At 41.3% G+C, this 144179-nt stretch overlaps 1 protein-coding gene across 1 annotated transcript; it reads left to right on the top strand.

Moving 5' to 3' along the window:
• The first annotated feature begins 28628 nt into the window (after positions 1-28628).
• On the top strand, positions 28629-127961 carry LOC126195155 (mediator of RNA polymerase II transcription subunit 17). Its single transcript, XM_049933662.1, has 10 exons — positions 28629-28753; positions 28885-29073; positions 46878-47013; positions 47106-47286; positions 52322-52507; positions 53479-53684; positions 59913-60175; positions 65412-65721; positions 82246-82394; positions 123419-127961. The coding sequence occupies exons 1-10, from the start codon at positions 28665-28667 to the stop codon at positions 123627-123629; spliced, it is 1920 nt and encodes a 639-aa protein (XP_049789619.1). The 5' UTR covers positions 28629-28664; the 3' UTR covers positions 123630-127961.
• The last annotated feature ends 16218 nt before the right edge of the window (positions 127962-144179 follow it).

Genomic DNA, 144179 nt, shown 5'->3' with positions numbered 1-144179 from the left:
GGGATTAGGAAGGAACATTAAGATGAAACAAAATTATGCTTTAATTTCCAAAAGTGATAAATGCAATATCGTTGTCTTTGCTCATAAAAAGAATATATAGAGAAAATGGTAAATTTTTATGAGGACAATGACACTGTTGAGGCTACTGCAGAACCGACCTTGAACTGACAAAAATAATTTAGGCAAATTTTCTCTAATGCAAAGAGTATGTTCACTAAGTTTAAAAAAGTGGCTTATAAACGTGAATCCAAATCCACCTGTGCTCAGTTCAAGCTTCATAAATAGGGTCAACCAATCCATCTTGTGGTGAATGGAATAGGTGGCCCCCATCATATGATGGCAAGGTGTCTTCATTAAAAGCTAAAGATTCCTTTGCATTTAACAAAATTTTTCTGTTAAAAATATTAAAGATGTACACAATTCAAATGATACAGTGCACAGCTCATACTAAGTTGGTCTTTTTCGATGTTTTCAGTCTGTGTACTAATGTTCCTGTAGATACAGCTATAGCTGTCGTTGAGAGAGAGCTACTACAACATAAAAATGAGTACAATACACACTGCTGACCTCATCGTTTTACTAAAAGTAGCTCTCAAATATAATTACTTCACATTCGACCGAAAAATGTATATTCTACCTTATGGTTTGGCTCTTGGAAGTCCACCTGCTGGTATTTTGGCTGATGTCTTCATCAACTCACTTGAATGTTCAGTTCCAATTCGGAACAACGTCAAAAAATTCGGTTTTTTGGGAGATATGTTGACCAATATTATCATTGTTTTTGATGGTAATGATGACGAACAATGCATTTAACGACTGCCATGAGAAAATTTGTTTCACAAAAGACCTGCAAAATGAAAAGGGAAACTCAACTTTTCTGATTTAAAAATTTCTGTAGAAATGATTCTTTCAGTTTCATCGACTTCCATAAACAAACTTACTCAGACAGCATCATCTCCACTGATCTGACATATCTGAGAGCTCATAAACCACCGTTTTTCATTCCACTATACACCGTCTTGTAACTACTCCTTTATCACATACCAATCAGCTAATTGAGTTTAAAGTCATTAAATCGATTGCAGTCAATAATTGGTATGAGCAGGACATAGTAAATTACATCTTCAGAAAGAAAACCTCTCAGAAACGTTCAATACTGAGCAGTGACCTTTCCTCCGACAATAATAAATTCACGTGCATTCCCTTCTTACTAGGGTAAGTCAAATGAAAACCTTAAATTTGTAATAACAAATCGAAATTTCTCGCCGTTACCCTGTAATCTGGTAAGTGTGCTACAGACAGTGTGCAGAATGGCCTGTAGGTGGCAGCATAGAGCAGATGTACACATACTGTCGCCGTATCAGTACAAAGATGGCCGACTGACTTGCTACTTACACCAGGGAGGAACAGCGTTCTGTTATACGGTTTTTGAATAGTGAAGGTGTGAAACCTATTGAAATTCATCGACGAATGAAGGTTCAGTACGGTGATGCATGTTTGTCGCAGCAGCAAGCCTACAAATGGAGTAGGAAGTTCGCAAATGGTGTGACTTCAGTGGAAGATGTTCCTCGTCTAGGTCAGGCACAACGAGTTGTGACTCCACAGAACATTGCAGCAGTTGAAGCCATAGTGAAGGAAAACCGCCAAGTGACACTGAATGGCATTGCAGCATGTTTACAGATTAGTGATGGGTCAGCACACCACATTGTGCATGATGTGCTCCAGTTTCACAAAGTGTCTGCAAGATGGGTGCAATGGCAGCTGACTCCTGAAATAAAAGAACGTGTTGATGCTTGTGAAGAACTTCTTCTGTGCTTTGAACGAGAAGGCGATGGCTTCCTTGCGAGAATCGTTACTGGGGACGAAATCTTTGTTCACTTCTACCAACCAGAAACTAAGAGAGCGAGCAAGGAATGGCGCCATTCCTCATCACCAAACAGAACCATCAGCAGGGAAGGTTATGCTGACTCTCTTTTGGGATGAAAAAGGTGTCACTTTGGAGCATTACATGCCTAGAGGGACCACTGTCACCAGTGCATCCTACACAGATATCGTAAAAAATCATCTGTGGCCTGCACTCAAATCAAAGCAACGTGGATTGCTGCCAGCAGGTGTCCTTTTGCAACATGACAATGCAAGGCCCCACACTGCCCGTACAACAGCTGCAACAATCACAGACCTGCATTTTGAGTTTCTTCCTCATCCACCATACTCACCAGACCTTGCCCCAAGTGATTTCCATATGTTTGGACCACTCAAAGACGAGATGGGAGGAAAGAAGTTCCGTCCTGATGAAGAGGTACGCCACGCGGTGCATGAGTGGTCACGTATACTACCAAAAGAATTTTTTTCTAACGGAAATTATGCACTTTGTAAGCGCTGGAGGACTTGCATTGAGCGCGGGAGAGATTATGTTGAAACGTGGTACAGCTTTGTACCACTTCTGCACAATAAATAATATTTAAAAAATTATTTACGGTTTTCATTTGACTCACCCTCGTAGAAAATGTTTCTTTTGGGATTGTGCAGTGACCTTTACTCCCACAATAACAAATTCACCTGGATTCCCTTCTTAGAAAATGTTTTTCTTGTGGGATTAAACGTCTTCTAGTGAATAAATATAGCTACAATGTCTCTTTTTCTACAGGCAATAGTTCTCAGAGAAGACTTTTGCAAGTAAGGTGTCTATAAATTAATATGCAGCTATTGTCCACGCTATTACAGTTGTCAAACAAGAAGAGCTGCGAGGACAAGATATACACAGCATCTGTCAGGAAAGAAAGAAGCAAACACACATAATTCTACATTTGCTGAACATCTACTGATTGCCACCCAGGCTCTGAAAAATTTGGAAGACACAACTATTTTTCACAGAGAATTCAAAGGGTGTAGGATGGACATTTGAGAAGAATTACAGATCTACAAACATCTAGAATGCAGAGACAGGAATTTACTAAACGATCAGCTGCAATTCGCCTATAGACAGTTTTTCGCTAGCTTCAAAACCATACTGTTAACAAAAAAACCTTCATCGACAGCCGATAGCCTTTGCGAATGGTTCATATTCTCAAAATTCTATTATAGAATTTTTGTGCATATAGTTTATGTTGTACTAAGATACTGATGCCACTCACTCTTACATTTGTCACTATACAGGGACCTATGAATTTTTGCTCTTTACTGTCATTATGTTTAATAACGTACTTATGCACTGGCATTAATACTTATTGTACAATGATGTACTGGACTTCATATTAATCTGTTTACTGTCTTATGGTTGTAATAACAACAGATATCATTATTTTTGTACGATAATGTATTGATGATCCTATAAGGGTCTTAATGTGTGCTATTATATTTTATTTTGTTTTTGTATTTCTCGCTATTTTATTATATACTTGTTTATTCACGCCATGTATTTCTGTAATTCTGCTAATAATTTCAATGTACTTACACTTACTGGCTGTTTACGCCGCCAAGCATACATGTTTATCAATACTTGCACCTCAGGATCTGTATTCCTAGTATCCATGATCTCCAATCTGCCTTAGTCGGCATGTAGCTCTTAACATGGTCTGGCGTTTTATGTGATCGACTTTACTGATTGACAAGCTCCTGATTTTAGCAGCCTTAACTTTTACAAATGGTTGAACAGATCAAAGATGACACATTTCATGAGGAGATGTTAGACGGTTGTACTAACTGACTGTTTTTTAATATGAAGTTTGTAAGTGCTACTTTTCCTACATTGGTATATATCATGTTTGTGAGACGCCTACGCAGGTTTCTTGTCATTCTGAAGAAGATGGGTTTAAACCCATTGAAAGCATGATTAAGGTTAATTATTGCAACTTATTGGCAATCTTATTCACCTGTATATTGTAAAATACAAATAAAGACAAGCAAGAACCGTGTTTATACCTCTTTTTCCATTGTCACTCTAGTTTCCTTCAGGTCTTGAACACCATCAAGGAGCTGTACAGGGAGATAGCCAAACCAGTTTGGTTTGTAGGAAGTATCTGCACCACTGCCTGATGCTTAGCTTAACATCACCTTCCTCTTTTCCCATTGATGTGCGACGCCAAGCAACTGTATTTTCCTCTCCATGCAGTCTTTGTAAGAAACGTGGCAGCAAATTTGTGCAGTGCATCATTTTCGATTGCTTTGTGTATTCCACAAGCAGTCCTCAGGCTGGCACAGTGATAATAACTTGACAATCTGCTGCTTCTCCACTCCATTTTTTCCTGAAAAGCTTAATAGAGCAACCAATAATAATACAATACAACTCTATTCAATCAGAAACAGTCTGAACAGCTTGTAGAGGCGATTCAGGGGAGTTTGTCCTGACAAATAGGTAATTGTGAAGACAAAAATTCGATACTTTGCACCGTTTCCAAGATATTTAGCACTGAAGTTAGCCAATCAGGTCGTTGTGTGCGCAAATTCAAGCACCTGCACGCTCTAAATTGCGATAATGCACAGATATCAATGGATCATGAATTACCACGTGTTCAGATGTTCATTACCTGTTCATATGCAACTTCTTAGGAAGCAGTTCAAATGGCTCTGAGCACTATGGGACTTAACAGCGATGGTCATCAGTCCCCTAGAACTTAGAACTACTTAAACCTAACTAACCTAAGGACATCACACAACACCCAGCCATCACGAGGCAGAGAAAATCCCTGACCCCGCCGGGAATCGAACCCGGGAACCCAGGCGTGGGAAGCGAGAACGCTACCGCACGACCACGAGATGCGGGCTTAGGAAGCAGTAAACTTAAGCTAGGTGAGTAGAAGCTATGTCTCTTCGGTATGAGGAAACCAAACGAATAACAAGTTTGGGCCACTCTGTCTTCGTTAGACTGCTTGAATTCGCGCGTGACGACCCGATTGGCTAACTTCAATATATATTAATGACTTGCCATTCTATATTCACGAAGATCCAAAGCTGGGACTTTTTGCCGATGATACTAGTATAGCTATCACACCCAACAGACAAGAACTGACTGGTGAAATTGTAAATGATTTCAGAAAATCATTAAGTGGTTCTCTGCAAATGGGCTCTCATCAAACTTTGACAAAACACAGTAGATACTAAAACTTCCTGGCAGATTAAAACTGTGTGCCCGACCGAGACTCGAACTCGGGACCTTTGCCTTTCGCGGGCAAGTGCTCTACCAACTGAGCTACCGAAGCAAGACTCACGCCCGGCCCTCACAGCTTTACTTCTGCCAGTATCTCGTCTCCTACCTTCCAAACTTTACAGAAGCTCTCCTGCGAACCTGGCAGAACTAGCACTCCTGAATGAAAGGATATTACGTAGTGAAAATCTCATTCTGGAAACATCCCCCAGGCTGTGGCTAAGCCATGTCTCCGCAATATCCTTTCTTTCAGGAGTGCTAGTTCTGCAAGGTTCGCAGGAGAGCTTCTGTAAAGTTTGGAAGGTAGGAGACGAGATACTGGCAGAAGTAAAGCTGTGAGGGCCGGGCGTGATTCGTGCTTCGGTAGCTCGGTTGGTAGAGCACTTGCCCGCGAAAGGCAAAGGTCCCGAGTTCGAGTCTCGGTCGGGCACACAGTTTTAATCTGCCAGGAAGTTTCATATCAGCGCACACTCCGCTGCAGAGTGAAAATCTCATTCCACAGTAGATACTGTTCCACACAGTAAATGGAATGACACCATTAATAAATATATACTTCGATCAGAAATCGGTAGCTAAAGTAGAATATTCAAAATTTCTAGGTGTTTGCATTGATGAGGGGTTGAACTGGAAAAACACACTGAGGATCTGCTGAAACGTTTGAGTTCAGCTACTTATGCTATTAGGGTCATTGCAAATTTTGGCGATATACATGTGAGTAAATAAGCTTACCACACCTATTTTCATTCTCTTCTTTCGTATGGCTTCATGTTCTGTGGTAACTCAACATCGAGTAAAAGAGTGTTCATTGCACAAAAGCGTGTAATTAGAATAATTGCTGGAGCTCATCCAAGATCATCCTGCAGACAATCAATTATTTAAAGAGCTAGAGATCTTTACTGTAGCCTCACAATATATATACACACACACACACACACACACACACACACACACACACACACACACACACACACACACACACACATATATATATATATATATATATATATATATATATATAGGGTGTTACAAAAAGGTATGGCCAAATGTTCAGGAAACATTCCTCACACACAAAGAAAGAAAATATGTTATGTGGACATGTGTCCGGAAACGCTTACTTTCCATGTTAGAGCTCATTTTATTACTTCTCTTCAAATCACATTAATCTTGGAATGGAAACATCCAGCAACAGAATGTACCAGTGTGACTTCAAACACTTTGTTACAGGAAATGTTCAATATGTCCTCCGTTAGCGAGGATACATGCATCCACCCTCCGTCGCATGGAATCCCTGATGCACTGATGCAGCCCTGGAGAATGACGTATTATATCACAGCTGTCCACAATACGAGCATGAAGAGTCTCTACATTTGGTACTGGGTTTGCGTAGACAAGAGATTTCAAATGCCCCCATAAATGAAAGTCAAGAGGTTTGAGGTCAGGAGAGCGTGGAGGCCATGGAATTGGTCCGCCTCTACCAATCCATTGGTCACCGAATCTGTTGTTGAGAAGTGTACGAACACTTCGACTGAAATGTACAGGAGCTCCATCGCGCATGAACCACATGTTGTGTCGTACTTGTAAAGGCACATGTTCTAGCAGCACTGGTAGAGTATCCCGTATGAAATCATGATAACGTGCTCCATTGAGCGTAGGTGGAAGAACATGGGCCCCAATCAAGACATCACCAACAATGCCTGCCCAAACGTTCACAGAAAATCTGTGTTGATGACGTGATTGCACAATTGCGTGCGGATTCTCGTCAGCCCACACATGTTGATTGTGAAAATTTTCAATTTGATCACGTTGGAATGAAGCACTGAAATGAGGATTGACACATTGCTGATAGTGCCTGCACACGCTGTACATGGTACAGAAACAACTGGTTCTCCAGTAGCACTCTCCATACAGTGACGTGGTCAACGTTACCTTGTACAGCCCGCAACTTCTCTGACGCTGACATTAGGATTATCGTCAACTGCACGAAGAATTGCCTCGTCCATTGCAGGTGTCCTCGTCGTTCTAGGTCTTCCCCAGTCGCGAGTCATAGGCTGGAATGTTCCGTGCTCCCTAAGACGCCGATCAATTGCTTCGAACGTCTTCCTGTCGGGACACCTTCGTTCTGGAAATCTGTCTCGATACAAACGTACTGCGCCATGGCTATTGCCCCGTGCTAATCCATACATCAAATGGGCATCTGCCAACTCCGCATTTGTAAACATTGCACTGACTGCAAAACCACATTCGCGATGAACACTAACCTGTTGATGCTACGTACTGATGTGCTTGATGCTAGTACTGTAGAGCAATGAGTCGCATGTCAACACAAGCACCGAAGTCAACATTACCTTCCTTCAATTGGGCCAACTGGCGGTGAATCGAGGAAGTACAGTACATACTGACGAAACTAAAATGAGCTCCAACATGGAAATTAAGCGTTTCCAGACACATGTCCACGTAACATCTTTTCTTTATTTGTGTGTGAGGAATGTTTCCTGATAGTTTGGCCATACGTTTTTGTAACTCACTTATGAAATTTGTTATTAACAAGCCGAACGAATTCAAAAGTAATAGCAGTGTACATGGCAACAACACTAGGAGAAAGGATGATCTTCACTACTCAAGGTTAAATCTAACTTTGGCTCAGAAAGGGGTAAATTATGCTGCCGCAAAAGTCTTTGTTCATGTACCTAATAGCATCAAAAGTCTGACAGATAGTCATATAGCATTTAAAAGGAAATTAAAAGAATTTCTTAATGGCAACTCCTTCTACTCTATAGGCGAATTTTTGGATATAGTTAGTGGGTAATTTTCGAACCCCCCCCCCCCAAAAAAAAATAAAAAATATTAAGTGTCATATAACATTTTGTCTAATGTTATATATTGTATAGACACCTTTTATTAATCTGACACGTTCCAAATCATTACGAAGTGTTGTATTCATGATCTATGGAACAAGTACTAATCTAATCTCTAATCTAAATCAATGCTAAATAACTCAGAAACAATGCAGCATATCGAATTCCATTTTTAACAGTTATTTCTCAGCACAACCTCCACTCCAACACCCTTACTAGCTTTTCAGACTGTTTCTTATCATCCTGTATGTACATAACATCGAATATTACGGAACATACTTTTATTAAATTAATGAGAAGGTCATAGAAACTTTTAAAAAAGGGAATGTAGAAAAAAATAAGAAGTAGCAGCAAGCAAACCAACACAGTAGGTGCATCCCACATCATAACTTGTGACCTCTATCCTGGACACCATCATGAATATATACAGTTTGTGACTTTTATTACACTGGACTCGCATTCGGGAGGACGACGGTTCAATCCCGCGTCCGGCCATCCTGATTTAGGTTTTCCGTGATTTCCCTAAATCAGTCCAGGCAAATGCCGGGATGGTTCCTCTGAAAGGGCACGGCCGACTTCCTTCCCCATCCTTCCCTAATCCGATGAGACCAATGACCACACAGTCTGGTCTCCTTCCCCAAACCAACCAACCAACCAACCCACCAACTTTTATTAACTTACACTTACTGAAAACATCAAATGTTGATCACTCATTACCTTATATTTAACTGTCACAAATCATACGAATATTGACACGTTTTTATCAGCCCCTAAAAATTTGGCACAGCATATATTCAAAGACATATGCTATAATATAAGACCCATCAAATGCGAGCTTCAACAAAAACGACGAAATCCAATACGGCATCTCCCACTTTTCAGAACTCGATATGACCACGAAAGTCGATGGACATCCCAAACACTTGAAACTTGGCATGTGCACATCATAGTGATATCACAGAGAAGTATCACTGCAATGATCCCAATGTCTCCTTATTGTCAAAGTATCATTGTTACTGCAATAGCTGTTGTAGAAGAACAATTAAAGCAGCATCTCGTTATATCCTCAGCTGGTGAAATCACATCAATTTTTAAACTATTTCTGGCTTTTGTTTCTTTGAAAGTGGGAACCTTCCAACTTCACACCTGTTATTTACATATATGTTACAAAAAGTACTGTACTTAATGAGGAGCTTCGCAATGGTAGATAAATGCACTGGTTATGGGAAGTATTTGTAATTTGCACAAAAAAATTACAATTCACTGTTGGAGAAGTAAACTTCTTAAATTAAGTATTTTTATTTAAAGTCACTAAAACAACAAGAAAAAACACCAGCAGGAACATTTCCGTATCAGTACCAGAATATATTTCACCTGAATGTGTATTTTAATTTAAAAATTACTCTTGTGAAAAGAAACCTCCTAAAATTACTAGCTTGTAAATTTTGTCTTCTAATTTATAGACAACTGAGAATAGTCACCTTTTCATTCTATTTTACGTGTGTCAGTCTTTTCTATGTTTGTTATTTTGAGTCTAGTCTGTTTTACCAGATAATGTATGTGTTTTGACTATTTACTCACATTTCCATGTTACATGTTTAATTCCTGAGAGAATGTTCTTATGTCCACATTAGAGGACCCAGCAATGCTTCGCAATTGTTAAATATGTATGGGAATTGGATATACATCTTAAACTCTGTCTTTCTTTTTTCTTTGCCCAATTCCTCCCCCCTCTCTTTGTCCACTTCCTCCTCCCCCTCCCTCTATGCATCACCTCCATCCCATTCTTTCTGTCTATCTCCTCTTCCACATCTCTCTGTCCATTTCCTCCCTCCTCATCTCTGTCCTCTTACCGGTCTCTCTTTCACCTTGAGCCTTGTTATTGCAGACGAAACCTTGATCAGGAATTGAAGTCACTTAAACTGAATGGCTAAATAGTTTGGGATAGTTGGTGTAAGGGGTGTTAGAGACACATCACCAGTTGCTGGGTATGTGAGGATAGTAGCTTGAATGACAGTATTTTGCATAGTTCCAGTCTGGGAAAGGGTAGGATTACAAAGCCTTGGACAACTGAGATACCATAGTAGTATTCACATCATAAGCTGATAAGTCGTAAGTACAACTTCCCTCTTTCCTGTAAAAGCAATAGTGAGGAAGGAAGTCAAACGATATATATATATACAATTTTTGTCTACTATTGTAGATAAGGAGAAACAGTATGCATGGGATCAACAATAGGTCTAATGGTTTACATGCCCCCCTATCATAAGTGAAACTGAATCCAAGGAAGAAATTGAAACTTCACATTTTCACAATACAGCATTTTCTTTCTCATATACAGCTTGTTATTTATATAAATCAGGCACATTAAAATGACGATTAGTACAAAAGTAGTCTTGTTTATCTAGCATGTGCTACAATTCTAGCAGTAGCGAAAAGGACTGTTCCGTTTTATTTAGCAGACAGTGCCATGACAGACTTAATCAAATCGAACAACGATACCAGTTATATGCACTATTTGTATCAACACCTTTTTCCGGTTTGACGAAATATCGATTTTTTGTTGTTGCAAAAGCAGTAGTGTTCCAATTTCATCAATAGCAGAACATATTTTTCCACTCTGTTTTCTATTGGGAATGCTCCTTTTTGTAAACACCACAGTAGTGTGAGAACAGTTTTCTGACTTGTAGTGAATATATTAGACTCACAGGCCCATTAATATTTCAGAGGAAGAACATTGTCTCCCACACACAATTATTCACTGAAGTCAGTCAATTATTCGTTCTTACACAGGCTAAGTTTAACATAGTAAGATTAAGAGGAAAGTTAGATCCACATAAGCCCAATGAAATGTCTCTTTCTGCTATAAGTTAGATGAGGATTCTATTAAGTTCGTGAAGTTGAATTTCGTAAAGCTATCTTTCATAAAACCTCATAAGAAACAATTACAAATAAGCAATATTATATTTGCAGGTTGCCAAATTCAACTTTAAATTCTGATTGAAAACCAGTGCCATGCTCCCTACAAATAGTATCAGATGTGTTAGCGTAATAAAATTTATGAAAAGAGGTGCCTGACCTATTATAAATTGTATCACTGAAAATAGTCACCTATATGATAACATAAGTCTTATGATTTGATGCTAATTAATTCTGATAGTATTTTTTAATAAGTTCTTCTGCTCTGGCTTCGCCGTATTTCCTGTGGAAATAAAAAGTTTAAATGCGTCGCGTAATGGCGGTCAACTGTCTTAGTCAAAGATGATCGCAGCTAACTCTGCAGTAGCTGCAAAAAATGCTACACAAACTCTTGCGTTATAACAAATGTGGTGTGGGTTCCTTAAATGATTACTCTGCACTCCAGATTAGCTTATTATACTTTCTTAACTCTCTTACACATCAATTATGTTCTAGTATTTAAAGGAGAGCAAGACAAAAGCTATCGCAATACGATCATACCTTCTGCACTCAAACAATAGCTAAGACACAAGAAAACATCAGAGGACAACTACGTGCATTGTCTTCCAGTCCTTTTATAATATAACAAAGATTATCGTGTTCAGTTCTTTAGTTTACACATATGATCTTATATCACGGAGAATATGTCTTTTTTCTATTATCAGAATCGATAAATTATCTTTAAAGTTATTTGGTCACTTTGTTCGTATCGCAATTAGGCATTAAAGTTCACACAACATTACACATGTATAGTTCTTTTGTCGTTATTTATATTGTTCATGTCAAATACATGGAAAGGGGCACTATACCAACCATATTTATCACAAAGCATTTGCTATCTTTATATATAATAAGAGCAGAACAAGAATTAGGTTACTGTATCTGCATAGTTGTAGCATGTGGAAGGAGTGCATGGAATGCTATGTTTTTAACTTCCCTTGTATATCTAGTTATTTTCAGAGTCCTCATTTATGTCTAATTATCGTTAGTTGAAGGTAACTGAAATTGAAATATCTTATATTGTACCTGTGTGAAGTACCATTATTCTAAAATTGATTGCTTATTATGATTGTTTAATGTAACACAAAACCTGATAGTACACCAATGTCCCTAGTTCATCCAAATCTCTAGCACAAAAAACTGTTTATTCTTGTCTCCCATTCAGACAATAACTTTCCATCATTTTGTGAATGTCCACCACCTAGCATTATTCCCATAAACATGTAAATTAATTTTGATTACTCAAGCTAAGTTAACACAATAATATTAACAGGGAAGTCAACTTCTTTTAAAGACATCTGTAGCACATAGCTGGTGTATTTCTCAGTTATCAGCATTATCCACATAACCACATTCATATTTGTCATAAATTAATTATCTCTGTGTTACAATAGAATTGGTACTTGTCATTCAGCGAACAGGAGTCTTTAGTTATGGAATATACATAATCATAACAGTGAAAGGAAAGGTTGACAAATTATGTTCTCAAATTCCTCTTGAATTATCTCATGACATTCTCATCTTTCTTTCAGAAATGGTACTGTTCCACCATGAACGAACGACCACAGTCAGTCAGTCAGATATAAAGCCTCTGATGATTTCCTTCTGCCCATTGGACACTTCATTGGTATTGGCAAGGAGGCAGCCAGGGCGATTATTAAAAGGGTGTACATGATATTGGAAAATTCGACTCGTTCCACATCATTACGAAATATCGTATTCATGATCCATGGAACTAGTATTAATCTAATCTAATCTAATCTGACACTGCACAACATGCACAAGAGACCATCTTTGAATTACTTCAGTTCTCTAATGTGATTAAAAGAAAAGAAAATCAACAAATGTATATGGGTTAATACATTTTTATTATGAAATAATTCGTTTTAATTTTTATTTTCTGATCCTAATTTTGAGCTTTATGATCTTTTTTAAAATCAAAACAGTTTTCCCCCCTTCTCCAGTTCTTGTGACGCTATTTCTGAAGCAACACCATCTGCAAACCTAATTTTTTCACATTTGAGAGCAGCTATTTTTATTCTGAAAACAAAACTGACAGTTCTAAACTGAGATGACTAGAAAAGAAGGAGGAACACAGTGAAGGTGTCACACCCCCAGTTATTTCCCCTTCCTCTCCCAGATTATATGTAGCTGCTAGATATGAATGCACAAACCAAAATTATGTATGAAATAGATACTGTTCCTCAAACATTTAGGGTGAGATACAACAGTAGCCTCCAGGTTGATATGTACCTTAGGTACATTTCTACTCCAGAAGAATAAGAAAATAATGGTTGCTTATTGTAAATGTTGGCATCTTATTCTTCATATATGCTCAATGTAATTATCAATCACCACATCATAGAAACAGAATTTATATATGCCCAAGAACTTCAAATGTGGATGCACAAATAGTGTTCAATAATTCAGCAAGAGTGTTTTGTATATAATACCCATTGTTGCTGTAATGAATTAATCGTTCGAAGAGGTAAATACAACATCTAACTAGCCAATAACATCTCTCAGAAATCGATCTGCATGGCGTCTATGTGGTCACAGTTCGTTGGAGAGACTGAAAAGACCAACTATTTCACAAAGAAGACTGCATTTCACAGTTGCTGCTATATTATGTGCCTACTTACAATTCACCATCTACCATACAGCTACATCTGATGGAATACTATTATGCTTATGAATCGAACTGACTGTGGCGTCCTTCTGTTGACATTTTTATCAAATCGTGTATTTCATTGAATACAATCTGGAAATTACATTCCACATATGAGGTGCCACCAATCTGTAGCTTCTGCTACCTTTTCTGTGCATAATATTTACGTTTTTCTGTCTTTAAAATAAATATAGTTGTATGTCTGTTGTAGCTGCTCTGTCAATCTATATGAAGTTGTTTGTGAATGGAAACTATTGCACAGTTTTATCCATACTGGTACTATACTCGGAAATCCAGAAAGCTCTCAAACTGGTCAATAACAAATATCTGATTGTTTAACTAATTTAAAGACAGATTGTTATAACATAAGGACACTACCAATTTACTTATATATTCATTGAATAAGACTGCAGCAGTTGTCATATTTTCTACTATACTCTTGAACTCATATACAGTGTCTATCAGCCTCCAAATACCCTCAGGTGTAAAGTTCTTATAGTCTGTCTTAGATCCCTCTAACGAAAGACAGTGCCCAGTAATTGTAAGGAAGCATAGGTCACATCCATTTACAAGAAGGGTAGCAGAAGTGATTCACAAAACTACCACCTAACATCCTTCAGGTAAATTTGTTTTATCTTGGAACATGTACTGAGCTCAAACATAAAGAAGTATCTCGAAGAGAATGACCTCCATGCCAACCAAAGGGAATTTCGAAAACATCCATCATGTGAAACCTAACTCACACTTTCCTCACATGACATACTGAAAGTCAAAAATAAAGGGAGTCATGTAGATGTAGTATTTCTCGATTTCCGAAAAGCATTTGACTCAGTACCACATCTATAATAATTATCAAAAGTATGATCTTATGGAGTATCAAGTGAAATTTTTGACTGGACTGAGGAGTTTTTGTTAGCAAAGATGCAGCAAGTTGTCTTGGATGGAGAGTCATCAAGAGATGTTGACGTAAGTTCAGATGCATCCCAGGAAGTATTTCGAGACCCTTGTTGTTCATGTTATTATTTATTACCTTACGAACAATATTAATAGTAGTCTATGATCTTTGTAGATAATGCAGTTATCAATAATGAAGTATTATCTGATTGACTTTGCCTAAATACGAGGGTTGGAACTTAAATAATGGCAGCTATTTATTCACAACTGATACAAAAGAGTTACATGTTTGCACCTGTTACTATCCTTCAAAGAAGTCACCAGCGTTGTGTAGATCCCGTTGCCAGCGATGTGGAAGGCGTAGTATACCGTTAGCAGAGCCTGTTCTGTTGATGGTGCGAATGGAGCGGTCTAAAGTTATGGTGATTCTCGTGCACGACTGTGATGGTGTTATCCCAACGCATTACGTTCCTCCACGGCAGACTGTCAGTGCACAGTATTACTGCTCGTTTTTGGAGCATCACCTGCGACCAGCTTTGTGAAAGAAGCGGCGACACTTCCTGCCCAACCCACCCCTCATTTTGAACGACAATGCACGGGAGCAGACAGTCCAAGCTATGGCTGCTCTGTTCGGTCGATGGGACTGGGAAATACTACCGTCCACCATACTCCCCGGACCTATGTCATAGTGACTTTCATTTGATTCTGAAGATGAAGGAACCACTTCTTGACATTCGCTTCAGAACTGTTCCAGAGATTTGACAGGCAGTAGACGGCTCCATTCACACTATCAACAGAACAGGCTCTGCAAACAGTATACTACGCCTTCCACATCGCTGGCAACAGGATCTACACAACGCTGGTGACTAGTTTGAAGGACAGTAACAGGTGCAAACAAGTAACTCTTTTGTGCCAATTGTGAATAAATAGTTACCACTATTTAATTTCCAACCCTCGTATTCATTGGGGTATTGCTAAAATTTCAACATGGTGCACACATTGATGATTTGCTTTAAATATTTAGAAATGTAAAATTGTGCACCTCACAAAACGAAACAACGAGGTATCCTATGACTGCAATATCAACGAGTCAGAGTTGTAATAAGCCAAGTCTTACAAATACCTGGTTGTAGCTTTGCGGGGATATGAAATGGAACGATCACATACCCAGTCAGAAATAGGTCAGGGCAGGTTTCATTCTTTGGTTTATTAATAGAATACTGGGGAATGCAATGAGTCTACAACGGCCATTGCTTACAAACCACTCATCAAATATTTAACCTGAAAACCTCACAGAACTTCGTCTTCGTTTAATAAATGACCTCTGATAAGTGCTGTACATGAAATTTTTGTCAAGCCTTGTCTTAAAAACTGGACGTGTTTCAACTTTTCCATTATGCAATTGTCAGAGTAAAATGTTTTCATCATAATTTTATTCCAGTAGTAAGTACAACAATAATTCGGGATCACAGTTTGAAAAAGGCGCATGTATTTCCACAAAATGTTCACGACTGATCTGCAGGCTATGGTACAGGGCCGTGGCGCGCTGAAGCAGCGCGCTCGGTGCCAGTGCCTGCAAAAAAAGTATTTTAACTTTTCTTTTCTCAATACTGTACTAAAATATGGCTTTCATTAAAATTTTAAAAACAATTTCGATATATTAAATACATTTAGTTGGCAGCAACATATCACCTAAAACAAACGAAATTTAAAGGAGCCAGCGACCACATTTTCCAAATTTGTACTGCATAGTACTTGGACAATGACTATGACCAACATCGACAGAATAGACACTTCATCATCAAGCTAAAAAGTGAAAGTCTAACAAATGTAAATATCAACTTTTGGTGCCTATTAGTTTCTTTAGAATCGAATGAGAAGTATTTTACACTGACGAGAATGCACAAAACCGAAAGAGGTAGTTTTTAATTTTTTGAAAAGAAGAAGAGAATCGGTACCGGAAATGTAACTACAGGAATTGATGTAGGTTTTCTTCATGTGCATAGAGTATTTTTTTACCGCAAGAAATTCGGAAAACTCATTTTTATCGTGTGCACTATCAGCTGCTCTAAGGGAACTGCTTCCTGTGTGGCATGCGTCGCCGCTGAAACACGCTGCCAACCGCCGTGACGCTAAACCACGCCGCAAGACAGCTTTCTGTCTGGCCAGGCCTTTATCTAGCTCTGGATTTATCCCAAAATTGTACAACTGCCCCTAGAGTAGGTAAAATATTACGATACCAGAGATCTTGCTGCTAACTGATTTTCGTCCTACCTAGATAAAAGAATGCAGAGTGTTGTACTAAGACATTCATGAAGCATAGACAATGAAACAACATCTTTCGAATGGGGAGTAATCACTTCAGGTGTATGGCACAGATCAATGTTGGTTCTGCTCTTGTTCCTATTGCATATAAATGATCTCCCTTTTTATATCCAAGAAGTATAAATATTTCTCTTTGCTGATGATGCAAGTATTGTAATCAGTACTAATATAGTAACCTAAAAAATGAAAATGTAAATAATATATTTTTTTAAATTTGATACCCTGTTCTCTGTAAATGAATTGTCACTGATTTAGATAATACATAATACGTGCAATCCATTGCTGCATGAGACATGACTACACCCTTAGAAATAATGCATGTTGGTAAATCAAATAGTGAAAATGAAGTATTCTAGCTTCTGGAAGTTACCATGTTACAGATCTTCTTAAATTTGTAAACTATGCAACTTCTGCAGGTTTTGAAACGGTAAAGATCTCAAGAAGATGGTATTCTTTTGCTATTTTCAATCACTAATGTCTTATGGCATCATATTCAGAGATGACTTCTCATTGCAGAAAATAGTATTCATTGCACAGAAGTGTGTAGTAAGGACACAGTGTGGTGTTTACTCTAGGACTTTTGTAGGCATTTCTTTAAATAGTTGAGCACTCTGACAACAGCCTTTCCTTACATTTACTTCCTTATAAAGTTTGTTGTCAACAAACATTCACAGTTTGGAAACTACTGTAACATTCATAAATATAATACTGGAAGGAGAAGTCATTGACACTACCCATCATTCAACCTTAGTGTGGCGCTGATAGTATTGGAGCATTCAGCTATAACAAACTTTAAAAACACAGTGACAGAGATAATGTAGCTTATAATGAGATTAAATTCAAACTCAAACTGAACTCATATCTCTTTGACAACTCTTTTTACTCCACCAAAGAATTTCTGGATGTGTAGCAGTATGATTTTCTGTGTGTGTTTGTCTGTGTGTGCAAACGCAAAACAATCCTCCAAAATGGTGGATTCAGTTAGTGATTGCAAATTTTAGGAAAAGCTTCAGCAGTTAGACTGGGATGAGGTGTACCAGGAACCTGGTGCTAATTTAAAGTATAACTTATTTCATGACTCGTTTATGAGTATTTTTGAAAACAATTTCCCTAAGAAAACAGTGAAATATTATTGTAAGAAACCTTTTAAAATCCATGGCTTACTAAAGGGATAAAATACCTTGTAATTGGAAAAGGGAAATGTATCTAATAGCAGGAAAGAGTAATGACCCAGAAACAGTCAAATATTATAATAACTACTGTCCTATATTAAGAAAAGTTATTAAGAAGTAGGAGTATGTGTTTTATGTTTGAGATTAGCAACTCTGACAATGAAATTAAAACAGTTTGGAACATTGTTGAAAGGGAAGCAGGGCAATCAAGAGCACAGGTAGACGGCAGTACCATTAAACTGAATGAAAAGTTTATTAACAAAAAGTCAGATGTAGAAAATATTATTAATAGTCATTGTGGAGAAGATGGGATTCACATGTTCATTAGACAAGGCAAAGCTATAAATGAAACAGGCAAGACCTATGCAGTTTGACAAAACTGAAACTCTACCCATCTCTCCTTCTGAAGTTAGGAAACTTCAAAGTTACTCAAAAGTAAAAGCTCACATGGAATTGGTGGCATCTCCACAAAGGTCTAAAAGACTGTTCCCAACAGATAAGTAGGATTCTCAGCCACATGTGTAATAGCTCACTGACAATGGCTGTTCTCCTGATAGACTGAAGTATGCTATTGTTAAACCATTGTATAAAAAGGGGTTATAGGTCTGATGCCAACAACTACAGCCCAATCTCACTTCTGACAGCTTTATCCAAAATTCTTGAAAAAGCAATGTATGCAAGAGTAGCTTTACATATTTGTAAATATGCCAATTTCATTTTCAGAAAGTCTTTTCAACAGGAAATGCTATATACACTATCACCATTGAAATATTAAATGCTTTGAATAACTGAACACCATCAATTGGGGTTCTGTGTGATCTCACAAAGGCTTTTGTGAACTCACAAAGGCTTTTCTAGATAAGCCTAATATTGTGGTATCAGTGGAACAGTGCACAGATGATTTAATTTGTATGTAAACAAAGAGTAGAGAAGGTTGAAATAAATAGTCCACAAATAATGCGTAAAAATCAGCAGATTTCTCAAACTTGGGAGGTATCAAGAATTGAGTCCCACGAAGTTTAATCTTGATCATTTATAGTTCTTAATATATATTAATGACTTGCCACTCCACATTCACGAATATGTGAAGCTAGTTCCTTTTGCTAATGATACAATTATAGTAACTGCACCAAAAGAAACAAGAATTGCCTGAGAAAATTCTAAATAATGTCTTGAAAATTATTAACTGGTTCTCTGCAAATAGACTGTCATTAAATTTTGATAAAAAATCGTTCTCTACAGTAAATGGCGCAACACCATTAATAAATATAGACTTTGAACACAAGTCTATAAGCTACGCTTTGTCACTGTCCATGTGGCTCCCTGCGTCGGCGGTTCGAGTCCTTCCTAGGGCATGGGTGTGTGTATTGTCCATAGTGTTAAGTTATTTTAAGGTAGATTAAGTAGTGTGTAGGCTTAGGGAGTGATGACCTCTGCAGTTTGGTCCTGTAAGACCTTACCACAAGCTTCCAAGTGTTCCTGATGTCTATAGCTAAGGCAAAATATTTCAATTTTTGGGTGTGTGCGTTGAAGTGGAAGAAACATTTTGATGATCTGTTGAAACATTTGAGTTCATCTACCTATGCTGTTCAGGTTATTGCAAATTTTGGTGTCAAATGTATAAGTGAATTAGCTTACTATGCCTATTTCCATTCACTGCTTTTCTATGGCTCCATATTTTAGGGTAAAAAGTATTCATTGCACGAATGTATGCAATTAGAATAACAGCTAGAGCCTAGCCAAGATCATCTTGCATCTATTTATTTAAGGAACTAGGGATACTCACAGTACCTCCACATTATATATATTCACTTATGAAATTTGTTGTGAATAACCCATCCAATTCAATAGCAACAACAATGTGCCTAGCTTCAACACTAGGAGAAAGACTGATCTTCACTACTTTGGGTTAAATATAACTTTTACACAGAAAGGGGTGAATTATGTTCCCACAAAAATTTTGGTCACTTATCAAATAGCATCGAAAGTCTAAAAGACAGCCATCCAACATTTAAAAACAAATTTAAAATAATTCTAAATGACAACTACTTCTGAGCAAAAAATGAATTTTTAGATGTAAATTAGTAATCTTACAACTAAAAAAATTTTGAGTACTAACATGTAAAGCAACCTTTTGCTAAACTGTGACGTTTCACATCATGACGAAGTGTCAGATTCATGATCTGGGGAACAAGTATTAATCTAATTTCTAAATCTACTCCACTTTATGTATGTGTTTTGTGTGTTTTTTTGTTTTGTTTTGTTTTGTTTTTTTTTTAAGAGAAGGAGAGACAGAGACATTTTGTTACATAAAAGGAAAGAAGACCTTTAGAAATATGTAATTGATTATCATGTTTCCATATTTTCTGCTGAGAAGATGTACTGTGATTGTAAAACTGATACATTCCATATCGTAGTTGGAGGTCACAGTCATGATCCACTAACTACCTCACCAACTAGGCTGAATGGAAGTAGTTTTGCAGTGATTATTTGTCATTTGTGCCCATAGGTGTATGTAAGAGTGGGCGCTTATCCCCTCCTGAAATCTGGGTATAGGCTTTTTATCCACTGCAGAATTCACTTGAACTCCTAGCAGTCACTGCCTGTGACCCATTACACTGCATATTTAAGATTGTTGACTGTGATGAGAATTACTGCGACTTTAGGAATCACTATGTATTTTAATTTTCTTTGTAGTCACTCTGCTCTAGGAAATTACGCTAATTTCATGGCGTGGCTATGCATTCAGTTCTGTTTTGCAGTCAAGATAGATATGATTTTTTACATTACTGTGTCAAAATAATGTCTTCGATCTTTAATTTAACTTTCGCATTTAGGCCTTACTGAACCACAGAAAGGAGCCAGTCCAGCACTCTGGAGCACCGATTCCGTCATCAGTTCTCAAAACAGTAAATACAGCAGCAGTTTCTGTGCCAGTCATCTGTCCCCAGCTTCCATAAGGACGCACTTTCCCATCAAAATGCAACAGGATCACAATAGCACTTTATCATTTCTCTATGGAAAAAGAAAATCTATAATGGCTTGCTGATACTCCATTCAGTTTTGCACATGCACATATGCATCTATACTCTGCAAACCACCGTGGGGTGCATGACCCACTGTACCAGTCATAAGGGTTTCTTCTTATTCCATTCGCATATGGAGTGCCAGAAGAACAATTGTTTCAATGCCTCTGTGCATGCTGTAATTATTCTAATTTGATCCTCACTATCCCTATGTTGAGGATATGTAGGAGGTTGTAGTATATTTCCACAGTCATCATTTCAAGCCAGTTCTTGAAACTTTGTTAACAAACTTTCACTGGGTAGTTTACACCCATCTTCAAGAGTCTTCCAGTTCAGTTCCTTCAGTATGTCTGTGACACTGTCCCATGGATCAAACAAATCTGTGGCCATTTTCGTGCTGCTCTTCTCTGTATATGTTTAATATGCCCTGTTAGTGTTATTTGGAATGGTGCTATGGCACGGTGCGTTGCTGCTGTGTATAAAGTGCCATTCATCTTGTGGTGAATTTCTTCTCGCATATACACCTCCTGGAAGTTACTGAAATGCAGTTCTCAGCTGGAAAAAATCTATACGAAATACAGCTGTACACCTCATAACCACAAGTCACACTAAAATTTGTTTTGTTATTGGAAGGTTAATGATAGTTAAATGAAAGTATTTATGTGTGTAAAGTTTAATTCTGTTATGGTAAGCCTGCATACACAAGTTACTACCAGGCCTTACTCTATGTTGTACCAAAACTGGAAAGCTGACAAGCACACATCATCCAGTTTATAGTAATTATTAGAAATCATTCACAGAAAGTTTAGAAACAGATTGTTTTCTTTAGAATAGCTCGCTCAGATGTTGCTATAATCAGTCTCATGTAACAAAATGTTCAAGTTATGAAGTAAGCAACACACCACGTGGAACTTAGTTACTGAAAATATCACCAAAAGTTCTGAATTTCTCACAGTGCATTAAATCGAATTTTCTTCCACACTTAATGGCACTTCTCAAATACACTCCTGGAAATTGAAATAAGAACACCGTGAATTCATTGTCCCAGGAAGGGGAAACTTTATTGACACATTCCTGGGGTCAGATACATCACATGATCACACTGACAGAACCACAGGCACATAGACACAGGCAACAAAGCATGCACAATGTCGGCACTAGTACAGTGTATATCCACCTTTCGCAGCAATGCAGGCTGCTATTCTCCCATGGAGACGATCGTAGAGATGCTGGATGTAGTCCTGTGGAACGGCTTGCCATGCCATTTCCACCTGGCGCCTCAGTTGGACCAGCGTTCGTGCTGGACGTGCAGACCGCGTGAGACGACGCTTCATCCAGTCCCAAACATGCTCAATGGGGGACAGATCCGGAGATCTTGCTGGCCAGGGTAGTTACCTTCTAGAGCACGTTGGGTGGCACGGGATACATGCGGACGTGCATTGTCCTGTTGGAACAGCAAGTTCCCTTGCCGGTCTAGGAATGGTAGAACGATGGGTTCGATGACGGTTTGGATGTACCGTGCACTATTCAGTGTCCCCTCGACGATCACCAGTGGTGTACGGCCAGTGTAGGAGATCGCTCCCCACACCATGATGCCGGGTGTTGGCCCTGTGTGCCTCGGTCGTATGCAGTCCTGATTGTGGCGCTCACCTGCACGGCGCCAAACACGCATACGACCATCATTGGCACCAAGGCAGAAGCGACTCTCATCGCTGAAGACGACACGTCTCCATTCGTCCCTCCATTCACGCCTGTCGCGACACCACTGGAGGCGGGCTGCACGATGTTGGGGCGTGAGCGGAAGACGGCCTAACGGTGTGCGGGACCGTAGCCCAGCTTCATGGAGACGGTTGCGAATGGTCCTCGCCGATACCCCAGGAGCAACAGTGTCCCTAATTTGCTGGGAAGTGGCGGTGCGGTCCCCTACAGCACTGCGTAGGATCCTACGGTCTTGGCGTGCATCCGTGCGTCGCTGCGGTCCGGTCCCAGGTCAACGGGCACGTGCACCTTCCGCCGACCACTGGCGACAACATCGATGTACTGTGGAGACCTCACGCCCCACGTGTTGAGCAATTCGGCGGTACGTCCACCCGGCCTCCCGCATGCCCACTATACACCCTCGCTCAAAGTCCGTCAACTGCACATACGGTTCACGTCCACGCTGTCGCGGCATGCTACCAGTGTTAAAGACTGCGATGGAGCTCCGTATGCCACGGCAAACTGGCTGACACTGACGGCGGCGGTGCACAAATGCTGCGCAGCTAGCGCCATTCGACGGCCAACACTGCGGTTCCTGGTGTGTCCGCTGTGCCGTGCGTGTGATCATTGCTTGTACAGCCCTCTCGCAGTGTCCGGAGCAAGTATGGTGGGTCTGACACACCGGTGTCAATGTGTTCTTTTTTCCATTTCCAGGAGTGTATTTTGGTTCCGAAATACCACAATATCAATAATTTTCATCAGTGCACCTATCAATAGCTCTGATCACTATGAGATCCAAGCCCTGACTCTATTCATCTCTCTACACAAAAGTTCCCAAAATATGCGCATATATGCTAATTTCTAATTGGCAGAGAAACATCACTGCCAATCGGAAAGCAGCATCAAACCTGCTCAGTCCCTCGTATATATATAACCAAACAACGTTTGTCACTGAATCAGTATAATAAAGTAACATAAATAAATTTTGAATATCCACAAGTACAAAATTAACTCACCACACACCGTAAGGTGGCTCGCGGAGTATAGATGTAGAAAAAAAAATAAAACCATTTTGCTGAAATCAGAATCTCGTTTCCCCAGTACTATGAATTGACGAAATAGTTTATGACAAAGTCCCTGATACAAATGACTAACACACATGTCATTCTCGAAAATTCCTTATGATAACAATTACTTCAACATATAGTATAAAAACTTTGCTCAAAACATTACTTCACATTCACACCTTCATTCAGTCTCATAACTAAGAACAATTATAGTAGCAATTAATAAAGAATTAGAAAATTAAACAAACAGAACTGCAAATAAAAATGACAGTGCTTTTCATTGCAGCTCAAATTGTGCCTGTCAGCTAGTGACCTCTATCAGATTGCATAGAAACTACATACATCTGTGCATCTTACACCTCCTGTTCTGTTCTGCACATGCCTTATACTGCACGTCTTTTCAATACTGTTACGATTCTAGTAGGCATGTTGTAAGGCGCTACACTCCACTGGGTCAAGTACACTTGTGCAATAATTTAGAACTAGTTGCATGAGTGATTTGTAAGTAATCTCCTTCATGGACAGATCGCATTTTCCCAGTATTCTACCTACAAATTGAAGTCTACCACCAGTTTTACCCACAACTGTGCCTATGTGGTCATTCTGTTTGATATCCATACAAAGTGATACATTCAGATATTTGTATGAGTTGGCCGATTTCTGTCGTGACTCATTGATTTTATAGTCAATGGATGCTACGTTTTTTCGTGTTGTGATATGCACAATTTTACAGTTCTGGACATTTAAAGCAAGTTCCCAATCTTTGCACTATCTGACTGAATATTTATTTAGCTTCTTTCAGCATTTCATCATAGATAATTGCGCCATCTGTAAAAAATCTGAGATTATTATTATATGGTCTGCAAGGTCATTAATATTCAAAATGAATGGCAAAGGTCCCAACACACTTCTCTGCAGCACACCTTAAGTTACTTCTACATGTGACGATGACTGTCCATCCAGGATAATGCGCTGCGTCCTTATTAGAGCTACTGTTGTATTTGTACACTGGAAGAACACAGGTATTCTGCATTGTAGGTGTTTACTTCTGTACTTAATCCCAAATAAATCAGTCGAAAACAGAAAATATCTAACACATTCTGTGCCAGAAGAGAGGGAAAACAGTCTGAAATTTCAGCAACATTAAATGTGCTCTCCAGGATTCGGGCCTTCTCGAACTTGATGGGTACAATACAGTGCCATAAGCAGTCACAGAGTAAGAATTCTACATTCCAGTTGTTATGCTGCACACTAATGTGACGAAATGGAGAGACGAATATTATCTTGGTGCAGCCCCAGTCTGATTCTACCAGCCAATATTTGACTGCTTTTGGGATGTTTTCGACATTCATTTAGTCGTATACTGACTCTAGACTACGCTTTACCTAACCAACACAAAAAATATAGCTGTTGGAACACATTTGTTAGACACTCAAAAATACGAAGCTTGAAAGTAATTAAATTAAACCCCTTACTGTGAACGGATATGAAGCTTTATGAGAAAACAAAGTATTATAAATGGCATCAGAGTCTTTTTAAAGTTTGTTTCCAGTTCTCAACTTCGAGGAATAGTCATGTTTCGTTCTTTTTAATATTCAGCAGGATGTTCTCAGTCATTCTGACTTTTTCTCCTTTTTTTCAAGTTTCTAATTTTCAGTTTCAACCTAACATTATGGGAATAAGAAAAACTTATTTTTGTGAATATTTTCTAGGTTCATTCCATAGCTCTTTCTATTTCCTGAATATAATCACATGAGGATGTAATTGCAGATCTTTGAATCAAGCAAGTGGCATGATTTTCATGTTACTAACGAAAAAGATGTATTTTGCATGTCTAATTGAAATATGCTGATGTTTAATTACCACACCAAAGCAATCTATTTTAAAAATACTGAGAATATAACTATCAAATTTTTGATGTGGATTATGTTTTGTGTATCCCTTGACAAATTTATTTATTGTGTCATGACATGTATCAAGCTCATCGAATCAGTTATATAAAAACTGGGAAGTTTTGAATCTTGCTCCTCTAGAAAAATTTCTGCAGTCAACCATGCTTGTGCCCAAAGATTGTAGAATTTTTTCAAATTAGCAGCTGCAACTTACGACTTATGCACATCGTAATTATGAGTAGATTTCCGGTCGGTTCGTTACGAATTGTCTGCCCATATGTAACGCGCAGACATTGGCGCAAAAATATGTAGCATGTTAACCGGCTTTTACGAAAAGGTTATATATTGACGAAAATTGTGATGTTTCACCATGTTATATGGTCCTCTTGTTTTTGCACAATTTAATCATGCACCTATGTCTAAATCACATTACAATGAATCACGCGTCACTGACGGACAGTTCAGTTGCGTAATTATTTATAGTGCAGTGAATGTGGTGGGCAGGAAATCGCGTATCTGTTAGAAATTACAGTGACTGAGAAGTCACAGATATCACAGTAGCAACTTTACATAATCTAACTGCGATTTCAGTCACAGTTAGCAGTCGCAAGTAGTATTTCACATTCAAAGACGTGAGCCATCTATTGGTCGAATTTAGCACTGCTTTCTGCGATTTCAGTGACAAGTCGCAACCAAGAGTCGCAAGTAGCAACTAAAAAGCGCGGTTAACAGTGGCATCTGTTGGCCAAAGTTCGTACTACGTCCATCTCTGCGGTACGCTATGGAGTCCAACTGCGATTTCCGTGACAAGTCGCAACTAAGAGTCGCAAGTAGCAACTAAAAAGCGCAGTTAGCACTGCCATCTGTTGAGCAAAGTTCATACTACGCTATTCGCTACCGAGAGACTGCGATTTATGTGACAAATCGCAACTAAGTGTCGCAAGTAGCAATTAAAAAGCGCAGTTAACATTCTTTTCCTAGTGCCATCTGTTGACCGACGTACGTACTTCGTTATGAGAGCCTTGTGCCTCACGAGATCGGTGTGCTGTGTGTGCATATGAAGGACTTATTTCATTAGTGGTACAAGTCTATTTTTGTTCATTTTGAGATACAGAGCCGTAAAGTAAAATGAGCGCTGAAAAATCTGCAATTGAGATACCAGAAATATTCAAGCATATGGCTTCTTGCTAGAGATGAACCTTTATTTATGTTTGTTTGGATCATTAATTTCAGAAGCATTATTGACAGAAAAGTGGAGGTAATGGACTAGTACCGCCATTGAAATAAGCCCTTCACATTATATGACGACATGCACATTCAGCATCAGTTATGGTTGGTCAAACACAGCTGTGACTCTGAAAGTATTATATTAATAAGAAGCAACATTGCCTTTTTCTCCTGAAAATATCAAGTAACGTAACAAATGTGTTTGATTCTGCTTCCAAAATGACAGTTTTGCTTAATACTCCACATGCCTACTGGACTTTGCGATGTTAACACAGAGGAACTCAAGACATCTGTATAAGTGTAGTGAAATGAAAACAGTATTATTGGGTCATAGGAATGCCTCACTTTTGTTCCGACACAGTTCAAGACTCGGGATAAAAGCTTTACACCTGGTGTTCTACATGGCAACTTCACACACAAGAACTTTTTGCCGACACTATTACCACTTACATAAGTAAGCTTTTCCTGTGTTACTTTCAAGTAATGCACTTAAGCTATTCCGGATTTAAATGGAAGATCTGTACTTCCCACTCTCATATCAACAGCCTCAAAATGCATATTGTAGACTTTGGGATATGTTACAGGTCAGTGTCACACCAAGATTGTGGTGAAAGGGGGGGGGGGGGCATGTCACTCTCCAACTAGTGTTTACCAGTAAATAAGTGGCGGAAAATTACGGGTATAGGACGGCTTAAACATGTGGAAAATATGATTTTCATTATTCACTCACTGTATTTAACATTTATTATTCCTTTAAAATCGCACAGCTTCAATAAAACACAGTTTAATCACTCATCTGCACACTTATTTCACAATTATGTCACTTTTAAACTGCAAAATCTTCTAAGAGCTGTCTTGAATCTTCACGAGTCTCTCTCAACAGCCTAGATGTGGATAGATACGTACAGCAACCAGTAATCAGTCAGAACCGTGTCTGCAAAACCACAAGGATTATTAAACAATTTTTGCTGTCACTAATTACAAGCAATATAATTGACAGAGTAGATTGCTAAAATTTGCTCTAACGAAAGCCACTCAATGGGGTATATTTCACATTTGCAAGAACGATCTCACTGAAGTAATTAAGTCCATCGAAACACTTAGAAACTAACCTCTCGTCTGACGAAAACGGTCTAAAGACGCAGTGGCAATTTCTCCAGATCTGTTGACAATGATATTTTGAGTTATCACTTTACTGAGTGACTGAAATGCAGTTCGCGTACCTGTGAACATAACCATATGTTAGAATTCATTTTATAAACACGAACTATTACGCTACTGTATGGCTACTTACATATTAATTACACTATTAATATTTTCACAGTTGTTTCTTTAACACAAAATTAAAGTCAACGGAAGAACAAACGTAAAACATACTTACCAATGACAGGTTTGTTGAGATGCAATTTTCTGTGTGGACAGATGTAACTTATTCATACGGTGGCGAGTCGCAGAAATCGCAGAAGTCGCAGAAATCGCAGAAGTAGCAGATATCGCAGTGGTAGAGTGCGGAGGGATACAAGAGCTGGATTCCTTAACTGCTATTCTTAACTGCGACAAATCACAGTTAAGAATAACAGATACTGAATAGTAGCATTCACAGAAATCACTGATATCGGAAAATCGCAGTTTAGCCCATCACTAGCAGTGAATTATCTGCGGTTCCCAAGGAAACGTTTGTTGTTGGTGTTTTAATCTTTGCGCCTATGTCAAAGTATTTCCGTCTGCCGTAAACAAACATGGCTTATTCTGTTAACATATCTGTTGAGGCTCCTATTGAAAATCAGATACAGGAAATATCATATGATGGGCAGGAAATCTATCAGAGGTAAGAATGTTCTGAGAAATGCCTTGTTTTGTTGCAGATTACTTTCATAATTGTTCTGAAGGGAAGCTGTATTCAGAAATCCCTAACAGACCAGAACCCACCAGTATTAAGCTTAATGTTTTATGTTACAGCCCCCTCTCTATGTCAGAGAACCTTGCGAAATTGGCTCAGAAAATTGATTTTAGTAAAACTGCTGTGGATGACTTGAAGAAAGATAATGGAGAAAACTTGGACAAAAGCGACGAAGAGTCGTCAGCGAAAGACCCAGTCAACTACCAGTCTTCGTTGTGGCCATGGGACTCTGTTAGGAACAAATTAAGGTTGTATACTTTTCCCACGAACTTCATAGTTGTTTACGGAGTTTGGATGTATGTGTATAAACAACCGCTTTATATCCTCACAGAATATGAGAATAATTCGTTTTTGTGGAATCTTTGTCTGTGCTCCTTTTTTTGACATGCATGAAATGATCTGTTCCTATCCCTCTGTCCATGCCAACTAGTATCAGACAAACGACGCATACATCCACACAACAGAAATTGTATGCAAATGAGTTAATAAAGATGCTAATGTATAGATAAAACTTATTGCTGAAGTTTTCGATACAAAGTTTGCAGTTGGTATAAAATTATGAGACTGAATGTTTTGTACAGTCGATAGGCACATGTAACATCTAGTCTAATCTAATCTAACAGTGCATAGCACCATCGTAGCTTTCAGAATTAGTAGTTACTTCCTCATGGAGGATGGATGGGTAGGTTTGGGAAGATTAAAAAGGAAAAATGAAATGAAATGATCTTGTGGTGTTGATGGCCGGGAGGCCCCGTCAGGGGGAGTTCAGCTGCCGAGTTGTAAGCTTTATTTCAGCTGATGCCACATTGGTGACTTTCATGTCTGTGATGATGAAGGGATGATGACAACACAACACCCATTCCATGAGCAGGATGAAGGGACAGCTAGCTGAGGTCTTGCTTCATCCATATAGTGCTCAGAGCCATTTGAATTTTATCCATATTCTTGTAGCTGCCGGGTCATGCTAAATGATGAACACATCAAGGAGCGCAGTCAACATTACCAGATACGAGTTGTGTTAGCTAAGGTTCCTGAGCTAGGGACAGGTAACCACTGCCAGTCTTCTGTAACCATAACCTCTGTGCTTATGGCAGTGACCACTGTGTGTTTTGATGGTGGAACATTTTATGCCCAAGGAAACTTGGAATCTAGTTTCACTGTCAGGACTGGAAAAAAAGGGCTAAACCTCTATGACAAAGAACCTCAACATCAAGTCCTAAGTGTAGGCATCATGAATGATTGTTGAGGTGATACAATTGTTAATGGGCATCCTCTGGTCAATGCAACACCAAATTGTGTAAGACTTGCACAGTTACCCAGAGTTCTGTCGAGTTGATATATACGTCTCTAGCTGCTTGTAGTAAATCCTACAGTGTCTAATAAAAGTAGTCGCAGAAATAGTATGGGCCATTGGGAAGTAATTGATTGACTTGTGCTGGTAGACAAAACAACAGTGGTTTCAACCCCTCTATTGCTTGCACTAAAACTGGGTTTACTATACGCTCTCTCTCCCTGTTATTCTCGTAAAGCCAGCCAGTACCCTCAAAGAGTAGAAGGAGCTCCTTTACCAGTTATTTATTAGACACAATTTCTTCAAGAATTAATGACCTGAATATTCTTTGTTTTTTGATCTCCAATGCTTCATACAGGCAGATTAACTGTGACACATTTCATTTCATTCACAACATAGTTTTCACTCGGGGGCTTCTTTATCTATACCAGTTGTGTGTAGGTGTTCCTAAGGCCAATCATTAGTCCTACCATGAGTTTAATCTGCCTCCTGTTTGAGCCCAGGATTGCAGAATTTCTCTTGAAATATGACTTGAGTATCGTTAGCTTGTTATGTTTTTGTTTTTTGATCTTAGTCCAATATTCTGCATGCTATCTCCTAATCCAGCTACATAGTTTTGATTTTATTGTTGGTCTGTTGATAGGACAGGCCCCGGTTGAACATGTGGAGTTGTCGCACTTGTCCTTGCCAGCCTATCAGCTTATTTGTTGCCACTAATTCCTGAGTGATCAAGAACCCACACCATGTTAACACTGTTGCATTCCCCTTTCCTCACAAAAGCTTCATGGCGTTTTGCAACAATCTTTGATTTTGTTGCAAGAGCTGATAGTGATTTCAGAGCTGCTCCTATGTCTGAATGAATGTAGATCCCATGGTCCTTGTTGCATTTAATGACAGTTCTCCACTGCGAACTTTCTGATAGCAGATATTTCCTCCTGGAATAAGTGCCAGCCTCCCTAGAGAGTGCTCTCTCTAGTCTAGGCTGTACCCCATACACCCTGACCCTAACACCATCTTCTCCACAGGGGGTTCATATCTCTCTTGTGAGTATGTGCTTGGCCACAATGTGTCCCCATCCCTTATCCCTTGTGGTGCTACTTCCCTTTCCATGCTGTAAACCTACCCCCCCTCCCCCTTTTTTCCCCCTCCGCCTTTCCTTTGGATTTTTTTCTTCGTACTGTTCATGCTTGGATCTTTTTTGTGATTTTGGACACTTTGGTTTCTTCCCATTTGGCATTCTACAACTATTCCTTTGTAACTACGTGGTCATTTTGTTGAGTTTGACTTGCTACTTTTGAAATTTTACAGAAGTTCGGATTGTGCAGGGAGGGTTGTTCAGTGCAGTGTATGTTCCACCATTGCACCTTCTTTCTTTGCACCCTTCTTTTCTTGCAAAGATACTACATCCAAAACCCAGTATGGAAGCCATTCCATTGTGGGGTGGGGGTCAACAATTTCCTGCACAGTGGTAGCCACCTAACCACACAGGAATCACTCTTTTGGTGCCTGAGCTGGAAACTCCTCACTCAAGCCAAGGAGTATGTACCTGTTGTAGCTGGGGCATGAGGACTCTGGGCAATGGTTTACAGGCCATGTAACCATTGCTGTGGCACCCATGGAAAGAGCCTCTTTTCAGAGTAGGTGGTACCATGGCAGAAGATTCACACATGAAGCAAATTAAGCTTTCATCCACTGGCACTGTAGTCTCTTCAGATGGGAAAGATTAGTATAATGCAGAGACATACAGCCCCATACTAGTGGGAGCGACATACTTTACCCAATACTTTGTCTGTTCTCAGACTGATGGGGATACCTTGGTTGCAATGAAACCATTGTTTTTTTTTTTTTTTTTTTTTTTGTCAAAAACAGTAAAACAGTGAAGACAAATTTGGGTAAGTTGAGTCTCTGGGGAAAATGAAACATGGTTCCTTATTAATTAAAACTTCCTCTGGTGCCCAATCTACAATATGTGATCATCTATGTGACATACCAATGGCCATGGCCTCATACAAAACTATGAATGTGGTCCAAGGAATCATCTTCCACTCCAAACAGGTGAGGAACTATATATTAATCTCCAGTGGCAAGGCATATACTTTCAGATGTGTACAAAAAAGGCTCTAAGATAATCATGTGGATAACAGGTGCCTTTAATCTTAGCCTTTGATGGGAATGTCATTCCAGAGGCAGCCAACATTCAACAGCTATTTAGGGTCTTGGCCTACAGTGCAGTCTTTGTGTCAATTCATTGGTTCTTGCAGAACACCTTGCGACCCACTTTATGACAGCATTGGCATCTTCTAGATGTGGCTACCTTTCTACTGCAGAACCAACTTAGTGCAGAGATCCCTGTATGTTTCTGTCTCCACCTAGTTGAATCCTACAGTGGGCCTTTCAGTGAGTGGGGGCTACTTCAGGCTTTTGTCTCAACCCAAGACACAATCCTAGATCCTGATGTAATTCACTGTCAGATGATCAAAAACCTGAATATTCCCCAAAGGCAACGTGTCCTAAGGGTCTTCAACTGTCTTTGGCTCCAAGGTGCTTTCCCCTCAGAACTGTGAGCTATTATAGTTGTCCGAGTTCTTAAGCCAGGCAAGAACCATACATCTCTTGATAGTTACCAGCCGATGAGTCTGAGTAAAGTATTCTGTAAGTTGCTTGAAAGGATGATTGTCCATAGATTATGCTGGGTTCTAAAATCTCAGGGCCTTTTATCCCTCTATCAGTGTGGTTTCCAGGATGGATGTTTAGCAACTTACCATCTGTTTAGGTTGGAAACAGCCATCTGACAGGCTTTTTGTAAATCCCAACACCCTGTCACAATCTTTTTTGACCTGCATAAGGCATATGGCACTGCTTGATGTCATCACATTTTAATCACCTTTCAGGACTGGGGCTTTCAAGGTCCCCTACCGATTTTATTGACCATTTTTATCCCACTGGTTGTTCCGGGTTAGACTCTACACTTCACTCAGCTCCCCACAGTTCCAAGAGAATGGTGTCCCACAGGGCTGTTTTTTGACAGTCACACTTTTCCTCATTGTCATTAATGGGTTAGTGACCTCTGTTGGACTGCTGGTCTCCCCTGTGTCGTATGTCAATGATTTTTGCGGTCGGTGTAACTCCTACATGTTGGCCTCTGCTGAAAGTCAGCTCCAAAGTACCATCTAGTGGGCCTCTGCATGGGCGCTTCCCGTGGTTTCCAATTCTCTCCTACAAAAATGTGGGTCATGCATTTCTGCCTGTCGTTCCACATTCATCCTGGCCTGGAGCTCTACGTAGTTACCTAGACATTGTAGCACAGCCCCTCTTCTTGGGCCTTCTGGCTGCCCTATGCTTGTGACGTGAAGACTAGCTGCATGTGGAAGCTTAACGTTCTGTGCTTCCTTGGCCACACATGTTGGAGTGCAGATCATGCTACTTTTATCTCTATTTACTGGGCTGTGGTTTTGTCCTGACTGGACTTTGGTTGCCAGCTTTATGGCTTGGCGGCCCCTAAGCTTTAAAACTGTTAGACCCAGTCCACCATCATGATGTGCATATGGCCACCAGGGCTTTTCGGGCTAGTCCTGTTGACAGTCTCATTGCTGAAGCAGGGATCTTCTTTTGTCAGATTTGACAGTACCAGCTCTTGGTCTTGTATGCAATCATAATTCAACAGTTTCCTGATCATCCCTCATATCCCATTCTCTTTACGTATGAGTGGTGTCGTCCTCTGAATACCTGTCCTTGGGTGGGACTACCAGTTGGTATGTGCCTCACTTCCCCCTTCCAAGGTCTGCATCTCATGCATTTTCCCTTGAATGTGCCCAGGCCATGGATTAGGACCAATCTTTTCCAAGGCCCTAAACTCGCTGCCTACCCCATGACCATTCAGTATCTGTTATGTCAAGTTCTTCAAGAGTTCCAGGATGCTACCATCTTTCACAGCAGCAGCTCCAAAACTCTGGATTATGTGGGTTATGGTTTTACTCTTCTTGCCATTAGCAGAGCTCTCCATTTTGTTAAACAGGCCTCCATGGATTTTGTTTTATGTGAACTGACTCAATGAGCAGTCTCCAGGCGATTGGCCAGTGCTATTCTTGCCAGGCTTTAGTCTCTGCAATTCATGACCTCGTTGACCTTCTTCATCTTGCTTGTGTTGCTCGGCATAGTCAAAGAGACCAATGCAGCATGGTGCTCTTCCTTCTGCTTCTCCCAGAAGGAATCTACAGTCCTATCTATGCAGTCTCCCCATCAGTCATACTAGGCTAACCCATAGTTTTCTTTTGTGTAATGAGCTACCCCCACATTGTGGTGGAGCCTTACAGACAGCAGCTCATATCTTGATGGAATGCCTCCTCCTTCTGGCCTCTGTGATAAGTATGGACTTATGGACACATTGCCTCTAATATTAGTGAGTGATTTGCAATTGGTTGAAGTGGTTCATAGTTCTCTCAGTGAAAGTGACTTTTATTCTCAAGTATAACATTTTAATCTGTCTGTAGAGCAGGGCCAGGTTGTTTGGGTGGGGCATCTCCCATTGTATGCTAGATATGAGGGATCCCTGACCCTACTTCCTTGACCAGGCTACTCTTTCACCCTCTTTTACTCTGTTTTAATCACTTTTAGATTCAGTTTGCTTCCTTTCTGCTGTACCTAATTTTCTATTCTGGTTGCCACACTTTGTTGAATAGTGGGTGCTCTTGACTGTAAATGGATCAAGTGTGACAGCTGGGAATGGGGCATTTCCTTTCACATGCAGAGCCCTGGTGATGCCCACCTTTTGACTTCCATATCTCCTTCATGTTGCTAATGTTACTGATGTTACAAAAGGTGTCCATTACATTTTTAGCCTTCTCTCTTTTCCTGCTATGAGTCTCCTGAGTAGATCAGAAAATGTTCTCTGTGCACATCTCTACAACTGGATTCACCAGTCTTTGATCGAGGGACTGATCACCTCATTGTTTGTTCACTTACTCCCCCCCCCCCTCCCCCCTCTCAAACCAGCTAACGAGCACCCTTGTCTGTCTTCAACCTCTCATTAAACTAGATTGTGTCTCCTGAATGGTATTGTGGTTCACTATTCCTCTTCTCTCTACTTCCAGTTGTTACCTTGAAAGGGGTATATTGACGCAGCTGGAAGTTATTGTATAGTCAGCTGACATTTCCCTGACTTTTCTGATATTCACCCCATTCACTAATTGGTGTGGGATTTTGAAGATAAGGTTTCCATTTATTTCCAGTTTCAAACAGTATGCCCCTTGTCACTGTCTCCATTGTAATTCAAAGGTGACCAGCGTGGTGTCCATCTCAGCAGTTGGTGTACTGCTAATTCCCTCTGTTATGACTAAGTGGGCAAAACTTTGCACATTGCCAAGTTCTTTAGCAGCCATCTCCTGTCTACTTTATTTCACCATACTGTAGCTTCAAAAGTCATCATAGGTCTTATTTCAGTACCTTTACATACTCCTGGGGGTTGGACCCTGCTTGTTACTACAGACCCTTCTAGTGCCCATGAAAGAGCACTTTTCACTTTGGACCACATAATCTTTGTGTGAGGGGGCCATGATAGTTTAACACCAGGGTTGCCCCTAAATACACTGTCTACTTTACTATTAGAGGTCTGTGAAAATGCTCGAGATTTCGGTACATGTCATGGATATTCTTCCTCGCGAACAGTACTACAACAGTTTTCTTGGGACTGACTCTTAGATCCTGTTTCCTGCACTATCTGTGCAATTGTTCTAACAGTACTAGCAAATTTGCCAAGTACTACTATCCTTGGTAAAAGTAACCTCTAGTATTTAACTTTTCAATGAACTCATTCATCCCTAGGTTCCATGGTACGGGAGGGGGGGGGGGGGGGGGGGGAGCCACTCTTTCGAAGCTCCCTCTAGTGGTGTTGATCACCATTTTCTTACTCGTTGTGGTGGTTTCTGCTTTTTGTGTACTCAGCATAAGTCTTAATCCATTTGCGATGGTGGTCTCAAAGCCATGTTTTTCTGCAGCTCTAAACATGGATTTGAAAGTCATATTGCTAAAAGCCTCCTCAGTACCCAGGAAAATGCAGAGAGCGATTACTTGGAAGTGTAGAGCTTTTTCCACCTTCCCAGCAAGTTGCTGAAGTGGTGTTTCACAACATTTGCCTGGTTAATGTGCATATTGGTTTTTATGTAGAGGAACCTCAGTTAACTTCCATTCCCTAATGTGCACATTAACCAGTTTTTCTAATGTCTTTAGGAGAAAGGAGGACATAGCTGATCTGTCTCGTGTCCTTAGTCTTGGTAGGAACAATTCTCCTGGCCTTTAGAATGAAAACTACCATCATTCTCCTCCAAGCATTAGGAATGCTCCTATTGCTAGACTTAGTTTAAACAGTCTGTGTAGGAATCTAATTAATCTTCCTCCTGTTTGTTTGCAGTAGAGTCAGAAAGATTCCATATGGGCTTGGTGACTTGAACAGTTTAAACATTCTCACAACCCACTGCATTTTTTCTGAAATCAACACCAGTTCTTCCTTTAATTACCTTTAAACTAGTACTTTTCAGGGACTGAGTCCAGATCTGTGTTTTCTGCAGAGAGCATTGAGGGAAGTGGCTCTTGAGATCATCTGTCATCTCTCATGCTGTACTTGTGCATCCATCATCCTCTTTCCATAGAGTGCCTCCTAGATTAGTTGGTATTCTAGTGAGGGTTTTATGAAGTCTGGCACAAGTACGTGTACCTTCCATCTCCTCACAGAGTATGTTTCAGGATGCTAGTTTTGCTTGCTTAATTGCAAGGTTGTATTTGGCAAGGGCCTCCCGATATTCTCTTGTAGCATTGAACAGTCTTCTCATTGCTTCCTTTGCAAGTCCAGATTATTGCTCCACCAAAGTACATTCCTGTCAGTGCACTACTTGGTGATTGAACAGGTTTTTAAACACAAGTTCATAAGGACAGACTTCACTTTACCTGCCATCCTCAAGATATACTGGATTTCACATTGAAGTTCTGACTCCAGATAAGCATGAGTTTTCTTTCTTTCCTGCATAAGCCTGTGTCTGTTTTCCTAGGATTCCTGTAAGCCATGGTCTGTTTAAGACCCATTCCAACCTCAAACTTAACATGCACTTGGTCAGATAAAAATGGCTCTGATGCCATATGACATTGTTTGACAAAGCTGACAGTTAAGATGGACCCAAAAGTTATGTCATTTACTACTTCCCTTCTTCAATTCCTGAAGGTAAGTTCCCTACAGCTACTCAAGATCATCAGATTGCCTCAGTTGTTGGTATCACTGCTTCCCCCACCAAGTTGTGAGCACTGACATCGCAACCAACCAACAGTTGTCAGCTGTAAGCAGCTTTCTACCAATCTCTTGACTTCCTAGGAAGTCGGAGCACAGTCCACCTAAGGAAGGTAACCTCAGCCAATAAAATTTCCCTCATGCTTCCTTCCTTACTCTGTTTCATCCTGATGGGCATTAATTAAGTCCCTGGAGCAAAAGTTGCCATTGGCATGAATGAGAGTCCATTCTTGGCATAAATAGATATTCTATATTGTTTTAGATTTCTAGCATAAATCAACTTGCCTCTAATTCCCCTGAGGCCTGATTCACCCCGTTTATGTAAATAGGATTCCTGGATCACGGCCATGCGGTGAAATGCTAATTACTCAGGGAGGGCACCTAGTATCTTGAGGCTCCATTCACAACACATGGGAGACCATTGCAGTAGCTGCACAGCAGCCGGCATGACCCTCAGCTTCATGTGAAAAAGCAAGCCTCTCCATCCACAAGGGCAATGCTGCAACATAGTGGTGGCCTTCGGAAGGCGACCATTGGAAAGTGATAACTTGAGGGCAGATTTTTGGGGTCAACTGATCCTACTGATACCAGATGGTAGCTTCAGCCTGTGACATAGTGATGTTGTGGTGTGTGGCATCACACATGCACAAAGAGAAGGTGAATGGAACACTAACATTGCTTTTTGTGTGTCTTTTGAAACATAAATTGTAGTGACAGACTGATCTGTTGTGTTTCCCAAAGTATAGGTTAGGTTGAAAGTTTGTTGAGAGTTGATTGAGAATTGGGAAGCAGTATTGGAGGCTTCAGTCAATCCAGTCTTTGCATTTGTTGGTGTATTTCATACGTTGTATTTTAAGTGCATATGTTTTTTTTATAGATGTATCATTCAACAAATGGTTCTTGTTCTCATAGTGTATAAAAAAGAGGAGTAATTTACAAAACAAAAGTAGATACACAATGTGTCCGATGTTGTCCCACATATACATCCTGAAAACACGTGAAGTCACCAAGTGAGATGGCACAGTGGTTAGCACACTGTACTCGCATTCTGCAGTATGATGGCTCAAACCTGTGTCCAGCCATTCTGATTTAAGTTTTCTAAGATTTCCCCAAATTTCTTCAGGGATGGTTCCTTAGAAAGGTCACAGCTGACTTCCTACCCTAATCTGATGGGCTCGATGACCTTGCTTGTTGCCCCCCCCCCCCCTCCCCCAAATCAACCAACCAACCGTGTGAAGTCTTGCAGTTTCATAGCCCTTATGTGTGCTACCTAACAAATCTATTCCGGTGTTGAATACAACAATGAAAGTTGCTGTGTTGTTGCTTAAATAAAATAACTTTGTGATAAGTAGCAATGGAGTGTGTGCATGTGGGTTGCAAGGGGGGGGGGGGGGGGAGTGCTGCACCATGCAGCCAGTTGCACTGGACAAGACTGTTCATATACCTGCAAAACAGGCAACATAGTGTAACATGTGTCACTTGACTGGCTCCTTCTACTTGACTTCGTGAAATGCTGAGAGAGAGTAAAGAACTATTATTATTGCAGCGATGTGGTACTTATTCATTAGGCTAGTCACCTTTGTAGTGCAGTGTGATGCCAGCAATTAATTCCCTGTATTATACATATGCTTATATTTTGTGATATCATTTTTAAGGAAAAGACAACTAAAAGAAATTTTCTACGTGCCCAGGGGCTTCAACAATGTGTGCAGTAGCTATATGATAAATTTTTGTACAAAAATTAAGCTGTTAGAGTAATGATGTTTTTTGCATTTGGTAGTGAAATACACAACATTTTCAGGTTACATTAATAAATGCTTGCACCTGAATTGCAGATCGCTTGCAAAAAACAGTTCCAGATTACACAACACATCCAAGCTTCATTTCAGATTTCAGAGGTGGCAGAGAATTAGTTTCATTGCCAGTCAACACCAGAAAATGTGGCTAGTACCTAAAGGACTGTAGAAAACAATATATTGTAAAACAGTTTATACAAGGCTCTCATGTTGGCAAAAATAGCCAGCATGAAACTGAACAATTCAGTACATGGTGATTTTTTTTAAAAGTCATAAAAATTCGCACTGTGTTTTTGCAGATCTAAGCCAAATATGTGACAGTAACATGCACAGAATATGCGGAGTACATGGGTGTATGAAAAAAATGAAAAAATAAAATAAAACCTGTGCCATGTTATAGTCACAAATGCTGCCACATATGAATAAAGCAGGTGAACGGCTTGAATGCAAAGTCTGGTACACACTTTGTACAAAGTAGCAGAATAGTTATGACTCCTGCAACTTGAAGAAAATATTATATTGTCCAGATTAGAAAATGTGTTTGTTAAAGCTTTGAGACTAAAACTTTCCAAGTAAATGTTACAAGAAGCTTTACCGCCCCTTAACCCTGTTTTAAATAGATGCAGCTCATGGCTTGAGGCTGTTTTCTACTGCTGTGACCATTTGGGAAATGTTAAAAGTGATACTCTTCTCATATTATGATGGAAAATGCCAGTAGCCAAATCGAACTGTATGTCTGTGATGTCATCCAAGCCATAAGTTTTAAAATTGATATGAGAGACTTTGACACAATTCAATCTATATCTGGAGTAAATACAGGGTATTTATATGAGGTTTGTCAACAGGTAATGTACCAAGGTTACTCTTAATGCAAAATGTGAAAGTCCCTTTCCAGAGCAAACTGTGCACATAGCTTATGTGGAGCCCAGAGGAACTGTCCAGCATCCACATTTCCATTAAGGGCACTAAGAATTCAGAGAAAGCTTCTATAAATCATATCACATGTCAGTAACTTGATATAAGCAATCTGACGACTGCAAGGAACAGACCCTATCTTCTTCTTCTTCTTCTTTTTCTTTTTTTTCCCCTCACGCATGAAGCTGGATAGTCAGTTAAGTAGTGACGGACTGGTTTAGGGTCCCTTCTATGCTCCTAAGATGCCTACATGCCTATAAAGGCAAACTAATTAAAAAAGACAACAATTAATAAAGGGGCGTGCTGGAAGAAGCACATAAGCTGGTTCAGAGATATTATTCCTAAAAACTAACAACAACTACAATCAAATTTAAGGAGCTACTGCCTCTTAATCAAGGGGGATGGGGGTCCTTGCCCTGTCTTTGGACAGGGCAGACAATGAATGGTTCACAGTACTTTGTTTGATGTCATCTGGCAGTGTGGGGAAACTTGCTTCAGTGGCGCACTTGGTGGTAAAGGGCTGCCCAAATGGCCAGGGATTGGATGGTAAAAAACCCACCTGGTAATCCTAGTGCACACTGCACTTCATTACGCTACTTACGCCTCACTGCACACAGTATTCCAGGTGCTGATACTGGTGGGGGATGAACCAGGTGTCCTGCATCAGCCTTGGTACAGCTGATGTCAAGGGAAGCACCTGGAGACAACACGGCTGGGGAAGGTGGTATTGAAGACGCATTAGCACTTCTCTCATTAACTGAACTATGACAAAACATTGACACAGGATGTAGAGGCAAAATCCTGCTGTCTGTGCGTACTCCAGCAAAATGTGCAGACAGTGATGTGAGCCGCATGGTGTTGCGTGAGATGAGCTGCCAAAAGTGCAGCCAGGTGGTGTTGCCTCATCAAAGTGGAAGAAGAAGCTGCCCGAGAAATGGTTTGGTGTGTATGGCATCTGGAAAGTGTGGCAATCTAAGCTATACCTCTGACAGAAGTGACGCGAAGGTGCTTGGGGGGGGGGGGGGGATTACAGTGGTACCTTGGCCAGTAGTCGCTTCACTGACCGCTGGCTTTCTGTCAGTGCAGCCTGTCATCTGCTGCTACAGGTGGAGGTGAACGGAAGGATTTGCCACACAGTTCCACCCTTACAAAAGGAAAACTGGTGCCAACCATGCAGAGGGGTGTTTGGAGATGACTGAGGATGTCTGCTGGGGGGTGGGGGACATGTATGGGCTGTCACTGCTGTGCTAGTGCTCATGGTGTGGTTCCCTGTGAGAGGAGGGGCAGGGGCAGCTCCTGTGCATGGTATTGGGAGCCTGTGAAATAGTGTTGCTACTCTAGTGGTGCAGGTGTTAGTGGCGGTGGTGATGGTACTCTGTCAGGAGTGGCAGTCACCTGTGAGATCAGGGTGGCATCGGGGTCCCAGGATGGGGTGTCAGTCATATAGTTGATTGGCAGTGGGCAACAGGCAGCGTTGGGGGGCTGCGTCAGTGGTAGTGTGTTGGACACGGCATCAGGAGTGACGTTGACTGGTGGCACATCAGGAACAGCATAGGGGATGGTTTTGGCCTGCATAGCATTGGAGGCTGTGTTGGTGGTGCTGTGACTGGGACTGGTGGAAGGTGGGGGCAACTCCATATCAATGGTGCTGTGATCGTTGGCTGGAGGGGTCTCTAGGACATAAGCCAGCTTGTGTCTGTTTATAGAGATGGTTATTGTGGCCCCATACAAATGAATGGAAAAGTCTTGTTCCTTCATTACTACACTAAGTGCAGGCCCAAATACTGAGGGCAGGACGTAAGCTGGTAGGCATCCATCTAAAGCATGATGTGTGCATGCTGTGAGGTCAGAGTGGATGAAGGTATGGTGCTCACCATGATGTAGCAGAGGTGTTCGTTGTAGCTGAGCCATGAGACCTTGGAGCTGATGTACGAGAACTGGAATGGTTCTGTTGGAAAGCAGTGAGATTACTTGCTGGAAATGGCGAGTGGCTGTCTGTATATCAGCCCCACAGGAGAAGTTCCCAGGTGAATTTTATGTGCAATCCTCAGGCCTAGAAGTACCAGGGGTAGGGCAGCAGACATTTGGATGAATAGCATGTAAGGGCAGTTTTAAGTGTGCCATGGAACTGCTCCACCACTCCGTTAGCTGAGGATGGTAGCTGGAGGTATGGTGGAAATTGGAGCAACAGGTGGCTGTCAGAGATTGGAAGAGGGCCGAGATGCACTGGTACCTGCGATTTGCAATGATGTCGGGGGGCATCCAGTGTGGGACACCCAGGTCTGAACAAAGGCTACAGCCACAGTTTCAGCTGAAATGTCAGGGATAGGGACAGCCTCTGGCCAGTGTGTAAATCTGGCTGTAATTGTCAACAGGTATCGACATCCATTGGAGGAGAGTAGTGGGCCGACTATGTTGAGATGTTCCTGCATGTGGAGGGGATGGATGGCCACATGGGAGTGAGCGTGCTGTCCAACCATGGCGCGCTGGTATGGAACACAGGTCCGGACCCAGTTGCTGCAGTCACATTGAATGCCCGGCCAGACAAAGCATTGCTGCATGAGGGTGACAGAAGTGTGGATGCCTGTGTTGTGTGAGGTCATGGACATGGTCAAATGCCAGTTTTCAGAAGGTAGGAGGGAGAAAGGGTAGTGGGCAATCATTGGAACCATCAGGTTGTGGAGGATCCACAAAGCCATCACACCAGATCTTATGGGCAGAGCGGGTATGGATCTTACCTGGAGGTTGAGGCCAGAGTCAGCATTCGGAAGGATGTGGGCTAGGTCCAGATCATCCTCCTGAGCAGTGGCAAGGGCATTGTTGTGTAAAGTTTGCCACAATGATGCTGATGCCGGCAACATGCCAGAAATTAGTAGTGAATTGTGCGATGTACTCCTGCAGCCTAAACTGTCGCAGTGAGATCTAGTCCATGTCTTTCCTGCAAAAACTAGAGGCAAGGGGGTGGTGATCTATAGAGATTGGAAATAGCGGATGGCTTCATGGACTGTGAGCAGCAGCTAAAGGTCATATCCGCCCCAGTACCATTGTGTATCAGTGAGCTTGGATGCCAGATGTTGTTCACACATTGTTGTAGGTTGGCTCCAACAGCCATCTGGCTCACATCCGCTATTATTGTGAAGAGGGCACTAGGGAAGGGGTGGACTAAAAGGACCACATTGGCGAGGTCTCATTTTGTTTTCTCAAAGCTCTTGATCCTGGCCTGGATCCGAGGGACCAGTTTGTTGCTTTTGTTTCTACCGCTCTGGGGTGGCAGCAGCATCCTTAAAATGGCGACGGAAGAATTTACCATGCTGACGATATGCTGGAGGCCTTAACATCGCTTGCCCCGAAAATGCATTTAGCTGTGTTGGGGATCATTCCAGCTTTCTGTAGGTGGGAAAAAATTTTGGGTCGGTGTTGGCAGTGTTCGGTAGGGTCCCTGGGGTAGATGAATGTATCATCTAGGTAGGCAAAACAACGCAGTGTGCCCTGGAGGATGTTGTCCAAAAATCATTGCCATGTTTTTGTGGTATTAAAGAGGCTGAATGTTATGAATGCTCTCTCAAGCAGGTTGAAAGGTGTGATTGTGGCTGTTTTCTCAATGTCCTCTGGGGTGCGGAGGGGATGGGGAGTGGGATTTGTGTGTAGGCTTCATTGCAATGTACTTTACTGAAGATACTAGCTCCCGAGATGGCGTTGTTGTAGGTGTGGAGGAGTGGGACAGTATAATGGTCAAGGATGGTGGGGGCTTTGAGTTTATGGTAATCGCTGTCAGGGCACCAGGAACTGTTGTTCTTGAGGGAGGGGGGGGTGAAGACCTGAGAGCCAGGGGCTTCTGGAAGGATGAAGTACATTGGCGACGAGCTGCTCTTTGAACTCCATTTGTACGATTTTGTGCTCGTGAGGAGGGAGGGGACAGAAAACCGGGGAGGCAGGGATGATGGTGATGTAATGCAGAGTGTCATGCTGAACGTTCCAGGGGTCAATGGGTGTCTGGATGAGGCAGGGAAATTCTGCAAGGAGCTGAGCATATAGACCTGAAATCACCAGCTGTTTCATGGTGAAACAGGTGTCAGGATGCTAGCTGCAATGGGTTGATCTACTGGGGTTACTGTTGACTAAGTGATGCTTCGCTACATCGGTCAGTAGACTGTAATGACCAAGGGAGTCGGCACACAGAATGGGATCAGTAATGTCTGCGACCGTGAAGGTCCATGGGAGTTCGTGCTGAAGGCCAAAATTGGGTGAGTGGATATGCACCCCGTAAGTAAGGATGGATGACTTGTTGGTGGTGGTTACGAGGAGGGGAAGGGGGGGGGGCAAGATTTAGAAGTAGTTTGTGGGGAAATATGGATAAGTTGGAGCCAGTTTTGATGAGGCAGGAGAAAGAGGAACGAGTGTCATTCAAATCCTGTATGAATAGGTGTTGTGAAGTGGTGCAGCAACTGTACTTACTATATCCTGACCACTTGCTGTTGCTTCATGCCACCTTGGCAAATATTACCAAAATTGAGAACATTTATTATACCCACTCTTTTTAGAAATAATTTGATTATCTAGGAGAGAAGATTCCTTTTTGCTGCAAATAGGTATGTTCATAGCAATAAGGCCTCTGGTGTTACAAGTAGATGATGGCTGTTCTTCAAGAAATACAATTTTTGCTGTTTTTGTCATCAACCCTAAGGTGGCTTGATGCAAATCTCAATTTCTGCTGCTTATTTTGTGTCCTACAACCTCAAGAATGTCTGCTATATGCTTGTGTCTAGGGCTGCCCCTGCAGTTGTTTGTACTATCGTCCCTTCAACTATAGTTTTCAGCAACAATTTGTATGTGCTCATCCAGCCTATCTCTCTTGTCTCCTTATGTTCTTTCTAAGCCATTTTTTCCTCATTGACTCATCCTCAGTATCTTCATTTCTTATTTGATCAATCAACACGATTCTCACATGTCTCCTGTAACACCACTTTTAAAAAGTTTCATTTTTATCTTCCATGTTGTGTATGTTTTGCACCCATACAGAAGAGTTTTTTTAACATAGCTTTTCATGATACTTTTCTGGTCTTAGAGTTTATATGTTTGAATCTTAGCATCTACTTCTTTACATAGGAAGCCCTGTTGCCTTGTACAATCTCTAATAGAATGTGTCTTTTTCATATTCCTTCTTTATTTACTCTACTTCGTAGTACAGCTAAATTTTTCCATCTCTTCAAGAGTCTCTTGTCCGAGTTTAATATGTATCTACTTGGCATGCTCACCTGCTGCCTGCACTACCACCTTAGTTTTCTTTTTGGTTATATGTAGCCATCAGGTAGCACACCTACCATTTCATTGGGCACAAACTGCTAAGCACTTATTGCAGTCACATGGTTTCATTTTTCAATGTTTTCAGTTTGCTTAAGCTGGTATTATGGTGCAAAGTACCTTTTTCTGATGTTTGGAAGTCTGCCATGACATCTTTTTTGGTTAAATAGCATATGTGTCATGTGAAGTTGTCACAATCTTTTTCGTAAGTACACTTAATGTTTCTGACTAATAATTCTCATGAAAATGTAATTTGTGTTGATGTTCACAGTTTTCACTTCGTTTCCATTTTTGTGCCAGCACTGTGAAGATGATCAATGATCAAAACTGGTTGTTAATAAATATATTGTATGACAGCAATTTGTTTACCGTGCATTTCTCCAAGTACAGGGTGTTTAAAAATGAACATACTGGTTTTAAGGCTTTGTAGCATTTATTGCATTCAGCTTACATTATTATAAAAATACATTAAATGAAAGAACAACTCACACAGTTTTCCTTACAACTATTCAATGTGAGCATTATTCGTCACACAGCACACATTGAGCTGATAGGCAAGATCTTCCCAAACCTTAATCAATGTGTCTGAGGTCATTGTTGCAACAACTGTTTCAGTCCTGTTTCTGAAGTCAGCTACTCCAGCTTGTAGTGCAGGTAGATACATGTGACCCTTTATGAACCACAAAGGTAAAAATCGCTTGGCATCAGATCAGGTGATGGTGGAGGCCATGCGTAACAAGCTCTGTAATCTGCCCCTTGCAACCAACGTCATTTAACCACTCATGTAGTGTGTCACACCAGAGATGGCACACCATCTTGCTGCCAAATAAATTTCTGTGGTTCAGCTTCTTCCAGTATAAAGAAAGAGCCATAGTTCTAACACATCAAGATATGAAGTACCAGCTACAGTTGTTGCTCTTAAACTTTCCACTGGAATACGACACAAGGAACATTTAATTTAGGGAAGTCTCGTTTCAACTGTGCCTTCTCGTGGGGATTTGGTGACCCCCAGACACACATTATGTGTGTTCACATTTCCACTTCCATGAAATGTCAAGTCATGACTGAAGACGACAATCCAGAAAAGCTTGGTGGTCATGCACCAACATTTTGTTTGCAAAGTTGGTAAGTAGACCATAGTCTGTAGGTTTTAGAGCTTGTAACAGGTTTACAAATAAAATTATTTGAGCTACTCTTTCATTTGATGTACTATTTGTAATTGTAAGTTGAATATAATAAATGCTTCAATGTATTAAAACAGGTATATTCCTTTTGGAACATGCTGTATATTGATGCTGTTGACAGTCACCTGACAAATTTTTGAGCTATGATATGAGTTTTCAAACCATCACCATGGTCTCAGGATGACAATTGTGGTGAAAAGTTTATGGAGCAAGGAAGATACTAGATGAATTTAACTCTGCAGCAACTTTGAAATAAATTTTTAATTCTCAAGATTGTTTATTATTTCAACAGGAATGCCTTAACAGAAGTCTGTGTTTTGCATGATGTATTGGTCATTGCTAAAGAAAAACGTTATATGGTTCTTGACCCAGTTCCACAAGAAAACATAGAGACAAAGGCAATGGTGCAAGTGTATGCAAGAAAAAAGGTAAAAAATATATGTATACATGTTATCAGAATTAATGATTATTATAATTGATTTGTGATCTTGTCTGAGGTAAAGGGCTTGATCTGTTGAAGGCCTTAGCAGCAGCAGCATCAGTTCTTTTAACTGGCGCCGAAAGACTGAGAACTTCACAGAGCGAACTGGTGCGAAATAGAAATGTTCCTGATTTTCACATAGAGCTTCTAAGACTGAGACAGAACTGGCGGCTGAAAAAAGTATCAAATTCTATAATTGGAGACTTGAGCTATAGAACAGGTACTACTAGTTTAATGAAATGAGTGTGGTTATGGTTATTAATAGTGTTATTACTAAGAGTCTATCATTAAGAGTGATACTTTTTAAAATTTTAATGGGGGAAAATTCTTGTATCAAAGTAAATTGTGCTTTATTTTGAAGCTTAGGTACTGCATTGTTTTCTGAACAAAATATCATTCAAATGTCCACTACAGCTTTGAACACACTGATGCACTTGACGGCTGCAGTTGTTAATTAGTGTGTCCAACATTAGCACCATTTTGTCAGGAATAGCCCAATTAATGCTTGCCTCCAAATGTCCTGAAGTTTGTGCTGTGTCAGCATAGATCTGGGCTTCTATGTAGCACCAAAGAAAAAAAACTACAAGTATTAAATTATGTGACTATGGTGACCAATTCACATATCGATGTCTTGAGATGATCTGGTCGCCAAGTTTATCCCTCAGCAAATCAAGCATAGCAGCAGCAGCTGCTGTGTGACACACAGGGCCATCCTGTGACACATAGGGCCATCCTGCTTGAACCACATGTTTTCAATATCTATGGTCTCAAGTTGTGGCCAAAGAAATTCATATAACTTGGCTCTGTAGCGATTGCCATTGACAGTAACAGTTCTTCTCTCATCTTGAAAGAAATGAAATCCTGTGACTTGCCATGGCATAAACTGCACCATACGGTGAGTTTTTCTGAATGCAGTGGCACCTCATAGGTCACTTGTGAAGTCTTCTCGTTCCACTAATGACAGTTTTTCTTATTGATGAAGCCATGAGATGAAGATGAACCTGTCTGAGAAACTGATTTTTCCAGTGAAATCAGGATCAGCTTCCAACTGTTTACAGCCCAATCAGTGAACTCGTGACACAATTTGTGCTTGTTTCACCTTAATTTTTCAGTCAGTGCAAATTTGTACGGTTGCAGGCCCAAATTCTTTAACAAGAATTAAGGTTCACCATTTTTATGTCTCAGATAGCCCCAACCATTAATATCATCTTGAAACTGACACATTCGGCTCTTCCTCAGTACTGGCTGTTACACTTTACATTGTCTTCATGATGGTGATGTTGAGTGACGTCCCACTCAAATTTGATAAGAGTGTAGCGTACAGCCTGAATAGAGAAATGGTGATGAAACTCAATTATCTGATGAACAAATGATGAGCACACACAACTGAGCTGCTACTTCGGTAAAATTTTGTAATGATTTCTAAACATCCAGGAAGTGTGAGTCACTGCATTATGAAACTGCAAATTGTACTGGATGTTTTCACATCTGGGAGCACACTCGAGCATGTGGGCACCCCCCCCCCCCCCTCCACACACACACACACACACACACACACACACACACACACACACACACACACACACACACAGTAGAAATGGAAATTACAATTTTAAAAAGTATTGCTCGTAATGAAAGACCGTCTATAAATGTTTTCTGTCTACAGCGCCACTCAGCTCTACTAAACAAAATTATGAAAAGAAATTTTAGTTGTGAATGTAATTAAAATGTTGGTTTTCCTAAACCATGTAAGGCAGATATCAGGATTATTCCATTGCAAAGGTCACAGTTGATTTATTTTCCAAATCTGAGCTTCTACTCTGTCCCGAGTGACCTTAGCCTTGATGAGACATTAAACTGTAATCTCTTTCCTTTCTTTCTGCTGAATAATTACAAGCCCTTTACAAGGTTGTATGTTTACTTTAGATTTCATACTAAGTCAGTTGATAATGGAGTGTATGGCATGATTACATTTTCAGATCAATGAAATGTTCGAAAGTAGTAAGTGTTAAACTATTATATTAGTCATTTGACTAAATGAAAATATTTGCTCTACATCATATGGAGGGTGGCTGTATTTTTTTGTCTTGCATTCCATGCTGTAATACATCAATGCTGACTGCACTTGGGGCTTGTACTCTTGGCTGTTGTGGCTATCAGAGACACTTTGTGGTGTTGGGGGAAGGGGTGTTTGTTCAGCCTAGAAGTGCTAGCCAGTCTTTCCAAAATCTTTCTAAATGATAAGTGGTAATGGTCTTCTATGCTGGCTTAATGGCTAGTTACTTTCCCATATAACAGATGTTTGCCAGCATGCGTTGGAAATTAACTTTTGAGACGTCCTGCCTGGAAAGACCGCTTTGGTGTTGAGGAGTGCTTTTTGTGGGAACAGGTAAAGGCAAAGGAAAGCACCTTCATTCTGCTCCTGAGGTTGTCTGGCTGAAAAGTGTGAATGTAGAAACCATTTTGTGGAGGAGCTGGGAACTTTTGAAATTGATGAATGTGTCGGCAACTCTTGTGGTTAGCACAGATACCAAGTAAAATGGTCCTCATGGATGTGGAATAAGGCAAAAAATCCTTAATATTTTTTGCAGTTAAAAGTTAATAACAAACTTCTTTTCACAAAACATGTAAATTTACAATACACTGAGATGCATATGATGATGTTTAGGCTGTTGTGGCCATGCATCACCTGTTGGTGGAGGTGATGTGTTAGTGTACCAAGTGGGGGGTGAGTGAGCCTCAGCGATTAATAAAGTTTTTCTGCCAGTTTTGAAAAAGTTCACAACTGTGTTCTGTGTGAAGTTTAGCTTAATCTGCTTGTTTCCTTAGTAAGTGTTCCAGTTTAGTGAGTGTGCTCACTGTTGGTAGTGAGAGACTGCTGAGCTCCACATGGTGACAGTAAATAACTGGAGGTGATATTTTATGAATAATTGAGACATAGTGAGGTCTAATTCAGTTGAAAACTCGTGTCTGTGGAAACTTGAAGTGAGGTGATTTTATGTGCCTTTTGAGCAGTTGACTTTCTAATGTACTCTTGTTTTATCTTTGTGAAGATTATTCACGGAAGTGCTAGTGGCCAGCTGGAAGCCCATTAGCATTTTCATTTCTGAGTTGAGTGTTAGAGTTGGGGTTGGGTTGTTTGGGGAAGGAGACCAAACAGCGAGGTCATCAGTCTCATCGGATTAGGGAAGGAAGGGGAAGGAAATCGGCCATGCCCTTTCAAAGGAACCATCTTGGCATTCGCCTGGAGCAATTTAAGGAAATCATGGAAAACCTAAATCAGGATGGCCACACGCGGGATTGAACTGTCGTCCTCCTGAATGCAAGTCCAGTGAGCTAGCTACTGCACCACCTCATTCGCTGTGTTAGAATTTCATAATCTTTCTGAAAGTAGGTCGATTGTTACAGGACGTTTCTTAGTGGTAACTATGGTAACACTATCCCAGATGTTGAGCTGAGGCTGGAAACCATTAGTAATATTGGTTTTGATAGTGTAGCAGTACTTAGAATTAGTCCAGGTCTGCCAGTAGATGTCTTTTAATAAATGTACCAAGCAGGATTGTGTGTTAATTTGACTCGCATGCTGCACAATTCTAGGATTGTGTGGGTTATGGTGCATTGCCACAAAAGCTCCAAGAGTGGATCGAAAGAATGTTTCAGTGTGTACTTGATCTGGTTGTTCTGATATACAAAGTTGTAGTGATATTGTTACTCTATTTTTGATGACACCTCTGTATCCTGGGCAGGTAACTGGATCCTTGATGGAGAGTATTAATTTCATTGTTGCTTCCAGCAACTACACTTCAGTACATTACATCCAAATGGAGTGGAACAATCATCCAGGTTCTTGAGGAACAAGGCAGTCTCCCTCAGAATTAACCAGTTTGCAATGGGGTGCACGAGTTCAACTCTGTGGAATTATGTCTGTTTTCCATTCACTTTCCAACTCAGATGTTAATACAGTTTTTATGACCCAAAGGGGTTCCTGAGTTGGGGCAGATGAATGCAACTGCCATTGCTTACCAATAAAGTCTGGATGTGCGTTAATACCCACAGTCTACCACAATATAGGAATTTTGTGAGACATGAGAAACAGGTATCATAGCTTAACTGCTTAGACTGTGAGAATGTTACAAGCCACTGAGGGGAAAAAGCAACGGTCAACCTTAATGTATGATATTTGTTGAAGGATTGGATATCTACTGAGACAAAACTGTTGTTTTCCTATGGGGTTCTAGCTGTAGCTGAGTTACAATGCATGCTCAGGTATTCAGGGCTCTACCTGAGTCAATTTTTAATGTCCTAAATCTGTGGGGATTTCCATGGGTTCTACAAAATTTGAAAAAGAAACCAAACATTCCTATTAGTTTGAGTAGTCCATTGGACAGTCCTCATGTCCAACAAAGTGAAACATCTTTGGCAAATAGTTGTCCAAAAATTAATCATCTCAAAATAGCCTTGAATTGTAACATAGTACTGTCTTTATTGTGAAGTGTTTTCACTCTAGTGAAAAAAGACTGTGACCCATTTGAAAATATTTATCACAATAGAAAATAATTATCACAATGGAAAGTATAATGAAACAGTATTTTGATATCAGATCCATGTAATAGAAAGAAGAATGAAATAAAGTCTTCTAAATATGTGGGAAGTTTACATTCAGATCCTAATGAATTGATGTAGTTGTCCAGTTTCCAGATGAGCATCTCTAATTCACCTCAGTGTAAGAAAATTAAATGGTAGTGTTTTTTTGTATGTATCCTCATGCCTGCTTTCATGTGAGATATTCATAGTGAGAAACAAGTATACTTTTGTGAAGTAACACATAAAAATGAACAATGTTTTGTGTAATTATGCTTCTTGATTTTCAAGTACATGAATCAGTGATATTTTCTAATTCAGTACTCTTTAAACTGTGTTCCTTACATTATAATTTCACAGAGGTACTTCGCTGCCACAATATTATGATTTTATATTTTGGTGCTTCTATGTAGCTCATTGATGTTGATACTATTTTTATTGTAGAAATAAGACTTATTGTGAATCACTTTGTGCAGCTATGTTTTTGTTTCTGTTTCTATTAGATGTGTAATGCTTCCAAAGTTAGTCCTCACAGATCATTAAGAAATTATCTGCATCTTTGCAGCTAATACATCCCCTTTTAATTTTGAATGTGATGAGCTTTACCGTATAACTTATATTGCAAATATTGTATAACTGTAATAATGTAGATATTTATGTCCAAAAATTTTAAGCTGGTTCCAAATATGCACAAACGGGGATGTTTGAAGTAACAAAAGCAGAAGAAGAACCACAGCAAGGAACAAGTCCTCCATCATCCCCAGGAACAGGACCCTTACCAAAGCCAAGTTCAGCACTGCGTGTCACAGTGCCTAGTGAGCTTCAGGGTGTCGCATATATTGAAGTACTGTGTCAGAAAGGTAATTTATTTCTTGTCTCTCTGATATCCATGCAACCTTTTATATTTTGGTGGTTTTCAGATGTTGTTCTATATTTCATATTTTATCACTCACAATTTAGTCACCACTTTAGCAGATGTAGCCGTTACATGCTAATGTCCTGTCGTTAGCCACAGGCTACTTTAAAGCCTAAGGAAGGAAGAAATTTTCCTCACCAGTGTTGTTAGGCCACCAGAAAGGCCATGTTGGTGACATAAAGTTGCTGATCGCCATTTTCCTTGTATAAATTCCAAATCTCTCGACAGTGCTTCATGGGTAGAGAGTTGTGGCACTGTTGATGATGATCTTCCCATTGTATGACTCTTCTCTCAGACAAAAAATGAGTGCACCATTTAGTGAGAAACTTCCTATTACATCACAGGAGGAATATGGCATAAAAGTAGGTTCTTCTATACAACTGCCTGCAAGTAAACAGTTGTGTACATTCTTTTAGGCCCCGTTGTATGCCACCTGCGCAGGTTACGTTAGTAATCCTGTATATGCAGCTTACGTGAGAGAATAGTTCAGCTTCAAAATGTAGCTGCCACCTTTTTTCTCAATAAATAAAATATAGCGTGATTATAAAATAGGACTAAAACCAACCCATACAAAGATTTAACATTAGTACAGAAATGAGTTATACACATTGGCACTCATGTATTCAACAACCCATCTGAGTATATTAAATGTCTTGTAAGTAATATATTGGAATTATAGACTGAATTAAGAAATGTTCTTCTATCTAGTACCATCTACTCTGTTGAACTTATTGAATGTCTTAAGTTGTAGCAAAGTTTATGTTAGTACTGTTATAATGTAATAAAATGTAATAGTATAATGTTTCGTAAATTTAAACCATTCTGTTATGCCACACTTCAAAAAAATGTCCTTTTTTCCACATTGCAATGGCTTTTCTCTCTGTTATGCTCTTTGCATTGTTGCATGGCTTTCAGATCAAGAAGATTTGTGCAGTGCTACAATTAACCTACTTGGGTCAGGACCCACAAGTACAAATGCTGATGTCCACTGGCAACAAAAGCTAGAAGCAGCACAGAATGTCTTGTTTTGCAAAGAGCTCTTTAATCAGCTAGCAAAGGAAGCTGTGCAGCTTCAAGCTCCTATCCCACATATGGTTGTTGGAAACCAAATTATGGCTAACGTAAGTGCCCTGCTGTATACAACACTTTTACAACATGATAGCTTTTTCTATTTTTTTTTCTAAGTAGTAAATTTGGGTTATGTAATTTTCTGTTTTGTGTTAAATCAATGATATTCATCTTTCTAAACAAGATACTTTATGTACCTATATACACTGTGGTGGCTTGTGAGAATACATTGTGGGTCTTCACAAATACCGAGCGAGGTGGCGCAGTGGCTAGCACACTGGACTCGCATTCGGGAGGACGACGGTTCAATCCCGCGTTCGGCCATCCAGATTTAGGTTTTCCGTGATTTCCCTAAATCACTCCAGGCAAATGCCGGGATGGTTCCTTTGAAAGGGCACGGCCGACTTCCTTTCCCGTCCTTCGCTAATCCTATGAGACCGATGACCTCGCTGTCTGGTCTCCTCCTCCAAAAACCAACCAACCATCTTCACAAATATTTAGATTCAGATACATGTGAGAGTGTGAAATAAATAGTGTCTACTGTATTACAGTTATGCTTATCAACAACTTTATACAACTAGAGCCACTGTCTACAATAATAAATGTATAAGATCTCTAACAGATGTATTAGTTCACGAATTTACTCCTGGGATGAAACTTGGATAATCTTATGCTGCTCCCACAAAACAACTTCTGCGAAATGTACACTTCCTTCTTAAATGTTTGTCTGTAGAAACGCTTGTTTGATTTCGTCACTCTCCCAATCAAAGGATCTGTTGTTGAAGGCCGTAGTTCCTATATGGCTAACTTTTCCTGGTAATTTATTTTTCTGTTCCCGGAATGAGATTTTCACTCTGCAGTGGGGTGTGTGCTGATCTGAATCTTCCTGGCAGATTAAAGCTGCATGCCGGACCAAGACTTGAACTCGGGACCTCTGCCTTTCACGGACAAGTGCTGTACCAACTGAGATATCCAAGCACAATCCACAACCCATCCTCACGGCTTTGCATTTTTGTTAGCATTTAAAATAGATTCAACATAGTTCATGTTTACGCTGCACTCGAAAGCTGGTTCCTGCACAATAAACAACCAACTCCAAACACAAAGTGCCGTTTGTGGAAATGATTAAACTCAAGCAGTAATGTTTGCCAACATGGTCACTTGACTAGAATACAAATGAGGCACTGAGATCCATAAGGGCTTGAAGCACACCTCCGTTGATCCTAGATGTAAATGAATATCAGAGAAACCATTGATACAGCTTTTCATGAATTTTCATATACACAATGTGGGCCTACAGTAGAGATAAACCTGACTCACCATAAGATCTATAGATTTCAGAAGCATGAATAAATGCTACCATCTCACAATCAACAGTTATGTGCTTTAGGCCCTTATGATTCTCAGTGCCTCAAATGGATTACTGTATGATAAAATTCATAACTTAATACACTATAACTCATTCAGAAACCCAGAAAATAGGCTTACTGTCAGTACAACTTTAACATATACTGATGTCTGATCTAATTTTGCTGTAGTATATAGTGAGTGAATTAGTATTTCTGAGGAATGTGCTATCATCTAGCAGGATTTACACTGAGTGAATGGGGAAAAAGTCTGCCACAGTGTCATACCACCTGGTGGCACTGACGTAAACTTCAAGGGCCAACTGTGCACATTGTGAACCATGCACATTCTTTATCAAATCCGTATGTATTTGACCCATAAGGGAATTATGTCACAAGTTGTGGATGCACAAAAGCTCCTTAAAGTGTGTACAGCTGAAGGTGTGCTCGCGGCACTGATGCCAAGTTTTACAGAATCTAGGGGAGCAGTAGCGCAATAGATTTAAGTGCCGTATCTTTCAGATTGCAGCATCCATTATGTTTAACAGGATTCAAAGAAAAATAATGAATAAATCAGCAAGGTGTCAAATGTTAGTTTGTTCATGTCCTTTTGTGCTCTTACACAGCAGCGGCCACTGTTTATACATATGTCATTATCATGGCTACAACAAAAAAAAAAAAAAAAAAAAAAAAAAAAAAAAAAAAAAAACTGTAAAGAAAGTGAGGACCAGAGAAGATAGAGAGTCTGAACTCACATATTCCTACCAGTGCGTGGCTGATCAGTGTCATCTTCCCTTTCATTGATAAGGTATCTGCTTGTCCAAATAACTGTATTTGTATTGTTTTTTTTATTTTCATTTTGTATCTTCAATATTTTGCTCTAAAAACTAACATGAGCCCATCCTCCTTGCAGCTGTCCAACAAATTTACCAAAAGTAGGATGTTTTAAAACTATTAATTATTCTAGCATTTTCTTTCATTAGAAAGTAACATTGTATAGTCCGAATGTATTACATGGGATGCAGAGAGTAGAAAAGACGTTGTTGGTGGTAGTAGTAGTTAGTAATTTGAAATATGATGACAAGAAACCCATATTTAGTTCCAAAATTTAATTTTTGTTAGCTGTTGCAAATCTATAAGGTGACTAATTATTGAAAAATTGACAAAAAATTGCCAGCAGAGATTGAGGCCAGGCGGATTACAGGATTGAAGCATGTGTCAACTGTCTGCACGGACCACCATCTATCAATGGTTATTCTACATGATAAATATTTTCATGGTAATTACATTACATTCATTGTGATAGGAATCTTGTAAGGTTCCCTTCTGTTAGTAGCATATATATATATTTTAAATTCATTTAGCACATCCAGATACTGTCCCTTGTTGGCTCTATGCAGAATCTCGGCATTACTGTGTCCATGGTTTTATGGTTATGTGCTGAAAGATATGTGCTTGTTGCATATAAGTGTGTTCATTAAGCAGAGTTTTAAATGTTTTACTTATGAAATTGTTGAACATTAATTGTATTGGCCTTTTTGTGCTCATTTTTACACAATTCAACTTTTGTTTGTCAAGAAGGCTTTTACTTCATTTAAATCTGTGATGAAGCTCTCTTTGCTTTTACTGCAACTTTCTGACACTACTATTGAACCATGGATGGATCTTTCCCATCGCTGCCTAAAGTGTGTTTTGCAGTGCCATTGAATTTCATCCATTCGTGCTTCCCATTTTTGACCCCAGAGCTGAATATCTGATGTTGACTACTCCAATTCTATGCAATCACTGAGAACTTAATGGAACATTGATCTTTCCAGGTGCACAAAAAGGAAGTACTGGGCCTATATGTATGAGTCATGTTCAGAAAGTTAGTGTACTGTGACTATAATAGGCTGTTTTTCTGTTTTTTGAGGGTTGGCAACACTAAGCAGTACAGGGGTATCCCCCGACCACAGCAAGCATTGCAGGAACACATTAGTATGTAAACTCATGTTGTTGTGACCAGTTTTGTGAAAGATGTTGGTAAGAAATCCCACCAAGTCTGAGCCGCGTGCTGTGATCTGCTTCCTATTCTTGGAAGGAATAAGATCTGTCTAAATTTTTTTGCAAATCAAAACAGTTTATGGCAAAGGTGTTATGAACAGAACGTGTGTTTAAGTGATGTAGGGAGTTTAGTGGAGGCAGAACAAATATTCATGACAAACAGAGGAATGGAAGACCTTCCATTTTGACTGTTCATGAAGACCGCCGATTGACAGAGAATGAAAATTCTGTGATGTTTCCACAACTCTTCAGAACTCATTTAAATGAGACGTTCACAGAAATTCTGGGATACCAGAAACTGTGCGCAAGATGGGTCTCAAAACAGCTGTCAGCAGCAGCACAAGAAAACTCAGGGTCAGTAGCACCCGCAAGTCTCTTGAACAACTTGAAATGGAAGGTGACGATTTTCTGAGCTCAATTTGACTGGAGATGAAATGTGGGTGGCTCATTATATACCTGAGACAAAAACACAGGCATCACATTGGTGTCACAGCAATTCTCCAAATTAAAAACAACAATTTTGGAAAAAAAAAGACCATGGCCTCAGCGTTCTGGCTCTGAAAAGCCATCATTTTGGTCAAATTTCTGCCTCAGAAGGAGAGCACCAATGTACAAAGATATTGTGGGAGCCTACAAAATCTCAAAAGGAGCATTAAAAGAGAATGCTGACGATAGTGTGCTTGTTGCACAATGCCCATCCTCACAGTCTTAGCCACCAAGGTGCTCTTGGACTCATTTGGTTGGGATGTTTTGAAACCCATCAACCACCGCCACCTCATTCCCCTGACCTTCTCATCTCCCTGAAGGCACATGTGAGTGGAATTAAATTTTCAGCAGATGAGTGCATAGTGTACGTGATGTCTCTGCCAGGGGAATCCCCGTCGCATCTAGAAATAAACTTTCCTGTAGACAAATGGGGACGGGTCTATACGAGCTGAGCGGAATAAAGCCGAATGTATGAATGCCAGTCGCTGTTTATGTGGTTTGCAAATGATCAGCATTGTTATCACTATTAGCGAATTCCATAGATTCAGACTACCAGAGTGGAAAGAAACGACTAACAGGAATAACAGGCAACAAAGATTGCGTATTGTCTCCTCTGTGTGTCCAAGAAAATGAAATTTTGACAGAAAATTTTTGGCCAGACAACTACACTGCTAAGGGCCAGTTATACAGTCCCCGGCTAGGAGCCGCTAAAGTTCTCTTCTGGGAGTAGTGTGGAAAATGCGTTGTACGAACACGTAATAATGCCTAACCGGATAACTAAACCGGTGACGAAATTAACCAGAGAATAAGTTTCGACACTGGCAGGAATAGTTACAGAATTAGTGATAAGATTGTTTGTTAGAACGAGGAAGGAGAGGAAACTGGGACTCACACAAATTACGGGAGAATCTGGACATTTGAATGTGCACTTTAAGCCGAATGTTGCATTTTAGTATAGTTCACAAAATTCCCATGCTCTTGGAGTGTCCTCTAATGTTTTTTTTTTTTATGACATAATGTAAGATCTTTTAATGTTTTACATGTACGAATGTACGGGCTTTCGGCATCATTGTAGCTGCGCAAGTGCTGCGACACCTGTTATTTGGCGTGCTCTGGCAACTGCTGAAACGATTCTATTTCGAACAGGTCACGGGAAAATATTGCGAGTGGTTGTTTGGAAAACGTTACTTCCAAAGTAAATTTCCTTTTACGCAAGATGAACTCTGTGCGCGCGAATGTCCGATGAATTTCTTAAATCACAGAGCATTTGTCTCTCATTCAAAAATCAAGTCTTTGAGGGCAACCATTTAGAATATTTTCAAGCCCAGAAGATCAGACATTTATGTTGTTGTTAAAAAATTTACTGGCACAGTTTTGTGATGTATCTTTAAAGTGTAACACGCGCAAAAATGACCATTATGTGTTAAAGCTTAGCTTCTCTTGCAGCTTATTAATCTTATTGACCAATATTAAACGTAAAATCATTTCTTTTCTTGTAGCAACACTATGTATATATGTATATTAATTTAAACCATTACCTTTTCCTATTTGTGTGTTCGCGCTGCTTAAGAGTGATCTTGCTATTGGCTGACTACATCACGTGTCCTATGATCTGAATATCCGCTGTCATCGGCTGGCGAGGTCGCTTGACATGAGCTACAACTGGCTTACAAAAGCACATCACAATCTCGATTTCAATCCTTCGGACAGTAACATGCGGTGTTTGGTGGAATTTGAATTTATACTTTCGTAATACGAAAATATGCTGTGAACATGTTGCTGCACATCAGACATCTTTCAAAAACCTGTTTTTTCTCCTGAGTTTCATTTTCTAAAGTGCCGGGAAATTCCCGCTGGCGTATAAAACAACAACCATTTAAAGGACTGATAAGTTTTACAGTTTCGAGGAAAAGTATACTGTTACTTAACATGGAAAAAATGTATTTTCCTCTGGGAGAAAGTGTATTTTTAACCGGGAAAAATCCAGAAATTTTTTTTCGTTGTCCACGTCTGCACCCTGAATTCTTTTTCAAAGACACTTTAAAAAAAAAGATGTATAAAAATCTAGTACACTTGCTTTCTGAATATACCTCTATGCCATTTTGCTATCCATGTGAAGTCTTAATCAAATATTTCTTGTACCCTGATGTACATATATTGGTAATTTCGATTCATTTGATCAATTCTTTCTGAATGTTGCAGTTTGTAAAAAAGTGTGTGTGTGTGTGTGTGTGTGTGTGTGTGTGTGTGTGTGAGAGAGAGAGAGAGAGAGAGAGAGAGAGAGAGAGAAGGAGAGTGAGGTCAGTATCTATGAACACATGCCAACTAACAGCAGTTCTGGACAGTGTAAGTAATTAGTCATTGAACTTCTGTTTGAATGTGGAAGTGAGACTTAAATCATTTCAGGTGCTACCAGGCATTCAACTGATTATTGGCCTGTGCCATAACACAGGAACAGACAAAAAACCTGCTGCTGCTCCACCACAAAAGTCAGAACATGATCATGTGTTGGAGCATTCCTTACATCAGTTGTTACGTGAAGTTCACCATCGTAACACCCACCATCCATTTCCACATCCAGCATCTGGCCCTCTCGGACCCAGCAAACGGAGAGCTCTTGCTGGTCCTACTGCTGCAGATCGTCATGAGCTGCAGGAGATGGCAAAATCGTAAGTATGATTCAAGATTTGAAAGTGAGAAGAAGTAGCTAGACAGAAAATATATTAGTGGTGAGAGGAGTCAATGTATTCTGAATCCCCTCTGTGATCTGAAATTGCTTTACTTTCAATATTGCATTGAGTTTGTTTTCCATGCCTTAATTTTGGAAAATCTGCAATGCTTGGATGAAGTGGCCCTTTGTAAACACTGCATGGGATTTGACTGATATGCATTGTCATCATGATGTTCCCCCTTACCATTCCTACAGATCTGTACTTACACTTTATATAATGTCTCTTTCTATTTTATAACACACAAAGATAGCAATCTCAATTTTTTTTTTGCTTTTCATTAATGATTGTCATTGTGTCTCTGAAGACCCTGCCAACAGTTTATGTTACTGGATAATCTTCTATTACTGCCTATGCTCTGCTGTGTATTACTGCCTATGCTCTGCTGTGAACTATCTGTATCTACATTTCAAACTTTCATTGTTTGTGTACTGTGTTTTTGAAGTGGAAGTAGAGGAAAATACTATCTTCTCATAACTGATATTTTTCTGTTACAGACATACCACTCAGTGCTGTCTTGGTAACTGATTATCTTTGAAAGTAGTAGTGCTTAATAATTCTATAGAGGAGGAGGAAAATCTTCGTGTGAAAAATATTGCTAACTAATCTTGATTCTGCTGCACATTTGAGAGTGATTAACAAGATTGCAAAGCTGACTCCGATTTCAGGATTACCACTGATTTCAGCTCTACATGGTGCTGATTCTTCTGGAAAATGTGGACTTCTTAGGGAATTACATATTACCCAGAAAAATCAGGGAAATTTCAGGGAATTCTTAGCACTGGAACTTCATTTTATTGAGCTTTGTAAATCACAAATTTTAAAATATTAAAAAAAATAGAATGCTTTGAACAACTGGAGATAGGACATTCATATTCACAAGACATGTACTTTAGTATGTTCTGCACAAATGATTAGCATTTGAACCACATCGGCCCATGGGTTTAAGGTCAACACCACCTGCTGCTAAAATGTGCTTGTCGCTTTCGTTGGCACTATAAACCGAAGGTAATGGATCAGTTTGACTTGAGCAGACATGCAGGATGCCTCACAAATGTATGCGTGAACCGTACCATCAAATCAGTGAGTTAGAAAGAGAGTGTGTGAGAGAATGTGATGAATGCATCCGGGAAATGGCCTCTTGTGTGGGACTACGTGTTCGGCAGTGCAAAGGGTGTGTGCAGAATGGTTCATAGAAGGCTGTAAGACAAAATGAGATGGGTTAGGTTGCACGACCCATACCACCCCTCTCCCCCCCTCCCCTTCCCCTTCCCCCTCCTCCCCATGACAAGACTGACACCTCATCTGAATGGCATTGCAGGACAAATCTGAACCATCCTTGGTTCTGGTGCAACAGTGGAGCAATGTAACACATTGTACACTATCGAGGTGACAGTCCATTGCCGTTTATTATGGCAGGGTTATGTGCAATTCATCCACTTTCCCATCTACTGTTGATGAATGTGTAGAAACATGCTAGATGGCAATGGTGTGCCGAACATCGCTGTGGACAGAAATGGCATCAGATAGTGTTTTTGGACGAATCCAGGTTATGTTTGTTTGGAAATGATGGCGGCATTTTCGTTTGATGCAGGCAGTGGGAGTAGCATCACTGTAACTGCATCCACACAAGAGATATCGTGCCATCTCAAGGCCTTATGGTGTGGGGTTGTATTGGGTACAACCTCAAATCACAGTTGGTGTATGTCCAGGGCACTGTGATCAGTGCGACCTACGTGAATGACTTCCTGCAACCCCGTAGCCTAGCCATACCCTTTCTGCGCAACACCCCAGATGCAATTTTTCAGCAAGACAATGCACGACCACATGTTGCTGCATGAACACATGCCTTCATGGTGTCACAAGATGTCTGCCTTTTGCCCTGGCCTGCCAGATCACCTGACTTGTTGCCAGTCGAAAATGTGTGGGACATAGTGAAACGGCAGGTGCAGTGCTGCAACCCAGTGGCAGCCATCACAAATGAACTTTGGAACCATCCGAATGTGGTATGGATGGCTATACCTCAGGATGCCATTTGCACCTTATACGCAGCAATGCCATCATACATGGAACAAGTTATCAGAGCCCCTGGTGGACCCTGTGCCAACTAGGCAACAGGACACATGATGAACTGAGGTGCATGAAATGCTAATAATTTCTGTGGAACTGATGTACATGTCCTGTGAATATGAAAGTCCTATCTCTAGTCATTCAAGGTGTTCTGTTTTTTCTGAACATGAGTATATTTCAGAGAGTGTTACCCCCCCTGGCACCAATTTTTCTGGACTACATAGATGGGAACTTTCCTTGTGACGGATCCTTTGTTCCCGTAACCTTCACTAACTGCCTGCTTCCACACACTCTTCCCTATCTCTGTTTTGTCACCCACTCCCAGTCTACATCCCCATGCCATCACCATTGTGCGCTGCATGAACTCAACAGTTCTGGAGTCCATGTGTTGCTTTCCTATCCCAGCCATCTGCTGCTTCTCCCTCCCACATTCCTATCTTGTATGCCTGCTGCCTTCCTCTGATCTGTTAATCATCATTCTCCAACACACCATCTCACTCACCAGCTCTTTTCTCCCCTCGCCCAGTCCAGTGGACACAACCTTTCACCCCATCATACCTGCCAAACTGAAGTCGTGGCATTCAACTGACTAAAATAAGTGTGTGTGTGTGTGTTATTGTTATTGTTATTGTTAAATGATCCTACATTATAAAAACTGAATGAGTTTAAAATCCCTGTGAACATATTGTCAGAATTTCCTACGTTTATTGCCAAGCTACAGACTTGAGGAACATCGTTTTCCATATTCATGAGAAATTCTGTGACAAAGATTTTTCAAATTTATTCTTAATGAAGTATGTGTAGATCAAGATTTGTTATGATACTTTACCAGAATTAAATTACAGACACATTGGAAAGATGAATTCACTCATGCATTTTAGAATGTTATCTGTGATTCCCTATGCTAGCCATCTCAACAGTAATGGGATACTTAGTAAATCACAAATCAGATTTCAGAAATGCTGTTCCACTGAGACAGCAATATACAATTTCACTGTCCACGTAATAGAGTCTTTAAACAGTAAAATGTCACCAGTACGAATATTCTGTGACTTATCCAAAGCATTTGATTGTGTGAACCATGACATTATGTTAGAGAAATTACAATTCTATGGTATAAATAGAACAGCATATGAGTGGTTTAAGTTATTCTACAGAACAGGAAGCAAAAAGTCTCTTTATATGTTTCAAGTGATTCAAAGGAGTTTGCCACTTCATCTAACTGGGGTGAAATTACTTTAGGTGTTCCACAAGTTTCGATCATGGATCCCCTCCTGTTCTTGATATATGTGAATGATATTCCTTCTTATGTGAAACAAGATGCTGAACTGACACTGTTTGCTGATGATACAAGCATAATTATTAATCCAGTAAAGAAAGTTCGATAGAAAATGATACAAATAAGGTATTTGGAAAAGTTATTAATTGGCTTTCTGGGAAAGGGCTTGCTCTGAACTTTGAAAAAACTCAGTACATCCAATTTTCTACTGCAAAAAGTATAATTTCTGCAATAAACATAACACATCAAAAGAAGTCAGTAGCCAGGGTAGAGCATACTAAGTTTTTGGGTGTACATATAGCTGAGAATCTTAATTGGAAAATTCATATTTTGGATCTCCTAAAGCGACTAGGTTCAGCAACTTTTGCAATAGGAATAATTGCCAATTTTGAGGATGTAGAAATTAGTAAGCTAACATACTTTGCATACTTCCACTCTCCAATGTCATACGGAATGATATTCTGGTGCAACTCAACACTTAGGCAAAAGGTATTCACAGCTCAAAAGAAACTAGTTATAATAATGTGTGGAGTTCATAGTCGCACATCTTGTAGGCATCTGTTTAAAAGGTTAGGAATTCTTACAACTGCTTCACAGTACATTTACTCAGTAATGAATTTTTTTCTCAACAACATGGACCAATTTAAATCAACAGCGACTTTCATGATTACAATACCAGAAAAAAGAGAGACCTACACTATCCTTTACTTAACCTGTCTTTGGCACAGAAAGGGGTAAAATAAGCTGCTATAAAAGTTTTTGATAAATTACCAGATGAAATAAAATGTCTGACAGACAGCAGTAATAGTTTAAAAAACAAATTGAAATCATACCTCCTTGACAACTCCTTCTATACCATAGATGAATTCCTGAGTATGAGTAAATAAATCTGGAAATATAATATGTGCATGTTGTGCCGTTAAAGGGAATGGGATAGATAATAGAAATATTTAGGTATAACACTATAATGTAAACAAAAAAAAAGAAAAAAAAAGACTTGTTTCCTGTGCGCATTTCTTGTGCATTGGACACGTTCCACATCATAACAGTTTTCTGTGCTATTGATCAATGGAACACATTACTAACTAACTTATAAGTGTGTTTCAAGGATTCACATAGATGTTTGGTATTCAGAACGATGTCACAATTGTTAGAATCTCTTGGAAAGATTTAGCAATATTGAGACTATAAGATGAAAGGAGTAAGAAATTTTTAAGAAATCCAGCTTTCATAGCTGACGACTCACTGTGGCTGACTGCTATATGGAACACCTGGATTCAGTTCCTGGTGCTTCTAAGTATTGTTCCTCATTGGATGGGGTTAATATGGAGAGCATTCAGTCTCATATGGACAAATAGGGAGTTACGTTTTGGAGAACTTCCATGCTGAAAACTGACACTGACAGATAGGAGAGTAGTGTGCTGACAGCATGCCCCTCCATACTGATATCCAGTGGCACCTCAATAAGAGGGTGACACAGTTATTAGTCACCTTACAGGGTTTGATTGACCTGATCGCAATTATAATCAGAAGTCATTGGTGAGTGCAGCCTGTAATAAGAGAAAGATTGGAAACAAGGCAAAACTATAAGAAACATGTAGAAATAACATTTCACTTAGTCTTGTACTCAGTTTTTTACAATTTACCCATTTCTCTCAATTATAATATGCCATTATGCTGCTAGACCTGTTCTACATGCTCTTGTATACATTTGACAAATTGTTATCTAGAACAAGTGCAGCTTTAACATGTACAAAAGTTTTTAAAAAGTTTAATGAAATGCTATTTCATTCTCTGGGTGTCCTATTTTCTTCGTGTTTGTTGCAGGCAGACTCTTTTGGAGCAAATAATTCAGCAAGCTCAACACTTCTTCATGCGTCTGCGGACAGAATATGTATTGGACACTATTGCAAAAGAAGTGAAGGATCCACTCATTATATCACACTGGAATGCTTTAAATTCTCCGACTCAGTCATGTGTAAAAATAAACATTATGACTCATGGGTATGACGCAGTGTGCCGGACTTCTCTCATTGTGCATGTGGGAGAGAAGTCTCTCAAATGTGTCTGTCGTGATGGCCGAGTAATGCACATGTCGTATGAGCCCCAGGAGTTACGTGACCTTATTTTCTGTCAGGTAAGCAATGTCACTAAGTGAAAAATTACATTGTCTCCAAACCAACTGATAGAAAACAAAAAAATAATGGAAAGGTGACATAAAACATGAATAAGCAACATGTGTGTTTCAAGTTCAGTTACTGTCTGTTATTCAAGACATCTGGCACAGCTAATCTCACATTTCACTTCTTAGAAGAGGTATGCAGGTAATGTTTCCATACGTGGATCAGCAAAGAGATATATATTCTTTCCTGAATTTTTAGATTTTGGTTTCTCCAGAAAAAGATTGTACAGATAGCGAAATCACAATGCGAGATAAAAAAGAAAATAAAACTGGTGTTTCTCCACAACAGCAGCAATTTAGCGCATATTCTCAGACATTCAGTAAAGTAAGATGATTCCTAGGAAATGAAGAACAGAGGAAGTTTTCCCAAAACACAAAAAGCACATTGACTAGCACTGGCAAAATATAATGTTGTTGTCTATGATCAGTGATGGGAAGAACCAAATGAAACAATCAATTCAGCTGGTTGTGGTGAAAAAGTCATCTCATTCAGTTGTAATTGTATGTATTGGTTAAATTATTCTTTCATTCTTTTGAGTGAAACTAAAATATGGGAGCAACGAAATGAAAAAAACTGATTCATTGAGTTGTGTAGTTTTACATATTGATTGTGTTGTGTACAACTTCATACACAATGGTAAGGAGAGGTGGGCTACAGAGTGGTGCGGAACTGTTGTCGTAGGAAAGATGGAGAGGAGCAGAAATGATTAGCAAATAAGTTAACACATTAAACAGAAGATTTACGTAATTATAATTTCTCTAAGCATACAAAGACTCATAACAAACAGTGCAGCAAGAACTAGAGTCCAGATATTACAGTATCAACAAGGATGAAGCTATCTGTATTAAAGCGGAGCCATGACTAGGTGGCATCTGCATGGCATCATGTAGCGAAGAGGTTCCAAATGCCAAGGAGTGAGTGGCTGCTGTTGGCCATGCTATGTTGCAGCAGCAGAGGACACTCATAGCCCAGTGCCACTGAAGGCATGGTTCAGTGGGTGCTCATCGCTGGGTCTGCCCGATCCTGCGTGACCGCTATCGGTGTGGTTGATGATGGATACTTGCAATCCCATTGCCAACTTAAGGATGCTGTTAGGGTGGTATTGATATGTGAAACCACATCCCTTCCCCTCCACCCCCCCCCCCTTCCAACCTCGTCACTGTCATCATATAGCTTAGATGAGCAAACGATGATGGAGGGGAAGGCTGGATGCAGGTCGCAGTGAGGAGACAGGAGCTGAAGCTAAGGCTGCTGCCGAGCTCCCACCTGCACCACAGCATATGCCCCAAGCCCTACTGGGAAAATCAGTCAAAAAACTGGGCGAGGGTGCACACCCACATCCAGAGGCAGAGCAGCAAATGGAGATGGAGGTATCTCAATGACTGCAGAGGGACCTGAGACAGCACGTGTGACAGCCGCTGGGAAGAGGGGCCATCCTCAGGCAATGGTGGCTGTCAAGACAGCTATGGCCGTGAAAGGGTATCATCTTCCATCAGCTCTGGAACTGGTGCTGACAGTGGGGGACTGCTGCATCGGGGCAGATGCGAAATCTGGAAGCACAAAGTATGTGGCAGTATCATGCAATTTGCGTGAACAAATTTTATTCTGGTTGTGTGTCAGCAATCCTGTCAATTCCTGGTGGAAAAAGAGAGAACGTCTAAGGAGGCGTACAATGGTGCCTTGCTCCCAGAATCTCCACCCAGCATACAATCTGTAAAAGACTGAACTGTTAGTTTGCTACTTTACCTGTCTGGGCAGAGTGGGCACCACCCACTGTGATGGGTATAGAAATTGAAGCAAGGTGCAGTGCCGCCGTGCATGTAACAACTCTATTGATGATGGACTATTGCATGGCTGGGAGCTGTAGGAGAGCTGTAACAGAGCTTGATCCCGTGTGTGGGAGGCATGAAGTTCGTCCATCTGTTGCTTAAATGTTCTTACAAAGCAGTCAGCTTCACTGCTGGATTGTAGGTGAAGTGGTGCACACGCGATGTGGTGGATACCAGAAGTGGTGCAAAACTGTTCAAACTGGGTGGCAACAAATTGAGGTCCATTGTCAGTTACAATCACTTCAGCCAATCCCTTGAGGCAGAGGATTGATGACTAGGCCTGGATTGTGGAATGCTGCCTTTTATTCCAGTAAGAACCCGCAACATCCAATTGCAAATGTTGCCAAGATCCTTCAGGTTTGGGCCATTTGCAGAACTGCTGAGGTGGAGACGCCTGATGTTCAGCACAGGCTTGGCACTGAGAAGTCAAATGTTAAGCTTGTGCATCCAGACTCTTCCAAGTGTAATGATGTCACACAAGCTGTGTGGTGTGAATGACACTACAGTGACTTTGGTGTATCAAATGAAGCATGTGACTGGTCATTATCAGTCTCAAGCAAAATGTTACATTGGTGAACTGCATAGGGATGTGGGCAAAATATTGACAAACCACAGAGCTATGAATCTGTCTGCCTAAACGTGGTCAACCATTGTGAATGTAGTGCAACAGAATCTGCTAATCAGGACCCTCTGCTGTGGCCTGGACAATTTTCCAGTAGTTAAACAGGAAGCTATGCAAAGCATCTGTGTAGCAACAAGAAGCAGAGGACTTGTTGAATGTGGAATCTGGGCCAACAGGAAGGTGAGGAAGAGCACCTGCATTGGCATACTTAGAAGTGGCTGATACATAATCCCATATTTATAACTTGACAAAAAAAGAGCCCACCATTGCAGCACCTGTGCTGTGTGAGTTGGGACTGACTGACTGAGAAGGGCTAAGCAGATATTCTAGAGGTAATTGTCAGTTAACATGTAAAATTTTCTGTTAGAAAGATGTTGTTGTTGTTGTTGTTGTTGTTGTTGTTGTTGTGGTCTTCAGTCCTGAGACTGGTTTGATGCAGCTCTCCATGCTACCCTATCCTATGCAAGTTTCTTCATCTCCCAGTACCTACTGCAACCTACATCCTTCTGAATCTGCTTAGTGCATTCATCTCTTGGTCTCCCTCTACAATTTTTACCCTCCACGCTGCCCTCCAATGCTAAATTTGTGATCCCTTGATGCCTCAGAACATGCCCTACCAATCGGTCTCTTCTTCTCATCAAGTTGTGCCACCAACTCCTCTTCTCCCCAATTCTATTCAATACCTCCTCATTAGTTATGTGATCTACCCATCTAATCTTCAGCATTCTTCTGTAGCACCACATTTCGAAAGCTTCTATTCTCTTCCTGTCCAAACTATTCATCGTCCATGTTTCACTTCCATACATGGCTACACTCCATACAAATACTTTCAGAAACGACTTCCTGACACTTAAATCTGTACTCGATGTAGATACTGGTGAAATTTAGTGACATAATAGACAATGGCAAGAGCCTCCATTTCAATTTACAAATATTAAATTGAGCTTTGTTCAACAACTTGCATTTGGCCTGACAACATCACCAAATTTGCGTGACAAAACTTGCACCGATGCCGCAGAAGGAAGTATCTACAACCAAGACAACAGTTAAGGCATGAATCACAAAGCTAAGGCATCTTTGAACTTCTGGAAAGTAGGCTGACACTCTTGCGACCAAAAGGAACATTCTTCCTGTGCAGACAATGCCATGGAGCCACAATTTGAGCAACATTAAGAATAAATTAGATGTAATGTGTGAGCTTTCCTAATACTGGCTGCACTTCCTGCACATTAATGGATGTGGAAGGTCATGGATAGGATGCCAATGTGATTGCAGTGAGTGAACTCCCTGGCTGTTAATGATATGTCCTAAGTACTCAAGTTCAGTTGGGGGGAACACACACACACACACACACACACACACACACACACACACACACACACACTATGCCATCAATGGCGCCTGAAAGTCCTAAAAGATGGCGAGTGTAGAAGCACTGCCAAATGGCAATCTCAAAAATTTGAAAAGACCCAGATGAATGTTAATGACAGAGACATCTTGCTACTGCTGATACAGAGGTATTTGCAAGTAAGCAGCGTTCAAATCAATTTTGGAAAAGTAATGACTGGCACCCAATTTATCCATCAATCCTTTGGGCCATGGCAAGGGATAACTGTCAATAACGGTTTGAGAATTGACAGTTTTCTTAAAATCGGTGCTCAACTGGAGTCTGCCAGATGGCTTCTTTAGAATAACAAGAGGGAATGCCCACTGACAGACAGTAAGGAGGCCTACATCCCAATTGTCTTGGAAAGCAGTAAGTTCCTGAGTCACCTGGTCTTGAAGAGCATGAATAACAGGACAAGCCCTACCAAAATGTGGCTGTGCAGTGTTCTTCATTGTGACATGGGTAACAAAATTATTGGGTTTGCCTAAACTGTCAGAAGACATATCCTCAGATTCTGCACATAACTTAGCAACACTATCCCAAGGATCAAAGGAAGCCACAGAAAGTAAATTGCCCTGAATCCTTAGCCCAAACAAATCAAAAGAGTCTAGATAAAAAATATTAGCACTGTCACAAGAGGAAAGCATTGTAAATGTCTGTGTAGCATCACATAGCAAAGAGGCTGCAAGTGCAAGAGCGCAAGTGGCTGCCGCCGGCCTTCATATATTGTGGTGGCAGAGGGCATTCGTAGTCCAGAGCCGCTGGAGACATGGCTCAGCTGATGCACACCATTGGGTCCACCAGATTCCACACAACCACTGTTGACATCTGATGTCACATGCAATTCCGTTGCCAATTTAAACATGCTGGTAGTGTATCAGTATGTGGTAACACAGATTAGATTATTATTCATTCATCTTTTTCAAGTGAAATGAGTCTGTGGTAGCAACTGAATAAAAACAATTGACATGGTCCATTTTATTGACTGAATTAATTGTTTGTTCTTTTCAAGAGAAACCAGTCTGTAGTTTTTGGTTGAAAGATGTACTTTGTCTTTCACCTGAAATCTCTCTGTAGTGTTTCAGTTGAGTGACCTATCCATTGATTTTTCTGAGTGAGACCAGTCTTTAGTATTTTCATTAGTTGAACTTTATTTATTTTGTGTATGGCTAATACAGACATATCATAAAATTACATTACATATACATATAAACATATTTGTTATAACCTTTAATCACCAATAATTGTGTGGATATTCAAACACACTCACTTAGAAACAATAGCTGGTTACATGATAACAACTCAGTATCTCTTATTCGATTGCCATGCCGTGACATGCGGCTGGCGCCGTTTGTAGCTAGGTGGTGCTCCCGCGCTCAGCCAAGTTGTGGAGCGCCTCTATCGCCGTTTGCGCGTACTGTCGTGGCGGCACGGTAAATGTCGTGGCACTGTCACAACACTTGTCCCCCCTTGAAAAAAAAAAAAAAAAAAACACTCACTTCCTTGGAGACATGGACAGTGCGGAGACATCCATGGCCTCTTGTGAGGCCCCGAGAAGATCCCGCGGAGAGACATGAGAGTATGGTCGAAAATGTCCAGGACGAAAGCTCATGCGTGGAACGTGCCTCCTGGACGAGATGATGGGTGAAAACTCCGGAGCAGCATCCATAGGTGTCGTGGACCTGGGGGTGTGCTCCAGCGAGATGGGTCCCGGAGAAGGCGGCGTCGCGACTGGGGCCGGTTCTGGCGTACTCGGAAGCGGTAGCGACGTCGGCTGCAGCAACACATATGGTAAATCGGCAGCAGCGACAGGACTGGCGTCTCGGGCTGGTGGAGGCGAAGGAAGGGGCGGTGGCACCGGTGTGGCCACCACTCGTGAGCGCATCTGGTCATAATCGCGAACAACCATGCCATCGTCCGTACGTATTTCACAAAGCCGGCGGCCGCGAAGAGCCGTGACCACCCCTGGAATCCATTTAGGGCGAGATCCATACCCTTGTGCCCACACGTCGGCACCCACCGAGTATTTTCCCGCACTAGGGGACACAGCACAAGGCCTGACAGGGTGAAGCAGGTGCAGTAGAGTGCGCGGTTGGCGGCCATGCAAGAGTTCAGCAGGGCTGCGATCACCCAGAGGCGTGATGCGATAAGAACTCAGAAATTGCAGAAGAGCGTCATCTGTGGAAAAATCACTAAGGAATTTTTTCATTTGGCTTTTGAAAGTGCGGACAAGGCACTCGACCTCCCCATTCGATTGCGGATGGAAGGTGCTGTAACATGATGAATCTCTTGTCCAGTACAAAAATCACGGAAGGCCTGTGAAGAGAACTGAGGGCCATTGTCCGTGACGATCGTGGATGGAAGACCTTCTAGCGCAAAGATTTTGGACAAAGCCAGCATCGTCGCCGCAGTGGTGGGCGACGGACATCGAACAACAAACAGAAACTTCGAGAAGGCGTCAATCAAAAGTAGCCAATAAGTACCGAGGAAGGGGCCGGCAAAGTCAGCATGCACCCGTTCCCATGGCTGCGCCGGATCAGGCCACGGAGAGAGCATTGTACGAGGTGCAGCCAGGTGTGGAGCACGCTGACCACACGCAGCAACCATTTGGGCGATGTCCGAATCAATACTGGGCCAATAAACGTGCCTGCGGGCCAGGGACTTAGTCCGAGAAATACCCCAATGGCCTTCATGCAGCAGTTTGAGGACATCTTTGCGAAGAGAGGCTGGCACCACGACCCGTGGAGATGCGCCATCCGTGGCCAGAAGAACAACACCATCACGAACAGACAGACGAAGGCGCAAGGCATGGTAGTTGCGAAGGGGATTAAATGCCCGGCCCTTGGTCCTGTCCGGCCAACCCCGTTGTACAAAACCGATCACCTGATGCAGGACCGGGTCCCGCGCAGTATCCGACGCGACCTGCGAACCTCGACTGCACGACGTTCTTCCTCATCAATGTGGAAACAGAGTAGTTCATCACTATCGAAAACCGGGTCGGGGCCCATCGGCAATCGCGACAATGCGTCAGCGTTGGCGTGCTGGGCCGTGGGGCGATAGTGAATCTCATAGTGAAAACGAGACAAGTATAAGGCCCAATGTTGCAGGTGGTGAGCTGCCTTATCCGGAAGCGACGCCGATGGGCTGAACAGAGAGACCAGTGGCTTGTGGTCGGTGATGAGGTGAAACTTAGAACCATACAAAAAAACGCTGAACTTCTTTAGAGCATAAATGATAGCGAGCGCCTCCTTTTCGATTTGAGAGTAATGCCGTTGCGCATCGTTGAGGATCTTGGAAGCATAGGCGATGGGTCGTTCCGACCCATCCTCATACCGATGGGCGAGAACAGCCCCTAGGCCATACTGTGACGCGTCAGTCGCCAGAACCAAGTGCTGACCCGGACGGAATGTGGCAAGACAAGGCGCCGACTGCAAATGAGCCTTCAGGGGGACAAAAGCCTGCTCACACTCGTTGGACCAACAGAAAGGGACGTTTTTGCGTAACAGTTGATGCAGAGGATGAGCTACCGCCGCTGCGGATGGAATGAATTTGTGATAATAAGCAATCTTGCCTAGAAACGCCTGAAGTTCTTTGACCGTAGACGGCCGGGGTAGAGCGTTAATGGCCGCAACGTGCTGACGTAGAGGACGTATACCCTCACGGGACAAGTGGAAACCAAGATACACAATGGAGGGTTGGAAGAACTGTGACTTGTCCAGATTGCACCTCAACCCAGCCGAATGCAAAACCCGAAACAGGGAACGCAAATTGCGAAGGTGCTCCTCAGTGGAGGACCCCGTGACAACAATGTCATCCAGATAGTTTATGCAGCTGGGAATGGAAGCCGTGAGCTGTTCCAAAAACCGCTGAAAAATGGCCGGCGCGCTAGCGACGCCAAATGGTAACCGCTGGTACTGATACAACCCACAAGGAGTGTTGATGACGAGAAATTCCTTGGAAGAAGCATCCAACGGCAACTGATGGTACGCCTCCAATAAGTCAAGTTTGGAAAAGAACTGTCCCCCAGCGAGCTTGGTAAAGAACTCCTCAGGACGGGGAAGAGTATAAGTGTCAATGAGGCTCTGAGCATTGACAGTGGCTTTAAAATCACCACACAATCGCAGACTCCCGTTTGGTTTAGAAACCACCACGATGGGCGATGCCCATTCGCTGGAGGTAACAGGAAGGAGAATCCCTGAAGCTGTTAACCTGTCTATCTCAGCCTTGACAGGTGCACGCAACGCCACCTGAACAGGGCGTGCCCGGGAAAACTTAGGGCGAGCTGTAGGTTTAAGAGTAATGTAGGCTTCGAAATCCTTGGCACGACCCAGACCAGCAGAGAACATGGACGAAAATTTAGAATACAATCCATCCAGCTGTTGATATGGAATATCCTCAGATATGAGGTGCACATCATCATCAATGGAGAACCCGAACAACTGGAAAGCATCATAACCGAACAGGTTTTCAGTGCCCGCATGATCCACCACATAAAACGTGAGGGGCCTAACAACAGACTTGTAGGCAGTGGAAGCATCAAACTGGCCAATGATAAGAATTTTCTGTTTATTATAAGTTCTCAGATTTCGTGTAACTGGAGACAAGGTAGGGGAGCCCAACTCCAAATACGTGCGAGAATTAATGAGAGTTACTGCAGAGCCAGTGTCCATTTGCATGCGAATGTCTTTATCCAGAACACGAACAGTAACAAACAACTTATTTGTTTGAGAAAGCACACATTTAACATCCATGTCCGATGCCTCGTCCTCGTTGACAGGAACTTTAGGGGACTGACACACAGAAGCAATGTGGCCTTTTTTCCTACAGGAATTACACGTGGCCCAACGTTTTGGACACGCGGCCCTGTCATGCTGTATGAAACAACGTGGACAAGAAGGAAGTGCGGAACAAACCTGCTTCTGTGGTTGCTGTTTTCGCTGCGAGCGTTGCGGCCCAACATGACGTTGTTTACGCGAGTGAACTGCCGCCACATCTTCGTTCTCCTGTGAAACAGGGAAATTGTACAGTGCCTACATTACACCACGCGTCGATTTGCGCGCCTGCAGCGTGAGACACTTCAAAGGATTGAGTGATGCTGAGAACTTCTGACAACAGGAGCAAGCCGTAGAATAGCATCCCTAACCATTGAATCAGCGTAAGACTCATGATGAGTGTCCGTGACAAACTGACATTTCCTACTCAGACCGTGTAGTTCCGCCACCCAAGCCCGGTAAGATTAATGGGGCTGTTTACGACACCTGTAGAACGCCACGCGGGCGGCAATGATGTGGGTGTTTTTTCGGTAATAGTTAGACAATAAGTCACACATTTCTTGGAAGGACAGAGAGGCAGGTTCCCGTAGAGGGGCTAACTGAGATAGCAGCTGATAGATCCGTGGGGAAATCCAAGATAGAAATAACGACTTACACAAAGGAGCGTCGACAACGCCAAAAGCCAAGAAGTGTTGCCGCAAACACGTCTCATAATCCTCCCAGTCTTCAGCGGCCTTGTCGTAAGGAGGGAATGGAGGCGGAGAAGAGGAAGACAGACAATGAGTAAGCGCCGTCGACAACGCCTGAATATTAGCCGTCAGCTGTGTTTGTTGTTCAATGAGCGCTTGCATAAGCTGTTCCATGTCTGCCCCGTCATGAATACACAAATCCACAAAGCAGTGAAAATATCCGACCTCGTCGCCAAAAAGTGTTATAACCTTTAATCACCGATAATTGCATGGATATTCAAACACACTCACTTAGAAACAATAGCTGGTTACATGATAACAACTCAGTATCTCTTATTCGACTGCCGTACCGTGATGTGCGGCCGGTGCCGTTCGTAGCTAGGTTGCGCTCCCGCGCTCAGCCGAGTTGCGGAGCGCCTCTATCGCCGTTTGCGCGTACTGTCGTGGCGGCACTGTAAATGTCGTGGCACTGTCACAACAATATTGACACACAAGAAACTTAAGTTTGTCTTTACAACTGAATATCTAGTCCTTCAATCCAGCACACAGCATCTGGAGTTGCTAGCAGGAAGTCCTCTTCAGCACCATGATAGGCTCGAATCCTGCATACACTGACAATGTGGTGAACAGTCTGGTATGGAGCCCCACAGTCAGGAGGCTGGATCAGGCAGCTTCTTCCACTTAAAGAGAGCATCCCTGCATCGGCCATGGCCGGTACGGATTCTGTTGAGAGTAGTCCAGACCTTGCGTGGCAGGTCGAATCCACAGTGAAGTTTAGCACCTGAGAAGGTGTTACGCAGGTGACCATCAGTCACTGCTCCCACTGACCTTTCCATTTTTCAAGAGGTTTGAAATCCTTAGCAACCGTGTCAGCAGCATTGCACAGAGTTGGAGGGCATGATTTCAGTCTCTTACAATTCAAAAGTGGCAGGTCGCTGTGCACGGGTAGGTTAGAATTCCTGGAGATCTTGTGGAATTCTCTCATAAGGGCAGTACATCTGCGTAGATCAGGAGGCATTATACCAGTTAACAGTGGAAGTGAATAAACTGGAGTAGATCTGATTGCACCAGATATTATGTGCATTGTCATATGTAGCTGGGTGTCAACAAGCCTTGTATGATGACTGTTCATTCAAACAGGTGCACAATACTCAGCACTTGAGTACACCAAGCCCAGAACTGAAGATCACAGGGTGGTTGCTGACGATCCCTAGGTAGTTCCGCATAGCTTATGGAGGATGTTTTGAGTCCTCAACTTTTGAGCTAAGTTAAGAAGGTGTTGTTTGAAGAATGGTATACAGTCCAGGATGACACCAAGCTATTTTGGGTTCCAATTATGACAAAGAATTCTGCCTCTGAAACTTACTTCCAGTTTTACGTTCACCAACCGATTATTTAAATGGAAGCAATACACTTCTGTTTTACTCACACTGGGTTGGAGTCTCCAGATTTTGAAGTAATTATCTAATGCAGACAGGTCATTGGTTAGAATCTCTTCTGTTGGCTTCATTTTCTGGTGTTTTACGGCTAGAGCCAGGTCATCGGCATAGCAGTATTTTCTGGATGAAGTGTCAGGTAGATCAGACAGATATAGGTTGAACAGTAATGCTGAGAGAACTGATCCTTGAGGCAATCCGTTGTTCAGCTTCCTCTCCTTACTTATGTTTCTTCCAGTGATTACCTGGAACTTCTGATCGCTTAGCATGCTTTTAATCAGTCGAGCCATTGTTCTGCAGGGTATGATGCAGAGAACTTTGTTGAACTATAGCAATGGTATACAACCAGGGTACACATATGCCTCCACCCCTCTCCACGGAGGGTAGCCCTACCATCAGGGATGGGGTGGAACGGGAGGGGTTGGTCAGAGTTAAAACTGATGAATATTTTGCTGTAGATTAAGTTGTTCCAGATGCAGTTAACACATAACTAATGAAGCTGATGTGTTGTTGGCAGTATAAAAATGAGTGCAAAAGCTCCTTTATGTGTGTGTGAAGAAGTAAGGAACATTTCCAGATTTTAGTGACTGATTGCGTTCTGTTTTACTGAAAAATTGGGATGATTACCATTTGGCTGTGTGTGCTTTCTGTGTGCTCCATGTCAGTCTTCTGCTGCTGCCAGCAGTGCAGCTGGGATGAGAATGTGGCCTGCTAGTGTGGGGGCGGGTTCCAGCACTGTGCTGGTGGCTGGGCCACCTCCACATCCCAGCTTTTCTCTTGGTGGCAGCAGGAGACTGACAGCAATAGCACAATGAGCCCAGCCACAAGGACGTTGCCCTGGATGGAAAAGAGAGTGAAAACATATCTAAATGAAATCACCCAAACCCAAAGACTGAATGGAAACATTCATATAACAGACAACAGTTGGAGACTTATGTCAGTCGGTTGTCTCACATTAAGTGAAATCAATCAAACGCAGAAATTGAGTGAAAAACATTGATGTAGCTGATGTGACTGGAGAGACTAGTTTTCATTCAGTTGTTTCATTCGGCTGGGGGGGGGGGGGGACCTGAGTGAACAAAAAGAAAATAGTTGACTGGCCAATCAGTTGTTAAAACCAGTTAGTTGTCCCATCACTATATATTATGAATTTGCCTAATGTTTAATCTCTTCTTTCCTTTGTAAATTTTCCATTAATTCATCATTTAGCTGTAGATTTTTCTCGTAACTGAAATTATGAAAAAAATGTAAATTTTTCTCATAACTGAAATTATGAAAAAAAAATGTTAATTCACAATGATAGAAGAAAACAAGTCCATTAATGAGTGGCACTAAAAGACAAAATATTCTGGGGATATAAAAGTCTCTTTAAGTGACACACCTTGTAAGTAAAATTCATTGTAAATATTATGAAACGTGAAAGTTTCTCACAAAGCAAGATGTTATGAGCATGACGCTGAATCTGGAGTGGGTGAACTGGTGCAACAAATGTGCATATAATTTTATATGTGGCCAGGAGCACAACAATGACCGTTACTATGATTGCATCTAAAACCCCTTGATTTTTCTTGTGTATTTACTATTTCTGTTACTTTTACACTCAAGTTTGTACAGCTGTACTTAAATGTTATGCATTATTTAAACTTTTAAGTTCATACCATTGTGTAATTTTCTTCTGCTTTCCTAGAAATCATAGTATGCTTTCAGTACACTTGTAAGAAATGGGGATATCAGGTCAGAACGGAATGCGAAAGTCATACTATTTCTGGCTGAAGTTAAATCTCTTTGAATGTGAGCATTTGCACTATCTTGAGTTGTCTGATGTTATTGTAATAATAATAATAATAATAATAATAATAATAATAATGTGGAGGCCCGGGAAAAGAATAGGCCTCCGGTATGTTCTGCCAGTCGTAAAAGGCGACGAAAAGAACAAACCACTAATAGGGCTAACCCCCTTTTAGTGTGGTTAGTTGGTTCAGGACAGAACTAAAGAAGCCTCAGACAAGCGCCATCATGGTCGGGGACGACGCTTGAACCCTATGCCCACCCACAATGGTAACAACACTGCTAGCCAACTGGAAAATGATTCAAATCCAAATAGAGGTGTTTTGCAGGATATGCTTCCTGCAACCACCCTAGAAGGAAAACAAAGACAGAGGATGAGATGGTCAGATGAAGTTAATCGACACCTCATGGTCTGCTATTACCAAGCAACAAATCTAGGAACCAACACAACTGGATACAGATCACAAGTATAACAACATTTATCACCAGATACCCAGAATTAAAATTTTTAACAGAACAACGACTAGCTGATCAGATCCGTGTAATAATCAAAAATAACAGGATACCCCAGTCAGAATTAGAAAACATCAAACAACAAGTTCAACAAATACTGAAACAAAATAATGTGCAATCAGAAGAAGAAGAAAATACAGTAATGGACTCAAACATCCCAGAGCAAACAAACAAAGAACAACACGCATCAATTAAACAATCAGAGGAAAACGAAATCTTAAGACAGCCACCAGAACAAGCACAAATAGAACACGAAGTGACACACATGTTAGATATAGAAGAAAAATTTCAGCTGACATATATAGAATACAAATACAGACATTAGACCATTCTTGCATAGACCGCCAAATAACCCACAAGTCGAAACAACAATAAAAACTATCAACACAATCATACACAACAAAATAAATAAAAACACAACTATGGAAGAGTTACAACTACTGGTTTATATAGGAGCACTCACTACACTAAATATACACACTAGGCAGAGATCAGAACCAACCAACACACAGAAGAAACCCACAAAACCAGCATGGCAACACAGGCTACAGATTAGAATAGAAAAACTGAGAAAAGACATCGGACAGCTAACACAATTTATAAGAAATGAAATGTCAGAAAAAAAATGAACAGGTTAGGTAAAATCTCACAACAAGAAGTGATAGAGCAATTAGATGAAAAGAAGCAGAAATTACAAGCATTGGCCAAACGACTTAGAAGATACAAAAAAAGTGAAAATAGAAGGCAACAAAACCAAACATTCAACACAAACCAAAAGAAATTTTACCAGACAACAGATAACACACACATTAAAATAGACAATCCACCAAACATAACAGACATGGAACACTTTTGGAGCAACATATGGTCAAACCCGGTACAACATAACAGGCATGCACGGTGGATACAAGCAGAAACAGATACGTACAAGATGATACCACAAATGCCTGAAGTGATAATTTTGCAACATGAAGTCACCCAAGCAATTAATTCTACTCACAATTGGAAAGCCCCTGGAAAAGATAAAATAGCAAATTTCTGGCTAAAGAAATTCACCTCAACACATTCACATCTAACTAAATTATTTAACAGTTACATTGCAGACCCATACACATTCCCTGATACACTTACACAAGGAATAACTTATCTGAAACCTAAAGATCAAGCAGACACAGCAAACCCAGCTAAATATCGCCCCATAACATGCCTACCAACAATATACAAAATATTAACTTCAGTCATTACACAGAAATTAATGACACATACGACACAGAACAAAATTATAAATGAAGAACAAAAAGTATGTTGCAAAGGAGCACGAGGATGTAAAGAGCAACTGATAATAGATGCAGAGGTGACATATCAAGCTAAAACTAAACAAAGGTCGCTACACTACGCATACATTGATTACCAAAAAGCTTTTGATAGTGTACCCCACTCATGGTTACTACAAATATTGGAAATATACAAAGTAGATCCTAAATTGATACAGTTCTTAAACATAGTAATGAAAAATTGGAAAACCACACTTAATATCCAAACAAATTCAAATAATATCACATCACAGCCAATACAGATTAAGCGTGGAATATACCAAGGAGACTCATTAAGTCCTTTCTGGTTCTGCCTTGCTCTGAACCCACTATCCAACATGCTAAATAATACAAATTATGGATACAATATTACTGGAACATACCCACACAAAATCACACATCTTCTATACATGGATGATCTAAAACTACTGGCAGCAACAAATCAACAACTCAACCAATTACTAAAGATAACAGAAGTATTCAGCAATGATATAAATATGGCTTTTGGAACAGACAAATGTAAGAAAAATAGCATAGTCAAGGGAAAGCACACTAAACAAGAAGATTACATATTGGATAACCACAGCAACTGCATAGAAGCGATGGAAAAAACAGATGCCTATAAATATCTAGGATACAGACAAAAAATAGGAATAGATAATACAAATATTAAAGAAGAACTAAAAGAAAAATATAGACAAAGACTACAAAAATACTGAAAACAGAATTGACAGCAAGAAACAAGACAAAAGCTATAAATACTTATGCTATACCAATATTGACCTACTCATTTGGAGTAGTGAAATGGAGTAACACAGACCTAGAAGCACTCAATACACTTACACGATCACAATGCCACAAATATAGAATACATCACATACATTCAGCAACTGAAAGATTCACATTAAGCAGAAAGGAAGGAGGAAGGGGATTTATCGACATAAAAAACCTACATTATGGACAGGTAGACAATTTAAAAAAATTCTTTATAGAACGAGCAGAAAGTAGCAAAATACACAAAGCAATCACTCATATAAATACATCGGCTACACCACCTGCAGTTTCATAACCACTTCTACAACCCTTTAGATCACATAACATCAACAGATACGAAGAAAGTAAATTTGAAAAAGAAAACACTACATGGCAAGCACCCGTATCATCTAACACAGCCACACATCGATCAAGACGCATCCAACACATGGCTAAGAAAAGGCAATATATGCAGTGAGACGGAAGGATTCATGATTGCAATACAGGATCAAACAATAAACACCAGATATTACAGCAAGCATATTATTAAAGATCCCAATACCACAACAGATAAATGCAGACTTTGCAAACAACAAATAGAAACAGTAGATCACATCACAAGTGGATGTACAATACTAGCAAATACAGAATACCCCAGAAGACATGACAATGTAGCAAAAATAATACATCAACAGCTTGCCTTACAACATAAACTTGTAAAACAACATGTTCCCACATACAATATGCACCACAAAATGTACTGGAGAATGATGAATACAAATTATACTGGAACAGAACCATTATAACAGATAAAACAACACCACATAACAAACCTGACATCATACTCACCAATAAAAAGAAGAAATTAACACAACTAATCGAAATATCCATACCCAATACAACAAATATACAAAAGAAAACAGGAGAAAAAATTGAAAAATACATCCAACTGGCTGAGGAAGTCAAGGACATGTGGCATCAGGATAAAGTTGACATTATACCAATTATACTATCAATTACAGGAGTCATACCACACAATATCCACCAGTACATCAATGCAATACAGCTACATCCAAACTTATATATACAACTACAGAAATCTGTAATTATTGACACTTGTTCAATTACCCAAAAGTTCCTAAATGCAATGTAACATATACCGTACAGTTAAAAGGAAGTCACACTTGATCAAGGTCCACGTCACCTTCCATTTTTAACCAGACATAACATCTGAGACAAGAAAGAAATAATAATAATAACAATGTGGCAAGTTGTATTTGATTATTATTCGCATAAGTGGCACAATCATTGACTGCATAGTGGTTTTACATTTGTCCTACAGAAAAATAAATAATACATACTGATCTATTTTACAGATCTATCAGCATCAGATAGCTGCAGTGCAGAGCCTGGCGAAGCGCATGGGCTGGCAGTTCTTATCTAATAGCTCACACCTCGGACTTGGTGCTGTGGAGCCTCTAGGAAATGCTAGTAGCTGCATTCTCGCCTCCCCAATTGGAGACAGGTACTATTGTATTTATAAGCTTGTTCTCTGTCTGCTGTGCTCTCTTATCCTCATAAATATAACGTAGTGAAAACTGGTTGATGATCTTCACTAAAGCGAACGCTTTTCAGTCTTTGTACACTTTCTGGATGGAGCGAATCTGAAAGGAAGCTTTCAAATGGGTTCCCAGTAAGGGAAACTGTACCATGCAAATGTCTGCATCTGAACTATGTCCGTATTCTGAAAACCACTTTGAAATGCAAGGCAAAAGGTACTTGCCATTGTACAACATATTGGGGTTTCATCCCATTCCATTTGTGTGTGAAGTGAATGAAGGATGATTTCTTGAATGTCTCTGTAAATATGCATCTACGCAATGCCTTTTTTCTGTTCAACTTTGTGCATGCACTCACATTTCTAACAGTGCAGCTACACATGTGCTTTTGTGCATGTAATTTCCCCCGTTAGATGGGAATATCATGTGGTGTTTAGCAGATGACAGGCAACTGAGGACCATGTATATTTTGTTGTGTGCTCTAAGGTGATTTATGTGCAATAATGTGTGTTACTCCAGAGAAAGCATGTTGAAATTTATAGATGATTACAGATAAAGGTAACTGATATGGAACACCATTTCTGGTGATAATTTGAATAAAAATGTAAGATGTTTTGTCCTCAGTGTCAAATATTAGATGAAAAGTCTCTGATCATTTTACTGAAAAGAATAAAATAAGTCTGAAAGTAGGAAAACAGAGAAGCATGATCCAACAAATCTGTGAAAAGAGTATATGAAAACTGTGGATGAATATTTGTGCCGTGATGGCTTGATAGCACAACAGTTTGGGAGCCTGACATTTCAAGAAAAGAAAAGATGAGGTAAATATAGCTCCTCAAGAAACTGCTAGTGATTGACATGAAGGACATTGTTGATGCAAAAAATACAAAATTGGAAACTTCAGCTTCCATACTAGTGGATTCTGGGATGGTCTGTGACATTCCCAAATTTGTCGAGTCTGAGGACGTTAATCTATACACGGTGTCTCAAAGCTTCTGTGTCAGATTGAAGCAGTAGATTGTCGATCCGCAGCCGATTATATTGAGATAGGGAACAAATGATTGAAAATGAGTATTTATTGTGTTATGGTTACACACAACATACACTGCATAACAATAATGTAGCGTATAGTAATTGTTCAGAATGATGATCGCCAGTCTCTGTGCACATAGTCCAATGGCACATGCAGTTCTGCTGGACTATTGCAAAGATCCCTGGTTTCTGTTGTACACTCGAACAGGTAGCAGGTGATAAACAGTGTACACCACTGACCAGTTTATGTTGTTCATGGATGAGGCGTCATTCACCTGTCATGGTATTTTCGATAGCCACAACAGTCATATTGGTGGCTACCAGCAATGATTCTCTGTCAATGTGGGAATGGGCATTGTCCAAGATCACGTAATAGGACATTATTTGCAGCCTCCCCATTTGACCAGTCCCCATTATCTGGTGTTCCTTTGAGATGTGCTACCACAGTTCTTATAGTTTGTACCTCTTGTTGTCTGCTGTAGGATGTGGTTTCAACATGATGGTGCAGCAGTCCAGTTTGATATTAATGTTGATGAGCACCAGAACAATGCACATCCTTATTGTTGGTTTGAAAGGGGAGGTTTTGTACCTTGGCCAGTGTGCTACCACAGTTCTTATAGTTTGTATCTCTTGTTGTCTGCTGTAGGATGTGGTTTCAACATGATGGTGCAGCAGTCCAGTTTGATATTAATGTTGATGAGCACCAGAACAATGCACATCCTTATTGTTGGTTTGAAAGGGGAGGTTTTGTACCTTGGCCAGTGCGATCACCGGATCTGATACCTCTGGACTTTTTCCGTGGGGTTACTTCAAGACATTGTTGTACGCCCTGAAGGAGCAAGTGAAGACCTGCTTGCGAGGATCCAAGCTGCCTGTTGCCTGGTACAACATGCGCCAGGGATCTTTATCAGTGTGACAGAATTTAGCACGCCATTGACATGCATGCATTGAGACTGGCAGTTGCCACTTTGAACAGTTACTATGAGCTACATTGTTGTTATGCAGTGTACGCTGTGTATGTGCACAACACAATAAATATGCATTTCTGACCATTTGTTCCCTATCTCAGTATAATTGGTGGACCCACTATCAACAGTTTCAATTTGACCCAAAAGTTATGAGATACCCTCTATATAATCTTTTATTATTAGCGTTGTGTGAACAACTTTTTTAGGCAATAAAATACAAATGACATATTGAAAGCTAATTAACCTTCATATACAGTAATGACTGAATCTCTGCTCATTACATATTTCTGAGTTTCAGGAATAATCACAGAGACACTTTGTTTTGAAATGCAAAATAAATAGTTCAGATAGGCATATAGGTTGCTAGATACTGTCTAATGAAATGTTATAGACAGCCTTATCACTGCAGTTTCCCAAGCATAAAATCTGAAAGCTCACTGTGATGTCTAGAAATGTGTGAACAAAATATTGCTGTCACTCTGTATTTCTTGTACTCTGTTAGATACTTTTTCACCAAGTCACCTTTCTTTTTCTGTCACCTTTTCATCACAGTACATGCAGCACAAATTCCCTTGCAAAGAAAAAGTTGTATAGCAGACTGCTTGTACAGTGTGGAAATGTTTAGACGGGAGAATAGGCATACATATGTGTGTTCTATCCACTAATTTTTGTGCATGTGCTTTTATTCCTGTGTATCTGTGATTGTGCTTGAGGAAAGAAGCATTGTGTGCATATACTTTAAGCACTGTAGACTGAACCTGCATTTAGAGAATCTGTGTTTGTGATAGGTCCTGGGCTATAGTATACCCCTAGTGTCCTCACTTAACGTTGGTTCTTGAGTCTTTCTAAGTAGACTTTCGTGGAATAGTTGACATCTATTTTCAAGCATTTGCTAGTTAAAGTTTTTCAGGATTTCTGTGATGCTCTTCTGTGGCTCAAACCAACCTCTGACTGTTCGTGCCGTCCTTCATTGTATGTATTCAGTATCCCCTGTCCTATTTAGTATGGATCTCACACACTTGAGCAATATTCTGAGATGGGTCACATAAGTCTTTTCTAAGTGACTGCATTTTCCCATTATCCTGTCAATGAACCAAAATCTTCCAACTGCTTTACTTACTACTGAGATTATGTGACATTCTCATTTCATGTGGGCACAAAATTTTTCACCGCCAGGCATTTGTTTGAGTTGTCTGATTCTAATTGTAACTCTTTGATATTGTAGTCAAAGGATAATATTTTTTTCTATCTATGAATTGCAATTTTACATTTCCAGGCATCTAAAGCAAGTTGCCAGTCTTTGCACCACTTTGAAATCTTATCAACATCAGATTTTCTCAGATAGTGCTTCTTTATAGGTTCTGCATCATCAGCACAGAGTTTAAGGTTACTGTTAATGTTATCTCTGAGGCTGTTAGTATATAATGTAAATAGCAAGGGTCCTAAGCACTTCCCTGGGGTACACTTGAAGTTACCTATCAACTGTTTGTGACTCTCCATCAAGATAACATGCTGTGTGCACCATACCAAACAATCCTTGATCCAACCAAAAAAATTTTTTTACTGTCCCACTTGACATGTGGTTGTAATGTGGTACAGAGTCACAAACTTTTTGTAAGTAAAAAATACTGCACCTACCTGATTATCATGAACCATGGCTCTTAGGACGTTGTGAGGAAATCGAGAGATGGGTTTCATATGACTGATTGTTTTCAGAATGCATGCTGATTTTGGTGGAGGAGATCATTCTGTTTGAGAAACCTCATTTATGTTTGAGCTCGGAATGTGGCCTGAGATCCTAAACAGATGGATGTCAGTGGTACTGGATAGTAGTTTAGTTGATCACTTCTGTTATCTTTCTTGTTGATGGTGTGCCCTGCACTTATGTCGAACTATTAAGCCACAGTTTTTTTTTTCTTTTTTCTCCTCCCCCCCCCCCCCCCTCCTGCGAGTGATCAGTGGTATATAAACTGAGATAACAAAAGTCAAGGGATACCTCCTAATATCATGTTGGATCTCCTTTTCCCAGTGTAGTGCAGAATCTCGATGTGGCATGGACTCAACAAGTCATTGGAAATCCCCTGCCAAAATATTTAGCCATGCTGCCTCTATAGCTGTCCATAATTGCGAAAGTGTTGCCAGTGTAGGGTTTTGTGTACAAACAGCCATCTTGATCATATCCCATAAGTGTTTGATGGGATTCATGTTGGCCGATACAGGTGGCAAAATCATTTGCTTGAATTGTCCAGAATGCTTCTCAGACTAGTCATGAACAATTGTGGCCTGATGACATAGACTGATGTCATCCATAAAAACTCCATTGTTGTTTGGGAACATGAAGTCCATGAATGGCAGAAAATGGTCTCCAAGTACCTGAACGTAACTATTTCCGGTCAGTGATCAGTTCAGTTGGACCAGAGGACCCAGTCCATTACACGTAAACACAGCCCACAACATCATGGAGCCACGAGCAGCTTACACAGTGCTTCGTTGACAACTTGGGTCCTGGCTTCGTGTTGTCCACGCTACATTTGGATCCTATACTCAGATCTTACCAGCTGAAATCCAGACTCATCTGACCAGGCATTGGTTTTCTAGTCATCTAGGATCCAACCGATATGATGGCAAGCCCAGGAGAGGCACTGCAGGCAATGTCATGCTGTTAGCTAAGGCACTTGTATTGGTTGTCTGCTGTCATAGCCCATTAATGCCAAATCTCAGTGCAGTGTCCTAACGGATATGTTTGTCGTATGCCCTACATTAATGTCTGTGATTATTTCACACAGTGTTGCTTGTCTGTTACCACTGGCAACTCTATGCAAACGCCACTGCTGTCAGGATGCCGTAGATCTTGGAATACTGAATTCCCTAAGTATTTCCAAAATTGAGTTTCCCATGTGTCTAGCTCCGACTATTATTCTGCATTCATAGTGTGAAGCCATAGTCACTTTGGAAACCATTTCAGAAGAGTCACCTGTGTACGAATGGCAGCTCTGCTAATACACCCCCATTTTATACTTTGTGTATCTTATAATGTCACCATCTGTGTAAGTGCATATCACTATCCCATGACTTTTTTCACCTCAGTGTAATGTAGTTAAAGAGAGACTAACCAAGCTGTAAGTTCTGTTCAAATCTGACAAAGATTCTATAATTCCTTGTTGTTCAGTTTCAGTGGTTCAATTGCTTCTCAGTGCCACTGGCATCAAACTATATTATTAGTAATCTTTGCTGTGGAATCCTGCCTGGTTGTCTCTTATAGGGTGCCTAGGAAGCTGTTTTCTCTGATAACTAGACAACATACAAGCATATCATATTAATGTAGTTTATTATAGTAATTGAATTGACAGTACTTAACTTTGATTTACAATGTCATGTCACAGGCAGTTGGTAACATGCAAACAATCAGTGTCTTTCGCTATATACAATGTCCTTGCAAATAATCACACAAGTTCATATGGATCACAAGTCACGGCTCTTCTAGTGCTTTCTTCTAGTCTGGGTCCACTAGTGTCTGGCTGAGGCTGGCAGGGCCGGCCGGAGTGGACGAGCGGTTCTAAGTGCTACAGTCCAGACCGGCGCGACCGCTATGGTCACAGGTTCGAATCTTGCCTCGGGCATGGATGTGTGTAATGTCCTTAGGTTAGTTAGGTTTAAGTAGTTCTAAGTTCTGGGGGACTGATGACCTCAGAAGTTAAGTCCCGTAGTGCTCAGAGCCATTTGAACCAATTTGAGGTGGCAAGAACGGTGCTTATATTCTCTTCGGATAGAGACCACTCCTGTTGTGATGCAGTCCTAGTCAGTGTACTGTTGGCTGACATCGTCTCACAGCTTTCTCTGTGGCTATGTTCTATGTTCTTGTTCTAGGTGTCGGCGCTTGTCGTTAATGCCGGAACATTTACAGTGCTGTGAGAACTAAACTGAGGCAGCACTTCTGAATCAGGGAAGCAATAACACTTCCACCCCATTACAAATTTTGTTTAGTGCCCTTTATGATTTTTTCTTTTTTAATAAGAGTGTGGTACTGAGTCAGATGCTGTTTGAAAGTCAAGAAGTATTGTATTTACCTGGTTACCATCATCAAACCACAGACAGTCCAGGATGGAATGACAATAATATGGAAAGGATAGATTGCTGCTCTCCATGAAGAAGAGTTGAGTTGGAGGCAAGTGCAATGAAAAAGGCTGCTAAAATAGTAAATCTTTCAGACAAAGTCCTCCTTCTGCAGTAGAAAACACCCACACATTCACAAAAGCACAACACACATGTACATGACCACTGTCTCAGGGTGCTAGATTTATGAGACAGTGGCATTGTGTATGAGAGTCACTGGCCACCAACACTAAGCTACAAGCAACTGCACATGGTGGGAGAAGTGATCTGGATGGTGGGGGCAAGCAGGAGACTGGTGTGGGAAGGAGGAGGGATAGCAGGTTAGAGGTGCTACTTGTGGGAGCATACAGGGACATGGTGTAGACATGGAGACAGGGTAGGGCAGCTAGGTGCAGTAGAGAAGTTAGGTGTTGATGGGGAGGTGAGGGTGGGGTTAGATAAGTAAAAAGACTGTGGGTGCATTGGTGGAATAAAGGGAGGGCTGTGGTGATAGTGCTGGAGTGGGAGCAGAGAAAGGGGTAGGTGGATGAAGGATAGTGACTAAGGTTGAGGCCAAGGGGCAAATGGAAACATAGGTTATATTGCAGGGAGAGTTCCCACCTGTGTACTTCAGGAAAGAACAAGGTGGCGCAGACTGTGAAGCAGTCATTGAAGTGAAGAACATAGTGTTGGGCAGTATACTCAGCAGCCAGATGATTTAGCTGTCTTTTGACCACAGTTTGTTGGTGTCCATTCGTGCAGTCAGAGAGCTTGCAGGTGACCCCATTCCAGAAATCTAATGGGATCTACAGGTTCTCCATAAATCCTTAGGCCTATCACGGAACCCCACCCCTGAGTGAGTCTATCTATCTCCTTACCCCTCCCACTCCTCACACCTCGCCACTGTCTCTCCAAAGTTCCCATCCCTTTATCACAAGGGGCGCTGCTCATTACTATTGATGCCGTCTCCATTTACACTATCATCCCTAATGCCCATGGATTTGCCACTATTGAACACTACCTTTCCCAACACCCAAAGGATTCCAAACCTACAACCTCCTTTCTGGTCACCATGACCAACTACTTCCTCATCTACAATTACTTTACCTTTGAAGGCATCACCTATACACAAATGCATGTTATGGCAATAGGCACTCGCAAGGCACCATCCTATGCCACCATATTCATGGGCTAAGTAGAGGAATCCTTCCTGACCACACAGAATCCCAAACCTCTCACCTGGTTCATGAACCTGGTTGTCCACCAAACTTGTGCAATATTCTCGCCCATCCCTACTCCACCCGTGCTGCCAACCTGTTGCTCAAGGCTCATATCCCTGTCATAGACCTAGATGAAAGACATGTCCCACACATCCTCCCGCCATCTCGTGCTGCATTCTGTGTGGGCATGACAACCACATGAATGGCCACTGAGAAACTGTGGCCAAGAGACAGCTGGACCACCCAGCTGCTGAGCCCAACACAACGTACTTCACTTAAGTGACTGCTTCATAACCTGCGCCATCTGGCTCCTTCCTACCAACACCAGCTTTTTTTCTGATGTGCTGTCTCCCTATAATATATCCTACGTTCTCTTAGTCCCCCCTCCAACCCCACAGGCCTCAGTCTTTGTTAGGACTGTCTTTCACCCACTTTTCCCCTTCCTCGCTCCCGCTCCAGTTCTACACAGCTTTCTATTCCAGCAACACACCCATGGTATTTTAGACCTACCACCCAGATTGCTTCTTTTATCATGCGCAGTTGCTCGCAGGAGACAGTGGCCATGTGTGTGAGAGTTGGGCTTGTGTGTGTGTGTGTGTGTGTGTGTGTGTGTGTGGTGTTTAGAAGAAGACCTTTTGCCTGAAAACTTTCTTGTTTAGCAGTGTTTTTGTTGTGCTTGTCTGCGACTTAGCATCTCCACTATATGGTGAGTTGCAATCTGTCCTTTTCTTAATATATTCATTATTCCATCCTACATTTTCCAAAATACTGTGCTGCATATGTTAGCCCAGAACGTAGCCATATTTGTAATTTTTCGTACAGGAGTGATCAGCTTCCAGAACAATTAAAGTACTCAGTAATGAAGCTGCTTTATAAAAAAGGAGAAAGGGTTAACATAGACCATTTTAGATGTATTTCTATGCTAAAGTTATTGGAAAGGATATATAATTAATGTTTTCAGTTCACATAGCTTGCTGCCAAATGTACAATTTGGTTTTAGAAGTGATTTTACAATAGAAAACACTATCTCCTCTTTCCTGTGAGGCACTGACCAGATTAAACAAAACGTTGTGGGCACTAGGTGTCTTCTTTGCTTTACCTAAAGCATTTGATTGTGTTGATCACAAGATATAAGTGCAGAAGTGAAGTAGCTGACACTGGCTTGGTAGTGAAGTGAGGGGCAAAATAGGCAATGTATCCAGTAGTACAGTTTGCACGGCAAACTTCATAGCTTGAAAAAATAAACTGATGCTAAGTCGCAGTAAGACTCAGTTTTTACAGTTTCCAACATACAATTCTCAACTAAAACTGACAATTTGATTACACAGGCCAACGAAAAAATTTTTTTGAAAAACTTTTTTTTTACCTTGATAGCTGATCTTTATAGATTTTTATGAACAAATATAACAAAAACTGTCAGCAGAGTTTTTACAATCACAATTAGACATTGTACTGAGCACATGTACAGGAAAGGGGAAAGTGAGGTTAGGTTGACAGTAAACAAAACACCACCTGTTAACACGCAAATAGAATTGACCTTTTTTTGCCAGCAAATGGTTTTCAGCAGTGCTACGAACGTCATCTACATTCATTACATTTCTGCTACAACTGTTGGGCAGTAACTGCTGTTTCTTTAAAATTTTCTTTACATAAACTGTACACCATGGAGGATCCCTCACATAATGAACATTGGCATGTGTATCCAATGGTTGACCAACTATTCTTTTAAACTTGTGCCACAGTTCCTTTGTATGCTCCTGCCCAGTGCAAAATGGTCCTTCTTGAGATGTGACACTACTGCCTCTAATATGTATGTGCAAACTGAATCAACTAATGAAAATTTGTACCAAGGCCAGCATTTGAACCCGTGATACAAATTTTCATTTGTCGCTTCAGTCTGTATATACGAAGGTTGGAACTTTAATAGTGGCAACTATTTATTTACAGCTCGTACAAAATAGATACATGTTTAAAAGTTTTACTGACCTTCAAAGTAGTCACCAGCATTGTATATAACCCATTGCCAGTGATGTGGAAGTCGTAGAATACTCTTAGCAGTGCCAGTTGTGTTGACAATTCGAGCGGTGTGGTCTATTGCCTAACGAATTTGTGGCAGTTCTGAAGCGAATGCTGTGAAGTGTTTCCTTCGGTTTAGAAATCGAGTTGAACTTACGAGAGCTTAAGTAAATGGAGTGCAGTAGGTGGTATAGCACTTAGCAGCCCCATCAGTCAAACAAATCAGTAACAGCTTGCACTGTACGTGCTTGAGCATTGTCCTGCAAAATGATGGTTAGGTCCTGTCTCTATGCTGTTCATTTTTGGAACACAACCTATGAATAGCTTAGAAACAGAAGTGATGACACTTTCTGTAAGACCTGAGCATCATTTTGCAGGACAGTGCTCAAGCACATACAGTGCAAGCTGTTACTGATTTGTTTGGCTGATGGGGCTGTTAAGTGCTACACCAGCTACTGCTCTCCCCTGACTTAAGCCCTCGTGAGTTCAACTCAATTTCGAACCTGAAGGAAACAATTCATGGCATACACTTCAGAATTGCTACAATTCGTCGGGCAATAGATAGCGCCACTTGAACTGTGAACACAAGTGGTACTGCTGAGAGTATCGTACGACTTCCACATCACTGGCAGCGGGTTATACACAATGTTGGTGACTACTTTGAAGGTCAGTAAAACTTTGAAACACTTATCTACTTTGTACGAGCTGTAAATAAATAGTTGCTACTATTAAAGTTCCAACCCTTCTATATACATATGAGATGTGATAAAAAAGTAATGTGAATTGTTTAGTTTTGTGGTCTTTATCGTGAAGACTGTTTGCATTTTCAACTGTTTTGAGTATGTAGTTTATTGTTGACAGTTTGAAAGGTTATATGTGTTTTTGAGTGCTGGTGAATTTTTACTTTTGAAAAAAATGGATCAAAGAATTTGCATTAAATTGTGCTTGAAATTGGAATAAAGTGCAGCACTGCAATTGAAATGTTGACTGTGGCTTTTGCCAAATCTTCTATGAATAAGAAAAGAGTTTGAGTGATATAAACATTTCAGAGAGAGTCAAGATGTTGAAGATGATGACCATTCTACACTCCTGGAAATTGAAATAAGAACACCGTGAATTCATTGTCCCAGGAAGGGGAAACTTTATTGACACATTCCTGGGGTCAGATACATCACATGATCACACTGACAGAACCACAGGCACATAGATACAGGCAACAGAGCATGCACAATATCGGCACTAGTACAGTGTATATCCACCTTTCGCAGCAATGCAGGCTGCTATTCTCCCATGGAGACGATCGTAGAGATGCTGGATGTAGTCCTGTGGAACGGCTTGCCATGCCATTTCCACCTGGCGCCTCAGTTGGACCAGCGTTCGTGCTGGACGTGCAGACCGCGTGAGACGACGCTTCATCCAGTCCCAAACATGCTCAATGGGGGACAGATCCGGAGATCTTGCTGGCCAGGGTAGTTGACTTACACCTTCTAGAGCACATTGGGTAGCACGGGATACATGCGGACGTGCATTGTCCTGTTGGAACAGCAAGTTCCCTTGCCGGTCTAGGAATGGTAGAACGATGGGCTCGATGACGGTTTGGATGTACCGTGCACTATTCAGTGTCCCCTCGACGATCACCAGTGGTGTACGGCCAGTGTAGGAGATCGCTCCCCACACCATGATGCCGGGTGTTGGCCCTGTGTGCCTCGGTTGTATGCAGTCCTGATTGTGGCGCTCACCTGCACGGCGCCAAACACGCATACGACCATCATTGGCACCAAGGCAGAAGCGACTCTCATCGCTGAAGACGACACGTCTCCATTCGTCCCTCCATTCACGCCTGTCGCGACACCACTGGAGGCGGGCTGCACGATGTTGGGGCGTGAGCGGAAGACGGCCTAACGGTGTGCGGGACCGTAGCCCAGCTTCATGGAGACGGTTGCGAATGGTCCTCGCCGATACCCCGGGAGCAACAGTGTCTTTAATTTGCTGGGAAGTGGCGGTGCGGTCCCCTACGGCACTGCGTAGGATCCTACGGGCTTGGCGTGCATCCGTGCGTCGCTGCGGTCCGGTCCCAGGTCGACGGGCACGAGCACCTTCCGCCGACCACTGGCGACAACATCGATGTACTGTGGAGACCTCACGCCCCACGTGTTGAGCAATTCGGCGGTACGTCCACCCGGCCTCCCGCATGCCCACTATACGCCCTCGCTCAAAGTCCGTCAGCTGCACATACGGTTCACGTCCACGCTGTCGCGGCATGCTACCAGTGTTCAAGACTGCGATGGAGCTCCGTATGCCACGGCAAACTGGCTGACACTGACGGCGGCGGTGCACAAATGCTGCGCAGCTAGCGCCATTCGACGGCCAACACCGCGGTTCCTGGTGTGTCCGCTGTGCCGTGCGTGTGATCATTGCTTGTACAGCCCTCTCGCAGTGTCCGGAGCAAGTATGGTGGGTCTGACACACCGGTGTCAATGTGTTCTTTTTTCCATTTCCAGGAGTGTATATGTCCTAGCAAATCAATTACAGATGACAATGTGGATGAAGTAAAGAAAATGATTGTGGAAAATTGCTGAATCACTTCCAGAAAAGTTGCTCTGATGTTGGCATACCCTTTGGAATGTGCCAACCAATTTTTTTGAATGTTTTGGCATGAAATATGTAGCAGCAAAGTTTGTTCCAAAATTGTTGAGTTTTGACCTAAAACGATATTGCATAGACATTGTTCAGGAATTGCTGAATGGAGTCCACAATGATCCAGAACTCGTGGAGGTGGTTTACAGGTGACAAAACCGTATGAAATCAAAACCAAGACCTAATTGTCCCAATGAAAACTGCCTGTAGAACCAAGACCAAACATATATTTGACAAGTTCGATCACATGTGAAGGTTCTTCTCACTGTTTTCTTCGATTACAATAGGATAATGCATTGAGTTCCTGCTGTATGGTTGCACAGTCGATAAGGAATATTACCTCGAGGTTATGCATCATTTGCGTGTAGCAATCTCAAGAAAATGTCTGGAATTGTGGCAAAACCACTTGTGGAAATTGCATCACAACAATGCTCCTGCTCACACTTCAAAGCTTGTTCGTGATTTGTTTTGCAAGAAACTGTGGCACCGGGTTCACTGGACAGGGCACCCTGTGGCTTCTTGCTATTCCAAAGGCTGAAGAGAACCATGAAAGGAAATCATTTTGCCACCATTGATGAGATAAAAACAGAACTCCTGAAGGGGCTGAACATGGAAAATGAGTTACAGAAGTGCTTCCAAGAGTGGAAAAACCACTGGCATAAGTGTATTATATCTGAGGATGATTGCTTTGAAGGGGACAGAATTGATGTTGATGAATAAATAAAAATTCTTTAAAAAAAAATTCCCATTATTTTTTGTCGTACCTTGTACATCATAGATGATTGAGACTTGACAAGGTCAAAGTTTCATTTGACTATTGATGCCCCTAGTTTACTAAAAACATAAATCTTCCTCCTTGCTTTAGTCGTTCTCTGTACTTTGATTATCATTGTTGCTACAACTGCCTCCTGGTTACTGATACTAGTTTCAGAATGGACATCCTTCAAGAAGTCATGTCTGTTTGTAGCTGTTAGATCTAATGTATTTCAGCCATCAGTGGGTTCTGAAATATCTGTTATAAATAGTATTTCAGAGAAAGCATTTAGTACTGGTTTGCAAGATCTAGACCTAAGATGACACTGTGGTTGGAGAGTTTACATACTAGTGAGCTGAGGTTTTCCTCTCTTTCTGATTTTAACCAACTTTGTATACCTGATATTGTAAGTACTCCACAGCTTTTTAAGAATGCTCCAGAGTCTGGGACTTTAAGGAATGCTTTGTCAATTGATCACTAGGATTTTAATAGTTTTATCTGTGGGGGCATGCTTTTGGATCTACATTAAAACTGAGATCTTGTACAAGTACCATTACCTGGACAGGATAGGGAGCCGCTAAAGACAAAGAAAAGAAAGAAAAGACAAGTCCTCTTGTGTACACCCTACACACAGCCAGCTACTTAAATAGCAGCTCTGATGTGTAATACACCCCTAAGCCATTTTTGGGGACCCTACAGTTTTCTGGGTTATGGTGCAAGTCTAGGAAGTCACAGAACCTTCAAAGTCTTCCATTTTTGCCTTCCTTTCAAGGACATTTTTTTAAAACAGTTGGTTGACAGTTTATCCTGGAGGAACAAATTCCTTATGCATGATATCCCTACTGTCAAAGAAGCAAATCGGCATTGCTTTAATCTTTGATTGGCTCATTTGAGCTTTTTTTGGTCGAGAAGATGTCTCAGTTTGCTACTTCTCACTTTGCTGCTTTGTCTCAAGGTCATACTAAAAAATCCAGGATTTTTTTATCGCATGACTGAATCATTTGTGATCATTGGTAGTCCTCTGAAGAATATTAATGCACACATTTTTGCAATTAACCAAACAAACACTGTTTTTTGTCTTGTTTCACAAATTTTATTGTTATAACTGCACAACCTAGGTTTTTGGTTATAAGCCCATTTTCAAATACATTACTGATCCAAAGATGAAGAAGCAAGCCAGGTTCCTACTGTCCCCAATGAAAAACACAGATAAAGTGGAAAAGAAATGGTGCAGATTACCCTTTATTAGGTAAATGTCAAACAGGATAAGTAACATTTTTAATCAAAAGTTTTCTCAGTGCCTTTCTGTGTCTCTCAGATAATGGCAGTTGCTTGTTCAATGAAAAAGACGAACTACATGCCGTCACAAAAAGTGGGGTTTATAAAATCATGTGCCGGAAGTGTCAGTCTTGCTGCGTTGGACAGATGGGGAGGTCAGTCTGCACCAGGCTTGAAGACCATCATAGAAGCTGGAGATTGAAGAAGCCTGATTCAACAGTTGCGGAACATTGCCTTAGCAATAACTGTAAATACATAATACATGCACAAGTCTTACACATACCGGAAAAGGGGGCTAAACTCAGCCAGTTAGAAATTTTAGAAATTAAAATAAAAACCACATATATTATTGAACGAGCAAACCCAATTCAATTATTCACTTCCTTTAGATGGCATCACAACTCTGGTATAGAAATAAAACTTTGAGCTTCAATCCAACAGTAGATAAAAAGTTCTTGGCTGATGCATAACTTTATTCCTAGGTAAGTTTAGTCGTGTTAGTGTAACTGCTGAATTGTTAATTCCATGTGTAATTTTACAAAAGTGGTCATTGAACTAATTTTACATTACTCAGGGATTGATACATTAAGAAGTTGAAATGACTATTTTTGCCTTATTATCATGCTTATCTTTGCATTATTATCTTTGGAATTAGTAATGAACTTGAAAATGGGCTTACAACCAGGAACCTAGCTTGTGTAGTAACAATAATAAAATTTGTGAAACAAAGCTTCAATTAAAATGATTTTTGCAATTATCTTTCTGCATAGTTGTAAAATTTTTTGGCACCATTTTGGCATAGACCTTTCGCATGTGCAAAACTTTGGTCAAAATTATCCTCATTGTTAAATGTCGGTCTGAGCTCACTAGAGCATGCACATGTTTGACATTTTTGTCAGTTTGTGAAGTTGAAGCGAGGTTCATCTTCAACATGTTCTCGGCCTTTCAAAAATTATTTGTGCCGATGAAAAACTTCAGCTCCCGACAAGGAATATTCACCATATGCCTGTTCAACTTCTCAGAGGTCACATTTGCAGGTTCTCGAAGTTTGACACAAAACTTGATGGCATAATGTTGCTCTAAATAGCGTTCTTCCATTTTTGTAACACCCAACAACAACACAACTACACTGGTGGCACTCTCAGAAATCACATGATGGCTGTACTGAGCTTAAACATGGACTGAGCATTGGAAGAACATTGGTCTACACAAGTAGAACAACACAGCATTGTCAGCTCACTTGTAGTGCTTTTGTATATCCATCCTTTTGGCTGGAGGTCTTGGGCACCAAGGCCATTCACTATTGTAATAAAGTGAAATGCCTACAGCCATACTTATGATCTTTTTTATTGTGTAGATACCAGTTTTGTCACTTCAGTGTGCCATCTTCAGGCATAGTTGATGCTGAAGGGGTTAAAATGATCCATATATACCCACATCATTGGTCAACATAACTGATTTACACAGACTGCAGTTGATGGTTGGAGTGCTGACACCAAAGTTTACAGATAGTCTGTGTAAACAAGGTATGTTGGTCACTGATATGGGTATGTATGGATCGTGTTAACCCCTTCAACATCTACTATGGCATGAAGAGGGCACATTGAAATGCCAAAACTGGCAGCTACGCAATATCTAAGATCATATGGAAAGCTGTAGGCATTTCATTTTCTTACAACACTTGCAGTGTTGTCAGTCTCATTAAGCCTCATTACTTTTCTTACTCACCTCGTACCTTGAGTTAGGCAGTGGGCTTGTTCGTAGCAAGATTAGTATCCACATAGACAATGTGATGATGTCTGGAGCACCATCAGTGGTACGCCCAGCAACAGCACTGGACATGAAATGGCACCACATCATCTTTTCAGGCAAGTCCCAGTTTTGCATACCGCATAATGATGGATGTGTCCATGTGCGGAATGTCCAAGGAAAATGATGGTTGCCAGATTGTTTTCGTTATCACCATACAAGCCTAGTATCTGACAGGATGGTATGGGGTGGCATTGAGTAGACAACATGGTCACTTTTAGCGAGAGCAGGCATCGCCTACAGGGGAAAGAACACTGTTGAAATTAAGTTTTTCTTGTTGCATTCAATACTTTTTATCGATTGATTTCACTCAAATTAATAAGAGCATCATCAGAAACTGTGGAATTTCCACTGTGGGATAAACAAAGTGTTGCAGTATGGAACTTTAAAAGAATGTAATCAGTTTTCAGTATGATAAATTAGCTTAGAGTAACTGAAAAGCGTGTGCACGCGCGCGTGCGCGCGCACACACACACACACACACACACACACACACACACACACACACACGCGCACAAATTTTTTGGAAAAAGTAATGTAATTTAATTATTATGTTATTATCAGACTGTGGAAAATAACTGCCATTGGTTACAAAATACATTTAAACTGCCACAGGAAATAGAAATTTACATTTGAATCACTGTTATTATGCACGTGTATATAGACATGTCACTCTCGCATTAGACAAAATTCATTGTGCTGTAGTATCTATACATCTTTAAAAATATCATTACAAATGTATTGTAAAAGTACACATTTATAAAGTTCACCTTTGAAAATATTTCTGTAAGGATAAAATACAATGTAGTTGAGATTATGCTTTGCGTGCTTATCTATAGTACTTTGTTGAATAACTGGAAGTATCCACGTAAATTAAACCTGTTTTGTTCATTTAATTACTTTTGTGGGTTTTTCTTTTCTATGAAAATTTCTAATTCTTCCAAGAAGTTTAGCATAGGGCCCTTATGTGCGGTGTGGATAGTTTTCATGCTATCTTGAATCTTGTCTAAAGTATGCTTGGTTGTCTTGAAGTGCTCACGCTATGCTGTATGATTTTAATTTAAATTACAACTTACTTTAAATAGTATTTTGGTTTGCTTAATGTACATGCTCTGACAATTTTGACAATATAGTATATATACTCCTGAATTGTCGTATTTGTCCTTGTGGACATTCCCCTTGTGTTTTAATGCATATCTAAGGAAAAAATTTTGCAATACAGTTGTTACTGGACCTTTACATATGTTCGCTGTATGCTATTTATTTTCTACTGGTTTGTCTGTGTTATTGTGTTTTGTCCATTTAATTTGGACAGCAGTCATTACATTTCTGGTGTGTTAAGGCTGATGACTGTACCGTATGTTCCTTGTTAGAACATTCTCCAGACCTGTTGCCCATTGATCACATTTGGTCATGGATAGCAAGAGACTGACATGCCACCACTCACCAGCCATCATGATTGATGAACTCTGGCATAGAGTTGATGCAGCATGAAATGACGTATCTGTATAACTTGTAAATAATAGATTTCAGCTATCAGTCATCCTTTTTAAATTTTTTATTGGCAGATCTAGATTTCAGCTAGAAACTAGCCATTCTCAATGCACTATCATTTTTTATCAATGCATGTAATGCCTGTGGGTCGGGCTTCATCCACAGTTCATTCAAACTGCTCAGTAATGGGAGTTATTCGCTTGTGACAAGCTGGGGTATGTTTCTGTAACCATCATGCCCCATAAGAGCTTAAATATGGTCCAGGGTATCATATTTCACAGAGACCTTCTTTTGCAGTCTGACGATGAGCTGCATGCCAATTTAGAGCGGCGAGGTGTACATTTCATCCAGCATGTCCACCGTGGTCCGAAGGATAATGAGGTTGCCACCGGTGCCTTCATCTTGGCCTTTGAGGGTGATACATTGCCCGAGAAGGTCAAGGTGATGGTTTACCGGTGTGGTATAAAGCCCTATATCCTTCCCCGGTGCGGTGCTTTAAGTGCTGGAAGTTCGGCCATATGTCTTCCCGCTGTACTTCCAGCATCATATGCTGAGATTGTGGACGCCCATCACATCCCAATACTCCCTGTGCCCCGTATGCCATCTGTGTCAACTGCAGAGAGTACCATTCGTCTTGCTCACCTGACTGCAGGATTCTCCAGAGAGAAAGGAAAATTATGGAGTACAAGACCCTGGACAGACTGACCTACACTGAGGCTAAGAGAAAATTTGAACACCTGCATCCTGTGCGTATGACATTGTCTTACGCTGCCGCTACAACACTTCTGGCACCATCAGCTCCACCAACCCAGATTACCTCTCAGAGCCGGAAGACTACTTGATGGTGGGGGCCATTTCCTTCCCTGTTGCTCCTGCACCACCTACCTTGGGAGCAACCCCCCCCCCCCCCCCCCCCCCCCCCCCGCTAGGAAGGGGTCCCTTGGGTCACTTCCTTCCCAGGTTTCTTCTAGTGGGAAAGACGACACCAGCCAGTGGCTGAAGAGCCCAAAAGCACCTGGTCGTAGGGCTTAACACTCATCCTCAGTCCTGGAGACTGAGCCAGTGAAGTCCTCCCAGCCAGGGAAACCCAAGGAGCAGCGAGAGAAATCCAAAAAGAAAACCCCTCAGACCAAGGAAATTGTGGTGGTACCCACACCACTGCTACCTATAAGCTCTGTGGCTGAGGATGGGGTGGAGATTTTGGCGTCCACTGAGGACCTAGATCTTGCCAGACCCTCAGACACAATGCACATAGACTGCTCAGGTAATAAATCGGTGGCAGGAAGTGACTCTGAGGCATAACAACCTCATTGAATGTTCCATGCCTTCCCAGTCTCACAATGTCATCCTCCAGTGGAATTGTGGTGGCTTTTTCCACCTCCTGGCTGAGCTGTGGCAACTGTTTAGCTTACACCTGCTATCTGCATTGCCCTCCAGGAAACCTGGTTCCCAGCAATGTGAACCCCTGCCCTCTGCTGCTATAAGGGATATTACAGGAACCATAGCGACTATAATTGAGTGTCAGTTGGAGTTTGCGTTTATGTACTAAAATTCGTCTGTAGTGAACATGCCCCTTCAAACCCCTCATGAAGCTGTGGCTGTCAGAATAAGGATGACACAGGAAATAACTGTCTGCATTGTCTATCTTCCTCCAGATAGTGCAATACCCCTGAATGTATTAGCTGCATTGATTGATCAACTCCCTAAACCTTTCCTACTTCTGGGAGATTTTAATGCCTATAACCCCTTGTGGGGTGGTACCATGCTTACTGGCCGAGGCAAAGATCTCGAAACTTTACTGTCGCAGTTCGACCTCTGCCTCTTAAATACTGGGGCCGCCACACATTTCAGTGTGGCTCATGGTAGTTACTCGACCATTGATTTATCAATTTGCAGCCCAGGACTTCTCCCATCTATCCACTGGAGAGCAAATGACGACCTGCGTGGTAGTGACTAATTCCCCATCTTCCTGTCGCTGCGCCAGCGTCAGGCACACGGACGCCCGCCCAGATGGTCTTTGAACAAGGCGGACTGGGGAACTTTCACCTCTGCTGTCACCACTGAATCTCCTCCACATGGTAACATTGATGTGATGGTTGAGCAGGTGACTAGCACAATTGTTTCTGTGGCAGAAAACTCAATCCCTCACTCCTCAGGGTGCCTGAGGCGTAAGGCAGTCCCTTGGTGGTCACCAGAAGTTGCTAAAGCAGTTAAGGAGTGTCGGTGAGCTCCACAGCGGCATAAGCGGAACCCTTCCCTGGAGCACCTCATAGCCTTTAAATGGCTCTGTGCCCATGTTCGCTACCTTATCAAACAACGGAAGAAGGAGAGATACGTCTCCACCATTGGGTGCCACATGGCACCTTCCCAAGTCTGGGCAAAGATCAAATGTCTTTTCAGCCTTTCGCACACTCAAACAGCGGCTGGAAGGGAACATCCTCTCATTCACTACATGCTGCAGTGAATCGTATAACGCCCCATTTACAGAATGGGAGCTCCTCAGTGCCCTTGCACATTGCCCCGACACAGCTCCTGGGCCTGATTGCATCCACAACCAGGTGATTAAAAATCTCTCATCTGACTACAAGTGACATCTTCTCATCATCTTCAACCGGATCTGGTGCGATGGCATCTTTCCATCGCAATGGCGGGAGAGCACCATCATTCCGGTGCTCAAACCTGGTAAAAACCTGCTTGATGTGGATAGCCATTGGCCCATCAGCCTCACCAACGTTCTTTGTAAGCTGCTGGAACGTATGGTATGTCGGCGATTGGGTTGGGTCCTGGAGTCACATGGCTTGCTCGCTCCATGTCATAGTGGGTTCCACCAGGGTCGCTCTACCACTGATAATCTTATGTCCATTGAGTCTGCCATCCGAACAGCCTTTTCCAGACGGCACACCTGATTACCATCTTTTTTGACTTACGTAAAGCATACGACATGACTTGGCGACATCATATCTTTGCCACATTGTATGAGTGGTGTCTCCAGGGACCAATCTTGATTTTTATCCAAAACTTCCTGTTGCTCTGTACTTTCCATGTCCAGGTTAATGACTCCCATAGTTTCATCCATATCCAGGAGAATGGAGTCTCGCAGGGCTCTGTATTGAGTGTCTCTCTATTTTTAGTGGCCATTACTGGTCTAGCAGCGGCTGTCGGGCCCTCCGTCTCACCTTCTCTGGATGCAGACGACTTCTGCATTTCGTACTGCTGCACCAGTAATGTTGTTGCTGAGCGGCGCCTCCAGGGAGCCATCCACAAGGCGCAGTCATGGGCTCTAGCCCACGGCTTCCAGTTTTCAGCCGTAACGTCGTATGTTGCGCAGTTCTGTTGGTGTTGTACCGTTCATCCGGAACCCGCACTTTACCTTAATGATGATCCACTCACTGTAGTGGAGACATATCAGTTCCTAGGACTGGTTTTCGATGCTCGATTGACTTGGCTCTCTCATCTTCGTCAGCTTAAGCAGAAGTGCTGGCAGCACCTCAATGCCCCCCATTGCCTGAGCAACACCAATTGGGGTGCAGATTGTTCTAAGCTGCTGCAGCTCTACAGAGCCCTTGTCCAATCCTGGATTGACTATGGGAGTGTGGTTTATGGTTCAGCAGCACCTTCAGCATTGCATTTACTTGACCCTGTTCACCACTGTGGGGTTCGATTAGGGACAGGAGCTTTTAGGACGAGTCCAGTAACCAGTGTACTGGTGGAGGCTGATGTCCCTCCACTGAAGATCAGATGTATGCAACTGCTCGCCAGTTATGCAGCACACATTCATTGTTCCCCTGAGCATCCGAATTACCGTCTCCTTTTCCCGCCCGTGGCAGGCCATCTCCCGCATCGGCGGCCCAGATTGGGGCTAACAATTGTGGTTTTAACTGGAGTCCTTCCCTTTACCACCTCTACTTGCTGTCCGTTCACATATGCCTCGGCCACAGCTTCGTCTGGACCTTTTACATGGCCCTAAGGACTCCATTAACCCCTCCACTCTCCGCTGTCACTTCCTCTCGATTCTTGACATGTTCCGGGGCTCTGAAGTGGTTTACACCGAATGCTCAATGGCTGATGGTCATGTAGGCTTTGCATATGTTCATGGAGGACATATTGAGCAGCACTCCTTGCCAGTTGGCCGCAGTGTTTTCACTGGGCGGCCATATCTCGTGCTCTTGAGTACATCCGCTCATACCCTGGCGAGTCATTTCTCCTGTGTACTGTCTCATTGAGCAGCCTACAAGCTATCGACCAGTGCTACCCTCACCACCCTATGGTAGCGTCCATTCAGGAGTCCATCTATGGCCTGGAACAGTCCCGCTGTTCTGTGGTGTTTGTGTGGACCTCAGGACACGTCGGAATCCCCGGCAACGATCTTGTCAGTGGGCTGGCCAAACAGGCAATGCGGAAACTGCTTCTGGAGATAGGCATCTCCGAAGCTGACCTGTGTTCTGTCATACTCCACAGGGTTTTCCAGCCTTGGGAGACAGAATGGCTTAACAGCACGCACAACAAACTGCTTGTCATTAATGAGACTATGAATGTGTGGAAGTCTTCCATGCAGGCCTCTCGCAGTTACCTACTCAGTCGCGAGGACCCACCTCAGTGTCGCTGTGGCTCCTAAATGACATTCGTCCACCTCATGCTGGACTGCCCACTTTAGCCACTCTGCGGCAGCCTTTTAACTTTCCCAGCACCCTGCCTTCGGTGTTGGGTGACAATACCTCAACAGCAGCTTTATTTTTACATTTTATCCGTGAGAGTGGGTTCTATACTTCTATCTAGGTTTTAGCACATGTCCTTTGTCCCTCTCTGTCCTCCACCTTAGTGCTTTTAGGGTGGAGGTTTTAATGAATTGCAGAGTGGCTGGCTTTCCCTTTTCATTCTCGTGGTTGGCCAACCACTTTTATGTTTTACTCTCTTATGTTTCTAGCATCTCTCTGTGGTTTTCTTGTCCTCTTTTGTTCCTTTTAGTGTTTGTTGCCTTCCCTTCATTCTTGTGTCTTTTCCTTTCTTTCCATTTTGTATTATATGTTTCATCCATTTTATTCTCACACTTGTGGCATTGTTTTATTAGGACCAAGGGATCAATGACCTCATAGTTTGGTCCCTTCTCTGGCCTCTAAACCAACCAACCAACCACTCTGCCACAGGCTGTGCATTATGAACAGGTGCTCGATCGTGTTGATAGATGCAGTCGCCATCCCCGAGTTGCTCTTCAACAGTGGGAAGCAGGAAGGTGCTTAAAACATCAATGTAGGCCTGTGCTGTGATAGATCCACACAAAACAACAAGGGATGCAAGCCCCCTCCATGAAAAACACGACCACATCATAACACCACCACCTCCGAATTTTACTGTTGGCACTACACACAATGGCAGATGACATCCATCGGGCATTCGCCATACCCACACCCTGCCATCAGATCGCCACATTGTGTACTGTGATTCGTTGCTCCATACAACTTTTTTCCACTGTTCATCATCCAATGTTTACGCTCCTTACACCAAGTGAGGCATCGTTTGGCATCTACCGGTGTGATGTGTGGCTTATGAGGAGGCACTCGACCATGAAATCCATGTTTTCTCACCTTCCATCTAACTGTCATGGTACTTGCAGTGGATCCTGATGCAGTTAGGAATTCCTGTTTTAAGCTCTGGATAGATGTCTGTCTATTACATATTATGACCGTCTTCAACTGTTGGCGGTCTCTGTCAGTCAACAGACGAGATCAGCCTGTACGTTTTTGTGCTGTACGTGTCCCTTAATGTTTCCACTTCACTATCACATCACATCAGAAACAGTGGATGTAGGGATGCTTAGGAGTGTGGAAATCACGCATACAGACATATGGCGCAAGTGACACCCAGTCACCTGACTACGTTTGAAATCCATGAGTTCCGTGGAGCACCCCATTCTGCTCTCTCACAATGTCTAATGACTACTGAGGTCGCTGATATGGAGTACCTGGCAGTAGGTGGCAACACGATGCACCTAATATAAAAAAAAAGTGTGTTTTTGGGGGATCCGGATACTTTTGATCACATAGTGTGTATATAGCAAGAAGAGGAGTGGTCCCAAGTTTGAACCCTGTGGAATGTCAATAGCAAATTGTTTTGTCTCAGAAGAGGATTTCTCCTAGGGCTGCATGAGCTATTTAACATGAACTTTTACTTGCTGTCAGTTATGTATGAAGTAAACCACTTATTCATTGTACTTCAAAAGCCATATGCTTTAAGTTAGTGAAAAAAGCCAGATGCCAGATGCCTTAGGCAGATCTGCAAAATTTTGTAGAAAGTGATTGTAAAATAGACCTGCTATATGTTTGGTGTTATGCACCACCTGGTCGTCTTTTTGTTCTTCGAATGATTTCCCCATTTCCCTTCTAAATATGAACTTATGGCGTGCTGGAGTAATTGAGGGGCAGCAATTTGTGTTAATCAGTACAATGGTAAAACAGCCAAAGTTGCAAATTTCACTTCTGAGTGTTATCCGTATTGTTTCAACTCTACATTCAGAGCTGTATCTCTGACATCATATACCAGTTGTTGGTTTTCTTATAACTCTTCTTAATAAAAAGCAATACCTCCAGTAACATAAAAGCATTTGCACATTTATGGTTATCCTGACCATTTTGCATAGTTCTCTCTTCCTGCTAAATGATACTTGAATGCCTTTGGTTATTGTAGATTTTTCTCAGTACAATGCTGGTGCTATGATTCACAATTTTTGTAGGGAAGCAGCAGCTAAAAGCAGAGAAACTGAGTTAGAGATGCATCAAATGTTTACTTTACATCCAGCTGATGGTTTGCATGTTTCTATCTAAAGGTGTGAGCTCATTAATTATTATAATAGTTTTCCTTATTAATTCATGGTTTACAGTTGTCATGTTGTCTGTTATGGTGACTTGGTTATCAGTGTCTGATAACCCATTTAAAATTAGATGAACATTAACTTTGTTGACTGTGTCCTCACATACAAAATTGTTGTCTATTAAAGTGTCACTGTTGTGCATAATTCTAGTGGGAAAGTTTACTGCTGGGGTTAAACTGTAAGTGTTAAATTTCCTTATGATGTTTATGCTCATACTCCCATAAATAATTGATGTTGAAATATCCACAGAATATGATGTGGCTCCTTTTGTCAGACAGTTGACAAGTTACATAACAGAATTTAAAACTTATGCCTTAATTTGAGATAGAAATTTCTGAGAACATAAATCTAGAGCACACCATTGTATGCATAGTGAATCATGGACTGTGGAAAAATTGGAAAATATGGGGATCAGAGCATTTGAGATGTGGTGTTACACAGAGACACTAAAGTTTAAATATAAAGATAAGAAGTAAACAAGTCATCTGCGGAATCCCCCCCAGGGGGCTCACGGTTCTTTCATGAGTACGTGCGTGGCGAGCTCAGGGCCCCGAGCTATTGCAGCCTTCCTTCTTTCCGGGGCTGCATTTCCTTGCCCTTCCCCTCCTTTCCTCTCCTTGCTCCTTCCCCTTCGCCCTCTCCTCTCCATCTCTTGGTGTCCATGCTTATGTTGGCCCCGCTATCCTCCTGGTTATGTTGGTTTTGCAATTTAGTTTTGTTGCATAATCACCTCATCCTTTTGGCACTCCCTGGTCCCCCTCTGGGGTTTGACCTCCATTACTAAATTTCTCTTCCGTAATGTGAGCCATTTGGGGAAGAACACCTTACCTAGTGTCTCCGATGTGTGCCCTCCTAGTTCATTCCACCCTTTCTTTCACGTCGTTGTCTGATGTTAGGATGCATAGTGTGGTTTCACCGCCAGACACCACACTTGCTAGGTGGTAACTTAAATCGGCCGCGGTCCATTAGTACATGTCGGACCCGCGTGTCGCCACTGTCAGGATCGCAGACCGAGCGCCACCACAAGGCAGGTCTCGAGAGACGTACTAGCACTCGCCCCAGTTGTACGGACGACATTGCTAGCGACTACACGTACGAAGCCTTTCTCTCATTTGCCGAGAGACAGTTAGAATAGCCTTCAGCTAAGTTAATGGCTACGACCTAGCAAGGCGCCATTTGTACCATTGCATGTATCTCAAGATAGTCTCACTTGTATCATCAAGAATGCTGTATACCAAAGGACGATATAAAAGTTAAGTGTTCTAGTAGCTACGTTCTTTTCTTTATCACATTCATCACGTATCCTGTTCCAGACTTCGCGCCAGTCGGCGTGTGTGTACGTGTGCCCTTTCGGCTACCCGTCACTGTGGACTGGCTGCCTTAACAGTCCACTACACATAGCTAGCACGGTAGCCAGCCTGTGTGGTGGGCCCCCTGAACACAGGGATCACACTTCTGATACCTGAGCTGTGACCTCCTCGTGTAAGCCTAGGAGTGGTTGCTTGTCATCCTGGAGCATAGGAACTCCCGGCAATGGGACGGCCCTTGCTGTGGCTGGGTGGTGCCCGTGAGGAGAGCCCCTGATTGGAGTTGGTGGTATCAGGGCGGATGCTATGCAAATGAAATGCATATGGGTCCAGAACTCTGGCCGTTCTTCTGCGGCCGTCTCTCTGCGTGGAACTGATTCTTCTAGTGCTGCTTCTCCTGCTCCTTCGGCCTTCCCTTCCATGGCTACCCCCTGGGAGGAGGGTCAGGCCCGTCGGCTAGGGCCAAAACCTTTCCCCCGCTATCTGGTTTGCACCAGGACTGATGGGGATACTTTCACCAGTACCAAACCTTTATTTGTGGAACACATTGAAGACAAGTTTGGCGAAGTGGACTCCCTGAGCAGGATGTGGTCGGGTTCGTTGTTGATCAAAACTGCTTCAGTGGCCCAGTCTGTGGCCCTTCGTGCCTGTAACCATCTTGGCACAATTCCTGTGTCCATTACCCACCACCAGTCTCTAAATATGGTTCAAGGTGTGATTTTTTACAGGGGCCTCATCCTTCAAACTGATGAGGAACTTCAGGACAATCTCGGACGGCGGGATGTTCACTTTGTTCGGCATGTTCAGAAGGGTTTGCAGCCCCCTCTCTGTGGTGACTGTGGACGTCCACTCCATGAGGGGAGTTCCTGTGTTCCCCTTCCTGTGTGTGTTAATTGTCATGGCAATCATTCTCCATGTTCACCAGATTGCCCAGTATATAAGAAGAAAAAGAAGATACAGGAGTATAAGTCCCTTGATCGTTTAGCCTACACTGAGGCTTGTAAGAAGTATGCACGTCTTCACCCTGTGTCCATGACGTCTACTTACACTTTAGTTACATCTTCACCCCTTCCTCCCCCTTCCTTACCCTGGTCTTGGATCCCTCTCATGCGGCTCCCACACCTTCTCCTCCGGGCACTGACCCCCCTCCCCAGCCGGAGAAACGTCCCTATGTCACGCTTATGGGCTACACTTCGCTCTCTCCGAGGTTGCCGTTGGCAGTCCACCCTTCAAGGCCTTCACCTCCCAGATGGCCTTTGTATGGACCCGTTGATTCTTATGGAACATCTTGCGACCCATTTTGCAATGACATCAGCATCAGCCTCCTATCTGGCTGCTTTCCTTCACCGGAAACAGCAGGCTGAAGTTTCCGCCTTATGTTTTACCCCTTGTCAGTCACAATCTTACAACAAACCTTTTACTGAATGGGACTTTCTTTCCGCACTTTCTTCTTCTCATGATACAACCCCTGGCCTAGACTCCATTCATAACCAACTGCTTCAACATCTCAGTGCTCCACAATGGCAACATCTTCTCCGTGTGTTTAATCGTATTTGGCTCCAGGGTGACTTCCCTTCTCAGTGGAGGGATAGCATTGTGGTTCCTGTCCTTAAGCCTGGTATGAACCCCGTTTATGTTGAAAGCTATCAGCCAATCAATCTGACAAATGTTGTTTGCAAGTTACTTGCATGAACGGTAGCCCATCGGCTCAATTGGGTCCTCAAATCTCAGGATCTATTGTCCCCTTACCAGTGTGGCTTCCGAGAGGGACGGTCTCCGATCGATCATTTACTTTGCTTGGAATCCGCAGTTCGGCAGGCTTTTTCCCAGTGCTGCCATTTGGTTGCAGTATTTTTTGACCTTCGCAAGGCCTATGACATGGCTTGGCGCCATCACATCTTACTTACACTTCATCAGTGGGGTCTTCGGGGCTCACTCCTAATTTTTATCCACCAGTTCCTGTTCCATCGGTCGTTCAGGGTTCGGGTTGGTACTGTTTTTAGTTCTCCGTGGACCCAGGAGACGGGCATCCCACAGGGTTCTGTATTGAGTGTACTTCTTTTCCTCATTGCTATCGATGGACTTGTGGCCTCTGTCGGTCCTTTGGTCCCCCTTGCTTTGTATGTGGATGATTTCTGCATTTGGGTTAGTTCCTCTTCGATGGCCTCTGCAGAGCGGCAGCTCCAGCGAGCTATATGGCGTGCCTCTGCATGGACCCTCTCACACGGGTTTCAGTTCTCTCCTTTAAAATCGCGGGTGGTTCACTTCTGCCGCCGTACTACGATCCACCCTGATGCTGAGCTCTATCTCGATGCACTACGATTGCCTGTGGTCCCACAGTATCATTTCCTGGGTCTTCTTTTCGACAACAAGGTCACTTGGCTGCCCCATACCAGACTTCTGAAGGTAGGATGTTTCCGTAAACTTAATGTTCTTTGCTTCCTTGCCCACACCTCCTGGGCTGCGGACCACTCCCTCCTTCTCCGCCTTTATCGTGCTTTAGTTCTGTCTCACCTGGACTATGGTTTTCAAGTTTATGGTTCAGCTGCTCCTTCCACACTGCATGTGCTGGATCCATTCCACCATCGTGGTATCCATTTGGCCACCGGTGCCTTGCCTATTAGCCCTGTTGATAGTCTCCTGGTTGAAGCTGGGATCCCCCCCCTTTCTGTTCGGCGGTCCCAGCTTCTGGTGTCTTATGCAATTGCTGTCCATTCCTCTCCCATTCGTCCTTCCTATTCTATCCTGTTCCAAGACCATGGACGTCGCCCACTTGATTCCTGCCCTCGGGCGGGTTTACCGGCTGGGCTCCGCCTTGCGTCTCTTCGCCGTGATTTTCAGCTTCCTTCTTTGTCCTGTCTTCCACGCTCCCTCCCCTCCACTCCCCCTTGGTTAGTTCCTCGGCCCCGAATTTGGATGGATCTCTGCCGAGGTCCGAAAGATTCCATCCCCATGATGGTGTTCCGTTCTTCTTTCCGCCGAATTTTATGGGAGTTTCGGGATGCTGTTGTTTTTTACACCGATGGCTCTAAATCTGCTGATCATGTGGGATATGCCTTCATGTTCTCTGTTGGAACAGAAAATCATCTACTGCCACCTACATGTGGGGTGTTTACTGCGGAATTGTTGGCAATTTCCCAAGACCTTACCTTTATTAAACAGTCCCAACACAACCGCGTTTTGTTATGTACAAACTCAGTGAGTGGCCTTCTGGCTATTGACCGGTGTTTTTCGCGCCTTCCCTTGGTCTCTGCCATCCATGACCATCTTGCTGATCTTCACCGTGCTGCTTGTTCCGTGGACTTCCTTTGGGTCCCTGGCCATGTGGGTATCCCAGGTAATGACCTTGCTGATCGTTTGGCTGGGGGAGCAGTCACTTACCCCCCATTTTCTGTAACCCCTCCTGCAGCGGATCTACGGCTGCACATCAGATCCCACTTCGCACAATCATGGGCCAACTCTTGGGAGGCTACCTCCCTGTCTAATAAACTTTGTGCGATTAAGGTGACATCAGGCCCATGGCGTTCTTCCTTTCGCCTCTCCTGAAAGTGCTCGACCACACTGTGTCGTCTCTGCATCGGACATAACCAGGCTGACCCATGGTTTTCTTTTGTGTGATGAGCCACCCCCACTTTGTGGTTGTGGAGCCTTCCAGTCAGTAGCCTACATTTTGGTTGAATGCCTCCTTCTTTTCGCTCTGCGTGCTAAGTACAGACTCCCCCGCACTTTACATTTGATGTTGACTGACGATTCCTGGATGGTCGAACTGGTCCTCGGTTTCCTCTGGGAAAGTGGTTTTTATTCTCAGTTTTAATGTTTTTAATCTCACTCTGGTGTTGGGGCAGGGTGTTGAGCATTGGGTCATCTCCCACTGTAAGCTGTGTTTGGCGATTCCCGACTCCCCTCCCTGGCCGCGATCCTCTTTTCTTCCCCTTTTACTCTGTTTTTATCACTTTTTAGGATTGGTTAGTCTCCTTTTCCCATACGCACTTCTACATTCTAGCGGTTGCACCCTTTTAAGTCGCAGGTGGTCTTGCCTCTACTGCTTCAGTGGTGGGATATTTCCTGCCTCTAGCATAGTGTTGGGGTCACTCTCTTGCTGACTTATCTCATTTTGTTTTTACCATTGACAACATGACTGTACTTTTACATTTTCTAGTCTTTTCCCTTTTATCATTCTGACTTTTCTGAGATGTCACACTATCTGAATGGACCACATTTGAAACAAGGGACTGATGACCTTGCTATTTGATCCCTTCAGCTTCAACCAACCAACCAACCATCTGCAGAATCAGTGAAGAAAGGAATACCTGGAAAGCACTGACTAAAAGAAGGGCTGGATGATGGAACATATGTTAAGACAGTTGGGAATAACTTCCATGAACCTAGAGGGAGCCTTAGATGAAAAAACCTGCAGGGAAAGACTGAGATTGGTGTATTATTAAATTATGATACAGAATTACTGGCCAGTACTTACCGTCATGAAGCAAAATGTATGGCACTGCTAATAGACAAGTATAAAACTAAAGGTAATACACTTGTTAGAATATGTGGAACAAATGATTCAGGATGTTATGTGTAAGTGTTATTCCAGTATGAAGAGATTGCCACAGTAGTCATGGTGGGCTGCAGCAAAATAGTCATAAGTTAGCCAACAGACAGATAGCCCCCTTCTCCCCATAAAATATTACCCGTCTCTGCTAGACCACAGTTACGAAAAATATTAGTTGCAGCCCACCAAGAAGGAATTACGCTGGCTTGAGTCCAACTTCTGTGCTGATGCTCATAAGGTACTGCTGTACTTCAAGTGATGTATTCCATTTCTCAAAAATCTACACACCAGTCCATTGCCTTGCTCTTATGGAGAAGCATCATTTACAGATAAAGTGGGCATTTTAAATTTCTGAAAAGAACTTCAATTTACTTATGTGTATGGCAAATATTAATACTGTATGCAGGGCTGAACCAAACCCTAGCATGGATTCTTATTAAGCCCTGATTTATTTTGATTTGACTAATTTAATTTTCATAGCATCATTTTATAACAGTTTAGATAATCACCACAATTTTAATATCATGTATCAGGCAAGTCTAAGCAGGGAATTTTGTCTGCTCTTCAGTTATTCTGAACAAGTCTTCAGGTTTTCCCTCCAAATGTATGCATTACAGAATTCAAAACAAATATGAAGGTAGTGCACAGAATAGGCAGTCAACAGAATCACATTTTTGGCATCTTGATTCCTTCATTGTTTTCCTTGTAATGTGTGAGGGTTGGAACTTTATAATAGTGGCAACTGTTTGATTATGTGAGACAGAAACATGTTTCAAAGTGTATATATCCTTCAGAGTAGTGACCAGCATTGTGTATAACCCATTGTCAGTTGTATAGAAGTCATAGGATACCCTTAGTGGCACTGGTGTGTTGATAGTTGGAATGCATCGGTCTGTTGTCCACGGATCTACACTCCTGGAAATTGAAATAAGAACACCGTGAATTCATTGTCCCAGGAAGGGGAAACTTTATTGACACATTCCTGGGGTCAGATACATCACATGATCACACTGACAGAACCACAGGCACATAGACACAGGCAACAGAGCATGCACAATGTCGGCACTAGTACAGTGTATATCCACCTTTCGCAGCAATGCAGGCTGCTATTCTCCCATGGAGACGATAGTAGAGATGCTGGATGTAGTCCTGTGGAACGGCTTGCCATGCCATTTCCACCTGGCGCCTCAGTTGGACCAGCGTTCGTGCTGGACGTGCAGACCGCGTGAGACGACGCTTCATCCAGTCCCAAACATGCTCAATGGGGGACAGATCCGGAGATCTTGCTGGCCAGGGTAGTTGACTTACACCTTCTAGAGCACGTTGGGTGGCACGGGATACATGCGGACGTGCATTGTCCTGTTGGAACAGCAAGTTCCCTTGCCGGTCTAGGAATGGTAGAACGATGGGTTCGATGACGGTTTGGATGTACCGTGCACTATTCAGTGTCCCCTCGACGATCACCAGTGGTGTACGGCCAGTGTAGGAGATCGCTCCCCACACCATGATGCCGGGTGTTGGCCCTGTGTGCCTCGGTTGTATGCAGTCCTGATTGTGGCGCTCACCTGCACGGCGCCAAACACGCATACGACCATCATTGGCACCAAGGCAGAAGCGACTCTCATCGCTGAAGACGACACGTCTCCATTCGTCCCTCCATTCACGCCTGTCGCGACACCACTGGAGGCGGGCTGCACGATGTTGGGGCGTGAGCGGAAGACGGCCTAACGGTGTGCGGGACCGTAGCCCAGCTTCATGGAAACGGTTGCGAATGGTCCTCGCCGATACCCCAGGAGCAACAGTGTCCCTAATTTGCTGGGAAGTGGCGGTGCGGTCCCCTACAGCACTGCGTAGGATCCTACGGTCTTGGCGTGCATCTGTGCGTCGCTGTGGTCCGGTCCCAGGTCGACGGGCACGTGCACCTTCCGCCGACCACTGGCGACAACATCGATGTACTGTGGAGACCTCACGCCCCACGTGTTGAGCAATTCGGCGGTACGTCCACCCGGCCTCCCGCATGCCCACTGTACGCCCTCGCTCAAAGTCCGTCAACTGCACATACGGTTCACGTCCACGCTGTCGCGGCATGCTACCAGTGTTAAAGACTGCGATGGAGCTCCGTATGCCACGGCAAACTGGCTGACACTGACGGCGGCGGTGCACAAATGCTGCGCAGCTAGCGCCATTCGACGGCCAACACCGCGGTTCCTGGTGTGTCCGCTGTGCCGTGCGTGTGATCATTGCTTGTACAGCCCTATCGCAGTGTCCGGAGCAAATATGGTGGGTCTGACACACCGGTGTCAATGTGTTCTTTTTTCCATTTCCAGGAGTGTATGTAATAGTTCTGAAGTGAATGTCATGAAGTGTTTCCTTTACTTTATAAATCAAATTGAATTTACAAGTGCTGATGCCTGGTGAATGTGGTGGGTGATACAGTACTTCCCAGCTCTATTGATCAAATAAATCAATCACAGCTTGCGCCATATGTGCTTGAGCTTTGTCCTCCAAAATGAAGGGTGGGTCCTACATAAAATGTTGCCGCTTCTTTCTCTAAGTTTGTTGCAGGCTATGTTCCAAAAATGAAGAGCTTAGAGAAAGAAGCAGCGACACTTTGTACAGGACCTGCCCATAATTTTGCAAGACAGTGCTCGGGCACATATGGCGCAAGTTGTGACTGATTAATTCGATCGATGGGACTAGTCCTTGAACTTAAGCCCTTCTGACTTCAGCTTGAGCCCCAAGATTAAACAAGCACTTCACAGCATTCGCTTCAGAGCTGTTACAGAGATTCGTGGGGCAATAGACCGCTCCAACTGAGCTATCAATACAACTGGTGCAGCTAAGGGTATCCTATAATTTACACATTGCTGCAATGCTTTATACACAATGCTGGTGACTACTTCGAAGAACAGTAAAACTTGAAACATGAATCTATTTTATATAAGTTGTAAATAAATAGTTGCCACTATTAAAGTTCCAACACTCGCATTGAGCGGAGATAATAATATGGACTTCCTTTCTCCTGCTACTGAAACAAGGGATTCTACTAGGTACCAAGGTACAGTGTAAATTAATATACCTGCAGGCTGACATTAGGAAGCAAAGAGGCTTGTGTGAAGCACAACTTGATTAAGTTATCTTCCATTTTGGTACTGCCATTATTGAGTCACTGTTGAATTGGGTATGTTAGGAAAAGGGTGACTGCAGGTAACCATCCTTAACTCCTGGTCTGTTCAAGGTTCATGGATGATTCTTCACAATCTTGTCCCCTGTCCAGGAGACTATCCTCATTTCTCCACTGCCTAAATGCCTTTTTTGTGCTAGTTTCACCTCATCTTCATTCAAATTAACCTTGCATCTTCCTGGATATTAAGTACCACCTTTTTGATGGCTCCATAAAGACTTCTGTCCACATCCACAACAATATCTACACATTGATAGTTTGCATTACTTCCTCATCAAGAATTCTCTCCCTTGTAGCTTTGCCATTCATGGTCAGCACATCTGTGGTGGTGAGTAGTTCCTCATACAGTACACTAAAGGCTTTGCCAAGGCTATCATGGACAGGTAATATGCCAACTCTTCTATCCTAGCTGACAAACAGACCTCCCACACTGCATCTTCCCATATATGAACATTCCCTCCAATGAGCAGCAAAGGAGCAATCCCGCCCCTCAGTACAGTAGTGCCTGGCTGAATCACCTGAACCACTTGCCTCTCCACAGTTTTGATTTCAGTACTTTTCATTTTGCCCTGAAATAAGAAATGTTCTTTCCAAAATGCTTCCTACTGCTTCTAGAATGGCATTCAACAGCTGACTCAACCTACAAACTATGTTGATCTGTCCCTTATGACATTCATTCTTTCAGTTACTTGCCATGTGCATCATATTGTAGTGAACAATCCATGTACAAAATGTGTTACAAGCACTCATCCATATTTCTTGTTCCAGCCCTGCCACTGTCATATACTTGTATTGTTTCATGAGAGTCGGGATCACATGTGACAGTGCCATACCATATACCAAGTTTGCTGCCACTTTTGGTGTGATCAGCAATTAACTGTCCACCCAGATAAATGATCACCATCAACTAAGGCCAAGAAGAAGATTGATGACTCAGTGACAGAGCAAGTTGCCAATATTTTGGTTCTGCAAACCTCTTAGTTTTGGTCCCTGTCCTGTGAAACCCTCCCTCTGCCCCCCCCCCCCTGTTAGTCCCTGTCCTGTGATATCCTCCCCTCTCCACTCTCCACCCCCTGCACCCAACAAAAAAAGCTCCTTGCTGTCTACACTGGGACACTAGCTTTACTTTCATTAACTGTTAATAGATAGGTAGATCACCACCTCTCACCCTCCCCTGTTCTCTCCTCCTGTCCTTGCCCACATCTCCATTTCCTCTTTCATTGTGTGCAGCTCTCTCTCTCTCTCTCTCTCTCTGTTGCCAAATTCTTAAGCACTTCACTTGCTATCCATCCTTCTTCTATGAATTCCTCCTCTGTTCCTTTACCTCTCCCTTCCCCTTTTTTGTTCATCTTACCTTCTCCAGTGAACCACAAGCTATTACTGTGATTGGCTGGCTATACTGGGACTTCGTAGCTGTATGTATGAGTATGTGTGCTTTGAAGGAGAATGAAAGTTCATTTGCTGAGCTATCATATTTGAGTTGATGTTTGGTGTCTTCAATGCTTCAACTATATTGTGAGTGATTATTTTTATTGAATGAATTATTTGTTAATATTTTGATAATTCTTGCTGTTTTTGTATTTTTTGATGTTTGTATTAACTGTCTAGGATCAGGTAACAATTTATTTTCCTCTTCTTTCTTTGTCGTTCCCTATTTTTCCACTATTCCATCTTCTCCCCGTGTTGTTTTATCCTTTCTCTTGTATCCTTTTTATTCCTGATTGCTTGTTTATTCCTTTCCTGAAAGGATTCTTTCTGTTGTTTGTGATTAGTTGGCACTGTGTTTTTTTTAGATATTTTATATTCTTGTAATCCACGAGATTTTTGACTTTTTTTCCTGCTGTACATGAATATGTGTTTCATTAGTCTGTCCTCATTCATTTGATTGAGGTGTCCAAAGAAGATTAACCTTTCTGTTGCCATTACTTCTGAACTTTTTGCATACATTGGTAAATCTCCTCACTGCAACTCATTTTTCAACCATCTGTAATTTGTATTGCATCCATTATTTATCTAATGATCTGTCTTTCAAGTGTCTAGGGCTGGTTTGACTATCTTGTGGCACAAGCAGCCACTTGGGGTGCCAAGCTAAGAGGGGCAACAGAGGTGCTCAAGTGCCAAATTTGTGCGTAGGGTGTACCATAGTAATGAAAACAGACAGGCTTGAAAATATACGATAATATAAACAGAAACGTTCCAGTAGACATGGGTTTGCAAACAACCCATTTGTGAAGTAATGTCAAATGTGTGGTTATGGGGCATCACTCACTTCAATATGAATGATTGTCCAGATTAGTATAAACCATTAAACCCACAGTTCTTAAAGAATTGAACTCACATGTGTAAAACAACTTCAATATTTTGATTACTTTACAAATGAGTTAATATATCAAATATTTAATGTTAAGCATGTAAGTAGAAAAAGTTTTAGTAAGTTATGAAATTATGTTTAAAGTTTGCTGGAAGCCACTAAGTGCTCTCATTACACTAGCCAACAAAATTTTACTTTTTTTCTGTAACTGGCATGAAAACAGCTAATCTTTATGTTTTTGGGTATGCTGATACTGAAAATGTTGAAAGTGCAAGATTAGCACTCATTTTGAAGTTATGATAACTTAATGGTATTGGCTATATAAGCTTGTGCATGTATTTACCATGGTGTTATCCCTTAGAGAAAGGTCACTGTGCCTGGCTTTTGTTGTTTTGTGCTGGTGATTCCCTGATCAGTGTCCAGCACTAACATAGATGCAATCCACTTTCCCTCTTCCCTTTCCCTTTACGTGTCTAAAGTTTGCTGGTGGGAGTGGAGTGTTCTCTGTGCTCATCAGTTACAGCACTGCAATGCAGAAGATTTGCCACAAGATTCTTATAGTTTTCAGCCTTCTTATTTCCTATAAAGTTTGTTGATACTTGAACAAAGACATACCAAGCTAACTTTCCATCATTTGTCAGGATTGTGTTGAAATGCTCATCTTTGTACAGTTTTTATGTCTGGGGACCCACAAAAATCCACTCTCCCAGTATTGTCCAGCCTTAATGAAGTTTTTCATAGGCCCAATTTTATATGAAGAACAGGGAGAATTATGTTCTTGGATTCGACAAGTGCTTCATGCATAACGTTGTGAGATCTTGGTTCATGTGATTGAAACTTAGGCCAATCATTCTTTTTATAATAAAGTGCTTTGGCGTGTCTGTCTCAGAGGTACAGGAAGCAACAGAATTTGGTGTAACTGTATTGTAGCCCAAGTAATATGCCTATGGCTTTCAGTTCCCTAGAAATCTGCCATTTAAACTTGTCATAATTCAATTGCAATAACAAGTGTTTCATGTCATCATACGTTTCTTTCATGTAACGTGCATGCCAATCAGAATCGATGGTAACGCTTTGCCATTATACAGTAGCACAAGCTTGAGACTTACATTGAAGAAGTCGATGAACAACCACCAATGATCACTTTTATAGTCAATGCCTATAGCTGCCGTTAGTCCCTGTACATCACTACAAAATACCAGGCTGTTCTCACTTTCGAAAAATGGAATTAATGGTATTGGCCGTTATGGAATGCAGTCACATTTACCATCTTGTCAAGACAATTCCACTGTTGTAGTCTTGACACCAACAAGTTCAGCTTTACCTTTTGGCATTTCCAGATCTCTCACTAGGTCATTAATTGCACACTGTTATATTGTGAATCCCTTTACACTCGTTGTTACACACAAAATCAGGATCTTTTGAAGAAGTGGACATTGAAGGTGATGCTGCAGCACTAGCTTCACTACCACCCTCATCACTATAACACTGAAATGAAACAGGAACAGGCAGTTCATCTCAGTGAGGCACTGGTCACATGGCTGATGGTATGTTTGGATATGTCAAGGAAGACTTTTTCTTCTTGGAAATACCATGTGTCAATGGAATTTCACATCTCACTATTCTGTGTTCATATAAAAAACTCATTGTTATTCATCTCACTGTTATTCACACCAGTAATAATAATAATGATAATAATAATAATAAAAATAATAATAATAATAATAATAATAATATAATATAAAATAAAAATAATAATAATAATATAATAATAAACACCAGATATTACAGCAAGCATATTATTAAAGATCCCAATACCACAACAGATAAATGCAGACTTTGCAAACAACAAATAGAAACAGTAGATCACATTACAAGCGGATGTACAATACTAGCAAATACAGAATACCCCAGAAGACATGACAATGTAGCAAAAATAATACATCAACAGCTTGCCTTACAACATAAACTTATAAAACAACACGTTCCCACATACAAGTAAGCACCACAAAATGTACTGGAGAATGATGAATACAAATTATACTGGAACAGAACCATTATAACAGATAAAACAACACCACATAACAAACCTGACATCATACTCACCAATAAAAAGAAGAAATTAACACAACTAATCGAAATATCCATACCCAATACAACAAATATACAAAAGAAAACAGGAGAAAAAATTGAAAAATACATCCAACTGGCTGAGGAAGTCAAGGACATGTGGCATCAGGATAAAGTTGACATTATACCAATTATACTATCAACTACAGGAGTCATACCGCACAATATGCATCAGTGCATCAATGCAATACAGCTACATCCAAACTTATATATACAACTACAGAAATCCATAATTATTGATACATATTCAATTACCCGAAAGTTCCTAAATGCAATATAACATATACCGTACAGTTAAAAGGAAGTCACGCTTGATCAAGGTCCGCGTCACTTTCCATTTTTGACCAGACATAACGTCTGAGAAAAGAAAGAAATAATAATAGTAGTCATAAATTATGTATCAATATCTGTTCTTCTGTGTTGCTTATGTAGGTGTGTTTCAAGTTATCAAATTCTTCCCACTGCTGTCCTAGTAAATTCATTAGTTAATATAGAGCAATTATTTGTTTACATAAAGAACTTTTCTTACAGTATTTATTTAAATAAAATTGACCTAGGTACTTCTGTCATACAACTGAATACATTATATTTATGTGATTTATTTATTGTATACGTAGGATAGCCACTACCATTGCAACTTGCATATAAGATAATAGTTAACTCTATTTGTTTTTCTGTTTTGGTGTTGTTATGGTCTTCAGTCCAGTGACTGGTTTTATGCAGCTCTCCATGCTACTTTATTCTGTGCAAGCTTCTTCATCTCCCAGTACCTACTGCAACCTACATCCTTCTGAATCTGCGTAGTGTATTCATATCTTCTGTCTCTATGATTTTTACCCTCCATGCTGCCCTCCAATACTAAACTGGTGATCCCTTGATGCCTCAGAACATGTCCTACCAACCGATCCCTTATTCTAGTCAAGTTGTGCCACAAATTCCTCTTCCCCCAAATTCTATTCAGTACCTCCTCATTAGTTATGTGATCTACCCATCTAATCTTCAGCATTCTTCTGTAGCACCACATTTCGAAAGCTTCTATTCTCTTCTTGTCTAAACTATTTATCGTCCATGTTTCACTTCCATACATGGCTACACTCAATACAAATACTTTCAGAAATGACTTCCTGACACTTAAATCTATACTCGATGTAAACAAATTTCTTTTCTTCAGAAACGCTTTCCTTGCCATTGCCAGTTTACATTTTATATCCTCTCTACTTCGACCATTATCAGTTATTTTGCTCCCCAAATATCAAAACTCATCTACTACTTTAAGTGTTTCATTTCCTAATCTAATTCCATCAGCATCACCCGATTTAATTTGATTACATTCCATTATCCTCATTTTGTTTTTGTTGATGTTCATCTTATATCTTCCTTTCAAGACACTGTCCATTCTATTCAACTGCTCTTCCAGGTCCTTTGCTGTCTCTGACAGAATTAAAATGTCATCGGCAAATCTCAAAGTTTTTATTTCTTCTCCATGGATTATAATTCCTCCTCTGAATTTTTCTTTTGTTTCCTTTACTGCCTGCTCAATATACACATTGAGCAACATCAGGGATAGGCTACAAGCCTGTCTCACTCCCTTCCCTTTCATGTCCCTCAACTTTTATAACTGCCATCTGGTTTCTGAGCAAATTGCAGATAGCCTTTTGCTCCCTGTATTTTACCCCTGCCACCTTCAGAATTTGAAAGAGAATATTCCAGTTAACATTGTTTTTCTGTTTTATTAAGTAACAATGAGTGTATAATTTGATGTATTTTTGTGTGATGAAGCAATTGTGCTTTGAAAATGCGCCTATCCTATTGCTGTTTTCACATGTTTGATAAACAAACTGTAGTGACCAAAAAAACGTTGACAGTATGTCTCATATAGTTGTGTTTTTATTTGAGCTTCAAAATATATACTGATCAGCCTCTTGGTTTCTGGTTAATTATTTTTTTTGTTTCGTTTGTGTGGTATTAGTTTTTCTCTAATGGAAGATCATTAGTGACAACATCTTTGGCTTTCATTTGTTCATTGATGTAGTTAGATTTATCTTAGATTTGCCGTTACTGATGTAAGATTGCTGGCAGATGATGTGAGTTTCTAGCATTTCCATATACATGTAATCAATTAAAGTACGTTTTTGTATGTGATTGTCCCCCTAACATACGTTCTCTCTCTCTCTCTGATGTGCAGAAACTGAGTGATTTGTGGTTGCTATCTCACTGGGCCCAAGATGTTCAGAAACACATATTACATGCACGTGATTGATACATTACAGTTAATCTGAATGAATCATAAGTTCATTTATTTTGTTTTTTCTTTTGCTAATATTTAGGCACAATAAGTATACTTTAACCTCACTGCTGTTTTCAAATGCATCAGGCTCAAATTTTTGAGTAATATTTCTTTCAATAACAATAGCTTAAAATCTGAGTTTACCCATAAGTTGTGCTGTCTTCACACCACTGACTACAGGGTTACTCCTGTGAGAGATAGTATCTCCTACCTTCTCCCCTTCTTCCTAAAGATTCTTCTACCAGCCTTTTTAATTTCACTTTCCATCTCCTATTGAGAAGTGGACCATGAATGATAAAACCCCACCTGCCAATAGCATCAACAAGGATCTTGATTTTTGTTTCACGTATGGGTTGTACATACTCCCCCTTCCCAAAAGCAATGTTTCTGTACTCATGAAATACTGAATGGCTCTTCAACAGGTTTATAGTTCTTACAGTCCACCTGCTCGTTACAGACTCTATTCTTTCCTCCTCATTTCCTTCATTACCTTCTGCAGCCACTGATCCCTTTCTGTCAGTATGTTCCTTTCCAAGTTGTTCTTTTGCCCTCCCTCTCTTTCTCTATTTGTTTTTCTCATCTTATTTCCACCTTTAGGTTTTTTCTTTTTCTTCTTTTTTTTTTTCATTTCCTGTCTGTGATTTGAGTATACCATTCATTTGTGTCAACTACTATCAGCTCAGGATGAACAGTAACAGTATACTGAAATTAGGATTCCAGCTGTTGCTGCAACTTTGTTTGTATCAAGCTATAACCATTACCTTCCTCTGGTACCTATGTACACGTTACCCTTCACATTTCCTGATTTTGCGTCTTTCCCCTTCACTGTGAAGAAATTTTTGAAAATTCGATAAGTGAGAGATTGAACCATGCTTTTAAATTTACGTATCAAGTGACTCTACTTCGGCTATTCTCATGTTAAGTAAATACTTCTTTTATGCATGGGATGCTGTTAACAATAACTTTTTTACTTTACTTTTGAATGAATTTTTCAATTGAACCTTGATTGTATGCTTTATAGTTTGAAGAAATAAGATGTCTTGTATTTTGGCAGGATGATTGCTGTAAGATGTGAGCCACAGACAGGGGTTCAGGTTTCTATTGCACAGTCACCAAGAAAAGACTTCTTCCCTGGTCAGTTGGTGAAAGAGCGGAAGTGGGAGAACTTGGGAGGTAGCTTCAAAGAAGTAAGATGGGACAAGATGGAAGGAAAGAACTTCCTTAACAAAATGGAGCTCCTCATGGCCAGTCTTACAAGTTCCTAGGTCCTACCGGTGTGTTTTACTGACATTTCTGTTATGCATCCTGATCCTGCTGAACACAAACATTTGTACTTCTTTTGATGTTCAGCTTTCGATGTGTGAAGGTTCAGTGAAACAAAAGAAAGGACTCTTCTTGAAATGACTTTTTATGGATTAATTTTTAACTCAGTCTTCTTTTGGAAAAATGGAAGACTTTAAGAGTGTGTAAAATGAGAGGTTTCAATTGATTTTAATCGGCGTCAGAAATGCAAGGTATCACTAAGTTATTGTACAAAGACATTCCATACTCTGTGCAGTTTTTGGGAATTGTATAAGATGTTTCTACTAGTGCTGTCACCTTGTCAAAACTATTATTGACATTTTTGCAGTTTCTGAGTTCCTTTTCAGATATACACATATTTATTCAGTGTTCATTTGCATATTTTGGCAAAAAATGACTTTGTAAGAGTGAATTTTTTATGGTTGTTAAGTAAAGAGTAATCAGTGTAGTAGTCTTGTCTTGCAATTTATCAAAATTTGGAATCTGATGTGTAGAGTGTAAAATGATGAAGAACTTTTTCAATGGAGAAAAAGAGGTTAGCTTTGCTCTCCTATTTTTGTGTACTCAAACATTTAAGGTTTGTGTTGATTGATTGAGTATTGATAACAGCAATGCAATTCAAGGTATACAGAATGCTAACTATTTGTGATGTTACTGAGAAATTAGGTGCAGTATGAAATTGTGATAAATCAACGCTGAAGTTGTAAGAATTAAACATGATTAGCAGTATGTGTCAGAAACAGAGGGGACAAATGAGCAGAAAAAAACTTTTCAGCTGATGTTTGTGGTGTCATTATGCCATTGCTTTGAAGCTGAGGGACTCATATTTTGTGTTCTGTGTAGACATATTAAATTTTTGACAGTATTGTGTGTCGCCATCTATGATTGTATAGCTGATGTCTTTTGTTAGTCAAATATCCTTTGCTTAGTTACCTTATGTCACACTGTGTATCAATTGAGTGGCTACATTTTCTGTAACTAATCTGTATCTGCTCATTAGCACAATAACGTTTCAACAATTTTGTGACTTATTTCACAATATAAATACATCCTTTGGCTTCAGTTTGTTTTGTTCTTTTATATTATTATTCTTTGTACCTCATCTTTCATTCTGTGGATGCTGTTAATACAGTCTACTGTCTGTCTTCTCTTTTGAAGACATTGTTGACATTGCACAGTTCTGTTAGTTGTTTTAGGTTGGTAGACACTTCAGACTATAATTATCATTGAAATGTTGGTATGTTTTGCTCTTGTTATCAGAGTCAAGAATGAAAGCACTGCTTAAAATTTGGTTGACTAAACCACTGTTATTTCCAATCATTGCTCTTGGAAGTCATTACAAGCAATATTTAAAAGATCTTAAGTGATTGGAACCATTTCTTTCTTTCATGTTTCTGGCTGCTTACAGTATTCAGACCCTCACTTAACAGGACACAGGTGAAGATAAGACTGATATAGACGATTTGCAGTTTAAAAATAAAGAACCGTATCACCTGAGCTGGGGGCTATCATCCAATAATTTGCAAGAAATTGTGAAATTATGTCGACCAATAGTCTCACTGCACAAGAGCTACTAGATGGAGACGTTTATGGTAACACATTTTGTCATCACAACCAGATACAGATGATCAGTATTGCTTCTGGATATGACAAAGGAAAGGGGCAGAAGCAGATTTTTGTACTGCACTGTGGTATTTGTTTTGAACAGCTAAATATTTTTTTGTATTGCTTAGGGTGTAAATGACTTAGTAAGTAGGCTCACTGCAGTATAACCCAAATAATGAGCATTGAATGCAGTTGCTGTTCAGTGATATACCTATTTTGTGAGGTGACACAGTTCACACAAAAAAGTTTTATGTTTCATGCAATGTGATTGTTCTTTTGTATATACTAAAGATAGGCATTTAAGTTGTAAACAGTAACATTGTATTTTCTCGAATGAATTTTCCTTTGTTAAATTATGTACTGAACATATGAAATTGTTTTCATTTTATTCTGTAAAAGCTATAGATAAGATGTGCATTTATCTTACATTTGTGGATAATTTAGAAGAATGAAAAGTTCAATTGCATTTGAATTGACTGTTGGAGTGATATGCCAATGAAAATTGTGGCACAGATATGTAACATTTTAACATAGAGAGAAACTGAGTTTAAATGACGTGCAGCAGGAAATATGTATAGTAAAAATAAGCTGGGTTGGATGAAAAAAAAAAAAGAGAGAATTTAGACTGTACTGTTCATTATGTATTATTCACATAGCTTAAACTGTTGTTATTGATCACTTATTGCTATTTGTGCTATTTAAGGTGGTCTAATTGTAGAGAGATGGTAAATGTCTAACATACAATGCAAATTTGGTGTAATCTAGAACCGTGCATTATTTATAAAACTATTAATTGCAAAAGAATTTTGTTTAACATGATAAACCACCAGTTTCCATTTTTTGCTGTTTTTTTACCTGTACGTGAAGTGAAAGTTCAATATTATAGAAAGTATGTAAACTTTTGCATGATTTGAGAGAGATAAATCACATACTATGCACATGGTATCAAAGTGTGTGAGTGAATAAGGACGTTTACACTTTCATTTTATGTCCAGACTTGTTTTTGGAAAACTAGGCCTAGTTCATCAAAAAAATTGGAGAACTGTTTTATCTCAGAGGATGCAATTTAGTAAAATGATAAATCCATTATTTATCACCATTAAAAAAAGACACAGTTATACAAATCAGATGACGTGTATTTTCATTTATATTGCATGTAATGTAGAATCTTACATATTTACAATTTCAGCATATCATGGAAAGTACAATAGACAGTTTGATATTAATTTGTAGCATTACTGTGAGAGAATTACTATACATAAAATATGATGGTGCGAATATTGAGTTGTAAGACAGTTTTATGTCACATTATATATCTTGCTTGTAGTCCTCTTATTTTGTATTCTTCCAATGTACAAATGAAAGTGTGCTGTGATCTCTCACATTTCTTGAGATTTTGGTGTCTGTTTGTATCCCTTATTTAGCTTTCATCGTGTCATGTCCGGTACATAAATAATTTTAATTGTGGCTGAGATCATGTACTTGTGTCAGTTGGTTTTTATTTGCTCATCTGCTTTTGTGGTCCTTGGTTGCTGTGTTAAACAAAATTCATTTCAATTTTTTGATCAAAATTAAAATTTATTAGACCAATTGCTGTAGCAAGTCACAAATGTCATATGATAGTGTCTATTGCAGGCTGTAATTAATGCTTTTATCTTGTTACAGTGACATTGTCTCAGCATACATGTCATTTGGCTGCAAACAGCAAATAATTATGGGTGTTTCACATGTCTCACAAGATTTAGATACTGATCATAGTAACAACAGCAAGAAATGCTATGTTCTCAGCAAAGTTACCTCTGTCATTTATCCCTTCATCTCTCTCTCTCTCTCTCTCTCTCTCTCTGTGTGTGTGTGTGTGTGTGTGTGTGTGTGTTCTTGGTGCCATGATTGTATATTTCATGACATGTTTTTCTACTTCTTTTGTGCAAGAATTCATTTGGAGAATTTATTCATTAATTTATGTTTCGGTCTTGTCTGTTAATGTAAAATACTTTGCTTACCATTCATTAGAACCCAAGAATTGTCAATAGCAGTACAATAGCCGATACTTCAAAGGTGAGCTGCAGTTGGCAAAAAGGGAGGTGAGATTCTGCTTATATAAAAAGTGAATGAAACGTACAGAAGGAAATGGTCTGAGTAATAGTGATACTAAGATGAACAAATGAACTATGCATTTTCTTTAGAGCTTCTGAATTAGTCCATGTCATGCTCCAAAAGTGTCAAAGAAAAACAAAATAATTCACTTATATATTGCTTGTAGTTGTCAGCAACAGAGTGCTGGACTACAGTGTGAGATATTTAGGCCTACCATGATATTGTCTTCTTGTTATTTTTTATGTCCAACTGTACTTAGATAGGCCGGCCGAAGTGGCCGTGCGGTTAAAGGCGCTGCAGTCTGGAACCGCAAGACCGCTACGGTCGCAGGTTCGAATCCTGCCTCGGGCATGGATGTTTGTGATGTCCTTAGGTTAGTTAGGTTTAACTAGTTCTAAGTTCTAGGGGACTAATGACCTCAGCAGTTGAGTCCCATAGTGCTCAGAGCCATTTGAACCATTTTTTTGTACTTAGATAAGTGATGACTGAATTTTTGAACCATTGTTCTGTGTATCTGTATGTATTTAGAAGTATATTTGTAAATAAGAGAGTGTGATGTATCTAATGTTTTTTGTGCACAATGAGTGTATGAATCTGTGTACAGTACATAAATATTTACTTTACTTCTAAAAATGTATATTTTTGTTCCTTCAATTACCATTAGCCTATAACAAATGTTGTTGATTTTTCTAAGTGATGACATAGTGTCTCTGAACAAAGAAGTAATTAATTTGAACCTATTTTGTGGAAATAACATAGTTTAGTCAATAAGTTTGTAGTATCATTTCAAGATATAACGCAATATCATTCACTACATCACAACAGTTATGCAGTATATTATAAAGCAAGCACTCAAGACACCTGGACATCATTTGGATTTTAAGACAACAATTGTTCTTGCAGCTTTTTGTGAAGAGAAGGCTGTGTTTAAGCATCTGGTTTTACCTCTACCTCCTCTAATATACCTCATCAGCAGCAGAACCCCAATATTACTTTGAGCCATTACCGTAATACAGATTGTTTCATGTACACCAGCTCTGTCTCTGGCACTGTATGGGAACCTATATCCCGGTAGGTAGTAGATCATCTCATGACACTTGGCCCAGTGTTCAGTCAGTATGGCAGATGGCATGTTGGTAAAGTATGTGCGAGTCTATTGTTTACTGTAAAATCAAGTGTATGAAGATTTTTACAATGGAGTCCTTGCCTAAAAAGGCAGAATACTAAACAGGCATGGAATCAGACCAGTCTTCGGAACACCCAAAAAAATTAAAGAAACTTTGTGACCAGTCGAGGGTAATCTCGTCTGGGACTTTATATCATCCCTTGCAAGTGTGTCAGAAGTTATGTAGGCCAGTCTATAAAGACTGTTGCCAGTTGCTGCAAAGAGCATCAGTGTCATTATAAATGCAGGTATCTGGATAAATCATCTCTGGCAGAGCACAGCCTGTTAAATAAGCACAAGATTTTGTCTGAACGAATAAGAATACTGGCTCACGTGTTGACTTAATTGGGACTCTGTGATAAGAGAAGCATTTGAAATTACACTTTGTGAGAACTACTTCAATAGGGACACCGCCTATGAACTTAGCAAGCACTTCATAAAGAAAAAGCAGAGAGGTAGACCATGATATGAGGGATGTGCTGCAAGCAACGCTGGATAGAGAGTGCAAACAAAATATATGGACTTAGAGGGTGCCTCCTCAATACACACCAGTTCTACTTTGATACCATGATGTAATACAGCCAATCGGGTGTTGTCCTGTGGGTATAACACTGGGAGCCTCACCAGTTCACAACATTCAGTTTTAGCACCTGGCAGTCGTGATGGAGGCAGTCATTGAAAGTCTTGGAATTTTATCCAAATTTGATGCAGTAAGTAAACCGAGAGTGTTTTATGCATACATTTGTTGTTGTGGAAATTTCCATTCACAGTGGTGTAAATGCCTACATATGAAAATTTAGAAGACAGTATTGCATTGTGAGTTCAAGTATTTGGCAGTTTGAATTTGAAAAGTGTGTGACAGTATATCAAACAGTTCTTGCATGTAGTGACTTCAATTTGAGCACCTGTTGTAACTAAAGGTAAACTTAGCTGGATTACATCTTAGTGGCATGACATTTTGTACCCGGGTGCCTTTGTTGCCTCACAGTGGGCCGTCCATTAGTAAGCCTCACCTGTTGCCGAGCTTAGGCTCCAAGCCACTGGGTGCATGCTAGCATCGTCCACTGCTGACCAGCATATCTCGGACTTGGATGCCTTGCTAGCAGCCTAACACCACCAGTCAGGCACATCAGCATCTGTAACAGTCGCACTTGAGGATTGCTTTATGCTGCAAGGTTCTTCCATTCATGGGCTGCGTTGACCCAAGCAGCTACTGCTGTCTTTGTGACAATGTCTGCTACTGTGATCAGGAGATTGACACCTGACTGTGCCCATGGAACATGGACACCATAGTTTGATGCCAGAATGCACTACCGGATGTGTACCTATATTTGTTCAAGATAGCAGGAACAATAAAGAGTTTCCATGCACACCATTTGTCATGCTGCAGCCACCTTTTTTCCTTGATAGACTCCTGTAGTCCTTGCCAATTCATCAAACCCAAAAACAGAGTCAAATGCCATCCTGACAATCCAAAGAACGAGTCTTCCACCCCTCTGTAGCAGATATTGGGCACTTGGCCACATTCTGGAGTCAGAAGTGGTATTGGCCAAGTTACTACAATTATCGGCAACACAAGTAACTAGCTGCATGTGCATTTTATGACCACTCGTGGGGTCTTTGTATATGTTGTTCCTTGGATTCATCTTCTTTCTGCCATCCTGTTTTTCATTATGCGACCTACAGATTTGGTTGCGGTACCTGGGAAGGACCCAAGAGCTGAACCAATGATACCAATTGTACATACATGATAAAACCTAGTGGATAATATTGTCCTGTGCACAGAACCACACACTGTGATATGCTGGAAGAAAGGGCACTAAGCCAGGCATGGCAAGGAAAGTACTTGGTTAAGACGAGGAAGGCTGTGGGTACAAAGGAAGTTGAAGTCAGTGTAGATAGTAGATGAGTCATGTAAGTTATAAATTATCAGTTTTCCAAGGGTCTGCATTAGTAGATATGGCTCGATGTCTGCAGAGTGCCTGATCCGTGTCCGTAACTCTTCTCTCCCTTTCCATTTCTGTGCTGTACTTCTGATTGTTCCATTTTCTGGTGACATAGTTGTAAACCATGGTGCAGCACTGAAAAAGTAAAACATAGATTGCTGTCACAGCAATATCTTATGGTTTGGATTTTTTATCTTTACATCCTGCAACTTTGGCTCAAAGCAGTGTAGGAAGGTGCTGAAATGCCATGGGTGCAAGATGGGACATTGGCCGTAACATTGTTGTTATATTGCTCCAGGTCCCTTGAGGTACAGAGGGCATATCAGAAAATCCACTTAACAAAGCAGTGTATGGAATAATGGGAGAATGTGTCGGGTATCAGGGGATTATGATGAAGAGAGAATTGTGGAGTATTATAAAGTTGTACTGAAGAACCCAGGTTGTAACTGGTAAAGCACCTATGGCTACGTAAGTACATCAGTCGCATACCCTAGACACCTCACTTGGGTATGACAGGTGAAGTTTAGGGATTAAGCGATAATTCTCTAGTCATTATGGTCATAAATGCAGTTGCAGTGATTTTACAGTGGATTTATCTTCCTGAACTTGTTGCTTAATTATTACAACATAGTGATAAGGTGTAATGGGCCATTAGGATAGAATGTCATGTGAAATGTGGGATAACTAGGTTGAAGAAGACGAATGGTAAGTTGTTACGGTTAATTAAAGAGTTGAGGAAAACATATGGAATAGGATGGGTACATAAGTTTATAATTTGGCAGGAGTATGGTTCAAGGAAGCCTCATAAATCCTTATACCTTTCCTCCTATGAGATGATGTGACCCTGCTGCCAGAATGGATGAGTCAAAAGAGACAGACTCCAAGAGAGTTTCGGACTCCTGAGTGAGACATCTTGAAGACTGTTGCAGGAAACAGCAAGTGAATCACGAAGAGGAACTTAAGCACATCACGTGTAAGTGTGATACACATTTGTGGTACATGTTTGTGTATTGGATATGTGTTTTAGCTGTAGAAACGGTACAGATTGACTCTTATAGATGTAGTGAGTCAAAGACTAAATAATGTGTCTATAATAACTGTAAAGAACTGACTAGTTTGAGGTGCAGTAAGAGGGAGAATTTGGTGGGTCGGATTCATCAAACAGGGGAAGAGCGTAATGGCATAGATGGGCTTGTTGCCATAAAGTGGGGATTTGCTATAATTCACTGACCCATTGCTGTGACATGGCATCATTGTACACCTCAGGTAAGTGTCCTGTTGCTTTCCATAACCAGAAGAACTTTGTTGTGCAGCAAACATGGCTTTAGTGATCACAATGCAACAGTAGACCCACTATGGCCTGAACCAGCCAGCTAGGCAGGTCTTTGGTTCATTGGTCAGATAGGTATTTTGGTAAGTTGTTAACCACTGTTGTGCCATATTCTGCCGTAATACCATTCCATTGTCTCATGCCGAGCTGTGCCATCCAGGCACAGCTCTGGGGTTCGTACTCACCAGCAAGCCTTGTCCATGGCCAAACCTAGCCTCAGAGCCATTGTGTGCCAACCAGTGCCAACTGCTGCTAGCCAGTTAGCCACATAATCAGCTGACACAATGCTGCTTGGGAAGCTCTACTGTGCAAGGTCACTCTGCATTTGGAGTGCAATGAGACCACGAAACGTGGACACCATGGTCAAATGCCAGAATGCATTACAATACGAAAGCACGTACCTGTGGCTCTTAAGCTTGTTGCGACAATAAGAGAGTTACATGCACACTGTCTGTCATGCTGCAGCCACCTTACTTCCGCAACACTCCCATAGCCCTTGCCAATCCATCTAACCCACAATGCACAGGAGGAAGAATCTAAAGCCATCCTGACGACCTCTTCCACCCTTCCATAGCAGTCATTGCACTCCAGGCTGTTACAAAATGATTTCGGGAAGTACTGGGAGGAATACAGGTGATGGAAGAAGTAAAGTCATCCACTCACTATATACACTTTGTAGCGGAGGGTTTGAGCACTCTAGAGATGTCAGACAGTGTCTTTTTTTGGAGCTAACCATCACAAAACACACACACATATACAGACACAGATCTAGCTGCTTTCAGAAGCATCACTGTATAACATTTTCTGACTAACAGGTCAGGTAACCACTATAATCTTAGTAAGTATAGTACCAGACATAAATATTTAATTCCATATCTGAAGCTTTGCGTACACTGATATACCAGCTTGTTTTATTAGGTTTTCTGACACCATCTTAGTTATACCATAACCATTGAGCTTGAACTACAACATTGGTGTTGTCATACCTCATTTCATGTTTAATTAGACCATTAGTTTATTCTGTGCTCTGAAAATCATTAACAGAATTTCTAACAAAATAATGTAGAATGACATAGCTTAGAGGCTATTTATACATGATTTGCTTGTGTATATGGCTATATACTGGCATGTTACAGATTAATAAATAACAAAAGGCATAAATTTAATTAAAAGTGGTGTTGCACATCTGTCTGATGAAACTTACTCAATTTTTATAATAAATGTAGAAGTCTTTACCTTCTGTACTACATATGTTACTAGTTTTAAATTAAAAATTCATCTTTAAAGTAGGAGCTGTCCAGATGAAATGATTTCAGTTGTCAAACATTTTAAATTATTTAGCAAATGCTTGTAGTTGTTTGTGTCTACGTATATAACATCATTATTGACCACTGAAAGTTCACTTGTGAGTAACGGAGATCATTTTTTCTTCTAATGTAGGTGTTTCAACAAAATTAGTCACTTTTTGAAAATATAATGTAATTGGCTAGATAAAAAAAATTGACTCACCAAGTGGCAGCAGGAGAACACAAACATAAAAGTACTGAAATCTGCAAGCTTTCAGAGCCAGTGGCTCATTCTGCTGGAAGAGAAGTTGAAGAGGAAGGAAGAGGGCTTAAGGAAAAGCACTGTTGAGATTTGGGAAATGGGAAGAGTTTGGAAATGTCTCCCAATATCCCAGATCAGGGGAAACTTACAGGAGGGCATGAAACGGAAAATCTTCATGTGTATTACAGTCATGTTAGTATTGGATTCCCCATGAAATTCTAGCTTGTTGCTAAATCTGAGCAGCTGAATCCCTATATATGGGGTGTCCCAAAATAATGTATACACTCATTGTAACTGAAAATATCTTCAATTAAAAGACACAGAAATAAAATTTTTGCAGATAATAATTCAGAACCACCTTTAGCTGGACCTTAAGGTGTGCCACAAACATTGTGCTCCATTTCTATCTCCTTTAATTAAAGATTATTCAGTTTCAAAGAGTGTATATGTTATTTTGGGACACACTGTGTATATACTCATGTTTATGGCCAGAAGGAAAGCAATCCTAGTGAGAATAAAGTTGTTGGACCCCTTCACTTCTCTTGCAGATCAGTGTCAGAAACAAGCTGATTTGTTATTAATCTCTGAAGGGGATAAATAACACTACTGCTGGAATGGATCCTGCATTCTACTACATCGTGCGAGGGCTTTCATGGGACACCATGCTCAAAGGAGCAGAAGTCATCACTGAACTCTGTTGCTGTTTTTTGAGCACATGATTCATTGAGGACTTTGCTGATCTGTCCATAGGCACACCAAGCAAATAACTTCTGAACAGTTTAAAAGTTCAACAAAACATCCATAGTTCAAGTTACATGCTGTACTTGGATATAAAACAATCAAAACAGATATGCCTGACAACAATGTCTACCTATTGGCAGATTTCAAAAGCTCTCTAATGGTGAAAAATCATTGGATTAGGTAATTTCTTATCTGTGGCAGCAGATTATGCTGTAATATATTCTAATATTCTGCATGAAGTGCACAGTGATTTGCCACTATTTCCAGACTGCCAATTTCTCCCAAAATGGTTTGCTCCACAAGCTGGTGCCAATAGTGGGCAGTAGAAAAGATATAAGAGTTGTAAGGCACATATTCTCTTGTATTTCAGCAGATATTTCCAATTTCTTTTTCACTTTGTGTACCTGGAGTCAGCTTAAACAATTATTGGTCATCCCATCTTTTATGTGACACCTAGTGCCATTTAAAGGCATCGGTTTGTTTCCCATTAATTTTTAAACTGAAATCTTATGTACCAATCTAAAGAGCACTCCCAGATTAGTATAGTGTAATATTTGTTTTATCAATATGAATTAACTGGGACAGTAAAACATGAGGAATAAACAGTGATCCCTGTCAGAACATAACGACAAAACCAAACTAACTTCGCACTAGACTAATCTGGAAAATTCCACTTTTTAAAAATCATTTTGTATGTAGCGGTACACAACAAACCAATGCTTTCTATAAATATTGGGCTTCGCATGAAGGACATGATGTGCACTATTTGTACAAATATCTGCTGAAACAGCAGAGAAAATATGTCTGACTACTTTTAAGAGAGACACCGTTTACACTGCGTTATAGAAACTGCCAGAAATGTCTCAGTCTGGGTACGGAACTTAGAGTACTCTTGTGGCTATCTCAATCACCCTGACTGCAAATCTGTACCTCAGTCTGGTGATTTGACCTGTTGTGATGACATTTATTAACAGTATTCCAGAGGCTGTTTTCCAACAGGATGACACTCTCCCACATACAGCTGTTGTAACCCAGCATGCTCTACAGAGTGTCAACATGTTACCTGGGCCTGCTCAATCACCAGATCTGTCAATGGAGTGCATGTGGGACATCATGAAATGACAGCCTCAGCATCATCCACGACCAGCATTAACTGTCCCCGTATTGAGCAACCAAGTGCAACAGGCATGGAACTCCATCCTACAAACTGACATCTCACACTGGTAGAACACAATGCTTGCATGTTTGCTTTCAACTTTCTGGCGGTTACACCAATTATTAATGTATCAGCATTTCACATTTACAATGGTTTATCTCACCCTTACATTAACCTGTGATATTGCAATGTTAATCACTTAAATACTGTATGTTACTTGTATATGTATTCCTAAAATTCCATTATTCTACATTAATTACACTCCTGGAAATTGAAATAAGAACACCGTGAATTCATTGTCCCAGGAAGGGGAAACTTTATTGACACATTCCTGGGGTCAGATACATCACATGATCACACTGACAGAACCACAGGCACATAGACACAGGCAACAGAGCATGCACAATGTCGGCACTAGTACAGTGTATATCCACCTTTCGCAGCAATGCAGGCTGCTATTCTCCCATGGAGACAATCGTAGAGATGCTGGATGTAGTCCTGTGGAACGGCTTGCCATGCCATTTCCACCTGGCGCCTCAGTTGGACCAGCGTTCGTGCTGGACGTGCAGACCGCGTGAGACGAAGCTTCATCCAGTCCCAAACATGCTCAATGGGGGACAGATCCGGAGATCTTGCTGGCCAGGGTAGTTGACTTACACCTTCTAGAGCACGTTGGGTGGCACGGGATACATGCGGACGTGCATTGTCCTGTTGGAACAGCAAGTTCCCTTGCCGGTCTAGGAATGGTAGAACGATGGGTTCGATGACGGTTTGGATGTACCGTGCACTATTCAGTGTCCCCTCGACGATCACCAGTGGTGTACGGCCAGTGTAGGAGATCGCTCCCCACACCATGATGCCGGGTGTTGGGCCTGTGTGCCTCGGTCGTATGCAGTCCTGATTGTGGCGCTCACCTGCACGGCGCCAAACACACATACGACCATCATTGGCACCAAGGCAGAAGCGACTCTCATCGCTGAAGACGACACGTCTCCATTCGTCCCTCCATTCATGCCTGTCGCAACACCACTGGAGGCGGGCTGCACGATGTTGGGGCGTGAGCGGAAGACAGCCTAACGGTGTGCGGGACCGTAGCCCAGCTTCATGGAGACGGTTGCGAATGGTCCTCGCTGATACCCCAGGAGCAACAGTGTCCCAAATTTGCTGGTTAGTGGCGGTGCGGTCCCCTACGGCACTGCGTAGGATCCTACGGTCTTGGCGTGCATCTGTGCGTTGCTGCGGCCCGGTCCCAGGTCGACGGGCACGTGCACCTTCCGCCGACCACTGGCGACAACATCAATGTACTGTGGAGACCTCACGCCCCACGTGTTGAGCAATTCGGCGGTACGTCCACCCGGCCTCCCGCATGCCCACTATACGCCCTCGCTCAAAGTCCGTCAACTGCACATACGGTTCACGTCCACGCTGTCGCGGCATGCTACCAGTGTTAAAGTCTGCGATGGAGCTCCATATGCCACGGCAAACTGGCTGACACTGACGGCGGCGGTGCACAAATGCTGCGCAGCTAGCGCCATTCGACGGCCAACACCGCGGTTCCTGGTGTGTCCGCTGTGCCGTGCGTGTGACCATTGCTTGTAAGCCCTCTCGCAGTGTCCAGAGCAAGTATGGTGGGTCTGACACACCGGTGTCAATGTGTTCTTTTTTCCATTTCCAGGAGTGTATTTTTTGGTGTGGCGATTTTTTTCTGTCAGTTTAGCTGCCAATGGTGGAAGGTGGCGGGGGAGGAGGCGGGGGGGGGGAGTGGGACATGAGTGCTCCTACATCTGTTGCCGGAGAGGGCTTAGCTGCTAGAGAGCTAGGGGTCAATTAATTTTTATGCGGGTTTCGCGTGCTATGATATGGGTCGTGTGCTCATGCTATAGGGAGTGATCCTCATCTGCAGGAGCTCCTAACAAATATTATTACTGAAACGTCCTGGCAGATTAAAACTGTGTGCATACTGAGACGTTTGCCTGTCATGGAAAAGTACTCCACTGATTGAACTATCCAAGCACGACTCTTGACCCTTCCTCACAGCTTTACTTCCACCAGTACCACATCTCCCACCATCCAAACTACTCACAAGTTCTCCTGCAAAATGTTCAGGGCTCCAGTCCTGAAAAAAGTACATTGCTCAGACATGGCATAGCCACAGACCGGGGGATGTTTCCAAAATAAAATTTTCACTCTACAATGGAATGGGTGCCAACATGTGACTTTGTGGCAGAAAAATTGTGTGCTGGACTGAGACTCGAACTTGCAGGCAATTGCTCTACTGACTGAGTTATTCAAGCAAGATGATCTGCTAGGAAGTTTCATACTGGCGCCCACTGTGCTGCAGAGTGAAAATTGCATTCTGGAAACATATCCCCTAGGCTGTGGCTAAGCCATGTCTCTACATTATCCTTTCTCCCAGAAGTGCTAGTCCTGTGAGTTTTGCAGGAGAATTTCTTGAAGTTTCGAAGGTAGAAGATGACGTACTAGTGGAAGTGAAGTTGTGACGATGGATTATGAGTCATGCTGGGGTAGCTCAATTGGTAGGTCACTTTCTAATGAAAGGCAAAGGTCCTGACTTTGAATCTCAGTCTAGCATACAGCTGTAATTGGCACACAGTTTCAAGTCCACTCTGCTGCAGAGTGAAAAGTTCATTCTGTATTATTATTATTATAATTGTTATTGTTATTATTGCTACACTTATCAGTGTAGATTCCATGTCTCCGCTGCCACCATCCCTTGCAGAAGAGGAGTGTGCTCAGCATTCTGGTACACAGGGCACACTCTATCTCAGACTACAAAGTCTGACGGCAGAGCTGCGGCACCTGTAATCCGTCTTCCACGAGAATGTATACAGCAAACGAGTGAGTCAGACGGTTCTGCGATGCAAGAGCCCGAAGAATGCCATGGAAGATGAAAAACCGGAAGAAGAAAATAAGAAGTCGCTTTCAACCCGTTTGCAGCAACGTATCGTCAAAACACCACATAACGCTTGCTTTTCGCCCACCAGCAGGAACACGAGCTTTATCAGGGTTGGTGAAAAACGACTGGTGTCTTAAAAAAGCAGGGGTGGAGCAAATTCCGTGTGAATGCCGAAAAACGTGTACGTATTAGACAAATGATCCGCAAAAATTGGAGATTTATGTATAGAACGTGAGCGCCACACCCACTTCCTGCAACAAGTCTGTAATAACAGAACACTGCCCTAAACATGGACGTAAAACGAATTACCAGCAAGCGAAAGTCCTGGCTGCCATCGAAAAATTCTGGAACTGCATTTTCAGAAGATCAGGTGAAATTTGTGCGACTGATAATTTAATCAACAGGTACACTGGCTTCCTATGAGCAAGGCATGGGAGCCAGTACTAAAATCCATCAAAGCAAAACGTGACACCCAGACACTGATGCGACAGGGATGCCAGCCGGAAGACAACTGAGACTCTTCCCTCCACCATCACAGTCGCAGGCACCCCTACAACCAAGCAGATGATGGAGAGGCCTGAGCTCTGCACTGGCAGCAATAATCAACACGAGCTGCAGCAAATACGAGGCGTGTTTTTTTAAGTAAGGTCCGTTTTGTTGTAGACACTAGTAGTTCGTGCGCATACCGCAACGAGCGCGTGCGTCATGTACCGGCATACCTCGGAAACAACTGTGCTCAGTTTCAGCTCTGTAGCTAATCTGTATGGTTCTGTTCTGTGCTTTCAAAATGTTTAAGACTGCCAACTCGCCCGCCGCCTGTGAGGTTCACTTAGTGATACGGTTTTTGTCAGCAAGGAACCTGTCTGCTGCAGAAATTCATCGACAGATTTGCGAAGTGTATGGTGATACTGTTATGAGTGAAAGCAAAGTGTGTAGGTGGGTAAGAGAATTCAAAGATGGCCGTGCCAACGTCCATAATGAGGACCGCTCCGGTCGCCCTTCTTTGATTACAGACGATTTGGTGGATTCAGTTGTAGTGAGGATTCATGAGAACAGGCACTTCACAATAACAGGTCTCTCAAACGAATTTCCTAACGTGTCGAGATCAGTGCTTTACAACATTGTTTTTGAACACCTAAAGTTTAGGAAACTGTGCTCCCGTTGGGTCCCGAAACTCCTAACAGAGGACCACAAAATCCAAAGATTTAAGTGTGCAATGAAGTTCTTGACTCATTATCATGAAGAAGGTGACAGCTTATTGAGTCAATTCGTAACTGGAGATGAAACACGGGTTTCGCATATCACGCCTGAATTGAAGCAACAGAGCATGGAATGGAGACACACACACTCGCCTGTCTAGGTGAAGGCCGAACAGACTATGTCCCAGCTCAAAATCATGGCGTCGGTGTTTTGGAATAGGCATGGTGTTTTGTTGGTCGACTTCATGCAACGAGGAACCACTATCAATGGAAAAGCATACTGCCAAACCCTGAGAAAGCTATGCAGAGCGATTCAAAACAAAAGACGCATTGTCCTTCTCCATGACAATGCAAGACCTCACACTGCAGTTTTGGCTGGAAAGTTTTAGACCACCCACCCCATAGTCCTGACCTTGCGCCGAGTGAGTACCATCTGTTCCTCCACCTCAAACAACACCTCAGTGGCAACCATTACAGTGATGACGATGACGTGAAAACGGCATTGAACTCTTCGTTATCGGAACAGGCGGCTAGTTTTTATGAAGAGGGTATTTTAAAATTGGTTGAGAGGTATGATACGTGTTTCAACAAACTTGGCAACTACATCGAAAAATAGAGTGAAGTATGTCCTTACTGAAATTACATTTACTTTTTTGAAATAACCTTTCGTTGTGTATTTACGTTCAAATGGACCTTACTTAAAAAACAAGCCTCGTACATTAGGCTGGTATTACACTATCAGATTTTCTTTGACAAAGTTTCTTTGCCAAATAAAATTTGATAGTGTAGTAAGGAACTTCGTCAAAGTTAGGTCTTGATCAAATTTTCTTTGCTCGAATCTAGCGCCTCGCCTCAGATGTGACCAAAGAAAGCGTTCGTTTTCAGTTTACTGCGTGGAGAAATGTAATCGCTTGGAGCGCCTGCATCGCTACAGCTGTCTGACGACTATTTGTGAACATGGCTAGAAATTTAAGTGGTGTGTCGCATCGACAACGAAATTGATAGAAATGTACATGGCAGTGTAGAACTTGCAGTATCCTGAATAGAAAAACGGAATAAGAAGAAGCGAGATACAAAAAATCGCGGAGATCAAAAGCTGTGAATTACGCCCAGGATCACCAAGATGATACAGGAGAAAATATACAATTTTTGTAGAAATAAATATATTTCTTAATAGCTATGGCACGTACTGAACAGTTATTTGCCTTTAGATATTTTTCCTTCAGTGCTTTATAAATAACTTCACACGTTTTCGCCAATGTTCACGGCAGTATTCGAGTGCTATACTGTAAAACTATAGTTGCTTTTTCCTATTGCAAGAAATCACAGTGTTATGGTACGGCAAGTCTGTATTTTGCAGATACAGCATTTCTGATGCGTTCTACTTCGTAAAACTATAACGTCAAATATCTTTGTCAAATAAAATCTGATGGCAGAATAATAACCCAAAAGTGCCCAATATACAGAGTGTGTTCCATAAGTAATGTGACCAATTTCTTTTGACGCAATGGTACACCAGAGCGTGTTGTAATTGGCTAGGCTAAGTGGAGGGGGGTGTTAGTTTCAAAACGCTCTTTGTCTCATTCGGCTGCGAGCTGCCGGAGTGTCCGGATGTGCGTTTCCGTCAACCCCGTTTTGAGTTTATGTAACACGGCACAATGGATCATTCTGTAGAGCAACAGTACACTATCAGATTTTGTGTTAAACTTGGGGAGTCCGCCACCGAAACGTTTCCATTATTTCAGCATACCTTTGGGACTAATTGCTTGTCCAAATCATAAGTTTTCCGATGGCACAAGTCGTTCATGGAGGGCTGAGAGATCACTGACAAACATCGCAGTGGATGGCCATCAACTGCACGAGTCGACTGCGCGATTGTTTGAACTCTGACAGATGGCTGAGCGTTCAATTGATAGCACAAACTTTAAACATGTCAAAAACAACCTTTTCTGCATTGTGACCGAAGATTTGAACATGAGAAAGGTGTGTGCCAACGAACACAAGCAAATGCGAGTGCTTCGCTGCCGAGAAATGTTGGAAATGTGTGAAAATGATCCTCATTTTTTAAACTCAGTTATCACTGGTGATGAGTCGTGGATTTTTGAGTACGACCCTGAGACAAAAAGGGAGAGTTCAGAATGGCACACCCCATTGTCACCCTGTCCCAAGAAGGCACGCATGAGCAAGTCCAGGATCAAAACCATTCTCATTGCCTTGATTGATGTCAGAGGCATTGTCTACCACGAATTTGTATCTACCGGGGCAACAGTGAACACAGCTTTCTACTTGGAAGTGCTCAAAAGACTGAAAAGGAGGGTCTTGTGCTGCTGAAGCGACATCAAGGACACATGGAAAGTTCACCAAGACAACACGCCGAGTCACAGCGCCTTCATTTTCAACGACTCCCTGGCCAGCACCAAGACCCCATTGGTTCCCCAGCCTCCCTACAGTCCTGAACTGGCTCCCGCTGACTTTTTTTGTTTCCTTGGTTAAAAGGAGTCATGAAAGGAAAACATTGGGAAACAATTGAAAGCATCCAGGCGCACGTTACATCAGCTCTAAGGATATTCTGGAAAAGGCATTCCAGGATACCTTCCAGGCATGGAAACACCGCCTCCAGACGTGTATCAACACAAGAAGGTGCTATTTTGAAAATTTTTGATTATTTGTATGAATATATTCAATAAATGATTTTTTATGTATTTGGTCGCATAACTTATGGAACGCACCTTGGATTTGCCAAAGGAAATACGACGAATATTTGATCACATTTCTTTGTCAAGGAAAATCTGATAGTGTAATACCAGCCCTACTGACAGGGAAAAATTCTGCACCTGGTGAAAACTGCATTAAAAGATTCCATCAAAGAAAACGTCCTTTGCAATCCTAGTCCTGGCATTACTCAACATATTCAGCTACTGCATAAAAGAAGAAATTGTACTCACAACATGGAACACCTTCAATATCATAATGATACCCAAGGCAAACACACCGCAGACAAATGCACAATCGAACAGACCAATCTCAAACACAATAGCCAAAAGATACAACAGAAAAATAACAGATCACCTAAGAAAATATGTGAAGGGAAACAGATAATACCTATGAGCTAATCGGCGTTCAGGAAAGAACATTCGACAAATGATCCATTTGTAAAGCTAACAACAGATATTACAGGTACAATGAATGGAAGCCATTGCACTTCAGCCATCTCTCTCAACATAAAGATTGCCTTTGACAAAATATGACACAAAGGGCCACTTTGCAAACTGGCAGACCTCCACAACCCCACCAAAATCATAAGGGAAATAGTACAAAGTAAGCATCGGAGGCTGCATGTCAACACAGATAGGGTTACCACAAGGGGCTATATTACCACCAGTCTTATATGCACTCTACACAACAGACATACCTCTACCCAACAATACAGAAGGAAAAATGGCTCAAATGGCTCTGTGCACTGTGGGACTCAACATCTGAGGTCATCAGTCCCCTAGAACTTAGAACTACTTAAACCTAACTAACCTAAGAACACCACACACATCCATGCCCGAGGCAGGATTCGAACCTGCGACCGTAGCGGTCGCGCGGTTCCAGACTGAAGCGCCTAGAACTGCTCGGCCACCAGCGGCCGGCCATACAGAAGGAAGCCTGGTCTTATATGCAGAATGACAACAATCACAAGCAAAGCAAAAGCATACCTAAAAATATTAGAAGGATGGATAGATGAAGAACTGGTGAATGAAGCCAAAAAAGAAAATGACAAGTAATACTCTTCCACCACAGGCACTTAATGAAAAATAAGCAGTACGATAATAGGGATATCCAACTTACGTATGGGATACACCCCTTAAGCTAAGCAACAGTTACATACATAGGACTGCACCTGGACCAAAACTTAAACTGGAAAAACCCACCTACAATACCTATTAAATAGATCCAGGAAGAGACAAGGGTTTGTCAGGCAAGTGCAGGGGAAATTCCATGGATGTAGTATCAAGACCACTCTCCACATATACAAAACACACAGAAGACAGATCTTAGAATACGGAGCTCCAGTACTGGGAGATATACACAAAACTGTCGCAAAGAAAATAAACGCAATGGAGAGACCTAATACTAATTTTTGCAAAACTGCCATACTGGGCCAGCAGCAAGGACACACTTAGAATAAGAAAAACAATGCCTCTCCACACAAGACTCGCAAACCTACAAAAGAGGCCTACTGAAAGACCTTCCAGACATGGAATCCATAACGACAAAACGACCAACAACCAGAAAACCAAATGCAAAATATATCAAGACAGCCAGGACACTTGCACAAAGTACAACCAAGTATTCCCAGAATTAGCACTCACAATGCTGCCACTAACAGAGCAAGAACAAACCCCAGAATACCTGGATAAATGCCTGCCACCAGAACCCTCACCACACCCTGAACCACCACCAAAGTAGGACAATAATATGAAGACACAAAATCTCAGAAATAAGATTGTTGTAAATTCAACTGACCAGTGTGCAATCCAGAACAAAACAATAAAAATAAAGTAAAACAAGAATTAAAACAACAGGTCAACATACAAAGCTACAAAGCAACAAATTTAAATAAATATAAGCTGATTATTAAAAAAATCTTTAATATCTCAATATTAGTTTCAAGTTAATTGTAAGAACTATAATCTTCAGAATAACCTAAATAAGAAGGTAACAAAAAAACAGTGAAGAATTATAAATGTACAAATATTTCAAGTATGTACAAGGTAGTTTTTATTAAAGAGCAGCTACTCACGGAGGTCCAGTGTGCGCTGT

The sequence above is a fragment of the Schistocerca nitens genome, chromosome 7 (assembly GCF_023898315.1).
Source record: "Schistocerca nitens isolate TAMUIC-IGC-003100 chromosome 7, iqSchNite1.1, whole genome shotgun sequence".
NCBI lineage: Eukaryota > Metazoa > Arthropoda > Insecta > Orthoptera > Acrididae > Schistocerca > Schistocerca nitens.
This window is presented reverse-complemented; position numbering and strand designations above follow the sequence as displayed.

Excerpts from the sequence above, each read along its gene's own strand:
- LOC126195155 (XM_049933662.1), top strand. The coding sequence starts at position 28,665 with ATGGCTTATTCTGTTAACATATCTGTTGAGGCTCCTATTGAAAATCAG. Across the intron at positions 65,722-82,245 it reads GTGACCTTATTTTCTGTCAG|ATCTATCAGCATCAGATAGC; the intron begins GTAAGCAATGTC and ends TCTATTTTACAG. Across the intron at positions 82,395-123,418 it reads GCCTCCCCAATTGGAGACAG|GATGATTGCTGTAAGATGTG; the intron begins GTACTATTGTAT and ends GTATTTTGGCAG.